General features: G+C 40.5%; 6 protein-coding genes across 11 annotated transcripts in view; 3 read left to right on the top strand and 3 right to left on the bottom strand.

Annotated features, from left to right (window-relative positions):
- Positions 1 to 27,168: 27,168 nt before the first annotated feature.
- glcci1a (glucocorticoid induced 1a) lies at positions 27,169 to 65,607 on the bottom strand. 4 transcript variants are annotated; one of them, XM_030063597.1, is made up of 8 exons: positions 64,859 to 65,607; positions 57,253 to 57,404; positions 38,613 to 38,702; positions 34,849 to 35,007; positions 31,912 to 32,064; positions 31,073 to 31,283; positions 28,993 to 29,113; positions 27,169 to 28,878 (listed from the first exon to the last, which is right to left on the bottom strand). In XM_030063597.1, exons 1-8 carry the CDS (start codon positions 65,211 to 65,213, stop codon positions 28,560 to 28,562), a joined length of 1,560 nt encoding a protein of 519 aa, XP_029919457.1. In that variant the 5' UTR covers positions 65,214 to 65,607; the 3' UTR covers positions 27,169 to 28,559. The 4 variants fall into 4 exon arrangements, with proteins under 4 accessions (XP_029919457.1, XP_029919459.1, XP_029919458.1 ...); XM_030063599.1 differs by having other exon boundaries at positions 31,912 to 32,061; XM_030063598.1 differs by having other exon boundaries at positions 34,849 to 35,004.
- A 3,076-nt stretch (positions 65,608 to 68,683) lies between these two features.
- umad1 (UBAP1-MVB12-associated (UMA) domain containing 1) lies at positions 68,684 to 84,216 on the bottom strand. 3 transcript variants are annotated; one of them, XM_030062909.1, is made up of 4 exons: positions 84,020 to 84,216; positions 82,863 to 82,953; positions 72,571 to 72,656; positions 68,684 to 69,244 (listed from the first exon to the last, which is right to left on the bottom strand). In XM_030062909.1, the coding sequence occupies exons 2-4, from the start codon at positions 82,942 to 82,944 to the stop codon at positions 68,966 to 68,968; spliced, it is 447 nt and encodes a 148-aa protein (XP_029918769.1). In that variant the 5' UTR covers positions 82,945 to 82,953; positions 84,020 to 84,216; the 3' UTR covers positions 68,684 to 68,965. The 3 variants fall into 3 exon arrangements, with proteins under 3 accessions (XP_029918769.1, XP_029918767.1, XP_029918770.1); XM_030062907.1 differs by having other exon boundaries at positions 84,036 to 84,216; XM_030062910.1 differs by having other exon boundaries at positions 84,126 to 84,216.
- Positions 84,217 to 85,797: 1,581 nt separating this feature from the next.
- Positions 85,798 to 89,581, top strand: rpa3 (replication protein A3). Its single transcript, XM_030062877.1, has 4 exons — positions 85,798 to 86,051; positions 86,156 to 86,230; positions 88,937 to 89,048; positions 89,351 to 89,581. The coding sequence occupies exons 1-4, from the start codon at positions 85,953 to 85,955 to the stop codon at positions 89,431 to 89,433; spliced, it is 369 nt and encodes a 122-aa protein (XP_029918737.1). The 5' UTR covers positions 85,798 to 85,952; the 3' UTR covers positions 89,434 to 89,581.
- Positions 89,582 to 100,351: 10,770 nt separating this feature from the next.
- On the top strand, positions 100,352 to 125,151 carry col28a1a (collagen, type XXVIII, alpha 1a). The gene is made up of 34 exons (XM_030062986.1): positions 100,352 to 100,478; positions 102,137 to 102,702; positions 103,762 to 103,782; positions 103,935 to 103,994; positions 106,566 to 106,619; positions 106,717 to 106,761; positions 106,899 to 106,925; positions 107,248 to 107,292; positions 107,390 to 107,434; positions 109,388 to 109,441; positions 109,547 to 109,615; positions 109,768 to 109,836; positions 111,392 to 111,460; positions 111,634 to 111,702; positions 111,798 to 111,866; positions 111,961 to 112,029; positions 112,818 to 112,886; positions 113,034 to 113,105; positions 113,515 to 113,583; positions 116,109 to 116,180; positions 117,109 to 117,177; positions 117,326 to 117,394; positions 118,443 to 118,511; positions 118,619 to 118,687; positions 119,412 to 119,480; positions 119,598 to 119,666; positions 120,086 to 120,154; positions 120,255 to 120,335; positions 120,610 to 120,645; positions 120,731 to 120,767; positions 120,928 to 121,482; positions 122,519 to 122,670; positions 123,281 to 123,572; positions 124,979 to 125,151. Exons 1-34 carry the CDS (start codon positions 100,352 to 100,354, stop codon positions 125,149 to 125,151), a joined length of 3,549 nt encoding a protein of 1,182 aa, XP_029918846.1.
- A 2,732-nt stretch (positions 125,152 to 127,883) lies between these two features.
- Positions 127,884 to 132,036, bottom strand: c1galt1a (core 1 synthase, glycoprotein-N-acetylgalactosamine 3-beta-galactosyltransferase 1a). Its single transcript, XM_030063785.1, has 4 exons — positions 131,955 to 132,036; positions 131,589 to 131,743; positions 130,391 to 131,064; positions 127,884 to 129,301 (listed from the first exon to the last, which is right to left on the bottom strand). Exons 2-4 carry the CDS (start codon positions 131,725 to 131,727, stop codon positions 129,146 to 129,148), a joined length of 969 nt encoding a protein of 322 aa, XP_029919645.1. The 5' UTR covers positions 131,728 to 131,743; positions 131,955 to 132,036; the 3' UTR covers positions 127,884 to 129,145.
- Positions 132,037 to 138,890: 6,854 nt separating this feature from the next.
- The window catches only part of sdhaf3 (succinate dehydrogenase complex assembly factor 3), an 11,830-nt gene continuing 6,541 nt past the window's right edge, over positions 138,891 to 144,179 (top strand). Inside the window, exon 1 of the mRNA XM_030064406.1 lies at positions 138,891 to 139,287. Within this exon, the coding sequence (XP_029920266.1) occupies positions 139,111 to 139,287 (177 nt within the window). The 5' untranslated portion in view covers positions 138,891 to 139,110. The remainder of the gene's footprint in view (positions 139,288 to 144,179) is intronic.

Raw genomic sequence — 144,179 nt, 5'->3', positions numbered from 1 at the left:
TATGTTTTGTTCTGTTTTTATTTTTGTCTGATTTTCTGGTCATTTTCTCACTAATAACCAATTTCTTGCCAATTTTCATGTCATTTCTCATCATTTTCTTCCCATTTGTGTGAACTAAATGAATTTTCTTTTTTCTCAGGTTTCAAAGGGTCAAATGCTTGTGAAAGGCTGCACTCACATTCCTCTCACAGGCATTTTGACATCAATCCAGCATCCCTGCTCATTTAAATATTTAATATGAACACATATAAATATAGTTTTCTTGTCATTTTCATTTTGCAATTTTTTCAGGTAACTGCTATTTTTTCTTATAATAACTTTTTTTTTTTTGCTAATTTGTTAATCACCTTTTTCCTTTTTTTTTTTTTTTTTTTTAAAGAAATTAAAAGAATCTGATCATATTTCAAAGGGTTAAGGCCTTATAAAGCATTCAAATGTCATAAATCCAGTTGAGGAGGTGGTTTTTCATCATGAACTTCCTTTCATGAACTTCAAAATGAATCTCCTGTTGTCCTTTTTACTACACAGTTATGATTTTACCAAATTAACCAGCTGTGCTCAGTCAGAAACAGGCTGCTTTTGCCAGCTTTGGTTTGAAATCCAATTCTAAACAGCATGAAAAAGTTCAAAAAAAAAAAAAAAAAAAAAAAAAAAAAAACCTGCAGAAAGCCCTGTTAGCACTATTTGCTGCTTCAAGGTGGACGTTTTGGAAACTGGGACTTTATGTTAATATACAAATAAATTAAACAGGAATTATGAGTCCATGCTGCTGTTTGAAAGCAATATTCAGAATCAGACAGGTGTTTTTACACACTATGATATAGAAAAGCTGTAAAAGAGGTAATCCACAACAAAATGACATCAGTAGATATTTACCTCTCCTCTCTAAATCACAACACAAAGCTCCTCAGCAAACTGCTCAGCTTGTGCGTTTGCTGTTCGAAAAACCCATCCAATCAGTCAAAATCATTCCATTTTCAGATTTTAATTTCTGGTTGAAACATTCTGCGTCTGTCAACAAAGTCATCTGCACTCAAAAACCACCGAGCTGATAATTGGCTGTGGAAAGCAAATGTTTCCTCAGGGACTATTTTCTGACATCAAGTCACCAAAACCCAACAGTGCTGCTGCTTTTAGGAAAACTAATGTGGACAACTTTATTACAGTGATGGAGTACTGGAGTGAAGAAAGTCTGAAGTCTCTGAAAGTTTATTTTCATGTTGTAGTGGAATGAATGGAAACCACCGGCTAGAGAAAAGAGAGAAAATGATATGAGAAATCTAAAATATGACGGCTTGCTTTGGAAAAAATTAGCAGAAACATGACGTTTATGCATTTTGTAGATATTACACTAAACATGCAGAATCACTGGTGTGGAGCTGTAAGAAGAGCCTGCTGACTAAACTGAGCAGCATGAGGCTGCAGGCTGATGGAGCCCATCAGTCTCTGTTGGGGCACAGCTGACCTCCACAGCTCAGACCCACCAACTGCTGCCTTTGCTGCCAACAAACACCTCACTTGTGACTCAGAACAGCAGCAAAGTAACATTTGCTTTCATGGCTTTCATTTACCAGTAGATTTGACTTTAGTGTTTTTTTAAATTCAGGTTTTCAGTTTCAGCTGCTGAGGATAATTCCTACCATAACACCTGGATTATGTGGTAAAGCTGCTCCGCTGACCTCTTTCAGGTTCTGAGTTTTTCTCTGGATCTTTACTAATCTATGTACACATGTACTGTGTGTGTGTGTGTGTGTGTGTGTGTGTGTGTGTGTGTGTGTGTGAGAGAGAGAGAGAGAGAGAGAGAGAGAGAGAGAGTATATAAGAGAGGATTGTGACTGTGATTATGATTTTGGATTGTGACTGTGATTATGGTTGATGATGTTAATAACGCAAATACTGTTTTTTTTTTTGTTTGTTTGTTTGTTTGTTTGTTTTTGACAATATGAATATTGCTACTGTAATCTGTTGCTTTTAGGTATAGCCATAATCCTTCTGGCAGGGGGACTACCAATGGAAATTAGCCTTTTGGCTATAATTGGGTGCATTTACATTTTACTGTCTTTTAAAATGTTTATTAATGTACATGGTCCCTCTCTAACAAATAAAGGTTAAAGAAAGAAAGAAAGAAAGAAAGAAAGAAAGAGAGAGAGAAGGTATTTCATCGGCCCTCCCTTTTACAGGAGGCTATAGATTAGGATTAGGACTCAGGTTAAAACTGCAATATGTAACATTTTTCACATTAAAATAATAACAAATTGGCTATATGTTATATTGCCAGTCTGTGTGAGTCTGTGATCATGTATGTCCATGCCTAAACCCCTCAGCTGACATGAGCTTGGCCTGTCAGTGATAACCTGGCTGGAGGCTCCCAGGCTCTGCTGCAGGCGTCAGAGGTCGCCTGTCAATCAAACAGCGTGTCCAGCCGTCTTTTATCTTGGACTCTGATCTTGAAGTGGAGCAACAAGTCCTGGTTCCCATTTTTTCAGCCAATGAAACGTCTCTTTTTCTTGTTAGTTTCCTGTTTGAATTGGAAAGTAGATCCGGCGGGTAGCGTCTGCAGGAAACTTCCACATAGTAGCCTTGCACCAGGAAGAAACAACCTGATCCTACTTTCACAGATAATTTGAATTGCATGGGAAACAAATGGGTACCTGGACTTGTTGTTCTTTAGATTGGCATAATTCACTTTGTTTGCATTCATTTAGGAGTTAAATTAATTATTTTAGAACCTATTTTACTATAAAATCAATGGAGAGATAAAACTACAGCAGTCCAGAGGTGAATAGAGTGACTCATATTAGTGCCAGCTAACTATGAAGCCCAACACTGTACACAAGTGCAATTGTGCTTTAAGGTGGACGCACAAAATATTGAGAAATTTGGACTTTCAGTAAAAATCAGCAAACCTTTGCAACTGATATTAATGAAAAATATGTTGTCTTGTTTGAGAAATCTTTGAATAGAAATCTGTAGTAGTATTAAATGTGGATTTGTGGATGCAGACTTTTGCACTGTGTGTGTGTGTGTGTGTGTGTGTGTGTGTGTGTGTGTGTGTAGATGGGTGTGCTGTGCTGGGTGGTGGCGCTCCCTCATAATGAACACAGTCATTAGGAGAAGTTTCCTCGCCTCCACTCACTCAGGCCTCATTAACAGAGAAGCTGCCACACAACATCACCTCCAAGTCGTCATTTACTAATCCTCCTCCTGATATGGAAGCGGCTGCCGCTCTGCTTCACGCTTACACCTGACTTATGAATATCAGCTGCTGTCCTGCTGCGCTGTTTCAGCCTCAACACCACGACGGCACGTTTACCCCTTTAAACCTGAGCAGAGTCACAAACAGGCTGTATTTATCATTAAATGACAAGAAAATGAAAATCAAATTACCTGGAAATTACCTAAAAATAAATTAAATGAATAAATAAATAAATACATACATACATACATACATAAAAAGAGGTTGAAAATAACCACAAAATGGATCAGAAAATTAAAAAAAAATATTAAGATAAAGCAAGAAAATTACCTTAAATGATCACAATATTAGTAAAAAAAAAAAAAAAAGTGAAAACTACAAGAAAATAAATGTATATGCAAAAATAAAGAAAATAAATATATATCCTATTATAAAGAAAATTAATTTGTACAATTTTTTTGCTCTCCATATATAGCAAAAAACTTATCCAGATGAATTTGAATTCAAATATGCACTTTCATATTGTTTACTAAACCAAGTTTACCAATTTATTCATTTACTTATTACTGATTTTTAATCATCTTAACACCTTATGAAATTTTGAACTTTTTTACACTTTGCAAATTTTATAGTTTATTTGATTTTTTATATAAAGCGCTTTTTTTCGATGTCATACTTTGTGTAATACTTTGTGTAAATGTCCGTTACATCCACATGAAGTTTGCTGGCAAAATTTTGTTGCTCTTTGATCATTTATAAAAATGAATAAATCTTGTGGATATGAATCTGAATACATCACCTTGCTTAATAATGCAAAAACAACACTGCTTTGTACCTGCAGGCTGGGAGTTTTTAACAGAGTCTGGACTCCAAGACACAGTTCAGGGCAGGAAATGCATTTTTTATTTATTTTTATTATTTTTTTGACCAAGTAATCACTGCCCCTAAGAGCTTTTACTGTCACTCTGTGCAACACGGCCATAAAAGTCTTACTTAAAGCTCCTTTAATGATGTTGATATCCCTCTTTAAAATGAGTTCAATCTTCATAGATAAATAATGATTGGATTTTATGTCTTCACAACAGGCTTATAGTAAAGGGCTTTTTTATCGGTAGCGTGCAGAGGCTTGTAAAGCGAGCTGTGGGGAATGCAAGATTCAGTATCAAGCCCCAGGTGTTTTACAGGAACAGCAGGATCCCCTCTGAAAACACTGCTGCCATACTCCAACAGCTGCCACTCAAACATGGCTGCAACAGCTTTATTTATAAGCCAGGGTGTTGACACAGCAACCCAGTGCCACGCACACGGACTGAGGCTCATTCCTCATTTGGATAGTCCATTGGATTGTCAGTGTGATACTCAGAGGCTCCTATCCAAACTAAATGCACTGAGAAAAACAATCTGGTCTGGTGCTGTAATCTCATTCGCTAAAGCCCATGGGGGCCAGATCAAACAACCAATCACCTCAAGCATTACGATCTCAGTCCAATCACGTCTTGTGCACATGCACCGCTGCCGTGCACCACTGGTGTGCACGCTCGCCTCCCTTCCCAGAAATGGTGCATGAGGGTGGGAGCGTCTTGGTCAGGGTCCTGACTCTCAGCCCCTTCAAAGTGTCACCACGCTGTAAGTGACCAGGGCTTGGCTGGTTTCAGTGGAGCTCCTCACTGGGATGGAGAGTTTAGTTGAGAGTGTCAGGACTAGTTTGTGTCATGTGATTAGTAATGTGACTTAACCTGTCTGCCTGAGCCAGCTGCAGGCCGCCACCTCCAACCAGCCGTGAGCACGACTTGAGAAACGACCTCGCACTGGGCAGCTCCACCGTGGGCCTTCGGTTTGCAGCAAATCAGAGTATTTCCAGGTGGTTCTTGTTGCCTCAGCAACAGCTGCACACGTTTGCTGATGTCACCATGTCAGCAGAAGAGTTTAAGTTGGTGAAGTTTGTAGGATTAGGATTATCTGACATTATAACTATTGGTAACTGTGCTGGGTTTCCCATTGAGCTAACATGGTAATGCTAGATCCCAGTGTGTCTGTGCAAGGGCCACACCAGTGAATTTGAATGTTTGGCCTGTTAACTGCAATTTCCCCACATTCAACATTGCAACAAACCATTTTGCAGATCATGCAGGGGTATCAACAATTTTATAACATAACCAAAATCCCTACGTTTTCGGCTGACAAATGCCCCTTTTCCACCAAAAAACACCTGGTGCTAGTTCGGAGCTGGTGCTAGAGCCGGTGCTTAACTGGTGCCAACAAAGAACCGGTTTGCTTTTCCACCGGCCAACAGCCAAGCAGAGCCACGTCAGAGCCACGTCATGACGTCATCGTAAAACGTGATCATGTGGCTGTGCGAGACGCTCGCTTGGAATCACAACAACAAACATGGACGACCCACCGTAGCGATGCAAATATTGCTTGTGTGTTTACAAGCCTACATTACGGTCCAGAGGCGAAAAACACAATTATTGCCGGCTACCCGTCGTATTCGTGGTCGGAACGAACGGTGAGTATGTTTAGCTTTACGTTTATAGTGATCGCTGCTCCCGTTTGAGTCTGTAAGTCCGCCCACCAATGATGCGGTGGGCCGCGTCATCGGTTCTTTCTCTGGCTCCTGTTTAGCCCCTGCTCGGAGTCGGTGCTTGCCTAGCACCAGTTTGGAACCAGTTTGGCACCAGTTTGGCCCCTGCTTGGGCGGTGGAAAACCAAAAAACTGGTGCTAAGTCAGGCACCGGCTCCGAACCAGCCCTGGTGGAAAAGGGGAAAAAGACATCCCCATTCATGGACCACAGAACTGATAATATGGGGACTATTTTCTGGTAGAGGAGCCATTTCACACATCAAACCAGTCATCAGAAACAGTCATCAAAACACAACAGTGCTGCAGCATCTAGGAAGACTAATAAGGACAACTTTATTCCGGTGATGGAGTCTCTGAAAGTTCATTGTCATACCGTATGGAATGAATGGAACCAATAGCTGGAGAAAAGGAAGATAAAATAATAGATGTGACTGCTTGCTTTGGAAAGAGATTAGCAGAAAATTGAGTTTATACATTTTGTAGCTATTACACTCAATATGTGAAATCACTGGCGCGGTCCTTTAAGGAACAGGATCTCATAAGTTGGGTTAACTCCAGCCTTCAGCTGTGGGCAGTCTGAGCCACAGTGACTGAGAGCTTTGCACCTTTGTTCAGATCACCTGTCAGTAAAATCATTGAGTACGTTTACATGCACACCATATTCCGGTTCAGGTCAATATTCCAGTTAAGGTAACTGCGCTGCTGCAACTGGAATATTCCGTTTACATGTTACTTGCAGGTCGAGCATATGCAGTCGTGACTGAATATTCCAGTTCGGGGCATTTTCCAACTAAGGTGTTTACATGCCCCAATATTCCAGTTGGAACAGGCATATGCCAGGGGTCTGATTTGGAATTCTCTCCAATTGGAATATGACCTTAATCGGGTTCGGTGCGTGTTTACATGACACGTGCACAACCGGAATATTGCGAATATTCCGGTTAATACAGGAATAAGGTGTGCATGTAAACGTGCTCATTCAATCAGTCACCCAAAGATGGCCGCCAGTTGACCCATTAAGAAGGCCCATGTGTAGAATCCCTGTAACCATGACGCTTCTCCTCATTCCATTTCTGCAGTGATAATTCTTGACACTGTTGTTGATTAGTAGTTCATAAAGCTTTGACATCATCTGTTCTAAACGCAGGATTTTCCAGGGAAACAGGAAGTTGTAGGTTTCGAAGCTGCAGCACAGGATCGCCACAGAAGTTAGCACTTACTGAGGAACTGGAAGATCAGTGCCATGAGGATGAACTCGTGTGTCCAGGGTCCGTGCTCAGCGAGGAGTGTCATGCGCTGTGCAGGGCTCAGTAATGGCCGCCCACCTCCCTGCTCCCTCCTCAGACAGATCACTCATCAGAGCAACAGCCCATAATTCAGTCTGTTCCCTTACCTGCCGCTGTTATGACAGCTCCAACAAGCAGCAATCAGAGCACTTATGCAGACTGCTTTATACTTATGATGCATTTATGCTGCTGATTTTTCCATTACATAAGGCTGCTCGTCCAGGTTGTATTTGGCTCAAAGAGAGGCACATTAGTCTAATTATGTAACTGCTGCACATGTAAAAAATATCATTTTATTTGCTGCATAACACCTATCCATCCATCGATCTGTCTGTCTGTCTATCTGTCTACCTGTCTCTGTGCAGTAAAATGTCTTTTTTTTTTTCTTTTTTTTTTTTTACATTGAAACATGGCTTTATACTTGTTAGCCAATGTTCACGACTGCTTAATTTTTAATTTTTACTTTTAAATTTTTCCTAATGATAAGTATTCAGTGTTTTTGACATACCTGTGTTCTTGAGTGTGTGGGAAAAGCCTCTGGAAAAACAAAAGACAGCGAGCACACCACACACGTGCAGGGGAGATTTTCAGGTGCCAGACAGATAAGGGAGAACAAAGACACAACGCTGAGTCTGCACCCTGAATTAAAATCCCTGATGAAGAGCCTTTGGGATCGAAACATTAATCAGATTTACATTCAATTTTTGTTCGCACATTTTCAATTCAGCGCGCACACTCCACATGTTTCACTGGGAAAGCCTCTGAAACAGCATTTAGGCCATGACAGGACACTACAACACGACACCTTATGGATGCATTCTGATATAATAATCAGATCAGGCTGAGGATCCATGCACAACCACATATATAAACATGAGACCAGCTCAACTTCATCATGTCGCAGTGTCGGATGTGGACCACAGTGCCTGGACCAGGTCTTTCCCTGGTGAGGGACGGCGCTCCTGTGTGCCTGTTGAGCCACTACTCCCTGATATAAAAGAAAAGATGTCTGCAAAGTGGCTTGTCCTTGGTACATGTCAAATTTACACCCACATAAAAAGGTAAATACCCTGCAAGGCTGCACAGATACCAGGTGCTGATTGTCTTCCCTATTACAGCTTTATGGAAGGTGTAATTCATACAGACATCACCCACCAGTGAGCCTTAACAGAGAATTGTCTCCCCTCTAAAAATTATCAGAGCATACCTCAAAAATACTCCGACCAGTAAAAGACCCCATAGCGAAGCAACTAGGATGATGGAGAATTATATATTATACTATATACATTATCTCTTGCTGCAGCTATGGGTTTTTTTTTTTTCTAGTTCCATTTCTATTTTGTGGGTAAAAAAGCTCTGTTAAAAGTCTGGCATCAGATGAGCTCATTCTCTTTTAAAGAGTCTTGGTGAAATGACTGTCTCCACTAGAAGATGAACTTAGACCAGTGCATTTTGTGTGTAGCACATCGGTGTCTACTGTATTATGCACACACACACACATGCACACACACGCATTACACACATCCTCAGTGGGCAAAAGAGGATGCTGTAGCTGATTGATCAGTGCGTGGATGTGTGATCAGTCATGGCGTGGCGTGATAAAGGCTCTGGGTTGGGGTCAGCAGCACATAAAACACCCACCTTGGAGGACACAGCCAAGCATGGCAGACCACCCACTGTCATTTTTCTCCCTCCACCAAGGACACATGCATCACTTACGTCGCCTTTCCTCCAACTCTGCTGTCCCGGCGCTGTGTCGTTCATCGGCAAACAGCTGGGTTGAAGAGGGCCCGACCAAAAAAATGAATACTAGCCAGTGAGTGTCGCATGCTGCCAATACGAACACGGTGAGCGCAGGAAGTTCCTCAGCAGCTGCAAAGGTGTCAGCAAATGTCAAATCACGAATCATCTCACTTTTGTGATTACAAGCTCTGTACTGTATTTCTGTTCGGTTTGTGGGTCCCTGAGTTCAGTTAACCTGAGCAAACTCTTAGCCAGCTGACTAGCTACAGCTGATATCAAAGTGTGAGTCAACGCTAAATCATATATGCCACACCCATGTGCTGACTGGGTGTGGCAAGAAGTGCGTCATGTCTGAGGGTCTCAACCCCTAGAGGGCAGAACGTGCTCTGCCGTATGTGCTGTGGTGTTGAAGGCTCGCTTCTGCTCCCTTTACAAACAGAAATCTGTCCGTTTCAAACCATGTAACTGTCACTGCCAACAGAGGGTTTTCATGACGCGTCATCAGCGCGTCAACAGTCCAGAAGCCGCCATATTGGAGGCACTCCGTACCACAACAAACCATACACACATAGTAGATCCCGAACGTTGTCAAGAAAAATGGTTAATTATTGCCGTGTTTTAGGACGTACCAATAGGTCAGACCGAGAAAAACATTTGGAATATTACCGACTTCCAAAAGTGTGTGTTTTTTGTGTGTCAGAGAAAACCAGGTAGTTGACTATATCGGGATACGCAACTGAAGGAAGAATCACCGGGTCGTCATGGATCCAAGAGGGAGAAGAGGGAGCCCACTCGTAGGGATCTGCGCCACCAATAAAGCCTAATTTCTTGAAATATTGCGCCTTTTCTTATGGTCCAAGTCCATCCCTATATGCCTTTGCATCTTGGACGCGTTTTGGTGAGCTTTTCTGTTGTTTTGACATGGCTAAACCCACTTAAACTATACCAAGCGCACAAGTCTCCATTGCAGTCCGTTCAGTTGTTTACATCGAGTACCTCCAATATGGCCGCACATCCGGGTTAGCGCCCAGAACGTGACGTCGGTGAGAACCCTCTATAAGCCTCCGTGCATCCTCTCTGTTGGCATGGATGTTCAGCAATAAATCCACTAGAGGGCAGCTCTGAGTCAAATGTTTCTGGCATCAGTAAACGTGGTGACAGTGGAGGAGGTCGTGATAATGGACCTGCTGCGAAGAGGCAGAGGCAGAGGGGCCCTGTAGACGGCGGTGGTCTGTGAGGTCATTAAACACATCACCACACGAGGACAGATTCTTTTCTGTAATCCTGTTTAAAAATGTCTTCTTCGTGTCTCGCTCATAGACCGCTCTTGCATGAACTTTTGGCTGCAGTGCTCCCACGATTCCCGGTGGTCCTGCTCCGTTTGGTCCGTATCTGTAAGCTTCCTGAAAATGTCCTCAAATATGGACGAAATGAATGCAGAGTATCCGTCTGTATCTGGATTTAACGTTGAGTATAAATGAGTGTTGAACATGATGTCGCCAGCTTCAAAGGAGCGTAGCATCAGTAGTAGAGTTCAGCTTGCTTCAGCTACTTCACCTGGGTATGCAATGTGTGTGTGTTCATTTGAAAGTGCGGGGGAGAACAGTGAAAAACCAGGACCATTTGGTAGTCAACGCAGAAATCTGAGGCATTTTACTGTTTTACAGATATCTGGACTCGGGACGGCCCGTTTGACATCGGGACACTCATGGAAAAACTGGGACGCCGTCTGAGCACAGACTGCTGTGTGTGTGAAGCAGGTTGGAACACGTGAAAATTTGCTTGAAACAAGTGAAAATTTGCTTGTTTCATTGGCAAAATTTGTTTCTTGTTTCTAGCTAATTTTCACTTATTTCAAGTGAATTTTCACTTTTTCCACTGGCAAATCTTGCCAATGAAACAAGCAAATTTTCACTTGTTTCAAGTGAAATTTCACTTGAAACAAGTAAAAACTGTCTTAAAAACAATTTACTTCTGAGGTGATCATGTCTTATTTTAAGTGTAATGAGATATTTTGACTAGTAATAAGACATTTTTGACTTGAAATAAGACAAATAATCTTGGTAAGATTTTGCATTTTTGCAGTGAACAGGATGGAGGTTATAGATGATCATCTCTGTTCCAGCTGGTGGTGTCAGACGTTTTAAGTTGACCAACACTTTTGTTCTCCAACAGTTACCCTAAACTATGAGAATTTAGCATCAGGGGTTATATTTTTGCTTGATGATGCTTACCGGCTGTGTAAGGCTGCCTGGAGGAGCCACTAGGAGTGGTGCAGTTTTAGATAATGTGATGCGAACCTTGTAGCTAATGTCAAATTTCATTTAATGCTCTGACAGTGACCAGCAAACACCAGGACGCACAGAGTCAGCTGTTCCTCTAACCACTCCTGCTTTCAGGCTACAGTCACAGCACAACATAGCCTTACAGTTCACAAACAAGAGTGACACATATAATGGCCCTACTGACTTGTTTTGTAACCATAGCAACCAACCATAATCACCATTTTATTGTGTACCAGCCAAATGACCTCGTGCAACGACCGTTACTCCATCCAAGTTCTACGATATGTCAGGTCCAACCAGGGGCGGATCTAGACAAATATTCATGGGGTGGCAAGAGGGTGGCATGGAGACTTTAAGGGGTGGCAGAAATATATATGCTGATTTAATACCAAACGATCACATATATCAGTATTTGCTTGGAAAACCCCCAAATGAGGATATTTTAACTCAAAAACATGAGTAAAGCATTGAATAGAAAACCAAAAGGTGGCATAGAAATATTTATTTATTTATTTATTTATCAACCCCTTAAATAGTGGGAGTGTCATCTTTTGCTGCATTTACTTGCACTTGGACATTTGAGTCTCGTAACAGCAAGTTTCCGAACAGCCACAATTAAAAAATAAATAAATAAATTGTCTGAAATTGGGGTGGCAACTAGGGTGGCAAGGCATTTTTCTAGGGTGGCAGCTGCCCCCTGCCACCCCCTAGAACTGCCTATGGGTCCAACTGAACTGAGTGGCTTCAGTCATCCACAAACACTCGATCAATCTGCTCCGAAATCTGTCAAAAAGAATATTTAGGTCACAAATATGTTCTTGTGGCATCAAACCCTATGGAAAGCTCGGGCTGCTATATGAAGGAATTTTAATAAATATCCTAGCATGCTCTAGTTAAAGGCTTTCTAACTTTCAATCCCACAAATGACTTGAATTGGATTTTTTTTTTAATTGCATAAGACATCTGTTCCTCTCTGTTTTGTGTGGGTTTTTTTCAGTACATTACCTGGCCTCCTAGAGTGAATGTCTCAGTAAACCTGAAGAGAATCTTCCCTCTTTGAAAAGATAAGAGGGTGTCTCGTGTTTGAATCCTCATTTTGCATCCAGAGATAAATGATCTGCCAAAGCAAACAAATCACTAGTTTCAGGGCTCGTTTTTGCCAAAGTCTGCATTTCACAGTGACTGTGAGGTTACTCTATCTCACTTAAGTCTTGTCCTGCCAGCTTTTGCTTGAGCACGCTTATTAAATCGCCATAGTGTTGTAGCTCTCTCCATGACCTGCCAAGGATAAAAAATCTGTTTACTGTAAATTGTACCCCACTCTCTCTCCAATACCATCTGCTGCCCGAACCGCGCTGTGTGCGCAACCTCTAAAAATAGACCCTCTGATTGGCTCCTGAGGAGATGGGGGGTCCACATCGGCCTGGTACCCCTGAACACTTCATAATATCTGTCTATGAGTTATCGTTGTTTTCACCTTTCCTACTGCAGACTTACGCTCATCTCACTACTTTGGTGAAAATCAAAGGAAACTGTGGGGGCATTATGACTGGACTTCGATGGGTTTTTAAGAGCAACACTGACACTAATTCACTGGCCATCTTCATGCCAAAATATGAGGGTGTGTCTCCCCAAAGTCTTATTTCTGGAATCTCTCTGGAACAGCAATCTAAGCCTCATACAACCCTAAAACTCTCCACTGAGACCAAGGATAATTACAGTAATGCATAAAAACACAATCAATCAAAATTTGTCATTAAAGTCAATTTAGGTTAGGTTCTTGCCATTGACAACGTAGTAATGATCAATTCACTTTATTGTTCACTTTAATGTGTAATTCCGTTGTTTAAATTGTACTATATTCCTTGTTTATAGTGTTTATATTGCTTGTTGCTGTTTATTTATTATGCTTCATATTTTGCTATCCACTTTGCTGCTGTAATGCTGGAAATTTCCCCACTGTGGGACTAATGAAGGAATATCTTATCTTATCTCATCTTAAATATAATGTATTACACTGATTTGTTGGTATCCAAATATTAATAAGATTGTACCCCACTATTGGGCCCAACACCACACACAACCATTCTCCTAGACCCGTTTTGGGACCGTTTGTTCCACCAAAGAAACAAATGGCAACAAAACCTGGATGAACAAACCCGGAGGAGAAAAATCGCCTGCCTCTGCACCACTGGGAGTGATAAGCCGGATCAATTTTGGGTGAAGTGCACCTTTTAAACAAATACCTCATTTCCACTCTCACTCCTGGCTCACTTGACCCAATATTAAATGGAGTATCAGCTTCCCTTAAGCTAAATCTTGAGAGCTATTCCAGCAACTTGGAAGGTCATAAGATTTAAGAATTATGAGTGAATTATGTGTGATTTTTTTTTTTTTTTTTTTGGAGTATTTGAAAGAAAGAAGTACTCCTGGATTCTACGGCGGCTGCGCTGCCTTTAACCAGCTCTCTTTTCAGGGGGTGCAGTCTTAAATATGACAGATACTTGAAAATGCCCTCTGAAGTGCAGAAGTTTTCCACCGGTACAGATAAAGCAGCTCCATGAAAAAAAAAAAAAAAAAAAAAAAAAAAAAATTAAAAAGAAAAAAACGCAGAGGAATCTATAATAATCTTCCAGAGGCAGAGCCCATATCTCCGGCTCTGCACATATTTAAAGGTCATCGGTGGTTTTACAAGTGGAGGTAATGGCGTTCCTACATTTCCATGAATTGGCTGATCTGTCACTGAAGGCTTGTTTATGAGCGGTTTGTTCCTCTCGCCGCTCCTTTCCAAGCACAGTGCTCATTTCAGCGGCCATAAAATACACAATTGCTCCGATTCATCACTGAATTAGTGGGACAGTGACAGGCCCCACCAAGCTTTAGCATGATCGCTGATCCAGGTGCAGCCACAAACTATTATTGTATTAACTGATTAGTAGAGACTGTCACCGCTGTGTAATTGCCGTGATCAGGGCTTGAGCTATATCACATTTAATACATATGTAGCCCCATAATAACCCGGCGACAGGCTCGGTGATGAAGAGCGACTCTGTCAGTCAGGCTGCACTCACAACGCAGGCCGTCATGCTCAATTTGGGCTGCTGCTCATGTGTCTTTTTTTTTTTTTTTTTTTTTTGGTCTGGCTGTTAATATAATTCAACATTGTAAGTCCTATCTGACACCAGCTCACAGTCACGTCTCACAGCCACGTCCAAAACCTGTGAGCAGAGTAACAATAACATAAGACACACAGTACAGAGATACTTCACCCACTTTGAAAACTGTGATATTCTTTCACTCCCCCCCAGCTGTTCTGTAGGACAGTAGTGGCTCTATCTTCCTCTCATTGTTACTGAGTGCTGGATACTGGCTGGATGCTCTAAATGCTAACTGTTAGCCTCCTGCCACTGAGATGCCCCCAGCTGACATTCTGAAAAATAAGCACCAAGGTTTAACATCACTTAACACATGCTAAATAAAGTTTGAGTTGAATGATGTGCTTACAGTGTGTTCAACTTGCGACTGATTTGAGGAATCTCCCTGAAACCCCCGTCTAGTCAGATATTTGTCATTCTCTCCATTATGATGTCTTTTTCGCCTCAACGATCACGCTGGCTCGTCCTATTTGACAAATTTCTGACGTTCTGTCGATGAACCTCGCAGCCCACCAAACTTTGACAAAGGTTGACAAAACTCTCAGAAGAAAAAAAAAAAAAAACACAGAAGAAGCACAGAATTTGATCATTTGATGATGAGTGTACATGGTGTACATCAGCGGGCCAATGATGAGCTGCTTTTTGACTCATTTCAAAGCTGCGTCTACTTGGGCATGACTCACTGAAAAATGACGGGCTTGTTCCAGTTTTTGTAGCAGTCCTCACTTGAATCACTTGCATAGTGCACCGTAAGAGTTCATCTCAGTTATTACCATGTCTTTATTATTGGCCAACATCTCACTAATGGCAAAATATCAGAATCAGATTCAGAAATACTTGACTGATCCCTGAGGGGAAAGTGGGTGCGCCTGCAGCAGAGCACTGCTACGACTGGAGTTTTTGCTCAGCAGTTCCACATTTTTCATGCCGTTATGATATTGTCTCAGGCACCGATGTATGATTTGCATATTGTCATGACAACACTGACAAATTCCAATTTGATCGTTCAAATACACATCACATGCAGGTCACATGGCTTGGGATCAGGTTCGGTGCCCAGCAATATGTATCTCCTGATCATGACTTTATTCCTCAGAGCAGATAGGTTGATGGAGATTTTTTGTTTCCACAGTGTCTTTACCACAAATCTCAACTGGGCTGACATTGAGGAAAAACAGCCATTTAAGCAAAGCGAGGTATGCGGGACAGGTACTGATACTCAGCCGTCTGCCTGTGTATAATATTCTGAGAGGTCGTTCTTCTTTGCCCAGCATTTTTAGTACAGTTCTATCTCTCACCTCCAGCTCTGTGCGGGGGTGATAGCGCTAAGGTGCGCTGTAATTTTCCTGCGTTTTCTCATCTTTATCTTCTCCGCTGGTTTCACTCTGTATGAGCAGAGCGTGTCCTACACACACCCAGGAGTGTAATCTCACATTGTGTGGCGCTTCATTTAAATGAGGCCTCTTTCAGGGTCGTCACCCCACTCTATCCCCCTCTCAAACACACCCCTGCAAAGATCGGCTAAGGCTACAACCTACATTGCCCCTACACGCAGCAGAAGCAGCCAGCGGAGGTAATGCACCATCTGTATTCATATGGTGCCGGCAGTGGGGCTGGAATGGAATTGGATTCAGTCTCTTACACACATCATCCCCTCTCAATCTTCATCCTGTATTTTTTTTTTTTTTTTTTTTTTTTTTATCCCCGTTGAACAGTTTTCACACTATTTGGCATTTGGCATTAGACTGATAAAGTTGATGGCGGGGTTAAAAACAGTTCTGACTTCTCATACATCAGAGCTTTGACCACTGTCAGTGCCGAGGATGACTGAGGCCCGGTGGCCTCAGATGCCCGGACAACAGGAATCACCTTCTCTGTCACGGGAAACTGGGTTGCAAACTATACGGATCTTTGTAAGATGATACTGATAGCCTATTTTGTAGCAAACCTTCTTATCAGTATTTTGTGTCAGTGTTCAAAATATTTTTAATTTTTTTTTTTGTTGTTGTCCATTTTCATGCCAAAAAAATAGCCTTCCAAAGTTCAGTTCATGGTAGAAAAGCCCCTGAAACATCTTCACAGACATTAAAGGGGTAGTTCACCCATTTTGTAATTATTACTAGTATTATTATTGTTGTTGCTGTTATTATTGCACCTGCAAAAGTTATGTTCTGCCTATATAACAATTTGAGTGGATTAAGGCAGTTATTTTTTCAGAATGTTAGCTGGGGGGAAGTCCACCTCAGTGGCAGGAGGCTAACAGTTAGCATTTGGAGCATCCAGCCAGTATCCAGCACTCAGTAACAATGAGAGGAAGATAGAGCCACTACTGTCCTACAGAACAGCTTAGGCAAAGTGAAATAAGCAGCTCTTAAAGACAAGGTGACCAACCAGATATAGTCAGTGGAAGAGAGACCTGCAAAAATTTGCAATTGAAAAAAAAACAAAAAACAAAAAACATAATTTGTTATGATGATAATTCATAAAATGTGCAAGGAAAATTAAGTGTCATGTCAGGTTTTTGGTTTTCAAGAGTGGTTTTGTAGCTGTGGTCAGGCAGGAGCCTCAGATGTGAATGACAAAAAAAGACAATCTTCACCCTGTGCATTAGCAAACTGACAGACTGACTGATCTAACCCTGCTTAAAATGAAATCCATAAATCTCCTCACCGCTTTTTGTTTGTTTCAATGCTCCTTGAACATCCACACAACCTGCAGCGTACTGGAGATTCAGAGCTGAGATTTTGGAGCGAACTACAGAGGGAACAGCAGCACTTGAGCATTAGAATGTGCTGGAGCGGAGTCAGCTGGCTGCAGGCCTCAGCTAGCGGCAGGGAGGCTTGGCTGGACGGCTTCAGCAGACTGAAAGGCAAATCACATCACACCCACCGTCTGAACCGCACACGATAAGGCTTCATTACCATAAGTTTATTTTCTTCTGTTGAAACGGCTGCTAAAACAAAGGGCAGTTGATTATTTTTCCTTGATCAGTGTAGCATTCAAGGCGTCTGATTTGAAAAGGGGGAGAGGACAATGAAATCCCTCCTAGGGAAAGGGGAAGCTGACATGCATACAAGGCAGGGAGGATGGCTGGATTCTCTAGGTGGGATCAGGCTGTCCAGCCTCCACAATGGACCCATGAGACGAGACAGACGCACAAAAGAGACGAATCTGACAGTCCGTCCACTCTGCTGGCCACTGTCTCCAGAGATGACGAGCTGGCTGCCTGGTCGTCTGCGCTCACAAAAGCCTCCTTCAGTATTCTAGTGAATATTTGACAGATTTGACACATTAGACTCAGTTCATAGAGCTGTGGCCACACACAGGGAATAAACTCATTTAAATTTGGGGTGAAACTACAGCATGTTGATGTTTCACCGCGCGGGCTTCCACGCGCCGCTGTCTTGAAACTGTGCTTGAGTGTCTGCTGCTTTTTTTCACGGCAGACTGGGATTTTATTTCTACAAACATTTCTCGGGGGCAGAGCTGATCCCACTGGTTGACTTGGCCACATTATTGCAGGAGAGGTGGTGTGTCATCGCTGATTAGTCTGCAGTTTTGGAAGGAAACACGTTGGGATACACTGGGCCTCGGACAGAAGCTACCACACCGCAAGACCAGTCATGTTTCAAGAGCAGCTTTTCTCCTTGATTAGCCTGTTTAATGTGAGGATTAATGTGGACTCATTAAAGGACCACACCAGTGATTTTTCATATATAGCCTAATATCTATAAAATATATACTTCATGTTTCTACTAATATTTTCCCACTGAAATATCAAAATGAACTTACAGAGACTTCAAACTTTCTTCACACCAGTATTCCATCAGAGTAATAAAGTCGTCCATATTAGTTTCCTAAAAGCAGCAGCACTTGTTGGGTTTTGATGACCTGAAGTTGGGAGGATTGAGATGGTCTCTCTGCCAGAAAAAAAAAGGAAAAGCATTTTTTACAAGGTGAATTAGCTCTTCTGTGGTTTACAAATGGTTTTGTTCACCACAGAAGCAGAACATGGTAATGTAGCTGTTTCAACCAAAAATTCATTTTTGAAAATGGAGGGATTTTGTTATGAAATCTGTAGTACTCCTGTACGATTTTTGTTGCAATGTAAACTGTGGACAAATTGAAATAAATTCAAAATCACTTTAGATGTTCCAGTGGCTTCAGAAATGCAAATTATGGGAAAATGTATAAACATAATCCTTTGAGCAGTGCCTGCATTGCTCAGAGGAAACACATACTGTGTGTGTTTGGAATGCAGGAGGTTTAGCATACTATAAGAGCAACAAAATAAAAAATCATTTGAGACAGGTCAGAGGAAAAAATATTTATTAAGACTGAGATAAGGAACATTTGCACTTTCCTACTCCATTAGTGACACTGTAAGATACAGTGGGGGGGGGGGGGGGGCTGCACATGCACCTGTGACACAGCACTGTAAATGAAACATTAGAGAGTGAAAAGGTGAGGAGGTAGCTCATATTATGCAGTCTAGTGATCTTGCTAATAGCTGAATGTGAAAGGCTTCCTTCCATACATTTTCACATGCTCAGATTTCCTACATTTCCTGTACCAAGGTGGAGCCATCAGTTAATTAGTCTGTTTCTAAATTAATCAGTAAGAAACCTGCTTTTCCGTAAGCATGTTTATTTGCTTGTCTGTGCAGTGTTTATCAGCATTTATGATGTTCTCTTATTATGATTTTTCATTTTCTTTTCTTTTTTTTTTTTTTTTTTTCTAGTCGCTGTCTTTGTGGTTATTTGCAGACTGGGCTGAAGTGTCCAGCAGTCTCCTCCTCTTTCTGTGTGACCACGCATGTCAGGTGAGTAAAAATGGGGAAGCATAAATTCATTTAAGGGGCAAAGTTGGTCATTTTTAAATATTTCCAGTATTTAAATGTTGCTGTGGTCCTGTTAGGACCGGGTTTCAGTGTGTGCTACCTACCCCAACGCAGGGGTTTAATCCAGTTTGGGTGGGACCAGCACGGGCACATAAAGCCACTCGGCGTCATTGATGCTTGCTGGTAGCAGCTTGTAGTATTTCAGTTATGTTGTTTAGTTTGTTTGCTCCTTATTCATTTTCCTGGGACTTTTCTTTACCTCATCGGTCTCATTGCAGTTTTGGTTAATAAAACCACCAGCTGCCTTTTTTCATGGACTTCTGCCTCCTGAGCTGTTCCTCAATTCAACATCTTTTTTCACTCATTCCCAGTGACAGCCCAACACATTAAAACCCCTCTTTTATGTAGAAATAAAACCAGTAATGCACCCAAAAAGTGCAATTTAGCCATTCTGAATCATCTAGCTCAACTAGCGAGCCTAACTGACCCTCCAGCCTGGACAGCACACATACTGGCCTGATGTAGGCTGCAGATCTAAAAGAGTAGATCATCAGAACGTCAGAAAAACCATGTGGTCTACGTTGGTCAGGTGCACAGAATCTATCGCAGGGCCGACTTCAGAACAATCTCCAGACTACATCGGGAGCGAGTAGGGAAGACATCAGGAACGATACATCAGTCTGACAGCGTGCCCTTGAGAAAACTATGCAGGAGTCACATCAATACGATCTAAGCATTCTTCAGTTTGATGTTGGGTGGACGAGGGCCAATGAGAGTGTACTATCAGGGAAATTTGCAATAGACATACTAGCCTGCAGCTATCTAAATTATTTAGATAGCTAGCAAGCATTTTGTTCTAGAGTCAAGAGTCAAGAGTGCTGTGGTATTGAATAAAAAGTCCTTACGTTTAATTTTTTTTTTTTTTTTTTTTTTTTTTTTTGTATTTCTTGGCCATTCAAATTTGCCAGAATTGTGTTGACAAATTAATCATCTAGTAATAATGGTAATACAGTTATATTTGGTAGACAGACTCTGCTTGCAGGAGCTTTGGGATTTCTCGTAGCATGGGGAATCTGCTGACCCACCAGCATATGGAGTCATAACAACGCAGCATAGCTATAGGCATAGATGCAGTAGCTAGCCAAACATGATTCAGAGTGTTTATAGTGCAGGGGGATGCTGGGGCAGCAGAGGGGGTTGAAACATATAGCATGGCATGAAAACGGCAGCCAAACGGCAAAACTGAGAGCTTAAAAAGAGCGCTCTGAACACTTGTGTGAATGTGATTGGATAACTGTCCAATCAGCTGACTGCCAGAGCCACTGAGGCTGTCAGGTGAAAGTGACAAACCGTGATGCTTGCAGACTTTGTGCTCTGCCTGAACTCAGATGATGCTTCACTTCCTTGGCTCCACCCATTTAGGATCCTCAGTTCTCCCTGCACACCCTGAGAGCCAACTCTCATCACCCTCTCATTGGCCCTCCGCCTCCCTGACATCTAACTGATTAGATCGTATTGATGTGGCCCCAGTGTAGTTTTCTCATTGGCCCAACATCAAACCGATGTGTCAGCTTCTGATGTCTTCCCTGCTTTGTCTGGATGTAGGCTGGAGAACGTTGTAACTTTGGGCCTCTGTGCTAGAACTCAGACGGAATGCCTGCATTGGTTCATGTCGGACCATCCATCGATCTATCCATCCATTTTCTGCCGCTTATTCGGGACTGGGTTGCAGTGATAGTAAGCTGGTCAACCCAGGTGGTCCTTTCCAAGGCCAGGCCGGGTTACAGAATCCCCCCAGCATGTCCGGGTTCTGCCCTGATGTCCCCTCCCCGTTGTCGTGCCGGAACACCTCCACAATGTAGGACCTATACGTGTTTTTTTGCAATGTTCAACCATTTTACGGTGTTAGACGTACAGCATTCTGCCATCTGGGCAGCAGCTTTGTCTCTGAGAAATGTTTGCACAACTAAAACACCAGTCTGCCTTTTCATGAGCGGCAGTACATCACCACATTACAAATGCGCCGTCAACCAGAAGACCGAGCGAACAAAATTCCTATTCAACTCCAGTATGAGGACAAGTGTGGAAGTGCATGTTTAACCTCAGAGTGCTGAATTGATGTCCTGATGACTGATTGGCTGGATGAGGGGGCTCTGATTGGGGCCAACTCACACTAACTACCCAGTAATTTGAGGCTTGATTGGGTTGGGGTGTGAATTAGAGTGAAGGGCAAACCAACCTGTATGACAGCCAACACCGAAGACAACGGCAACAGGAAGCGCACGTATTGAACTTGTGCTGTCTACAGGCAGATGCATGGTGCAGCCACATATGTGTGCTGGCAGCCAGACACTGATTTGATGTGTTGCATTATCTATGCGCTTTGATAAATAGGGATTAGCACTGTGCGTGGAACTGCTTCTGAATGGAGAAACAGTAGCATTGCTAAGAAGGCTAGAAAACAGAGGATTACAAGAGGCTTTTTGCTCCGTAATTTGATTTTAAAAGAGACTTACCTTTGTTCTATGTGCCCAGTTAGGATGTGGTGGGAGGCTGAGATTAGCAGAGAGAATCGAGTTTGTGACAAAGCCGATTAGTCGGAGTTGAAACAGGGCCAACAATGGTTTCCTCTTTTGAGGATCTGCATATTAAAGTAAAATTCACTCAGTCGAGCCAGGAAATGTTTCAATTTACATTATGTCATGTCAATATACTGAATTGTATGGCATTGTGTTTTCCTGATCACTGGCTCTGCACTGTTTACATAAAATACATGACTGACAGCAAGTGGCACTGCGGAGGGTATGCATCTTAAGACAGGCCTCAGTGAGAGATCCAGTGGATTATTTCATACATTTACACATTTCACTAGGTGCTGAGGACATTTTGGTCTGAACGGGAATTCAACTCAGCGTCAGCTATCTGCTGTGTGGTCCTATACTGCCATCTGCTGGACAAATACGCTCCTACAAGTGAGTTGGTACACTGTTTCAGGCCTGCTCCCTTTGATTTCTGCATCTGCAGGTTTTAGAAAATCGTGAAAACAAAGTCTAATTGTGTTTGGTAAAGCAGACACAGATTGTACTACTACTGCCTCGATTTACGACAGAAGTAACTAAACCTCAGATGCAAATTTGAGGTCTGATCTGTAATGATGAAAAGTGGTGTGCCTGGAGTTTGGTGGCAGGTGATGTCACCACAGATTTTTCAAATTTCATATTGTCTACAGACATCACCATACTATTGTGCTCGTAAATTCTTTTGGCCACGATACTTGTTTGGTGACTCGTTTGTGACAGTCCTAGTTTAATCATTCAGTTCCTTTAGTTCTTGTACAGAGAAACTGCAGTGCAGTCTTGCTAGGCTCCATCTTATTCCTAATCAGGTCTAATAAGATAATTGGGTTTATGGTTATGGGTTAGGGTGGGTGAGGGCTGGGAAGCCCTGGCTAACAGGCTACTTCAGGGAATACAAATAACCTGGGCAGTGAAAAGCCAGCGGGAAACTCAATTCCAGTGTGTTCTTCTTCTTCAGTGAAGGGGAAAATACTGAATGCACCTGCTGGGTTTGCATATTCATTGTGGAGACTTCCCAGATTTTGGACCAGGCATGCAGAGAGATTTTCAAAGGGGGAGGTGGGCCTTCCCAGGGGGGCGCTGAACAGCTTGAGGGAAGGTATTGGTTATCAAAAGGAACGATGCTGTACAACAGCCTGAATATCTTTTCATATCTTGTGTCATGTGGTCCTTTAATGTACGTACGCAGTCATGTAAAGCAGCAATATGAGGCTATTTTAGCTTTATTGTTGGATGTCTATGACAGAGAAACCTTTTCATGTTCTGGACCTCCAAGCTGACTTTCAGCAAGCTGCAGAGCCTCATTTGAAGTGAATTTGCCCTGTGGGACCCTTACATCAAGAGATACATTTTTCAAAGTTATTAACACAAGAAATCTGATGTTGATCTATCAAGTATAAAATATAGTAATTTTCAAAAATATTGCGGCAAATTTCCAACTTTTTTTCTGGTACTCATATTATCTTTTGTTGTTGTTGTTTGTTTTATTTATTTTTTCCCCCATTATATTTATTTTCACACTTAGTGGAACTGCATGGAGTGCAATTTATCAGTTCACCAATAGAGGGCCCACTTCTCACAACCACAAACAAGCCCTAAGTGTAACTCAAGACAATTATTCTGATGTCAACCCAACCCCACAGCCTGTCTCTCACAAGAATCAAATTTAATGCCTTTTAAGAGCTTTTTTAGAAAATTCTAATGAAACTGAAGTCTGTCTTTTGGACAAATCATCATCTTCTTATTCAAATAAGCATTTCAGGTAAGCACTATAAATTTGGTTTAAGAGGTAAATATTATGTGGGATTATGGTAGGTTATTAACTAGATGATTCTATGAACTGTTACAAGTACTTTAAGTGTACCTTAGGTAGTACTGCAATAAATCACCCCATTACTTTATTATTATTTTTATCATTAATATCATTATTATTAGTTTGTACATAATTAGGAACATATAAGTATTTTCCACAATTTCTCTCTGTTGGTAAATATGACACATAATTAAAAAGGCAGTATTAGGTTTAGTAGATAAGAAATGTTTACTGCTGCTGAAGAGCTTGACTAATTGTTGTGCTGCCTCAGAGCTCTTAAACTCAATTTTAAAATTATTAATGTCCATAACTTTTAAGGCCTACTCTTTCTAAAATTGAGTTGTAAGACATTTGAAGGACCTGCAGGCCCTGTTTCAGCTGAGGGAATCCCCTGGTTTGCCACTGTTGCAGAGGAAGCTACAGCAGGCCTCCCTGGACTTCAGCCTCCATCAACAGCAGGCTGCAGCATTTGGCATTGACACATTCCAGAAGATGTCGCTTTGGTTCTGCTAATAACTTTATTTAAATAAGACACAAGATCTCTATGTTGAAAAATACAAAATAATCAGCCACATGTGGCCATCCCGATACAGAAAACAAGAAATCATAATGTGGCATCTTGGCTTGGTTTCCCAAAAACACAGCATTTACAAAGATCCCAGACTACAGGTACACCTGGGGGGGCAATGGCCTTTAATCATGTGACCATGCCAGGACATTTTGTGTCGGCGCTGGAGGCTCGCACTTGTGAGATCTTCAAAACTAAATATTAGAAGTGGTCTGTCTGGCATTATGATTGTGATCTCACAATCCAGCCATAACGCACAAAGGGCGGGGAAAAGTATAATACAGGCACAAATTTAACACTAAAAAGGCTACCGGATTTTGGGAGTCACAAGATTGAAGACTGGAAACAATTAAGAGTTGTGACTAATTTTTCCTTGCTCAGTTGTACTGTACTGCTGTACTGAGTTTTAAAATTCAGATGTCAGTTTTCATAATATCCCTCCATGACCTTTCCCAGATCCACCTTCTGCACCAGTGCTGCAGGATTTTCACATTGGAAACTTGAAAAGTAAGAGTGCGCACCTGGAAAGGTGCAGGTTATCTGCTCAAAAAACAAAAACAAAAACATCCTTCTTCCAGATGTAGGTTCAAACCATCTGATGAGATTTTCAATATAATGAAATAATAGTCTGGTATAAATAGTTTGACACTGACAGAGAGAAGTGTGTGGTTTCTGATTGTTTGTTTTTGAGCCTTTTGTGGTGCACATTGTTATTTTTCAAGTTTACAGTTGGTCAGTCCAACAGCACTGAAACAGAAAGTGAATCAGGAAATGCCACGGAGAGACATTATGAAAACTGACATTTAAATTTTAAACTTCCATGCAACAGTGAATGTTGTGATCTCATAAAATCAAATCTTCAGTCCAGACCTCAAAAAAACTCTGCTGAACTGACAAGTGTAACTGTAGCCGTCGCTCCACTGAAAACCAACAGAACAAGGGTGATGATGATGCTGCCAAGCTGCTTCTGGGAAACCAGGCCTTGGTAATGGTGACCGGACATCACCAGTGGATCTATGTACTGTACTAAGCAAGCTCATCGGCTATAACTCGCCAATAAAACGCCATTGTGCACACACCAGGGGCATGATAAGCCGTAATGAGGAAAGCCAAATGCTGTAAGGCTTGTTTCAGTCCATTTTTCTTGACTTTTGATTCGTAAGCGAAACCTTGTGACACTGGCTTCAGCAAATACAGAGGTGAAAGAGGGATTCTGCTCTTTCCACGCATCATCAGTGTGTCTGTACACAGGAAGAAAAAAACAAAAAAACAAAACTTGAGTCTTTGTGTATGGTAGCTCTCAACAACATGGAGTTGGTGACTTTGTTGGTACTGCTGTTGTTCTGGGATACATTTGTGTACAATTGTTCCGCATACCCCGAAAGTCAAATGCTAAGACTCGCTCCCTTTTCAGCTGTACACACTCAGAGTACTAAAAAGTGGACTAAACAACCAATTTTTCTTTTTTTTTTATTGCCATTGTGCATGAACGTTGACACTGCAGGTTACACAAGGAGCATCATGTCGTAAGTTGATGAACACTCTGACCTGCCAGTGATGTGCTCTGGTCACTCTAGTGCTGGTTTTTGTATCGATTGATGGCTTTAGCAACAAACAACATGCTGATCCAGCCCCCATACTCAAAACCAAAGGAATGCAGAAGATGAGGTGGACGTGTCGAAGAGGAGCGGACAACATCCGGGAGGACAACACCTTTTTCCTATTATTGCACACATCTAGTTTACCAATGCCACATGTACGTAGGACACTGGATAAGCTATATCTCTTAATAAGGTGCTGAAATTTAATAAGAAACCACAAAATTGCATTGAGCCTCTCTTATAGCCACATATATACAAAATATGAATGGAGCATCAATGCAGGGATTCCACGAGCACATAAGATACCAAAATAAATGTTTCTGATTATGTTTACCTCTTGACTTGAATGTTTGGAAAAAGAAAACTGTGGATCATTTACACTTGGGCATGGTAATGTTCAATTAACAGTGTTGTGCAGCCTGTACAGGGGGTGGTGGTTTTCACAGACTAATATATGCGATGTTAAGAAGTTTTCTTCCTTTGTGGTGCCTACAACACTTATCAATAAAAACATCCAGTGAGAAAGAGACAGGCCAGTGTAATCCTTTTTTTCTGTGCATCAAAAAGATAAACCTGCCACTGTATTGGCAACTGGAGATCTCATGGTAGCTAGTTTGTTAAAGCAACTGCATCAAAAGGCTGTGGGATATTTTGGGAATGAAGTAATGAGTATTTATGTTTAAAATGCTAAAATCTCATTGAATGCACTCAACGGAATAGCGTTGTGTTTATCTGCATTTTTCTAACAGTCTTAGTTTGGACATTACCTGATTGCAGATTGATGTTTTAGCTGTGCACACTATTCTCAGGAGGCAGAGGTAATCTCACTGGTTGATTTAAACTGCCAAAAGACCCACAGTTCTTCAGAGTGCAAGTTGGCTAACTGGCAAACTCGAATAGTGTTGAAGGAACTAAATGACTTACTTTTTCCATGCATGACCATGGCATCCATGATCAAGGTTAGCACGCTAGCTAACTGTCCTGTTTGGGTAGCTGTAAGCTAGTATGGCTCATTTGTTTTCATCACAATAGTGAGTGCCTCTGTTACCCCATGTCTTCTCACTAGACTTCACTTTAACACGACTCCATCATTTCTGTTTTCACTGACACTTCTGCTGCAGCCAATGGAAACAGAAGGCTAGTATGGCTCACTTGAAGTGATGATGTCAATTTCAGATTTCCACTGGTATTGAGGCTATGTAATGTTCGTTTATTGTGTGACCATTTTAGAGAACCCCCCCCCCCCAAGAAACAAAGTTTGCCAATGGAACATGCAAATTTTTTCTTGTTCACTTGTGTCACAAGTAAAAATTTGCTTGTTCCATTGGCAAAATTGAAAATTGTTTAAAGACAAGTAATTTCTGAGCTGATCATGTCTTATTTTAAGTGTAATGAGATATTTTAACTAGAAATAAGACATTTTTACTTGAAATAAGACAAATAAGATTTTGGTAAGATTTTGACTTTTTGCAGTGCAGATTTCATTAATCTAAGCACGTGGTAATGTCCATCATCTTTTCACCAGTGTATAGTCCCACTGATCGCTGTTCATCTGACTCTGTTTAGCCCAGTTCTAACCCTAACCCAGGTTGTGGCCTCACATATTCTTGGAGGTAATATAATTTCTGCTTCTACCACCATGCCTTATTTGTTATATAAGGTTGCCAGTAAGCTAACATGCGCTCCAAAAAGCTGTCTCTGTGGCTTTTGCCTACTGATGACTAACTCAACCAGTCAGCTTATTTCTGCCTCTGAAAATTACTGACTCACTAGAACTCCAATCTGCACCTGAACCGAACCAAAGGCTTCTCCGTTTGGTTTGTCTTCCTGTGACCGCAGAAGTCCGCCGTCACAGCAAAGAAGACCCAACCACACACTGTCATGAGGCTCCAACTAGTAAGACATCCATGTCATCCAAGTCCCTCTGAAGCATGCTTCTATCAGTACACACACAGCCAGAAATGCTATCGGTCACAGTGTGTCTGGTCCATACAGTACCTCACCACCAGTCAAAAAGGCAACCAGGCAGCACAGTCTAGTTGAACCCTATACCCTCTGCATCTAGCGAGCACAAGTCGAATCTCAGACTAAACTCTGTAACAACAAGGAATGTTTCTGGAGATGAGAAAACAACGGGAGTAAATGAGTGACTGCTAAGTGGAACTGTTCTGCTTAATCAAGCTGCAGATATTTGTATGGACATACATTCCAAATTACCTGAGTATAGACTCCGAGTGAAATACCTGAAGCGAGGCCAGATGCAGACACTGTGCAACGAATTGTGGCCATTTTGTCTTTTCCTTTGCCCAAATTATTTTTGATTGCATTTTTTTCTTCAGAGAGGGTTCGACAATGTGACCTGGATAGTGTAAACATAATCCTGAATAGTACAGCTGTTTTTCCTGTTGGGTACATAACACAGCAATACACAGTTTTGGATTTTTTTTTTAACAAGCATTTTTCTTTCTTTTCATAGAGATATATGTGTATATATGTATAGAGAGCTTATTCATACTGTGAATGTTGAAACAGAACACAACACATAATTTAATCATAAACATATTACCAGTTTAAAATGCATGCCCCCCATACACAGTATTCCATTCCTTCCCTCAGATGCCGGCATATTCTAACCTCTGAAACATCAGGTCTATCCCTGCCAAGAACAGTGCTTAGACAATATGCAGGACAGAACATTAAGGTGGCTTGTCTTTGTGGTGTTGGTGGTGGTGATTGTTGTTCAGGACATTGTTGCTACGTCATGCAGAGAGAGAGAAAGGCGGGAGGGGGTTCAGCACAGAGAGAGGGAAGCTCCTTCAGCAGAGGAGAGGGAGGCGTCAGTAGGTCAGTCGGTCATGGTGGTTGGTGGTTGCTAGCATGAATCCCGAGGCAGAGACCAGCTCTGCTCACATCTAGCTGATGGCCGGGCTGTCTGTCTGGGAGGCTGCAGTCTCTGAGGTGTGGGAAGGTGAGCTGGGCTCCTCTGGAGGGTCGTCTGTGCTGGTGCTGGTGGAGACCTGAGTGGGGGCGCTGTACAGTGATGTGGCCCCCTGAGGCCCCGAGCTGGGGCCCGCCTCCGGGTCGTCCTCCTCGGGCTCCGAAGCCGGGGTGAGATGCAGGGTACCGGGGAGTTTAACGGGGCAGAACGCCGAGCCTGTCGGGATGAAGTTGACCTTGTTTTTGTCGGGGCAAGAGAAGAGAGGGACCGATGCTGACGTGGACTGCCTGGAGCTGCACAGCGGGAGAGGGAGTACACGCAATGTTGACGTGAATAAACGCTCGTCACACCTCTCACAGGCGGCTGAGTGGCATTTGGATTTGACACAAGTATCTAACAGTTCATACCTCATCTCCTCAAAGGCTTTAATCTTCTCACAGCCCTCTGGGGGCTCCCGCTTGAACATGTAGCTGTTGTTGGGTTTGGGTGAAGAAGCGAACTTGGGCAGTGGTGAGCTGCTTCCGCTGTCTGTGAATGCAGAAATACAGGGTTTATCATTGATGCCCCTGTTCTATATGTAGCTAAACTACCTCATGCTACTTGGATCTCAGCCAAATCAAATTATCTGACTAACTGTCATTCAGGCAACTTGGTTCCTAAAACACAGTTGGATTTATTTGTCAAACTTGCATGTACTTGTCTTGGATAAGTATGTATTATGTTTTGAAATAAAGGGAATATGAGCAGAGGGTTGAAACCATCATCAACACACAGCACAACTGTCTGGCACAGTGCCATGACTACAGCAAAACTGAATATTAGTAGAGTATGGGGTTGTGTAGTTTCTAGGGTGTTAGATGACGCCAAATTAAATTGGTGGAATTGGTGAAATTTCCTTAGTTGCTCCATGCTCCTCTAGGCTGCTTATCCACAATATTGTATTCATATATATATTTACCTCTATAGGACAGCAAAATAGCTCCCAAAATAACACTTTCACTAGACAAACCAATCATGATGGCTACATGTCAGGCAATGTGGACTTCTTCTGCAGACACTACCTGCTAGATCTACTTTGCAGTTCAAATAGGAAAATAAAAAAAAAGATCAGTTTACTTTCCTTAAAAATGGGTACCAGGGATTGTTGTTTTTTGGAACCTGTTCTGCTGTACTAAGGAAATGAATGTAGACTGAATAAGCAGACCAGGAGAGTGCGGAGCAACTAATGAGGATATTTCACCAACATGCGGACTCATATCCTGCCCATGTAACTAGACAACCCAACACTCTATCAAAGGTCAATACTGCTTTCAAAAAGACAGCTGTTTGTTTCACTGCAACTGAGCAACACGGCCAAAACCTCTAAAATGAGTTCACACCATCAAAATATCAATGCATGGCAAAGGATAAACTCTCGTTAAGACTCTGCACATTGCTAGCCCATTATTTGGTTTTTCCTCTGTAATTTAATGCAGCTGTGGTGCTTTTGGCTTTCATCTAGGTTAGTCCCATATTCGTCACTGTCAGGGTAAACATTATGTTTCAAGGTGAGTTTCTAGTGCTATTCTTTTAATCATTTACCATAATATAATCATCACTTCAAAATGTGTGGATACTTACTTGCATTTTAGAAAACAGTAAGAGTTAAATGAGATTGTTTATTTTAATTTCAAATTCTTCTCCCTGTATACATTTAACTCAGTGAAAATTATTTTAATGAATGTGTATCTTTCAAACAGCAAAGGATCTTGGTGTGCTGGATCTTAGTGTTCATACCAACACCTTTATCTATTAGCTCATATTTAAAGAAAGGAGTAGCCATACCTGGAAGTGAATTCAGGAATGGGGTGAGCTCAAAAAGTCATGGACATGCATCCAGCTACCTCTGACTAAATTTTAAGCTTGCTCCAAGGAAGTTCATGTCAAAATGTCAACAAATTGATATAACAAACTCATTATCCATGTATGAGAAACGAAGGCTACAAGAAAAGACATGTCGACATACTAGGACATACTGACATACCAGAAAAGAGTCGATGAGCTAATGCAGCACCTTCTGCCTATTATTTGTGTTTACCTTGACACTCAGTAGATTGTAGTATTTGATTTTGATTTTTTTCCCCTTTGTTCTTTTTGGAAGATTTCTCTGGTTGGCCATGTTATGCAAAAATTTAAGTGAAAACCTCCTACTTTTTTGTTTTTAAGTGAGCTAAGAATAAAATGTGAAGGATGAGTGCAGATGAGGCCTGACTTCCTGATAAATCATGTGCTTGTTTAATGTTCTTTGTTATTAGTTGAGTTTAACTGGTCCTTACTTCAATCAACCCTCAATTTTGCATTGTCACCATTAAACAAAAGAAAACAAAAAAAAAAAACAAAATGGACAACGCTGACTGGACAAAAAGTTATTTCTCATATAAGCTCAAAATAGCCTACTATTGTCATCCACTCTTCATGTCTGTGCTTCAACAAGCTGTGGCGGTTTACCTTTATCTCTGTCATACAGTAGGTCATCTGTGGAGTATGGACTGCCGTCGTGGGATCCCGGTGGGCAGGCAGGCGAGGGGCAGGGTGACAGGCTGGAGCAGCTGCTGGACCTGCCGGGTGCCGAGGGCGTTTGGGTGTCGACACTTCGGGTACTGCTGCTGCGCTGCTGGGGAGGGAAAGGAGCCCGCCGCCCATCAGGAACCTCCAGAGCCTGCAGTGTGCAGATGGACAGTAGGGAAGGAAGTGGAAAAACAAAATAAAGCAAAACAAAAACAACAGATAATCAAAGCTCAAAGTTAACCCTTTGAAACCTGAGCAAATTCCCTTGATTTCTTTTGAATACTGGAAAAATAATACCGGAACATTAGAAAAAACTTTATGTGCTAGAAAATTAGCAAAAAAATTTCCAGACACTTAGCTCAAGAAATAAAGATTAAATAAATAAATGAATACATGCATGTATGTATGTATGTATGTATGTATGTATTTATTTATTTATTTATTTACACACACATACACTCAAAACTGGCAAAAATGTTTTGGAAAAAAAAAATCTACAATTTCTTGTGATTGGTGCTTGTGAAAGCCATCTGAATGCAGCCTGAGGCTGTAAACACTTAGAGATCAGAACATCAGCATAAATACCAGTTATAAGCAGCTTCAATCCCAAACTACTGATATTGGTATTCAATAACTCATATCAGGGAACACTTGCCAACACACATTTAAAAAACAGCAGAAAACATATGACTGGTGTATGTGGGATATAAGGGCTAAGAATGTAAAAAGTCAGCCTGTGAATGAATGAAAGTGAGGATAAATCCAAACGGCAGACCCACCTTGAGCTCCTCCTTCTCACCGTTGTCTTTGATGAAGACCTTCTCCAGCTCATGGTTGATGCCTTCCATACTGCTGGGCACCCTAGAGATGGAGGGCTTTGGCACTGTGATGTTGGACAGCGGCATCTGGGCCGACTTCGACATGGAAAACTGCTGCAATTCGGAAGCAGTGGGTATTTCCAGTTAGGAAATCTGTTGCCCCCTTCCCACCTGCCATTAACATGATTTTTGTACCTGGACTGTGTCCAGAGTTCGTGCAGCTGGGTTATATTCACTACATGCAATAACATCTGTCTTTAGTGCACACAGTGAAGCCTGTGGTACTTTTAGCTTATATTACCTGTCCTGTTCTAAAGTACAAATGCTTCTTGACCTTTAAACAAAAATGCAACACAAAAAGTATGTCTGTGATAGAATAATGAAGCTCTGTATTTGTCATGGATGTCACACTGAGATTGCGATACCGTACGTTCAGGTCAGCATCAGGGGAGCAACTGAATCATGGCTACAATGGCCCTGGACATTGTTGCACTTACATTTGGCCATAATATCCAAATAACATATTTGGAACAATGTCACAAAAACAATCTATCTTTTTAAGTTCCCACATTACTTAAGTTGTTCTGGTATATTATTTGAGAAATACCACCAGACCTTGTGATTTATGTGAGTGACAACATCAACATTAACAGGACAGAATGAAGTTAATAAATAAGTAACATGACATATTATAATGTTTATCCTCTGACAGTGGTAACTACAGATGGTGTTAAAATATGATTATCTTTTTCCTTGGATCTAAAATTGTCATAATTTACATAATGGCCTTCTTCCTGGCATGAAGCCTTTGTGCCCTTGAAAATTTTCAGACAATCAAGGCCATATGGCTTTGCCCCTAAAATGGCTAAATTCCTCCTACTCAAGTCAGCACAGCATTAACTAAAAACTGCTCTTAAAGCTAATCACTAGCTGCCATTTGTGGAGCAATTAAGAGCGCTACTAACCTGCAAAACCTGCTGTGTTATATGGACAGTCAAGCCATTTTGACAAAGGGTTATATACAGTGGGTTAGTATTAAGGCCAAAAAGATATAAAAAAAAACAGATATAATGATTTGATTGGCATTCAGAGAGATTCCTCAAATCAGTCAGAACATACTGTAATCAAATATGATTTATGAGTAGGGCTGGGCGATATACCGAAAATTTACTGATACCGAAATTTATGACGATAACCGACGTCACTTTGCTCATGTCGGTATGTTCGGTATTTTAAAAAAACAAAATAAAAGTCGTTTTTGTCTTTTTTGGCTGTGTGTAGGTAGGCCTGTTCATGTCCCTTTAAGACGCTGTACTACATGTACAGCGTGTGGAGTCACCTGACTCCATCCCCTCCAGTCTGCAACAAGAAGGGAAAGAGACGCTGAGGAAACGGAGGACGGCTCAAATGTAGAAGCGGCTGCGACTGCAACTGAGGTAGTCGAAGTAGAATCAGTCGAGGAGGACCTGCTTGTCATATTTTATACTTTTAAACTTGGTTTGATTGTCAGTTGTTCAATAAATTTAACTAAAAGTATTTAATATGTATTTTCTTGAGTTATTCTCAGACAGCACAGAGTTAGAGTCGCACTTTTCAGGCATGCAAAAAAGTGCATGCTCAAATATATCGTGACATTGATTTGAGGCCATATCGCCCAGCCCTATTTATGAGTTAAAGTGAAAATTTTGATTTTATTTTACACTCTGGCTGTTTTGTAGGACAGTAGCGGTGCCAACTTGCTCTCATTGTTACTGAGTGCTGGATACTGGCTGCATGCTCCAAATGCTAACTGTTAGCCTCCTGCTACTGAGGTGGACTTCCCCCCAGCTAACATTATTAATCCACTTTCTGTATCACTCCATGCCAGAGGAGCAGTAGCCACCACAGAGACACAAGTAGATTGCTTAAGTTTGCTGCCATTTGGTTTCTTCAGTTATGAAGCTACTTTGGGCTAGCTACATTGTAGCTAGTTTACTGGCTAGCTTACCGTATTTCACCAATTAATCGCCCGGCCGCAAATAGCCGCCTGGTTCTTATAAACGCCTGGGGTCTGCACCCATTTTGCGTATTAAACGCCCACCCGAATAACCGCCAGGGCGATTATTTGCATTATAACGAGGTAAACCCAAAATAAAGCTATTCACCTTATTTTTGCAGAAGTAAACAGTTAGCTGCACAATAACTGTGCAGCACTTCCGTTTTCTGTCAAAATAAGAGCGCTAGCTAACGTTAGAAAAAAAGGGTCTACCGTAATCTTAAATCGACCGACTGTAAATATGTTGGACAGTACCTGTCATCACATTTTATGGCCTGGTGCAGGTCTGTGCAAAAATAAATAAAGGCCTGCAGCGAATAGCCGCCTGGTTCTTTTAAACGCCTGGGGTCCAAGTTGATTTGGCGTATTAAACGCCCGGGCTATTAATTGGGGAAATACGGTAGTTGTTTCCTCACTCCTCTCTACACACACATTTCACACTTTTCAGTGTTTTTTGAAAACCAGAAAAAACTGCCACTACCACTGTAACTGTGGACAAGCAGTCAGATTTTAAAATACTTTTTTAAATGTAATTTCAGGCTGTAAAAAGCTTCACATCATCCAGCTCAAACTATTTAGCAATTTGAGTGGATTAAAGCAGCTAGTTCTGGAGGGTGACACTTGGAAAGTGATGTTAAACCTTCTTTGAATGAATGAAGATGGTTATTTCTCAGAGGGTTAGCTGGGGGGAAGTCCACCTCAATGCCAGGACGCTAACAGTTAGCATTTGGTGCATCCAGCCAGTATCCAGCACTCAGTAACAATGAGAGGAAGATAGCACCACTACTGTCCTACATAGCAGCCATTTTCAAAAGTGGGTGAACTATCCCTTTAAGTTGTTAAGTCAGCTCTAGACGACCCACCTGAGCGTGGCTAGCCGCAGTCAAGGTGCTGTTGGTGGTACTGTTCAGGACACTGTAGTTGATGACGTTGCACTGGAGGGGGGAAAGGCGGTCTTTGTCTTTACTGTGGCGTCCTCCTTGTTTGCTGCGCTGGAGCTGCTGCCGGAGCTTGGCGATCTGCTGGAAAACAACAGGATAGAGAGAGTAGCCATGAGCAATGAAAACATCAGAAGTGAGATATAAAACATCAGGGAGGCTCGTGGGCCAGTACATTGCTATAATTAAATTACAATAAATCATTATCAAATGTTTGGTGGACATTTTACATTTATTTTGTCAATATAGATGAAAGTAAGGGGAGAGATATGGGAGGGAGAACCTAGGCAGAAGTGGATACCATGACAATGATTGATGATTTGAAAAAAAAAAAAAAAAAAAAAAAAAAAAAATTATATGAAGAAAATGAAAAATAAAAAACATATAATTTTAAAAACATTATTTCACTTCCCCTGTAGCTCATCATCACATAGTGCTGGTGCTGGATACTGGCTGGATGCTCCACATGCTAACTGTTAGCCTCCTATCACTGAGGTGGACTTCACCCCAGCTAACATTCTGAAAAACATCCAGCCAGTATCCAGCACTCAGTGAAAATGAGAGAAAAACAGTACCATTACTGTCCTGTATAACAGCTAGGAGGGATATAATATACATTTTTTTGAAACTGTTCCTTTTATCATGTATATGTAATTATTATGTGGTTCATATACCATGTAAGTCATTTAATGCGTGGAAAAAACAGTGCTGCAAAACAAATAGATTTACTTACTATGCGCCCCATATTAACAAGTGTTACCTTGTGTTATTGCAAAATACAGGCACAAGATGTCACTGTTTCCAAGGGTGCTAGCAGAGAGAGGCATTAGAAAGCCTGGCATGCACTGTGGAGTTCCTGTTATCCATGTATAAGGCAATACCAGAGCACAGACTACAAAGTCAGTGATTTAATAGGTAGTCAGCATAAAAAGTCCATTTGAATTTGCAAATTCACTTGATACTAATCTAAGATACAGCTAATAGTGTTTATTTAGTGTTAATGTAAGTCCCTGTGAAAGCCACTAAAGGGAGGCGCAGTGGAGAGACATGAGTCAGATTACACAATATAGAGTGATTAACTGACTGGTTAATGCTGTTTCAGTTATGTTTGTTAGGTTCTGTAGTTACAGCAGCCAAACAACATTATCTTTGAGAAAAAGAGAGAGAGAGACAGAGAGAGAGAGAGACAGAGAGAGAGAGAGAGAGAGAGATAGATAGATAGATAGACAGACAGACAGGGAGAGAGAGAGAGAAAGAGAGAGAGAGAGGGAAAGAGAGAGGGAGAGAGAGAGAGAGAGAGAGAGAGAGTGAGAGAGAGAGAGAGAGAGAGAGAGAGAGAGAGAGAGAGAGAGAGAGAGAGAGAGAGAGACTACCCCAGAACATGTCCATACTTGTTTTTTCACTGCATTATATGGGCTGAGGATGATTCTTAAGCTGTCCCTCTTCTCCCAAGGCCATTACTATAGCAACACAACAGGCCAAAGCAACACATACTCCAACATGGAGCACTTATCAAAGAGGGCTCTGTCTGAAACTGCTGATATGTGATCCCTTTTTCTTTGGCCATGGAACCGGTTACACACTGTAAACCTGAAAGCTTTTGTTTCCTTCTCGACCTTCCCTGAGCTTAACACAAGCCATTCACTTCTGAGGTTTTCTGCAGGAAACAGTGCACACTGCCAGGGTGTGACTTTAGACTATAGGGTGCAGACAATGCCAGATGCAGGTCAGATCAATGTGTTGCTTTTGTACAGCAGTGCCATACTTCAGTGACTTCAGTGACATCCACTTAGGTATCTAAAGACTTGTAAATCATTAAGTCACAGTGTGAATGAATCTACAAAGATGCACCATGCAACAGGTACAAAATGATATCAAAGTGTATTGACATTTTCACAAGTAATAAAACAGTGGCACTAACTTGTTTTAACATGATTAGTCTCCAGCTGTGGTATTGACTTTATCGATGAATCCTAAATGTGAAAAACCATAGTGCACCTGCTCTGACATGCAAATACCAGCCTATAACACATGAGACAGACCAAGTCAATCAATCAGACACAGAGGCAGGATCAGACAGATGAGGCTCGTTATCTTTAGTTTTATATAACCCCTCCAGACCAGCTGCACTCCTGGGGTCTCCCCCTTCTCCTCTTCCTCCTAGTCTCCAGTCTATTGACATCTATGGCATCTGTGTCAGCTCTCTCCTCTTCTGCAGCCCTGCCTCTGTAACTCAGTAACGTGCCTGTGCACACATTACAGAGGACTGAGCTGCCATCCAGCTAGCCGTTATTGTTCCCTCTGCTGCAGAAGGCGGAGAGAAGCCAGCTGGGGCCTGGACGCCCATAAATTGCAGTGGGTTATGGCCATTGCAAAGAGGGGAAGTAGGCAGTTAAGACAGAGATAGCGTTATCTACCACCTCCCTGCCGTTGCTGAATATCAGCAGGGTGGAGCTGAGAGGGGCTGATAGCGCCATACTGGCTGCAGGCTTCAGTGACGGACATACGCCAACATAAAGCCAGAAACATAAAGCCACACATGCTGCGCCTGAGGTCAAACAGGAGGTTGTGTAGCCAAAAGATGATGGCAATGCTACAGCAACTGTGTTTGATTAGCGCCTATGTCATCACTTAAATGTGGGGCCAATGGGCATTAAAGGGATAACCATAATGCATAATTTTTGCATCAAGCACTCACTGTGTCCTGCCTTCCATCTCTGACCGAGAAAATGTTACTTGCAACCCTTCATAGGAAACATATATTCCAAAAACACTGGCCATCACTGATGCAGTGGAAAAAAATGGGGCTGTAATTTTAGGATTTTACGGCAGCAAAACGCTATCAAAAGTTCAGTTGAAAAATGTCACTCATAATGCTCTATAATCCAAGTCTCCGGTACCCGGTCGTACACTTAGTACTTCCCAGACACATGTATATTTGCTCAAATCTTGTTCCAAAGACCACTTCTGCAAAATCCTCTTGTGCAGTCATGAAACGTGTGCACAAGCGCATCCGCCCAAATTGCTCATCCAGTGAAACACACACATTTGTGCATGCACAACTGTATTATACAGTTTGAAGGTTGTGTTCTTTTACATGGAACTTTTGATAGCATTTTGTAGTTGTAAAATCATAAAATCATGAATGGTTTTTCCATTAGGTCAGAGATAGCTAGTGTTTTTGGAAAATAGTTTACTGTGACGACACAAATAAAACTGTCTTCATCAGGGATTGAAGGCAGCACATGGTGAGCACTTCATACAAAAATGATCATGGGTGAAGTATCTCTTTTAAGAACCATGCCAGGCCTATTTTGACTTCATTTCAACGGTTCTGATCACATGTCCACTGCAAATAACAGTTGCATAAGTGTGTACGGAGTACGCTTTGGTAGTTTGGTAGGCAAGGCCAACTTGACAAGGGGAAGAGGGAAGTTGCACACTCACAACTTTGATGTAAATGTGTATCGTTTCAGCACATGCAAAATGACGGATTTGCCTATAAGATTATATACAATTGAGCTTTAGAGCTGCTACAAGTTCTTATTTCCTCACTTCTGCGATAATGTTCGTTGCCTACTATCACTTCACACAGAAAGTGCACCAGAGCCAACGATCTACCTGGAGCATGTGATTTTGATGAAAACGTTAGTGTGAAAATGTGTTTCTATTTTTTTTGAGTCCTGTACCTCTTTGAGCTGATCGGCGCTGCCCCAGGACGCCGAACGCTGGTGGGTGTTCCTCTTCTCACCTGTTTCGTCAACCCAACATCCAGGAGTCTGAAAAGAACATCACAGTTAAACATTACCAGCAGCATATCTGGTATTTCCAGCTGGTTTGACAGGGCTTCTCTTTCAAGGCTTCTGCTTCTCTATGACTTTTCAGAACTAAGACAGAGAACTTCCATGACCTCAAGCTGCCTGTTTTGTTAATGTTGATTTGATCAGTCTAGTTTCCCCGAGAGTTAGATTGAAAAATCATCCAATGCAATGAGTGTGGAAATCAAGTTGGACTGAAGCTGTCATATGCTGTTAAGTGCTCAACTGGTAAAACTAGTGCAAAATATGTGAAAATGTTATGGGCTCAATAAGTCACTGCGACACTGAATGTGTATAGGTAAGTTCCAGATTTGACATACCTCAGCTGTCCAACCTGAGGTGATGCTGTTCCCCACAGCAGCTAGTTACCATTACACTGTATAAGTGGCGCTACATTTGGTCATGGTGAAATATTTCTGTTCTCATTACCTTCACTGATTTAATTACTGCACAATTTTTAAGGTAAGACTGATTAATTACTTTTGTTTTATTAATTTTTGTCACCCATTTCATTTATAATCAGAGTGAACATTTTATTTAATCTTTAATATTCTTTTTTATTTTATTAGTTGTGATACACCTTGTAATGTCAGTTTAGATATAAGCTACAAACTAATCACTGATACATTTCTGAGAAATCACTTGATGGATCAGGTCCATGTGATATACTATATGGCTGAATATCCTCAATGAGCAAGTCTTAAAAACACAACAATGCATACGCACAGTTTTCTATTTTAATCTGATGAAACATTTATATGTTGAAAAGAATGCTTATGCATGTTTCTGGCTTTGTGCATACACTTTCAGAATCTACACAGAGTTTTATGGATCTGGCTCCTGGATGCGTTTGCACACTGGGAGCATTCAGGGCTGGGGCTTTTTCCCTGAACGCCCAAGCCTGGTGACGGCCATGCCACAGGGCTACGCAGCAACAACGTAATGTTAGGAAATCACCTTTGTCTCACTGTCACAGCAGCACCACTCATAAACATACAGTGTACGTGCTGGAGTTTCCGTCTCTGCTCCGATAGCAACTGCAGCATGTGCGTGCTGTAAACTGTCCTGGTGCTGCACTGCCCTTGCATTAGAGTTCCACCTTTTATGGTCCGTCAGCATAACCTTAACAATAAGATTATAAAACCAATTTTTGCAGCTTTTGAACCGAAATACTCATACTTGACACTGCAGTGTGGTGGGTCCTCAGCAACACACCTGCCCTAACCCTAACCCTATCCCCTGATATTCCCTGACAATTTAGCAAAGTACCTGACTGTCCTCCATCTGGAATATACCTCTCAAAATTCCATGGTATTCCAGAAATTCTATTCCATGACCACCGGCAATATGACAGATGCAGTCATCACCTCCTGATGAAAAAATTCAGAGGGAGCATGGGGACACACACGCCCACACATAGTGAAAACTGAGCTGAGCTGGGCTCTGTGATTCAGAGAAAGCTACAGTACATGAGTGCTCTCTCTCTCTATCTACCACACACATACAGTCAACAACACAATGTCTCCCTCTGCTCTCCGACACCCAGAGGAAACTGAATTGCTGCCTTGCTCATCTTAATGGCTCTGACTCAAAGGGCCATTTGTTTATTTTCAGCAACAGGTCCAATACTTGAGGGATGAAGCAACCCAGAGCTGGCAGGACAGACCAACAGAGAAGCTCTTCATATCGTTACTGACTGACTGCGCTGTATTTTTCACCAGCTCAAGTCCCTTGTTAGCGGCAAAATCCAGACAGTGTAAACACATCCTTACATCTGGGCTAACAGTGGTACCTAGGTATTAAGGCTGTTAAATGGTTGTCAGATAAAAACTAACATTTGAAGCTTTTTTTATGCTCAAAACATTGGAAGACATCTGTTTCACAAGTTGTCATCTCCATGGTAACCAGCTGGATGCTTCTCCATTTAGGAAAGACAGATTACATTACAGCCAACAAATCTTTTAACTAATACTATATTTATTCCCTTGGGCTTTGAGTTTAACTTTTTCTTGGCCCCCTCTATAGAGATTTCACTTTATTAAACACATTAGACACACACTCTGGAAGCGTGTAACCTGTTGGAATAATAGCATATCTGCAGGTTGAACCTGAACAAATTCAGATAGACAATTATGAACTCTGAAATGAACCCGTCCCTTAGCCAATGTGCTCATACTATCCCAAGGCAGTGAGTAGGATGTAAGAGGAAAAGCCACAGCTGCTGCCCAGAAAAAGGAGCTTTTCCCCAGCAGGAGAAGCTAGTTTTGATTTGAATGTTTGTTGTAACCCATCAAAACGTGTTGCCTTACCCAGCCAGTAACAATGGACACTGCTTTCAATTGGGGGCTAGCTTTAAATTGATGCTTTATTGCTATCCAAATTATAATTAGGCTATATCTTAAAAGAGTATCGTACTATTTACAAATACAGTGACGTCAGTAGTGCAAATGTTAAGCAACAGCTTAGTGGTGGTTTAAGTGTATTTCATACATAGCTACTCAAAATGATTATTGTAAGCAGGCTACTTTGTTACAATAAGCAAATTATTTTAACAGCATTTGTATGGGAATGATTCTGTCTCTTTTTGATTCCGATAAGCAGTTGATCACTGTAACTGATCATTGCAGTCTGTTTCCGCTGTATTAGGCTCAACATGTGAAATCACTGGTATGGTAATATTAATTAACTGAACCTTGTGTAGGCCTACATTACAGTATCTGATGTTTTTATTATTATTATTATTATTATTATTATTGTTATTATTAGCCCCGCGACCCTAGTGAGGATAAGCGGTTTAGAAGATGAATGAATGAATGAATATTATTATTAGCATGACCTGGTTGCTAAGTGGATGGTAAAAACATGCCATATGGGATGTTCTCTAAATACAAAAAACCAACACGGAAGACCATTCATGTTAACTTCCCAGCTGTAATTAGACACAGGTGGGATTTTTTTCAGGTTCTGGTATCTCCCACACAGCATCATGAATTGCAAAACTGTCAATATAAGCAGTAAATAAGGCCCAGAATCCATTGATGTAGGCTGTCTAAAATATGAAAAATTCAAATTCCAAAATCTAAAAGACTAACGCCTTGGCTACACTGAACATGTAACATATGCGGACTGTTTGCAGAGCAGATGTGTCGTGGAATAGCTGCAGTGCACATACAGCTTAGGGTTGTGTGTGAGGCACAGGCTACACGGTGAGAGACGGAAAGACGGTGAGCGCTCCTTTTGGGATTGTGTCTTCAGTTTTTGGACCCACCACATCGCTTTGAGACTTTTTCACTGGGTTTGTGTGATATGGGTCAGTTAACATCTGCAGACTACAGTAGGCTGTAGTGTAAGGGATAAAGTTACTAAGCAACCGCCCGCTGGTTCTGGCAAAACAAATGCTGACAGGTGATCAAAGCTGGAGCCATTTCCTGTGTACTGGTAATTTAAAATATAGATACTTTATGACCCATTTCTGTGTAAAAGGGCCGTGCACACCTTGCGTAAAAAGATCTAACGAGAAGACTGATCTATTTTTATGCTTGTAAAGTGGATCTCTGCAGCGCATACACACCACTTATGCACTGCTCTCACGCCTGATGCAGCCAGTTTCATTGATTATAGTGGAAGCGTAGTGTTACAGCATCCGCTCCGCAAATGGTCCACATACGTTACATGTTCAATGTAGCTAAGGCATAACACAATCAGCCATACTTAAAAAAGCAAGCAGTACATGCTGCGATTGCTTAGAGTTGATTTTAAGTTCAAAAACACAACTGATTGGGTGTCAAACTTGTAAAGAAAACACTCAAGCTGAAGTCATGAAATTTCTCGCTGTGTGATCAGGTAAACTTCCGTCATATCTGAGGTGGAAGACGCTGACTGGCTGATACCTGACTTGTTCTTAAAGGCTAATATCAGCCTGGTGCAACCCTTTGTACGTTGTGATGCTGCATGATGCCTGACATGGATGCCTGGCTTCTTCATGTTGAACAGCAGCAAGGCTCTCAAATAGCCAACAGTGCTTGGTGCAACAATGGAAGCAGAGTGAGGCCTCCACAGCACCATCGAGGTGATAAATAAGTAATTATGTGAACAGGGAAGATGTAAGCTGCTGCCCTGCATTATCACTTTGATAAACCCTTAGGTGTGTGAGATACCCCTTGAAGAGATGACTTGAAATGGGAGATTGTTATAACCTTCCCACTCCATAGAGGATAACAATAACTTATAACTCTTATCTCCACAAAGAAATATATCCAAAATCCGGCATAAATAGTTAATAATATGTGGTAAATTCAAGTGTCCCCTCACACTAGCTGTATACACAGATATATTTACAGGCAGAAAATTATTATTTGTTTTTTTTTAATGATTTGTTTGGGCATTTCTAGTTTAAAAATATTTAATCAATACAATAATTTAATGAATAAATTCATTAATGTCTTTTATTTAATAATTTGACCAGAATCTTGACCTTTGATCTGAATATTTACATCATCAACATGTATAACACTAAAATCTGACCATAATATATAACTGTGATACAATTAGGCATAAACCCTAGGGGATGGCATGTAGCGCCAAATCATCACAGGGGGAGAGAACATAACTTTAAAATCCATATTTAGAACATCTTAAAAGTATAATATGTAATTTTTTGCCTGTTCAGAGATGCAAAGCATCATTACACAGCACCAAGGTTTGTTGATCAATATCAATCCACTGTTACTGTGATGGCTGCTGAGATTTTGAGCTCTCAAAATGGCAAATGCAGTCCATCCCCTTTGTTCTGTTTCAGGGAACAAAAAAGGAGAAGTGAGGCAGGACAAACATTTGAATCTAACAGAGAGGAAAATGGCTGCCTATGTTCTGATAAAGTCCGGCTCTGTGGACCCACTTGTTTCCATAGTGCAAAGACAGATCGAAATGAGTGAAAATATGCATTGTAAGGACCGATAGCAAGTCACTGATGTTTGCTTGCCAGCAGCTGTCGAAAGTGGCTGGCTGCCCCGTTCATCTCTGGTGAGACGCCACATTTCAAAGGTTGTCCTTCTGTAAACAGGTCACGCTGTGCCAGGAAGCACCAAGATGACCGCTTTGAAGATGCAGCTTTCTCTAGAAATATAGCAAATGTGCATTTAACCCTTTGAATTCCGGGAGCCTGCAAGCAGGCTTCTATTTTGACAGGTTTTATTTACCTCAACATACATTCATCTTAACAGTGACAACCTTCACCGACGATATTCATCCCCTCGTCCATAACCATACAATTAACCCAAAGTTTCAAACTAACATCAGGCCTTTCAACATATATCTAAACACAGCGTATATCTAACGTGGAAATGTGGGCTGCCAAAATGCCATTTTGGACTTTTCACTCATCTGAATAGCATACACACAGGACTACATGACAGTGCCTTGATGCTCCATGTGTTGCATGTGTTCTGTCAATGAATAAACCATTTTGGGTATTTCCAAGTTTTCCAATTGAGAGTTTGGTATATAAGTAATCTCCTTATTGAGCAAGAATAAACTGCAGGGCCAAGCACAGGTCTCTTCCACACAGAGATGCTTCCATGTGTACAAACACCAGAACTGAATTAAGTGGGCTGAGGTTGACTGACACTGTCACATGCTCTGCTGGGGGGCAAAGAAACATAAACTTTAGTAACAATTTTGATTACAATAATTTTGTGGAGATTTAAACTACTGACAGACAGACAGACAGACGGACAGACAGATAGATAGACAGATAGATAGATAGATAGATAGATAGATAGATATGTAATAGGCTTGTGCCAGTTGGTAGTTGGATTCTAGGATTATATATCAGCAACCGTGTGTAAGCTGCTGAAGAAGGCTGGGCCTGTTCTTGGGACCAACTTGGACCCTGTGGGTGTGGTGGCTGAGAGGAGGACGCTGAGGAGATTTCTGGCGATTATGGACAACTCCTCCACTCCTCCATCCACACCAAAATCAGTGAGTGACAAGTGAATTTTAGATCCTTGCCATCTCTTTTTCATGGATCTGACAACCTGTATCTCTGTTGTCACCAGCTTTGCTCTGTGCTCCATAAGAACAGTTAATGTTTTAAATATGGTTTCGATTGTAATAATAAAGACAAGGTAATAATGTTAAATGCAATATGATGCTGTGATACTGTCACACGCTGTGAGTCTGTGTCACGGCACACCAAGCACAGACACACAGTCCACGGACACTGCAAGGTGCGTTTTGGGTAACAGCACCTGTACTGCTGGTGGTGTTAGCTTGGGACAGTTCTGCAGCAATGGAAGGATGGTGAACCTGTACAAGTACAAATAATTTAGTGGTCTACATGTGCTTCACTGGCTGTCATCTTTTCCATAGCTTGCAGACAGAGTATAATATCCTGAGGCTCACCTTTGGCATCTGGGCACAAGTCATGATATTCCCAATGCAAGATGTCAAATTGCTCTTCAACACTAAACCTAAGTCACATTTCACTGGCATGCTGTGACCACCCTATGGAGATCGGACTGCCTATCAGCGATCTCAAGTAGCCAGGATAAAATAGAAATGACTGCCCAACTGTAACATACAGTAATATAGATAGATAGACGTATACACACACGCATACAGGGCTGTCAAAGGTAAAGCATTAACACATGATTAATTTGAAGACGTTATTAAAAATATTAACACTATGTTGAACTTTAACCTGTTTTTGACCCTTAACCCCACGTGGCGTCACACAGTGCATTCTGGCAGGAGTGATAAATAGTGAAATAGTAAATGGACTGTATTTCTATAGTGCTTTTCTAGCCTACTGACCACTCAAAGCGCTTTACAATGTTTGCCTCACATTCACACACTGATGGCAGAGGCTGCCATGCAAGGTGCCTAGCTGTCCATCAGGAGCACTGAGAGGTTCAGTACCTTGCTCAAGGACACTTCGACACACACTGGAGGACCCGGGGATTGAACTGGGAACCCGCCAATTACCAGACGACCACACTACCTCCTGGGCCACGCCGCCCCCAAGTGAGCTACCTGAATACCAATAACAAACAAAATGAATGACAAGACAACCTGTGGCCTGTTGGATGGCAAGTTTTCTTTTAACCCTATAAAGCCATTTGTATCATATATGATACACGTTATCAAATAACACATTCCGTTTTCAGTTTAATCAATACTTGACCAAAATACTGTTGTATACCTTTGGACACTTCCCCTGTTCACCCTGGACCATTGGCACTTCAAGTACTGTCATATATGATACAACAGAAAAAACGTGTGTAATAACATATTTTTTGAAAAATCTTTTTTTTTTTTTTACATTTTGTTATTGGACTAAATAAAGGGTTCAGTTTCAAAAAATTGGAATTTTCTGCCAATTCTTTCATAGTTCAGGCTTTACAGGGTTAAGAAGCTTCCCTGTAGACAGCAATAAAAGACATAGTGCAACACTGAACTGTCATCCCATCGGAGCACAGCAAGGTCAAAATATAAATTAATAAAAATCTCAGTGTCCAATGTAACTTTTTATTTTATTTTTTTTTTTTAAACCAGTTTTACTGGCCCCTGGAATATTCTCATTGGCCCAGCAGCCAAAAAAGCAAATAACTAACACAAACACACATTTTAATTTAAAAATTGCTGCTTTATGATTTTTTTTTAATCACATTTTCGTGACAATTGAATATTCAGCATTTTCAAATGTGACTGTTAGAATTTCCCCCAGAATTCTTTAAAGGGTGGGAAAGCCTCTGAAACAGCATTTAGGTCACCTAAATTGTGACACTGCGAATGTATTATTATAACCACCTGCATCATATTTGAGATGGAGAATATGTACTGGCCTATATTCCATATTTAAAATGAAAAACGGCAAAATTTGTGCCATACACCAGTCTGACCCTAATACCAATATGGCCAAGGGAACTGATTTAGCAATGAGGCAGTTGAGTCTGAGCACAAGAATAAAAACAGGATGTATGAGGTCATGTGGATGTCAACATGACTGACAGACTCTGGTATCATAACTTTGCTCTACTGGAACCCTTGGGTGCTATTACAGCTCTATCACACAATGTCACAAAATGAAAGGCTTTTATCTTTATGTGGCCCTCTTAAATAATGATTAAACCTTTTGCTATGTTGCAGTCCTTATATAATAATTCTTAGGTACATCAGTAAGTAGAGCAGCAAACCACAAATGTTTTGGACTGCCTGACAGAGAATAAGGACTGGAGGAATGATGGGAGGTGGGGAGTGGAAGTACAGTATTCTGTTATGTAAACCTCCAAAGGTTCTCCAAAAAATGCTCTTAAACTTATCATACACACACACACACACACACACACACACACACACACACACACACACACACACACACATAATTCTATCTATATATCTATATCTATAGAAAGCATAATGAACATTTACACACGCAACATGGAGGTCTACAGCCGCAGGCGGAGCGCAGTGGTGGTTTCAGATGGTGAGCTTTGAGTGCACCTCGGCGAATCTGTCGAGGCCTCTCCCTACTGCACCGCCACTCCCATCTCAGCGCACCTCGGTCTGCCAAACTACCAAACTGTGTGCACCTCAGGTTGCGCTGGTCCAAACTAGCTCTGCGCGGGGTTCACCTCACTGTGCCACCCTGCGCTGCGCCGGGAAACTAGAGGCCCAAGAGTCACCTCTGCTGCTGAGGATAAGTTCATCCGAGTCACCAGCCTCAGAAATTGCAAGTTAACAGCAGCTCAGATTAGAGCCCAGATAAACGCCACACAGAGTTCTAGCAGCAGACCCATCTCTAGAACAACTGTTAAGAGGAGACTACGTGAATCAGGCCTTCATGGTCAAATAGCTGCTAGGAAACCACTGCTAAGGAGAGGCAACAAGCAGAAGAGATTTGTTTGGGCCAAGAAACACAAGGAATGGACATTAGACCAGTGGAAATCTGTGCTTTGGTCTGATGAGTCCAAATTTGAGATCTTTGGTTCCAACCGCCGTGTCTTTGTGAGACGCAGAAAAGGTGAACGGATGGATTCCACATGCCTGGTTCCCACTGTGAAGCATGGAGGAGGAGGTGTGATGGTGTGGGGGTGTTTTGCTGGTGACACTGTTGGGGATTTATTCAAAATTGAAGGCACACTGAACCAGCATGGCTACCACAGCATCCTGCAGTGACATACCATCCCATCCGGTTTGTGTTTAGTTGGACGATCATTTATTTTTCAACAGGACAATGACCCCAAACACACCTCCAGGCTGTGTAAGGGCTATTTCACCAAGAAGGAGAGTGATGGAGTGCTGCGGCAGATGACCTGACCTCCACAGTCACCAGACCTGAACCCAATCCAGATGGTTTGGGGTGAGCTGGACCGCAGAGTGAAGGCAAAGGGGCCAACAAGTGCTAAACACCTCTGGGAACTCCTTCAAGACTGTTGGAAAACCATTTCAGGTGACCACCTCTTGAAGCTCATGGAGAGAATGCCAAGAGTGTGCAAAGCAGTAATCAGGGTGGCTAATTTGAAGAATCTAAAATATAAAACATGTTTTGAGTTATTTCACACTTTTTTGTTTACTACATAATTCCATATGTGTTCATTCATAGTTTTGATTCCTTCAGTTAGAATCTACAATGTAAATAGTCATGAAAATAAAGAAAACGCATTGAATGAGAAGGTGTGTCCAAACTTTTGACTGGTAGTGTGTATACATATATGTGTGTATATATATATGTACACACGCAAGCACGCACGCACGCACGCACGCACACACACACACACACACACACATATTTTGGCTTGATTTCACATCAAATTATCCCTGGTTTAAATCTCTCAGAGCAAAAGCTCAATTGACCTTCTTCATAGCCACCAAGTTCAAGTTCATTTATTTATATAGGCCAACTATCAATCTTAGAACAGTGCAATGAAACACAAACTTTAAGACGAAGACAGAATGCAATGTACCCAAGCGCAGATTTTAGTATGACATAGCAAGCATACCTAATCTATATAACTTGGCCTTTCCAACACCACCAGCCTAAAACAGTCACCAAATGCAAGTAAAAACTGTTTAGAAAACCTCATTAGGGTGAAAAGAAAAAAAAAGATTAAGAGAGGGATCCCCCACCAGCATGGTGAATATAGTCAAAGAGTCAAATAAACATAGGCAATGGCATTGACATAAGAAACAGATGCAGTGGAAAGATGAGGGCATGGTTGGTGTGGCCGTCTACAGAAAAAAGGACAGTGCCTGCATCCACCGTCAGGCAGAAAAACCGTCAGAAGAGGGGCTCAGGCCAGCACTAATGACCACACCAGCTCCTGCCAGGTTGAAACACTGCGCTGGAGACGGAAACTACTCATTTCAAAGTCATGGTTTTTCATTAAAAATAATCATGATATAAAATGTATCAAATGTATCATGGCTGAGTAAGATCTGTATACGTATCAACATGTGTTATAATCTAAATCAGGCTATTTATGAAATTTATTTGTCCTTGAACGCAGTGTAGACAATCCATCTCTGAGTTCCTTGGCAAAGATAAATTGTTGTATTGATATGATTTCATTATTCTTCATATCATGACAGCGGTTTTTGTTTATGTGATCATTTCACCACCACCATGTGTTAGAGTGCATAAACAATGTACTGAAATATTTTTTCCAATTCTCAAAGCCAAACAGTCAAGGATGACACAGAAACCAGGGTTTTGTGATGTGTAGTTGAACACCTTAAGTCGGTGGAGGCATGCCACAAAGCACAACCAAGGTGTGCTGTGCAGTTGACTTGGTCTGAGCAGGCCGGTGCAAATCATCCCGGTGTAGTCATCCACAGCATTAAACCATAGTGCACCACTGGATTGTGCCTCTCCTCCTATCTCTGTGAGCACCATGTTACCGAAATACAAAACTTGCCCATGCAAGGAGAAACCCTCAGTGCGCCTCATCAAAATGTCACTTCACCAGTGACCAGCTGAGCTTTAAGCAGTGCACCTGTATGAAAATAGAGGCCAAAGTGTCTTAGTAAGGTGTGGGACCATGATGCTCCTTGGCTTCAATGCTCCTTGGCATAGATTCTCCAAGTCTCTAGAACACTACTGGAGGAATAAAACACAATTCTTCTAAAATATCTTTTACACAGCGAGGGATATTATCAGGGGCGCCGTATATGGGGGAAAAGTTAGGACAATTCCAAGGGCCCTTGCCTGACAGGGGCCCCAAAAAATAGGTAAAAACTAATATAAAATGATTAAACCATCAACTAGTAAATACATATATATGTTTTTTTTTTCATGGGGCCCAAAATTCCTGGTGGCACCCCTGGATATTATAGTAGGGCTGCAGTACATAAAGCCCTCATTACAAAGACAAATGCACATTTGAAAACTGAGTGGCACTGGTCTACAGAGATGTCCACCAAGAAAACACTACAGGCTTGAATGCTGGACTCCACTTGTCCTCTTAGAGGGAAGGCTCACTGCAATCAACTAAGTTAGTCTGAGTCATCATCTATATCCTGTGATGAAACATTGCTATCCTATTGGGAGTGGTCTACTCCAGAATGACAAAGCCTCCATCCACAGGGCTCAAGGGCTCACTGGATGGTTTCTTGAAGATTAAAATTCATGATGTAATTCATGATGTTATGGCCCTCACACTGACCAAACCTCAACCCAGCTGAAGACCTGTGGGAGATTTTGGAGCAATGTGTTAGGCAGCGCTCTCCACCACAAAACACCAAATGAGGGAATATCTTTTGGAAGAATGGTGTTCCATCCCTCCAATACTATATTCTGGACAAGTGGGTGAGTGCAAGAGTGGCATCCACCAAGAGAAAACTACAGGCCTGAATGCTGGACCCATACAGTGAGGGTCCCTGCAGGAACAGCAGCAGCATGGCTGTATGCAAACAGCTGGCCTCATCTGTCAGACAGAAGCACTAAGTCAAATGGCAGCCATGCAGATATTCACAATCACACCTTTGTGTCACTTCAAAAGCTTGGTTAATGATACACTGTAAACTAAGAGCAAAGAGGTCAAATGTCTTTTGAAGGCCCACAGATGCGTAGGTGGTAAATGCCACACCACCTGGAGGAAACAGGATATATAGAGCGGTCTGTGCGGGCAACTGGGGCTACGCACCATGAGGGGAACAGAGAGCAGGTGATTGAGGGCACAAACTGAGGAGTGACAAAGCATCACTACTGGACACAAACAACAAAATATACCCGTATTTTACAAAAGTGATACCTGGATTAGCTAGTCCCAAAGGAAAAATTGTTCCTATGAAAAAGTGGCCACATACACACCAATGCACAATGCAAGATCAAGAGATTTCCAGCAGGACTGCAACTGAAGGCAAGGGATTCTTTATTCCACACAACTTTGCACCAACATTCAACATTTATACAGGGAAAAAAAATTGTAGAGGAGGTGGACTGACGATATCTATCAGCTAAACAGTGTCAATGATAGCAGAATATTACTTCAACAGAAGTAGGGATGCAGCAAATAACTAATGTCACTATTAACCATACTTTGAAACCCCCGTGTAATTGTAAAAACTATCTATAGTTCACAAGAACACAACAGTTCAAAACAACATAATTCACAAGAGTGAATTATTTTCACCTCCATTCATTTTACATCATGAAAACCTTAATGGTTAAACAAATTTCAAGTCTTTTAATAAGCACTTTGAAATTATGATAGCGTGATCTCTATGTCATTTAATTCAATACTACTCTATGAAACAGTATTCTGGACTTCACAGCTGTTAGCTGTTGAAAATTTGTGAGGTTTGTAGGCATTCACAGGCTAAAAATCCGTTTTTTCATGCAGTGATTGTTCCATGAATTTTAGTTGAGGGTAGGGTGGGGGGCATAAAACACTGTTTCTCCTGCCGCAAGCAGCAACCACACCAAATCAGCTGAGCTTAGCAACGCAAACCAGTGCCCCATACATATAATTCATTTAAATCAGTGACGGGTCATGCTTTGACTTGCAGTTTGAAATGCATTACAGCTGCAGATATCTGCATGTAAGTTTATATCCACCAAAAAATAAATGGATAAACACAATGAGGGAGGGGGGGTGTACACAGTTGCACGTACGTAAGTTAGTGTTTCAGTATTGTTTTGTGTGTGACAAACATCTATATTACATTTATAAAACATTTTTTATAATTGGGAAGCAGCCAGAATCAAACAAAGATCTTATTTCTAGAATTGAGATGCATAGGCATATTTATATCATGAGTCTCCTCCTTTCTCCCCTCTCTGCTCCCCTCTTTTTCCATTGCCCTCAACAAAAAAAAAACAAAAAAAAACAACAACTTGATAAATGAGACAGTAACTAGTTTAGCCAATGTGCCACTTACTTCAGTGTGCTTGTGAAGGTTTGATGAAGAGGAGTTTTAGAAGCAGTAATGTTTTTCGTGGACACAGCATGTATTGCATTATGTAACTTTCTTAGATTAGTCTTTCTTAGATTTTGGTAAAATGCGTTTAAAACGCGTAAAGTGTTTGCATGGGCATATTTCATGGAAACGGTAACTTGTGGGTTTCCTTGCTCTACTTTCTCTCCCTTCTACATAGTTGGAATTATCACATTTGGGCTGTAGAGAATGAATGTAAATCAACTGAAAATTCCACCGCCATCCTAGGGGAAAAAAAAAAAACAAAAACTGGTGGCTCCTGGTTTCAAGAAGAAATTTTGCTTTGACTTGGAAATAGGCAATTTTAATGGTAGCTATCCTTCAAAGTTGTTACTGCTGTGTGAACTAAACTCAGTCAAAAACTGTGATTGCTACTGAGAGTCAAATGGAAAGTAACAGTTTGACATTTGGAAAGCTCAGTAGGTGGTGCATTCAGGGAGCGTATTTTTGACAAATGCACAGATTCTCCACATCAAGCAGCATCCCTTGTTAGAATTCTTTCTCGCGATGCTCTGTCCTGGCAGGGGGCCAAGCTAGGCTTGGTGGCCCGCTGGGCTTGTAATACACTAATACATTGGCAGAAACCCTGATAAATAAAATACGTGCGTCAGTTTCCCTTAGTGTTGTAAAAATAAATTACTGCTTAATCATAAAAGGAATTTTTTTTTTCCAAAAACTGCTGCATCCTGAACAACAGCTGAATTAACATGTTCATTTGTAGTAGTGTCGTTGTGAGGCCTACAATTGCAGCACAAATTCACTGCCAACGAAAAACACTGAATCAATATTAACTTGAAGAACCACTTTATACTTTCATTAAAAATATTCTGCAAATTGAAATTCCATTTCAGCATCACCTCACGCAGGAATAGATGTGAATTGGAATTATCTTTGTCCACCGGTGCTTGACCGGATCCAAGTCTACCTGAACTGTTTAACAAACTGGTGCCCAAGAGCCAAACAGAGAACGATTTCATTTACAAATCTGATAAACACAACGGACCGTCATCAAAAACCATGTGGAAAAGTAGCTACAAAGCTGTCCAAGTCTATGTAGAAAGACAAGTAATTCTGATGATTTTTCTTGTTTGCTGTGGTGTTGTGGTCATGCTCATTTTTAAAATATTAAATGAAGTAATCCTATTTAAGTTCAGGTACTGTGAATTGGGATGCACCAATCGCGCTGATACAAACAAACCCTATACCAACATGATTTGCCGACAGACCCTGGAGATGCAATATCACGAAGAGGTATGAAGACAAGCTCCTTCAACACAAGTAACTTGAGAAAGCATCTAAAAAAAAAAAAAAAAAAAAAAATCAACACACCACAGAGTACAGCAAATTTGCTAATGCTAGCAGCGGCAAACAGCAGCAACTAACTCTAGCACAAACATAGAAAAAAAGTTGCGAGTTATGAAAAAAAGTTTAGAGCCAACCAATAGTATCCAGCTGCAGACCCGCTGACCGCCTCTGTGGCTAGGTATGACTCCCTGGCTGGTCTGGTGGAAATGAACCACCCACCCACTGAAAATGAAAGCCCTAACAGAGACAGGTGCAGGGAGAGACAGGATGCAGGGCCGTTGGACATGGATATAGCTGGGTACATACCTTGGAGAGACAAATCAGTCCAGTACTGGACAGCTTGCTCTGGCACAAATGTCACAACTCTTGGTGACATTTCCATGTTTGTTTCAATTATTGTCAGTGCAGGATTTTGGTCTATTACTGGAACAGTGATGGTTACATGTTGTATTTGACTATAGCCTTATAATTTATCTGCTGAAACTCAAAAAGAGTGTCAGATTGCACTGCAACATTGTAACAATTCCACATTTGTTTGCTCTAAGATTTTGTTAAATCAGATGAGTCACTTCAAATGTTGAAAATAAATTCTGAATGTCTTCAGAATCAGCACTCCCACTACCTTTTAACTGAATAGTGGTAGTAGTAGTAGTTGCAGTATTATGAAAAGTACTCATTAGTACTTGGTATTGGTGAGTACCAGGGTTCCTACACATTTTCTAACCCAAAACTCCAGACTTTTCCAGACCTAAAGACATCAAGACATCTCAGAGGATTTTTTTTCATACCACGCTTAACATGTCAGACCACTCATAGCTACATGTTTACCATATATGTAAATACTCCATCTGTCATATGTACTGGAGGCTTCATTACAAATGTGTGTTCTAAAAAGTGCTATATAAATAAAGCTTTAATTTCTTACTTACTAAATGAAGAGACACAAAAATGAAAACACCGGGCGCTGATGATACTTTAACAAGATCCCTGTGGTTTTTCCCTTCCTCGCCATGCTAAAGACACTGAATGATTTCATACAGTTTCCACCATGCTCTTTTCTCTGTTTTAGGGTCCTTCACCAACCATTTTTTATATTGTGGATGGTATTTGGAAGCCATCTCTCAGAGAATTTGCATTACCCATCTTGTGGCTTTGGATGGGATGGTGCAGCAAGTACCACTGTTGATTTACAGGCTGTAAAATACACAGGCATTTGAATCGCTCTGCCCCAGCTAGCTGCTCCAAATGTGAACAAATCAAAATATGCTGCTTGTATGATTCATTTATTATTGTAATTTCTGAATTAAGCTTTTCAGAAAAAAAGGCTTTTTTAGAAAACGGTTGTTAGAAGCAATAGTCTGGAAGGTACTTGTCCATACTTATCCAGACCTGGAAATTATCAAAATCATATTCCATGGTTTTTCATACTTTTCCAGACAATTTAAGAATGCTGGAGTGCTTGTTACTCAGTCTGGAAAAAAAAAAAAAAAGTATCAGCACACTCCTAACTGTAAAACGCTAATTTGAGGGTTTACAGAGAAACTGCGGTCACTGCCTGAAATAGGTATAATGCAAGTTCTCCCATGCTTTGAAATGTTGCAGCAAACATGTAAAATCATACAAGATTGTGCATCTGAAATTCCCCACTTCCCCATGAGAGCAGCTTGGCAACTTCTGCTTCCCAGTTCCTTGTCCTCATCTGAACATGAAGCCTGACGGTCAACAGACAGGAGGAGACTATGTTTGGAGGCCCGACATGATATCAGCAGGGGTGAAAGTAAATTGTAGTTGTTGCCAGTACTACTATACTAACCTTCATATAGTGCTCCTTCTGCCCCCTTCATTAAAATGTTTAACACCTGTATGGTGCAAAAACACTTGACATTATGCAGCCAATGATTTATTTAAAGGCCCCATGGCATGAAAAATGCAATTTTCGTTATTTTTCGTGATACGGAAGGTCTTGGGGCCACATAAATACTGTCCCATGCATTAAACCAGTGATAAACAGAGAAGTGCACACAGCCCGTTCTTTGAAACTCTCCCTGTAAAACGAGTGGATTGCACTTCCGCCTCTTTGTAATGTCACAAAGAGGGCGACTCCGCCCACTTCAACTAGCCAGCCTGCCTCCGCTCCCTAGGCAACAAGCTAACAAGTTAGCGACATGCCAAAGAAACGTTGCTGCGCCATAGACGGATACAAGCAGACTCATGTTTCATTGCACACTATTCCAAAGGAAACACACGTTAGAGACCAGTGGCTGATGTCAATTTTTTCCCAGGTCCCGCAGGACTTTAGTTCAAATTTGCTTGTCTGTTCGGCTCGTTTCAGTGCCGACTGTTTGATCAACCCGACAAAATACAATGCCAGTTTCGCGAAGAAACTATTGGTAAAGCACACTGCTGTCCCCACATTATCTGGACCAACGTCAACTCTGCAACCGGTGTGTGATATTTTTTCCTCTGTCTCATCAAGATGGTAACATTTTTGGAAGTTGTAAAGTTTTTCTGCAATTAAAGACCAATATTGTTGTAAACTGAAGCAAATGATTTTCTAAACAGACAGGAGGTGTATGTATTTAGAAATCTAGATGATTGACTACTTCCTAGCGTCTGTATCAGTCGCATAGCAACCAGCGCCACATACTTGCACAACGTGCATGCGTGCGCCCTACTCAGCGCCCTACTCTGAGCCAGTCTGTGCGGTACCCAGCGCCGTACCCAGCGCAGCGCCCCGCCCAAACTGCACGCTATGTGAAAGCCCCTTAACTTACCATTCTGAAACATCCTGTAATAAACGGATTTGAGGTGGTTCGGTGTCTCCTGCCGTTTGTGGTTCCAGATCTGAGTCGGGTTCAAACGCGTACAGTCATATAACATCACGCTCAGCGGTAGACATGACAATCATACATAATATAGATCTATAAAAGATGATAATTCCTGTTTACCAGTGAGCACCGTTGAGCTCCGCTGAGCAGCATAGGTTTCAGTTTCTTGCTTGTGATTGGCCCAACCATATGTCACTCAGAAAATAGTCAGCCAATCAGTGGAGAGGGGTTGATTCTCCATTCTGATTGGCTAAACGAACCGTGCTGCCAGAGCTCCAGGAGAAGGGCAAGCTGTGAAACTGTATTTAGCGGTCCACAGGTACTCAAAACCACAAATACATCTTGCTAGGGATATCAACAGTTAAAATAAAACCCTGGAAAAGTGGACAGCATGGGGCCTTTAAATGGTCTGAGTGCCACAGAATAATTTGTAAATGTTGACAAAGCTTTCGAAATCAAAATTAGAACAATTCATTTTGTTGTAAATTAGAAGAAAATACAACTAAATTGCTGTTTGTATTCTGCTTCATGTATGTTTTATTCAAATCGCATTCTTCAAGAAAATGTTTGGAATTTTACTGGAATTATTTATCCTCTGTCTGTTGCCCAGTGTAAATGACATGAATAAAGTGTGTGGTTTGGTCATGTCAAAAATTGCAAGTACGCAAACAATAAATAAAACACACCTTTCTAAGCACTGTGTGTGTTTAAGGGGTAAAGACATGCACAATCAAATTTTCCAAAAGTAACTGGCTTATACAACCAACATACTGTGCACCATTTTTTCAAATCCCCAGTATAGATAAGATTAGTCTCTGCATGTTAACAGGAAGTGCATTAAAATACTCTTCCTACCAAAATGCCATTTGTATTTATCTCTGTGGGGGTCCAGGCACAAAAATGACACATGAAGGGGAGGGGAGTGCGGGGGTTGTACATACCTGTGTGGATTTATCTTTCATACAAGATGGGTAGTGCACATGGGGGTCACGAGGCCACTGCCCAGTGAGGTAGGGCCCTGTGATTGTGCCCAGGGAGGAAGTCCGACGAATCACCCCAGAGCTCCGAACCTGCTGCGACTTTGCTCTTTCAACTGAGGAGATGAAACGACAACAGAGAGATAACGCAAGTTAAACTTAGTGTGGTCACCATCATCTAGCCCAGGGCTTTTCAAATGTTTTCATGTCATAGACCACCAAACAGACACACAATAGGCCACACAAAATCATAGATAGATTTACTTTATTGATCCCAAACTGGGAAATTCGTAAAAATCATCTGATCAAATTTTGTCCTATGACAGGTACCAGTTGAATACTTGAATACTTTCAAAAGCATTTAAATTAAAATGAAATTAAACTACTCCTCATGTTGCTGAAGACCCCTGGGGGGGGGGGGGGTCGGGCCCGGACCCTGCTTTGACAACCACTGGCATAGCTTATGCATGATCACACACACCATGCATATTAAGCCTGTGTTACCTGCAAAAAGGGTGAGTTTATCTCCTTGGCATTATACTATTATAATCTGGAGCCTTGGCCTGTGCTCTCATGACAGAAAATCCCATTAAACAAGGTAGAGGGCTGGGTCACCTGATACAAATCCACAGGATTACAGGTACTGCACATTCAAGGAACTAATTTAGAATTGGCTGTGATCTTTGCAACTATGTAAGTAGCTCTGCTCGGTGGCAAAGCCACAAGGAGAGCATCTTCCTCTCTCTCTCCCCTTCTCTCTCTCACACACACACACACACACACACACACACACACACACACACACACACATACACACACACACAAAGTGTGTGTATGTGTGTGTATGCTCCTCCTGCAAGACGTGCTTTTGTCTTTCACTTTTTAAAATCCCCAACTCAGCGACTCTAATAAAGCCAGCTACCACAGGGCACCCATGAGGCTTCCTGGCTTAGCAGATCTCTCAAATATAGCAGATTACAGACCCAAGGCATTGACAGTTATGGTCATTATTAGATTTGTGATCCTTATACTTCCACTCAGAGAAAAGTTTAAATTATTTAATGTAAATTACTAGACTGAACAGGGTACACACAACCCAAATATGTACTCTGCCATGTCAAAGTGCACTCCGACTACTGGCTCAATGCATTTTAGTCTTTCCATAGACTAAAGACCATCACCTGGATGCTTTAGAATTGAAAACTGTCAATATACAAATACAGCACTACAAGAGTCTTGAATACAAACCAAAATAACTGTTTCACCTAGACTTGTGAGAACATTTTTTGCATTGCTTCAGCAAAAGTCATCAGCACATTATTTCCAAAAGCAGGTGTGGTGTACTTTGCAGAACTAGCTTTCTTTCCACCTTGCACCTCTGTAGTCAGGGGCTGTGCTGGTAATTGTCACATGCTGAGGATGATTTCTCATGCAGCAATCATAGGTTTCAATCCCCACATAGGTTTCACCCTATTAGATGTTTAGAAATCCAAGGGTCCCCATGGCATGGTAACTGGGTTTCTCCAACAGAAATCTAGTTGTGCTAACCAGGTTTCTATCAGTCAGTTAACCAGATTATGGAAACCAGGTTTCTTCTTAAAGGACTATACCAGTGATTTTGAATGTTTGGTCCATTTAACAAACCACTTTGCAAATCATGCAGGGTTACTAAAGATTTCACATATTGTCATAGTCACTTGATATTCAAAGTTACATTTTTGATTGAAAAGCCCAGCTTATAATGTTGTCACCATTCGGAAACCACGGAACTATTCATTTGGAAAAAAAAAAAAAAAAAAAAAAGAATGTTTTCTGGTGGAGAGACCTCTTCACTCCTCCAATAAAAAAAGCACTAAAAAATTGCACTAAACATCCAAAATCACTGATATGGTTCTTTAACAATGCATTTCTGAAATTGAGGAACTACATGCAGAATGACCCAAGAACTACAGTGCATGTGAAATGCACTGACAGAAATTGTGACTTTTTTTTTTATTGTTTAGCATGCTAATGGTCATAAGCTGCAATATATGGACTATCCAGACATCTGTGTCACTTTGGCTGTTCCAGCACCCGCCCAACTGAACTAGTCACACTTGTACTTTCAAAACTGATTCGCATTGGTAGCCGATGACAAATAATCAAAGAGCATAATGATTGGCAAAGCAGACTGTTAGTGTTTGGCTGACTAAATAAAGTCTGCACAATATAGCCTTCAATGACTGCCCCCACTTCCTGAGCCTTGCTGGTTCAGTTGAACAGCTATAATGGAAATGGGCCTTCTACTTCCTGTAATTTGATGTGTGCTTACATGGCCCTAAGAGCTACACTATGCAACTGCCATCACAACACTGAAAAAAGTAAGAAAAACAGACATTCCAGCTCTAGAGTTCTGTCCTATGTAAGATATCGTTTCCGGAGATTTCAATGGTCGTTGACAGCCCAAAAATAACTGTGTAAACACTGAACGAATAACTTCAAATAATGTTGGGTCCAATCCCAGATACCATCCTCCTTGCCTTTTATGTAAAGGCTATAGAAACGGAAACATAAGTGACTGGGATCACTTAAAAGTATGTGATAAATAAAGGTTTATACCTTTTTTAATATAACAGAGAACCTAATAGTCACTGCCACCAAATATTTGCACTAAAAGAGAGCTGAGAGATTCATCATGGAATATTATGGTTGAAATTAATCTCTGGCCGTTGTTACAAGGGCCTGTCAAATTTTTCCATATACTGTAACACTGGGGTAACATTCCTAAGTTTAAGGCAGCAAAAAGCAAAACTGGAAATTTTGTCATGATGAAGAACATTAGTCAGAAGGTGACAGGTTGCGTTTTAGTTGGAAAAGCTATTATTCTCACATGTTATTATCTCAAAGTGTAGTCAAAGTTCATCCTGGGGTCAGATTCAAACACCAGAGAGTCACATTCATGACTTGTAAGAATGACCACCAAGTAGCGATCCAAAACTAGCCCTGCCCTTACAGAATCCCTGGAGCATTTCAAAATAACCCAACCACAGCCAAACTGAATAGAAAGCTGCTCCATTGTTTTACTGAGGTTTCACTGGGCAATAAGAGGTCCCATGGTGGCTTTAGCTGTAATGTATGAACCATAGATATCCTTCAAAACCATAGCCTATGCTTTGCATCTTCTAACCTCACAGCTCTAGAAGCTGCTAGAGGCTAAATCAAAATTTCCCAGATTTAAGCAAATTTTCAAAATGGCTTGATGAATTTATAATATTATCAAGTCACTATGGAACTACCAAGTCATTTTCAAGACTGGTAGCAACAATTGAACATGACTCTAGTTACAATGAAGACGAAGATGACTCATCCCTACATAATACTGATACAAGTAATTGGTCAAAACTATTGTGATATTTGTTTTTGTCCATATCACCAAGCCCTACTGTTTTACCTCAAGGACAGCAGTTATAGTGCTTGGTCATTCCCTGATCACCTGAGCATCAAAGTGAGTCGTTTTATTTTCTGCTTTTAAATAATACATTTTAAGTCACTCCTAGCCTTCAATCCTCCTTAGTCCAATTTACAAGCAGCACGTTTCAAGAGCTGTAGCCAGAGTGGCAGATTTTTACTGCTTTGATACTCTGCTCCTATGAAACCCCTCTAAAACCACAACACATTGAGCTGACCTATTCATGGGGACACAAAATCCTATAGCTCAGTGAAAAAATAAACAAGAAAATGCCAAACTAGCAAAGCATTAATGTAAAAGAAATGCGTAACAAAAGGTTGGTGGGAAAGATACAGCTAGTAAACAGCGTTTATCGGTCATGTCAATCAGATTATAGTCTTGTGAGTTTTATATTCAGTAAAATAGTACCTTTTGAATCTTGTATGTAACCCTGGTGGATGTCCTTCTCTTAGAATATGACATGGTCATCTGATGGAATGTCACTCTGGATGAACTTGTTATGCCATGAAGGTTTTCAGTATCAACTAATTGTGAGCATGAATGCACAAATTCCTGACAAGCTTGATGCCACTTTAACCCACAAACAACATTTGCATACTTGGATTACAAAATTCACTCAGGGCCTGAGGCACTCCCACAATTCACTGGAAAAAGTAACATTCACAAGAACTGATCAAGACTGATAACTCCTCAAAACAAAAAGAAAAACTTTGCACAACTCTGTGACAGGATTGTAGCTCTGGAATCACATACTAATCTGTCTGTCCAAATTTATTAGGTATTCTTAGAAATCCAAAACGGGTTGATACTTCATTTCAGGATGTTTTTTGTGTTCTGTAATGTTGGATCCCTCAAAATAATCAGAAATAATGGGATGGTCATTCAGATCAAACAATCAGAGAGTTCAGAGTTGCGATTTCAACAGTGTTAGCCATGTAGAGAGTCACAGGGAGGACTGCACTAGGAATGCTACACTCATTCTGAATTTTGATTTTGAATATTTGCCCCATTTACTATATTTTTACCCAGGTTTGACATTGCAACAAACCTTTTCGCAAATCATGCGGGGGTAGAAAAAGAAAAGATTTTAAAACATACAATCAAAATCCCTTAATTTTCAAATGTGTTTTTTTTTTTGCTTTTTTTGTTGTTGTTGTTGTTGTTGTTGAAACAGCCACCATATAATGTTCTGTTTATGTGGCTAACAAAGTTGTAACTATTCATAAACCACAGAACTGATAACTGGCTGTGGAAAGCAAACATTTCCCTGGTACTATTTCAAGTGGAGACACCATTTCACTCTCAGTGCTGCTGCTTTTAGGAAAACTAATGTGGAACATGGCGACAAATGAACGTTCAACCAGTAGAAAACCATTTGAAGCTATGTGCCTTGAGTTCCAGTAGGTGGCAGTCTTGCAGTGTTACGTGAAGTTCGTCCTGCACTGAATTTAAAAACGCTGTTCTCTAAAAATGGAAGGAAAGAGCAAAGCAAGTGGTGCTTAAGGGCTAATTACAACCCCAAAGCACATGACAAGCATGTGTGGAAACATTCTGGATACTGCCATAAACTACCATAACCATGTATCTGAATCGTCACCTGCAAGCTGCCTGATGCACCAGAAGCTAGGAGCTGATGTAGTTAGTCTGACTGTCTATTCTTTCCCTACAGTCCAGACTGAAAACAGCTCCATACTATATGCATTAATCTCAATCTAAAATCACTAAATTAAGAAAATATCAATCTAATACTCAGTTGTACAACCATGATAAAAAACTAAAGATAAAAATAATACCTTTCAAATACAGTGACACTGAAAGCAGCTCTGTCGCTGCCACTCCTTCAAACAGTTGCATTGTGAGTAGGCTATTACATGAACCTGCTGGGCTGCTTTTTAAAAAAATAAATTAATTAATATTTTTATTTTTTTATGGATTAGCAGATTACAACTAGGGCCGCAGCATTCACAGATACACAGAATACAAGTTGGATAAATAACAGTCATCAAGTTCTCCCTTTGGCTCCTTCCTTACAGTTGTAAGTCTTTATAATATGAACTTATGGCACACACAATATATTGGCCAACTGGTTTAAATGGAATGGAGAGGGACATAATTTTAACATTTACCCACTAGCCTCATAGAAGCTTCAATGAGAATCAAGTAACCATGTGCACCTGGCACAATGGGATAAGTGACGACATCAACCAGACCTGTAATGCAATGAAAAGTTGTAGAAGTTAAATATTATTGATGAGTTCAGCTTGAGAACCTATCGCATTCAGGCAAAAATCTGGTTCTGGTATTCTCTTATTATTCTCTATCTTGTCCAATGAAACACTGCATGGAGTGAAAGTAGAGGAGACTGCTAGTCTTTCTTCTGTGTATTGTTAACAGCTAACTTTAGCTCTGCTAAGCTAAACAGGAAAACTACTCCATCACATCCAAATAACCGGATAGCTTAAAAGATTTAGGAAGAATTGCAAGATTACCTTTTCAGGCATATGATTATGAATTACTATATTTGGCCATAGCTAAACAATGAAAATTACATTTTAAAGCATACAACATGAGTCAAGATAAATAAATTATAAATAAATAAACAATCAAAGAATGCTTGATCCAGGAACACACCCAGCAAAAACACACAAGCGATGCATTTTGATTGAGTAAGGAGATGTAATGCAAAGAGGATGTGTTTGGCCTGCATGCATCATAATGGATTTCCTAAAACAAGACAAAACAAAACAAATGCATCCTGACAGCTTATCTTAAAAATGTGTAGTAGCCATGTAGTTGAATTATAAACCCACTGTGTCAACATGACAAAGGCTGGATTGCAAACACTCCACATGAGATTTTAATGTAGCTGCTAGCAGAACTAGAAAAAGAGTAAGAGACGTTGTTTTATTCCCGTTTATACACTCTTGCAGGTTGGCTTTTTTCAATATGTATGCATGTAATTACAGAGGCTGGCCTGCTTACCCAGAGGGCTCTGTTTATGTCTGGGAGGCTGCTAGGCCCCAGTGTTGCCATAGGCGCCATAGACTTTCCAGCTGACGACGTAATTCTATCCATTTCAATGATGGTAAACAACTAGAATGTAATAAATAAATCAGCTTTCTTTGCCCGTCGTAGACCTTGAAAATCTGGCTAATCATCCGTGTATCTCGCGTAGATCAGAGTCCTGTTTATGTTCGACACAGAAGCTGCATCATCACTACATAGCCATCCATATCCATACATAATCATTGCAACATGAGTCTTAATGTAACTGCCGTAATGTTAAATTAATCCATTGTAATCGCCATTATAACACTGAGGGATAACTCACTCACCCAAGCAGCCTAAGCATCACCACAGAATGCTAAAATATATATTTATATATATATATAGTTGCGACTGCAATTGAATCGGCGTTGCAGCATCCATTATGGGCATGTGGTAATTATATGGCGTCTTATAAATGTTTTTCAGTGTTAAGCATCACATCCCCAATGAATATGACCCAATTAGCGAGCTAAACCGTTAGCCTAGCATCTCGCCCCTATGTGCGCCTTTCTATCGTACGTCACGCCTAACTGTATTCACAAACCTGGTCATTTTAATGCGCCCTGGCTTATTGGTAAACGTACATGCTATATTTAATGCGACTCAAAGCGTTTTGTGAAGTAGTCGGCTCCCCTTAACAATTCGGCGTATATCTAACAAACACCAAAGGACTCAATTCAATAAAATATTCACCTTTAGAACTGGTTCGCATGTCACTCCCACAAGCTTCTTCCACCAAAATACACAGTGGAGGGCGGTAGCGAGCAGGGGGGGGCCAATAATAAAAGTTGTCATTTTATTAAAATTAAGACTCGGTAATAGATTATATATATGCCGAACGAATAAGTAGTCTTTAATGATAAGAAACTGTCTTGAGTCGTGTTTTGTGGAGGACGAATCTTGGCAAGAGTCAAGGACACATTTAAGTGTCATATTTTTTAATAGAGTTTGGCGTGACATTCTCCCTATACGAGGCAGAGCGACACGTATCGGGGTTAGCATAGCATCAAGCTATCTGAACGAGGTTGGATGCAGAGAAGATGAAAGCCATTTTCTTTGAATGGGGGACATTACCTTTGGAAACAGCCGAATAGGGAGAGCCGTCGGGTGAGCTCTTGCTGTCCGGCGAAGAGAGTCTCTGCCTGGGGACCAGCCTGCCCTCCGAGCCGCTTCCACCCGGGTTGGCGGGACTGGAGCAACGGGACGACGTCGGTCCTGTGTTGCTCCCAGCTACTGAGAAGGAGGAGGAAGAGGGACGGGTTGGGCTGTGCTGATTTCCACGCAAAAGCTGGTACGGCACCGTGGCGCGGATAGGCTGCAACCGGACCGTGGTGCTGTTGTTGCTACAGGCAGTGGAAGAGGCTGTGGGGGAGCCGCTGAGTTTAACCCGCTGCTGGGATGAGTTGGCTGCTGATGTTGATGCTGACATGATTAACGTTACTACAGTTGATGAAGTTGGACACTGTTGTTGTACGAGGGTAGAAAAGTCCAAAGTCCTGGGAAAAAGCTCACACTTTAGCTTTTGAGTTTTGTTTTTCAGTACACAGTAGACATTTTGAACAAAGTCTGCCAGTTAAGTAACGCTTTTTCTTACGTTCATTCACGGTAGTCAATCCCAGATAGTGGCTTGCTACATTTTTGCTAAGTTAGCGAGTCGTATGAAGTTAGTTAAACTCAAACGGAGCTGTTTTCTACTTAGCAGGTAAGCACTTTAAGTAATCACACGCGTCTATAGTTATGAACAAAATTTTAGCTGAAACAATTATGTTACTACCGTATTACTAACTCAGTTTACTCCTTCCTTGTCGCTCTTGTAACTCATGACTTGCTACTACGGCTCCAATTTAGAAGCCCTCCGTTGAAACAACTCAAATACGGGGGTGGGACCAAATCACTACTGCTACTTTCTGATTGGTGGTGCGGTACTTCCTGGAAATACTCATCAGGCTTTCATTGGCTGTGTGGAAATAGCTACCAATAGTAATTGGAAGCAGGTTAAACATATGAGCCTAGAGGAAACGCTATTGGTTGTTGACCTCTATACAGGGGTTACTGAGGTCATGTTGTATACATACACTTAAATACTATTTATACTATACTAATTTATGTGCATGTAATTAATTTATGCACAATGTGTGTGCATAAAGTTTGACATGGGCACAGTGTTGGATTTATCCCTATTATCTTGATTTTGTTTATGGTTATAATGTTCTGCTTTGACCATCAGAGAACTCAAAAACACTAGTTTCAGACAAAATGTCATTTACGGCCCTTTTACGCCACATCTTTTACATACTGACAACAAGTGGATTTGGATATATGCGCATATGAACGACAAAATGTACACGAGGCTGTGGATGGTTTTTCTTTGTCAGTACATGTAACATTCATATATTATTGATCCAAAGCTACATCAAATATGGAAGTAAATTCACTGTTAATACTGGTAACAGCTGAAACTGCCAAGTGTTTATTATGTTATTATTATGTTATCTATTATTATATTTCTGTACAATTGAACAATACATGTTTTCAAACCAAAAGTGCAGACAAATCAAATAACACTCTTCAGATGTATTTGTCAAGTCTTTTGTTGTCCACAGTCGCAACCGGTTCATCACACAAATGGAAGACACACATTTTCAACAGACACTGTTGCTCTGACGGAGCAAGGGCGAGTTTTTCATAGGGGTAAACTTGTCACATAGTATCTGCTATCATGGTACTATGTGTACTATATGTTGAAGGCACAGCAGAAAATCTACTTGAATCATTGAAAAACAGAGGTGTAAATACTTGGTATTACTCTAGGGTAAACTCATAACCATATGCAAACATGTTGTCTGGTATTAACAAAGGCAAAAAAAACCAAACAAAAAACAAAACTGTCATATGTCCACTGCTCATTCAAAACCCTTGAGAAACAACTCAGCATCAGGCATCAGCTTCAACCAGATATGTAATACATGCCATAAATCACATCTATGGAAAACATAATTAAATAAGCATTAATTATCATGCACTGGTCAATCTAAAAAAAAAAAAAAAAAAAAAAAAAAAAAAAAAAGCACTCAAAAGATAAGAAGTACAGATGAATGAATGGTGTGATGTCCTCAGCATTGTTTACAATATATATCAGCCATTAAGCATGTGAAATTGGCATTAATTCATACAGTGAGTGAATCCAGAACTTAGAAACCGTAATGATAACAGTAATCTGATATGCTCTTCACAGCATTCATCTGACAGTAAGAAGTGGTTATACAGCTTTAGGCTACATTTTATATGTTCACAAAATAGTCCAAACAAATATTTTACATCCAAAATCAAGGTAAAGTTTATGCTGTCTTGCCTTGTAGCACTATTTGTAAAAGCAAACCATGCATAATGTAGCCATTACACTGCAAAAATTTTAACTGAATCTGGGGGAAAAAAGTGCCAACGAACATGAGAAAGCATGAAAGCAAAGTCTAAGGGACAATGTGAACACAATAAATAATACAATCAACTAATGTTGGTAGGAAAATATGATTAATAAAGATAAAAAGTAAGGCCACATTCAGGGAGCAAAATTTAAACATGAAAATCAAAGAAGTCCTGGTAACGATATAAACAACCTCCATGTTACTATTGCTGCTTAAAGGGATAGTGCACCCATTTTGAAAAATGTGATCGACAATTGTGATCAACATTCTGAAAAATCCAGTAACTTCTGCACGTCCTGTATCACTCCACACCAGATGAGCAGTAGCCACCACAGAGACAGAAGTAGATTAAACACATGATGAGGGACAAAAATAACAACTTTCTCTGGAGTACTAAAAGATAGCTAGCTATTATGATGTGGCTAGTTTCTTCTTTTCCTCTGCTTTGCTCTATCACACATTTTCACAAACCTTTCAGGCAGAGTTTAGACTGCACGAGAAAATAGTTCTACCATTGCTACTTGTTTTTATTTATTTTATATACATTTTGTCTATTTAACAGTTTGAGTGGATTAAGGAGGTTATTTTTCAGAATGTTAGCTGGGGGGAAGTCCAGCTCAATGGCAGGAGGCTAACAGTTAGCATTTGGAGCATCCAGCCAGTATCCAGCACTCAGTAACAATGAGAGGAAGATAGCACCACCACTGTCCTACAGAACAGCTGGGGGGGAGGGAAATAATATAAACTTTTTCAAAATGGGTGAGCTATCCCTTCAAAAAAAAAAAATGAATCGAATGCTTTGTTGAAGACTTGATTTTAAGTGACTGGGAGGTAGGCACTGCATCTGTATAATCCCTTGTTTCAGCACTGAGCTTTGATCAGTGATCTGAATGAATGTTTTCATTAGTATATTGACAGGTAGATAGTGCTTGTTTATGTTGGTGCCACACCCTCAAATATAACACCCTGTATCAAACAAGAGTCACCACGTTGTACCAGGATTACTTCAGCCTGTGCGACAAATTGGCAACATTCCCTCATCCGTTCATATTTCAAAATCCTAATTATGTTCTGCTACACCTACAGTACAAACATTTGACAGCCATGTTGTCTTAGTTGATCATAACCACACTCGCTTTTAGCTACATCAATAGTGAAAATGAACAGCAACACTTGCCCATCTATATCGTGCCGGGCAACCACAGAAATGTGGACAGTGAGCAGAGAAAAGCAGACCAAGGCTGATCTTTTTACAATCACCAGACATCAACAGCCAATCAGACTTCCACTATTCCTTGTTTTGCTACTGATCATCATAGAAGCTACAGTCCTGAATGGATGAGAGGTTGATTGTGACTGCTACTACCAGTTCTCTACAATGTTTATTTGAAAGATTATCTCAAAATTCTCAAAATTGATGCTTGGAGAAAGGTTGCATCCCTCACTGCGGTTGAGCTCTTAAGTAGTTTTTTTTAATTATTATTATTATTTGCAATTAATGCTTCCTTTACCTGATTAGCGCTTGCCAGCTAACTATGTTACCACATCAAAATGATGCAATGTCATGAAAGGCAATACAAAAAGAAACAATACAAGATTAGCCTGATTTAAAACTTTGTAGCTACAGACCATAACATAGTAGATGCAAATAAAGCCTCTGACCCTGTTATAATAATTCAAAGAGGAGCCACCCATCAGCAAGTTGCTCACAGTATGATTGTGCAGTGACAGTCCCGATTACGGAAATTCAGGGAGACTACAAGTCACAGAGCACGGAGTTCTCCAGGGTAAAGTCATACTGGAAACTGGCCAAATTATAGTTGATGTCCCGGGACAGCAGCACATCAGGGATTAGGGGGAACCCTGCCTGCATGGCGAGTACATGAGGTGCCAAAGTGAAGGGCACGTCCCCAAGGAGATCTGGGAGGGATGGGGCAGCATCCACTGCCAAGGGCCCAGCCACTGGCATCATGGCAGGCAAAGCTGTGGGAGGCTTCCCCGCCTCAGTGGGTGGAGCTGGGCTCGTATAGGATGACTGTGAAGAAGAGGAGATGCAGATTTAATTTCAGCATGCGGTGCTGAATTTGAGTCTTTTCACATATCACATTCAGACACACATTAAGTTAACTAACTAGCCTCCTTTTACAGTCGCCATTGTCAATGTGTGATTCAGATATGGCAATACAGGGGTTCCAATATACTTATTATATTGGGGATGGCCTAAGTCATAGCCAAGTCATGTTTCCGATTTTTTTCTGAGAACTGTGATGCAACATGATGACAGTCATATTTGATACTGAGGTCACCAATATGTAATTTCTCGTATGCTGTATTTGCTTCCCTACGGTAGTAATAATCCAATCAGAAAGAAAGATAAGACTGCTAGAAAATCAATAAAATGAAGAAAAAAATATAGCCTGCCTCTTGATATATACACCGCCACAACTAAAACAACATGTGTATGTGTTATGGGGAGGTTAAGGGTGTTACTGCAAATTTGAATTCACTTCAGTACAATACCATGCGGTGCACATATCATTGTAAGATACTGGCACATTTTTGTGTCAGTATCTTACAATGGTATGTGCAACTAGCACTAAACATCAAATGCAAACGTATGTGCAACAACCAATGAGATAAGTGAAAACGACAAACAGAATTTCCATTACATGGCCCAGTCTTCTTACTTTCTCATGTATTGTAAATTTGTGATTTATTATTTGAAATTTTGAAATTTTACAAATGTGAAATTTGTAATCAGCCTACAGCTTATAGCTGAAAACAGAGTGAATCAAAACTTAAAATGACATCAAGTAAAAGAAAAGAGCTATGGGCTCTTGTTTTGGCTGACCTATTATTATTATTGCAAGCTGATGCTATTTTAGGCTTTGCTACCACTGGCTGTTACTGTTAATAAGTGAAATTAGTATTCTATAATTAGCGTTGCTTAATGCTACGTAATAATAAACACAGCTGGCAAAACTACCAAAATTAGAGGACTAAGTACATGTAACAACCTAACCGTGAAAATATTCCATTACACAAATTTCCTTGTTTAAGTTCCATGTTGGATAATCCAATGTCTCTCTATGTTCAGATAGGGTTTCAAAGCCCAACACAACAGAATGGGTCAGAACTACGGAGTGATGTGACTTCAAACTATACCCTGATTAGCTGATAGTTAAGTTTCACACAGCCCTTCAGTAAATTGCAGAGGCTGACATACAGTACAACTCAAAACTCAGTTGCACACAACCAAGTCGCATGAAGAAGTCACTGTGTGGAACAAAAAAATCTCAGTTTGAAAATCTGTTTGAAAATGCACATTTTGCTCCTCTTTCAAAGCCACGTAGAAAAAATATGCAATGGGTGTGTGTTGAGCCACTGAATCTGAGAATTTAAAAAATTGTATTCTACGCTTTATGGTTGAGGAATTAATGGCCAAAGTGTAAAGTTTCATGTTTGCTGTGACATTAGTCACATCACATATTTAAATATTAAACTTGTAATTAGTATCAAGTCAAAATTGTGTTATTGTGCCAAAACGACATTAGAGACATGGCACACTGTTGCAACAAGAGGAAGGGGTTTATGGGGTTAGCCAAAGAGTGACACTGAAGCGATGTACACAAGAACAAGTTTGAACACACACACTTGTACTGCATTTCTGAAACATCCTAAGGAAGGAAGTTGCAAGCGTGCAGTTCCCACCAGATCACTGACAGCTGCATGTGCAACTGTCAACTGTACTTAACATAGACATATACACACACCTTCAAACACACTACAGCAGTGACTGTACAGTTATACTAAGGCTGTATAAGAGAAAAAGTAATTCCCTTTGCCTTTATGAGTTTTAGAAATCTAGTACTAAGCTAAATCTTCTCTTACAGCTTGTACTGCTTACAAAGTGCATGTCTAGTTGTTGACATTATCAGAGCTGTAAATTTAAGATTTTGTTGTGCTTTAACATGTAATTAAAGGCAAGTAGTGAGACACTAAATACAGAGAAGATGTTGCAAGAAATGTTATTCCTCTACAATTAAGAGGCAGAGATTGCCTCTGGGACTGGAGCACAGGAGATTGTACCCACTGGGTTGGTTCTTGGTTTCTGTTATGCTCTCAAACACATAGGTACAGTTTCTAAGCAGCGCAGCTCAAAACAAAGCCGCTGCACCTGGGAAAGACAGTGATGGGATAGTTAGGACACTGTCTCTATGTAAACAGTTGGAATTTGTTCATTCTTTTCCCGCATGTATTTATCACAACTAGCTTTCATTTTGAAGACATGACAAAAAAAAAAAAAAAAACATCTGCCCAATAGCAACACACTGCAACACATTAAAGAAAGTTCATACGCCTGAAGGTCTTTAACTAACATTGCAATTCTTTTGGGAATAAAATCGTGAAGTCTTGCAAGTTCAATGGTGTGCGAGATAACCTCCTTTGTACATGTCATTACAAAATAGAATAACTGCGGGGCATTTTTTGGCTGCTGGTCAGACTAATAAAGCAATCTGAAGACATCAGTTTGGGCTCTGTGAATTTGTGAAAGGCATTTGTCATTAGTTTTGACAATTTATAGATGGGATGATGAGTCAAAAAAAAAAAAAAAAACGACATATTAATAGAGTATAATATAGTTGCAGCCTTAACTCTGGCCCAACAGCTACTTATGAATACCAAACTCCATATTGTTGCGTGCATGGCTGCTGGTGTGTGATCTGCATGTTAAGTTCTGGCATGAGCTTTCCATGTTGCTTCATCTTAGTGTTTCCTGTTGCACCATATGAACTAAATGGGAGGGATGGGCACACTCTTTCATTAATTGTGTGACATGTGGTAGCTACATGATGCCATGTGGGCAAAACACACACACACACACACACACACACACACACACACACACACACACACACACACACACACACACACGCACACACACACATGGAGAAAGTTGCCATTTTCAACAATGACTTTAGAAAATAAAAAAAAAATGAACACAGGAGCCAAGGCTGATAAAACATAGCAAATTAAAATTATGACAATAATCAGAAGTCCAGTTGTGCTCTTTTGAGGCTCCATATGTCCCTGCACAGTTTTGAAGCCAGCATGGTGAATGGTAGTGGCATATTTTGGCCCACTGGCTTGGCCTGGCCATCCAGCACCTGTCAGCATCACAGCAGTATACACTGTACTGTTTATGCTACCAGTCAACAGTTGTGCTCATTCTACACCCACAATATATAAAGGGAGGGGGATATCAAGGCTGCTTCTAGTTCTGAAAACAATAAGTTATCTTTGCCTTATTGGTTTAAGATTGAGTTCCATGGTAATTGTAGGATCAAAGAAGGAAATCACCTTTGTTGGCTGTACAACAACGTTGGTTGATGGCAGCACAGTGTTCATGGCATGGAGCTTCCGCTTCTGCTCCTCTGCAGTCTCTCCTGCAGAGGAAATAAGACATCATTACAGACACGGCAAAATGGATACACAGTTTACTAAAAATTTCCTAAATTATAGCCATAAATCCTAGACTGAATCCAGCCCTTGTGAGTCACCATGCTTACATTTTTGAATAACATCATGATTCTTGAGGTCTGGAACTGGTCTCATTCCTGGGGGTGGATTTGACTGGAATCTGTGCAAGATGCCTGATTGGCTGGTGGGAAAATTTCCCATGATGCCTTTGCAACATGCAGTGAGAATTAAACAAACATGGCAGCGGCTATGAAGAGTTGTGATGTTACCGACCACAAGTTAAAGTTGGCAACTTCTGTTCTAGTGAAATGGTATTGGTAAACGAATAGACAAACAACTAACCAGTCTGAAAGCTGCTGTTGTTGTAGTGATGCCTGATGATGCAGTCAGTGAACCTACTATGACTGGTTTAACACTGTTGAATGGTCTCGGCCCATATGTGGGACAAGCTGATTTTGTTAAATTATCTCTGATAGAGCCATGGCCACACCCTACAGCGTGTTACAGTGTGATTCATGGGGTCTGGGAACCATGCTATAGAAATAATTTCTGGCAGGAAGGTACTACTGCACTGACCTCTGTGTAGCACCTCTGGTCATTCGTGACATCACTTTGGGTGTGGTCAGAAGTGTGTTTTGCTACATTACTTTCCACACCCAACAGTGATGAAGCACTGCAGGTGCGCAGTTACATCACTTCAGCACAATGAACATTTCCATCATTGGATGCGGGCTAAATCTAGATTTTCGGCCAGGGCTTCATGACCCTTTAAAGATAGATAATATCATACACTGGCAGCCACAAAAGGCAGCAAGAAGTAACTATCTGGCCCCATTCAGACATGTGCCACATCCATCATGGGTGATGCAGTCACATATAAACAGCAGTCACTGATCATCGTTCACACCTGGCATTATCATGCTTCTAGAACACGTCTCTGGTGACCACTTGTGATCGGACTTGTGATCACAGCCTTATACCCATCAAAAACACTTTTTTCCTCTCCTTTGTTACTTTGATTCCTCTGTAATTTACACCAACTCCCTCCTGTCCCTTCTTCCTCCTCACTTCTATAATCCACGGTTTCACTATCTTACTAATATTTCCTACCCATTCTATTCCTTATCTCTGACCCATTCATGAAGCACTTGTGCCCAACCTTTTTTTAATTTCCCCATGAAGATGCACCATCTCACTGCAAAACAAACTTTTTTTCAAATTGAAATTTCATGCCAACAGTCCGTATCTATCGAACCCTCCTTCCACAAACTGAATAGGCATCGTTCCATGATGTCAGGGACACATCAGGATGCATTAGTGTTAATACTGCAAATGCAGCGTGGCCCTAAGCGTCCTGTGGCCCAAAGTGTTGAGGCCCGAAGTGGTTTGAGTCATTGAATCACAGGGTGTCTCTGCGACACAATGCACCCTGTCCAAACTTTTACTTGGTGCTGTCCACCACCTGAGATGCACGTTAAAACCAAGTGTTAATGGGGTCTTTTAAAACTGAACTTCAGTATTCAGAAATCCTGTAACATTACACCAGTATATTATGAACAACATGCTGATATTTACCAACCCAGTCAGTCAGTGATGTGTTATACCAAAGGATACCAAGGAGACAAGAAAGGCAAAATATATTATAATGCAGGACATAAAAAAAGACTACAGAAGTTTTAAAATCCTATTGGATTTTGAAATCGGAATGAATTATGCACTTTAAGAGAAACTTCACAGATATTCTTCTCCAAAGATTCTGTTAGTTTTCATATCTGTCAACAGTAGTATCCTAGCTAATGTTAGACTGAAGGGCTACAATGTTTACCATTGCTTGGCAACACTGCCAGCCGTGCCAACATCTCTCTCTCATTGGCTACTGTGGTTCCACTTGGAAAATAGTGACGAAATCATCTCGATTTTAACTCCTGAATATTTCATGTTTGAAATTGTCAGGGCTGCCCTGCTGAGTCTGAGACCAGTTCAGGAGGTTTGAGATTGAGTGTGTAAACCCCTCACATTAACAGATAATCTGGGCCGAACATTGCTACCGAACAAGGTCCTGGACCAAATTTCTCCCTCAATTGTTGGGAGGGGTCAATCTGGGATATATCGGTCCAAAACTCTTTTAGTTGCCCATGTTTAGTGTTTTTGTTCCATGGTGTCCATGACCAAAACAAATACAGGGGCCTCAGCGAGGCCTGTCCCTTGCATTCTCGTGTAGCAAAATGTGTTGCCAAAAATTTGTAGCACGATGCGAATGTCTATTGCAATGTCGTGCATTTCAGGGTGAATTATTGGCTTTTCAATTTGTGCAGATGGCATACTTTGTGATTTCCTCCAGTAAATCAGCTGAATCTTTTGTTGTTTATATATTTTATATATTACTTTAGCACAAATCAGGTCAATGGTCTGGGATTATATGTGATAAACAAGTGGTTTCCTGATAATATTAATGGATTACCGAGCATTAGAACTCTCAGGGATTAGCAGTACAATGTCACTGTATTGAGTATTTTTCTCAGGAGGGTGTGCCTCCAAAATCAGTCTAAGCTATTGTATGTTGTCCCCATTTCACCTGCATCTGTGCACTGAAGTGACAACTGGGGTAAAATGCACATTGTTTGAGGCTGAGACGGTATCTCCAGTTTATTTACAACATTTTAACAAACGTTCAGTAACTACTGACTAAATACCACACACAGAGGACACTGACCATACCATCATGTCATAAAAAATATATCAAAGATGTGCCAAAGCAAGTAAGTAAGTAAACTTCATTTATATAGCAGTGTTCAAAACAGCAGTTCTCAAGTGCTTCACAGTGGATCATAAAAATGCATAAAGGTACACTGCATGAAAACAGCAGGTAAAAAAAATTATAAAATGGAAAGGGATACTCATCAAAGCAATAGAAACAACAAAAGTAAACGACAAATAAAACCAATTAAAACCAACAGGAACTGCAAAACACTCACTAGAAAACCACCAGCCTATACAAGTGGGTTTATAGTTTTTTAAACATATGGTACAGACTCTTCTGACCTGACAGAGAGGTGATTCCATAGTGTTGGAGCTAAAACAGTAGAAGCACAGTCTCCCTTTTTTTTAAGCCTGAACTGTGGGATATTTAAGAGCAACAGGTCAGATGATCTGTGAATATTGAGTTAACAGTTCAGGGATATAAGAGGGTGTCATGCCATGAAGGACTTTGAACATGACCAGGAGGATTTTGAACTGACTTCTGAGACATACAGGCAGCCAGTGTAAGTAGGCCAAAATAGGGTAATATGCTCTCTTTGTACAGTGTTACAATAACCCATGATTGATAGAGGGAGTGATGCGAGACAAAAGTGAAAAGGTAATGCTGTTATTCAGGCATAGTAAGAAGGTGTTAATCAGCATATTTGTTGGTAACAACAAATTTACATTTACACTAGTAAATGTAACTCACCTATTCTCTTCTGTGTATTCTTGCGCTATTGTCTCAAAAGTATGTCTGATTTTGTTTAACTTGGAAAACAGAAAAAACATGACAAACTAGAAATATTGTACATAGTTTTGCCAGCACTATGTAATTCTTAAAATATGCCATTTCCACATGACACTGTTGACCAGTTTGGGCTTATCCTCATAAAAAGCTATGCTCTGTTCTGTTCTCCATTCCATGGCTCATGACCAGCCTTCCCACAAAATCCATTCTGAAGTTATGTGAATGCATTTGGAAGTTGTGCATGTTGTTGTGATAGGCCACACCCACATTTTTTCCCCCAAATCATTTTGTAACTTTTTGAGATATCTTGCTAACAAACAGACTAACAAACAGATGGAAACAAGCGAAAACATAACCCCTATCCAATTCTGTTGGCAGAGGTAAAAATCAGGTATTTTTGACTCAAGAAGACAGCACCAAAATGTATTACTTAAAACACTTCAAAATAATAATAATAATAATAGTAATAAAAAACACAACCAAAACTATAAAGGACTCAGTAGAGCAAACATCTTTGCCAACACTACACAACTGTGAGGATATGCCAGTCCCACTTGTTGGTTATTCACCAGAAGTTAATCACAGCAACCACCATGCCCCCATTTGGCCAATAAGTGTACAAAGTCAATCAGTGTTTATGTGCCACTTGACAAACCCTTCCAGCAAGGCTCATGCTAATCCATTCAGAACGTTTTGAGATGATATCTCCTGTCTAACTCTGCGGAGGAAGAACTACAGGATATATGGTACACCTCCAAGGACTATCCAAAATTCAATCTAGTATGAGTACTGTGAAAAAACTGAAAATAAAGCCTCATGAACAGGTACAGATGGCAAGTCAATAAGTTCAGTTGAGACTGTGTATAATGCAGACATCTGGACAATGCAAAGCAGTGTGGCAATGCAGAGATGGATGGGAAACTAGACAGTTCACCAGAGAAAAAGATGTACAATGTAGCTGGCCTGGTCTTCCCTTAAGATGGAGAAAATGTGGAAGATTTTCAGTGGCTTATCAAAGTTATTCTTATGTATGTTTCTAATAATTATGTTTTACAAAATGACATTCTAATCGGTAGCCCAAATAAAACAACCTGCTAAAACATTCATTCTTCATTCATTCATTTCAAAGAAACATATGAAAGAGGAATTATGGTGCTGTTTCCACTTTGAAAAAAATCACACTTAAGGAACATAAAGCCATGGAAGATATAGGCCTAGTCCCCACAATGCTAAAGTTGTTTTAAAGGACCATAGCAGTGATTTTGCATGTTTAGCATAATACCTACAAAATGTATGAACTTCAAGCTTCCACTGATCTTTTCCCATAGCAGTCCTATTTTAATGAACTTGCAGAGACTTAGCACTTTCTTCATACCAGTAACTCCACCGTAATAAAGTCAGCCACATTAGCTTTACTAAAAGCAGCAGCACTGGTGTGTTTTGATGACTTGAAAATGAAAGCATGAAAATAGTCCCTGGGAAAACATTTGCTTTGCACAGTCAAGTATCAGTTCTGTGGTGTATGAGAGGTGATGCCTATGTTAGCTGCAGAATCACAAACTTATACAGGTGGGTGTTTCAACCAAAAACTCAAATTTGAAGATTGCATGATTTTGATTACATGCTGTGAAATCTTTAGTACAACTGCATGATTTGTGACGTGCTATGGAAGAGTAAGTACGAAATAAGCTCATATGCAGCTCCATCATCTGTTGGTCTGTAACCTATAAAAGGAGCAGCTGCTCATGACATGAGCAAACCCATTGCTCAAGAGAGTGGCAGCTACAGTCAGGCCTATTCTCTATTACATGACCTTCACTCTTGTTTGAAGAGAACGTCATACAAGACTCTATCCATAACCATACCCTCATCAAAGTGGTCCATTTTTAATCCACAAATGTTCCATTAAGCACCTTTTACTGAATCTTTAGAAGCCATGGACACATTGAGCATACAAAAGTGATTCACTGAGTGTCTCCTGTTGAAAAAAAAAAATGTGTTTTTGGTTTTGTTTTGCCTTGTTAAACAGGATAGCATCCTTGGTACCACCCCCACACAATCACAGGTAAACTCTGTACCTTAAGATCCACATGCATAGCATTAGTCAGACGACGCTGCACACATTAATTCATTATTCCAATTGACATCGGACATCACCCAATTAAAAAAAAACAAAAAAAAAACATGCGATGTGTGGATAGCAATAAGACACTTTTCATTGGTTAGCAAACTTTTGGAATCCTCTACCACAAACCATCTCAGAGCTCAAATATCTCACAAACCTCTATAATGCCTTACAAAAGAGCCTCATTTCTCCACCAAGTGTCAAGAGTTGATACTACATATTGTTTTTTTGTCAAAGACTTCCTCCCAAGGCATTTTTTTTCTTCCTGGATTACCAAATGTAGATGGTGGAGAAGGGGCACTGCCATGGAAGAATCGAGTGCCAGCCTCCCCACCCTGCTGGGATTTTCCACTGGCAGGCTCCCACAAGCCCAGGTGGTCTGGTCGGCATGACACAGTGAAGAGCCATCCACCTGTTATTTAGTCCTGCATGAAACTATTGGACATACATCTGCTCTGTTCAGTTGGAAACAACAGGGGGCAACATGAGTGAAAAACAAAACCTACAGGTTGGGTAGCCTTGCGAGTCCAGATGAAACAGCGTTTTCAGAGTATCTAACATCCGTATGGCGACATATTTATGAATGAAACTGGACAGACAGGGGAGACATAATGTTTGATTTGATGGACAGGTGGATGTCATGATAGTTTTGGCTAAATTGGTTGGTTCATGCCTATGTTAGCATGCATCATATTTTGTTTTACGGGAAGAAAAAAGTTATTGTATTTTGACATACAAAAACAAAAAAAGTAGATTTTTTTATGTATATATCGTTAACTAGGTGCACAGTATGACCAGGGATATGATCTAAAAGGGCGGAAAAGGCATTTTTCATTTCATGTCGACTTTAAATGACATAAAAACCACCCTTACATACATCCCACACTGTTAAAGGGGTAGTTCATGCACTTCCATCGAGCTAACAAATAACTGCCTTAATCCACTCAAAGAAGGTTGAACATGCTTTTACTTTCCAAAACTAAAATGTTATTTTGGTATTTTTTACAGTGTTAGTCAGGGGAAGTCCACCACAATGGCAGGAGGCTCATGGTTAGCATCCATCCAGTATACCTATATTTAGCAAGCATGTTTTACTGAAAGCAACAATTTTTTACTCTCAGAACATTGTCAATGTGCATTCTGAGAAACACAGGAAGTGATTAAATGAAGTAGAAGTATATGAGACAGGCAAAAAATGTGCACAAACTTCACATTGTTGAATTTGCAGTCTCTATCAACTCCAGTAAAACCTGATTTCAGGTTGCCATTAGTTCGGTCCTATATTTTATATGGCTTGTCATCAGATACATGTTTGGGTTTGCATTAACCATCCGCTCTTCCACCAGTGTGCTGCTGATTATGAGGCCATCTTTGATCAGAGATTATGATTAAACAGAGAGCGGGGCGTTTACACTGAACGTCTGTGAGCTCAGTTGGTTGCCTTGATCTGGAAGAGAAAGCCTGGCTCTGACACTTGGCCTCCTCTGCCAAGAATAACATGCAGCTCCTGACCATCTGTGTCAGCTCCACCGGCTCTCTATATTAAAGCCACAGGATAATGAGGAAATTATACTGCAATTACACTACACTATACTGAGAGAAAGAAGGGGATTCCCAAAATAAAATACCATTGTCACTTTTCTGAACCTTGGCTGGCAGGGAGGGTTCACGTCTGAGGTCAACTCTGATACACTGGGCACACAGTGTGGAGGACATTAGGGGTGAGAATCACTGGGTAACTCATGATACAATACTATCATGATATTTTACCCATCATAGCGATGGTATCACGTTACAGGCAATTCTGCGATATGCAATATACTGTAAGATAATCAGCTATGATACATCATGATATCTGTGACTGAAGAAGAAAAAAAAAACACGGAAAAGGCAAAATCATTTTCCAGTGAGCAGGAATCAGGCAGGTTTTTTAGTGTTTTAAAATGGACACTGGAACTGACAGAACAGTTTTAGTTCATGTACAGAAATGCAGTGAACAAATACACCTCACAAGGTCTCAAATGTGCATCTGTGCAAATTAAGCTGAAAACTGAAATATCAATGCTTGGCACACGTGTACCAACAATGTATTACAAGAGGAAGCATTGCAATATATTGACAGTTTGATATTTTCTCCCTTAAGGACATATGATCATAAGTTTTCCCTTAAGTTGTGTGTACCCTGCAATTTTGTGCAAACACTATAATGAAAGCCATAATACATGCATATTCCTTTTCAGTCATGTGGTGTGATCAAGATGCTAATCATATTTAACAGCACATAGCCCAGCTGCCATCAACAATGATTATTCTAGGGGCAGGGATGTCACATCCTTGTAAAGAAATTTTCTGCTACATCACTTGCATAACTAATAACAATATAATGTACTTAACACAAGATGATAACTAGAAGAGGAAATGTCTTTTATGACAAACAGGACACAAAAAGTCAAATGTGTAAATAGCCTCACCTCCACAGCCTGCACCACTAATATTGGAACACCACAGGGGTAATGTGTATCCCCTGTCCTCCTCACTGTGTATACCAGTGACCGTTCCAGTGACACCTCTCACAATGTCACTGTACAATCTGTGGACAACACAGCCCTCCTGGGACTTACTAATGACTCCGAGTCCCACTGTACAAAGATGGTGGACTAATTTATAAGGTGGTGTGATGAAAATCACTTTTATGGAAAAGTTTCTAAAGAGAAGTTTCTAAATGGCCGATCTGTTCTAGGACAAAAACCTCACCATCACTCATGATGCATTCCCAGGCCAGGAATATAAATATCTGGGCACCATCATACACAATAAATGCACATGGAACTCAAATACAGACAAGATCTTCAGAAAAGACAAGAAAGGCTACACTTCATGCTCAAACTGTCAGCTTAATGTGGACAGGACAATAATGAAACTTTTTTATAATTTTTTCATCGAAAGTGTTATCAGCTTCTGATATACTGCGTGGGATTCATCACCACAGCTAGTAGAAATAGTAAAGTTCAATCTAGCACCATATCTTCTACCCACGCTCCCAGACCTTAAAGAAGGCATATTCCATCCTCACTGACCACACCCACCCCATGCAACCTGTGTAACCTGTGAAGGACAATGATGTGACAGTAATAATCCATATGACTGTCATTATCAGCTGTCCATCAGTATGAACACAGAATAATACAAAAAAAAAAAAAAAGGGGGGGGGGGGGTAAAGAAGAACTGCATGGGTCCTATATCAGGTAAATGAGAATCAGGTGCTCTTTGGAGAGGGTTAGATTAATAGAAAATGCATTTATTTACTCATAATTGTGGAGACAGAATAATTTGGGGAAATGTAAATTTTTAAGGAAAACTCTCACCGTTATTATTCTGCTATTGGGTGTCCACTTTCACAGAATGAAAAAGCTGACAAAGTTGAGTAACAATATCAAAGCTGAAATACGGAACTTTTTGGTCTTAAAGTTATCCATATGGACCCTGGAGACGCATACTCCAGCTTCAGTTTGCACAAGTATCCAGCTTGCTGAAAGACACTCCAATGGCTCTACTTGGAAAATTCCTTCAAGTTGTGCAAATGCAGGAAAACCATGTGCTGCACTTGGAGTACTGCATTCTGTGGCACTGGATCTAACGAAAGAGACACCACAAGTCAGCCTAAAGTTAACAATCTCCTTTGCTATGGTAGATTCAAGTAGAAGGGCAGCTATAACACGACCTACAACTGCAAAAAAAAAAAGAGGAGGAAAGATACATGTAGATGTGAAGACACCAAAAAAGCCTAGAGATCATATACTCTGTGCAAAAACATCCAGATTAGGTTGCTGTTTCAGACACTGGTGGAGCTGGGTTGCACCTCTGCATATAGGCTTTGCTTTTTTTTTCTGCCAATTCTTTTGGCACTGGTGTTTGATCCCTGCACACTGCAAATGATCACTTCAACGGCTGTCACATGTGGCTTCTCAGTTACCATTTGTGTTTGATATAAAGGGGCTACCTGACCCCATTCAAGAATGTGGTAGTTAAAAAGTGGACTTGCTAACTAGCAACTCACACAACGCATCAAGACCTTTTCTTAAGGAGAGATTCTTTACCTCAGCATCAACTAATACGCCGAGCAGCATGTTACTTTAAATATTTTAACTTTTACAAGTGTTAAGTGGTTTGGTGGCAGGATACTGTGCAAATAAAAGTAGAACCAATTCTAGAAGTTCATATTTTATTAAAAACAAGTGGATTACATGTTTGCCAAAGTGAAGAGCAGCTCCTTATGATTCAGAAAAAGCCGTGAGTCATAAGTTACAGGTTATGCATATTTGGCAGTAACAAATACTGCTTTAAGTTGCCAGATTTTTGTGTTAGGTTTTGCATGACATTCTCTCCGCACGAGAAAGAACAGCATGTAACAGGGCTACTAGTAAGAGTGCCTTGTAGACAGATGGTTTCTCGGATGGATGACTGCCGTCCAAACGTGGCGGGCCTTAGATTTACAGGATTTCTACTCCATAAGCCAAAACCAACTATTTGTGTTTAACATGAGATCACGTTTCTCACCAATGATAACGAATCCTCCATCTGCTTCCCTCTCAGATGTTGACTTCTTCGAGTCTTTACGGAATCCAAGAAAACTGAACATGATTCTGGCCTGTTAGCACAGGGGGAAAAAGTACACATTAGACTGACAGTCATTACATGGCAAGTAACTGTCATCGGCTCATATCTACCTCTTCGGGCTATAGCGCAAAACAGACTGAAGTTAGAGGGGCACAAATGTATTCTCAAGCTGAATTAATAAGATGCAACTGAGCTTATTATAATTAACTAAAACTAAACTAAAAACTAAAACTAGGTGTTAAGAAACATTTTAGTTCATTGAAGTAAAACTGAAAACTAGACTTTATTAAAAAAAATTGAAAACAAAACTGTTTGTCAGTTTGGGCAAATGTATGAGCACAGCCATTATGAGGGGAAGTTGGTGTAGATATTTATTGAGACTGGGACGTCCACATGACTGGGTGTCACCTGCCTTCACAAACTGAATATCTATTCTGACAAACACCCCCATATTAGAATAAAAACGAATAAAACTAATAATGAAATTAAGAAAAACTAAACTAAACCTAAACATTTTATGCAGTAAAAACAAAACTGAAAGCAGCACACCCAGCTGTGCCACAAATTCTATCTTTTAACAAAAATTAACTATATATTTATTACTGAGGTTGTAGTTTGTAGAGGTCTTCTACTAGATTACATCATATTGTGAGGTGTTTCTTATTTTTTGTCCTCCCTATCTATATAATGTGGAGGGACAGAATAGCAGGGACAGAATAGTGGAAACAGCTGTCAATAAATTGCAGTCCAGTCCAACAGCAGCACTAACTATGAGCTCAATGCCAAAAACAGAAGTGAATGAACACCTCTATTACTGTGACAACAAGAAAAGCTGAACATTTTAGGCAGCAGAAAAGGAAACTTTATGGCACAACAGCTGTACAGGTCTACCGAATGAGTGGCCACTGATATAGATAGATAGATAGATAGATAGATAGATAGATAGATAGATAGATAGATAGATAGATAGATATTCACTTCTATGCAGTCTATGGCTTTAACATGAACCTGATACCACATGTCAACCGCTTTTATAAGACGTGAATGCAGCATAAAAGTTAGCTAACACGAAAAACAAAAATTATGAAAATAATTACTGTGACACGGTCTTACTGTCGCTGGGACTTGTCATGAAGTTCAGGACGGTTTCATACAGTTTCACTTTCACTTCAGTACAACTTAGCTAGTTTCGTTTGCTCTTACTTCGTTACTTGCTGTATAATTAGTGACCTGCTATACAAAAGTAGCAGGTCCAACCGAACTCTGATGAACTGTTTACGGTTGTGTTCGCTGACGCCACTGGTGCGACGGCGTGTGTCCGTGTGGGAACTAGTTCCGCCGCCTACTGTTCCGCAACGAATAGTGGATAGGCAACGAGTTTTATTTGGGTTAATATTTATTTCAAGTCATGAACAAAGAGGATAAGAGCATTGCTTACAAATTTATGAAGCATCACGACATTAAATATGAAGAAGCGCTAAAGAGAGAAATACAGGAAAAATTAATCAAACCTTACAAATAAGAGAAGTATTTTTAAAAAATGTGAGCGAACTTACTCTCACTTAGACTTTGAAAATATTGCATCCATAATAAATATTGCATCCATTCATTGTTTTCATCACTTTTCTGTTTTGTGAGGAAGACACCGTCCTGTACTGCTCCAGTTCCTTCTTGAATACAAATAACTGAGTTTTTTGTTTGTTTTTTTGTTTTTGTAGATTTGCATTTGTGAATGTGAAACTCAGCAAGAAGTAAAAAACGCATTATCATCTGTGTTACTATAAACATTGCAACCATTTTTTTTCATAGAAAAAAGTAAAATCGGGGCAAACGTTGTTAACTAAAAAAAGAAATTAATATCTTATATCTAATTCATAACACCAAAAGTACGACTTAGAGCGCAAATTCGCAGAAAGAGCTCTTCTCATCTATGTCACTCTAAACTTTTGTAAGAAATGTCTCACTGGATAAAATCTATGGATCAACTTAAATGAGACTCTTTTACCTTATTGGTCAGAATGAATTTTTATGGTAAGGACCAATCTTTTTTCCAGTCAATATTTCTAACAAAATGACTCCAGTACAATGTTGCTGTAGCAGTAGAACCTGTGTTGTCCTGAAACAAAGCTCTTATTTTGGAATTCATGCCTTTTTTCTTTTCCTCTTCTTTATTTGTTTAAAGTTACGTCAAGTACATGAAGTACACATGTTACATACATTTTTCATCAGAAAAGATTCTGTAAATATACTTAAGTGAAAAAAATAACCTAAAAATAAATTACAATGAACAACAAATAATAAAATGTAGGGAAAAGAAAGAAAGAAAGAAAGAAAGAAAGAAAGAAAGAAAGTCAGCATCTGCTAACTAATTGGGGTAAATTTGAATAATTTAATAGTAATTTAATAGTTTTCGGCAAGTTGTGTTTTCTGAGTTTTACATTTTCATAAGCTGTCAAGTATGTTTTAAAATCTGAATCTTTAAAAATGTAAAAGGAGGGTAAAGGAGGGTTTTTAAGCCAAACCATTTTACAGATGTAATATTTAACCAAAATAATCATCAAATCAATTATATAAGATTCATTTGCCGAAAACTTTAGATTTTTAAACATGAGTAATATAGCAGTCTCTGTAAGCATGAAATCTGTGTCTGATTTATTTATTTATTTTGAGAAATTATTCGTATACGTTTTATATATATGTATGTTCATACCTCTCTGAAACAACGAGCTGGGAATCTAAGATGGGAACCATATTTGTCGTCAAGTTTCCGGGGAACAAGATACACTCAGCGCACGACGGATATGTCGTAGTGACGGTTGGGAGTGTTCGATATATATTTCTGCTTTCGCCGTTGACGAGACAGTTTGAGCCCCCCATGACAAAATCCCCATGTTAGAACACTCCGCCCAACAGGTCTACCCCGTATTATAAATGTAACAGCAGTATACATATGCGCTATACAGTGGGATATTTCCCGCGCGATATTCCATTGTCACCGTTTCACCAAGGCAGCGCGAGCAGACCGTGAAGATGACAGCCGTGCTTGACGTCCCCAAACCCAGAATCAACTCGTCCATGCTGTCGCAGTACCCGGGCCGGCCGGTCTGCTTCGTTGGACATGTTGACAAGGTGTCGAGTGGAAAAGTTCAAGTGGACAAAGTTTGACGGAGTCGTCACGGAGCACGAGTGGTCGCTGTCACGAGCTAACACCGTCTCCCGTTTGTTTTTTTCAGGTTCACCCAACAGGGAAGATGTTCAAGATGCTGGACGGAGAGGGCAAAGCTGCTCAGGTGGAGCTCAACGACCCTGTGAGTGGCTCTTGTTGGTACCTTCTCCTGAATGTTGTGCTCAAAACATGACAGTTCAGTGTGATTTGGAACCTATTCAGTGCAATTCAACCTTTCGAAATATTCCCAGTGCTCACAACGTTTGCCAATAAAGAAAAAAAGAGCTGAAATGAGCTGCTGATACTGGGTGGCTTTTATGCTGAATATGCCTGGAAAACCCCAATAATTCGTGGTAGCCTCTAGGTCAGGGGTGTCAAACTGGTGCCATGGAGGGCCGAGAGGCAGCAGGTTTTCATTCCAACTGAAACCTCCATCAGGTGATTTCACTGATTACCTCACCTTCAAGCAGAAAGGAGGAACTAATCAGTGAAATCACCTGGTGGAGTTTTTGGTTGGAATGAAAACCTGCTGCCTCTCGGCCCTCCATGGCACCATGCTCTACCTGATATGGAAGTTACCAGTGTCAATAAACTGGGAAACATGCCAGATGTTTGACGTGACATACTTTACACACAAGATAGAATGCAGTGAGACTGGGATCATGAGTTATGTGTTTTGAATAATCCTCTAGTTTGTGCTGGTACTGTTTCATGAAGCATTGATTATTATGTCATTTCAGTACAGTGACATCAAGTTTCAATGAATGGCCTCACTACGGTGAAATGGCTATTATGTGGGCTAACATCATCACACATAAATCAGATGTGGCTCATTGAATCCACAAGAGTCTCAGCTTTCCAGTCAAACCCAGCTGATGGAACTCCAAGACTGTTTAGGCCCCAGTCTGCATTTTACAACAGGCCACAAGAACACATGTGGACTGCAGGGTTTGTGGCCCAAACTGCATGGGATTAGCAGAAGGTGGGCACGTCTGCTAAGGCGAGAGCTGTGGCTGCCCAGAGAACCCATTTTCATTCACACATCTGGAGGTCAGAGGTCAAGGGACCCCGCTGGAAATGGCCATGCCAGATTTTCCCTTTTTCCCCAAAATGTAGCCCAACTTTGGGGAGACAATTAGTCCTCTTGCCGACAACCTGGCATGACATACTAGGTATCGGTGGATTCCTTAGTTCATCTAGTTTTTTTTTGTTTGTTTGTTTTTTGTTTTACTTTATATACCGTAGTATATACAGTAAAATACAATAATAATGGTCTGTATGGGTTAAATGAAATTCCTGCCCACTCCTATTGAGAACATGCTTTATATTTTATATAAAAAAGAAGAAACAGTTACATTTTTAACTTGATTCTTGCATAGGCCAACATTGCATGCTGCAGTAAGTCAAGTTACATCAACAACAGTTTCAGTGATGACACAGTGTCTGCAGTCTCACAAGCTCCTCAACCATAATTGTTTCCTCAGTGTTTTACTTTCAAAAATGTTTCAGTTGACACTCCAGGTGAATAATCATCTACAGAAGAGGAGAGGCGGCATGGAGCAGCTCAGTTAGTTATGTTGCACCCACAAAATAAAAGATGTGGCCACGACATCATCATCCTGTGGCCTGGAGAGTCTGTGTGGTGGGCACACCTTGCACTCCTTGTGGCCACAAGACTGGGTTTTATGGCAATGATTTTACATTTTGTGGCCTTAAAATAGTAGTGGGATGTGATGTTTCACTTATACCCATGGTTTAATTTTTATATGAGGTATTCAATCCTGTCTGTCTTGTGGCAAGATTAAGCATGGAGCTAAATTGCATGACTTTCAGTACACTGCACTAATCTGAAAGGATTTGAGTTCAGTTTGAGTGTGCCGCCACTTATTTATTTTTATTTGTTTTCATTTTTAATGAACAGATTTCTGTACAAAATGCACATTACACATACACAAATAGGCCTGGGAGTCAGTCCACTTAGGTAAATGGAAACAAAGAACAGCAATTGCTCAGCTAGCTATCATACATGAATACAGATACATGTAGGTGCTCACTCTGGAAAATAATATAAACAGCAATGTTTAGGGGTCTCAACACAAAGTGCTTGGAACCCTGTTATTGTTATTACCTTCACTGGTGGAGTTATAACAACTTTACATCTCACTGTTCAAATGTCATAAATATCTGTGTGATTAATTCCACCTGTTCAACCATATGAGTGTGTGTTTGTGAGGATAGCAAAAATTAGCATACTTGCCCAACCCCCAGCGATGCCATAAAAAGTTGGACTCGAGCCAGAAGTTTCATTCATACAAATGACATCCAGGAGAAGCAGGTGTGGTCATTCGACACACACACATTAAGTGCATCATTCAGATGATCATTTGGGGCACTGTAAATGAATTAGGATTAAATATGGTATACATCATTGTCCTATTAGGGAATTTTTCTTTGGACTTATGTCTCTGCATTACAACCAGCCATCATGCACATAAATACAAGTGTTCTATCAAAAAATGCAATCAACAAAACACACTGCACATACATATACACACAAATGTCAGAATGTATTGAGCTAATACCTCTGATGATATTGTATGGATGGCAACAGGTGTTTTCATAAGATATTTATACAATGAGATTTTTCATAATGATTAATAATATGGATATCTTATATCTTGTATCAAATATTGATATTGTCCAGCCCTAAGTTGATTGATGTTTACAAATTAGGCATTTAACAGGGGTAGTACTGCTTTTTGTCAAAGTTTGCCCATTCAACATATTTGTCAGCTAAGAGATGGCAACAGAAGAGTTTTATGAAAGTCTTATCTAACTTTTCTTACAGCTTGAAGAGGAGCTGTCCGGCATAGTGGAGGTCATTGGAGTGGTGTCCAACAAAGGAACAATAATGGCTTCCACATATAATATCCTACGAGAAGACAAGGGCATTGCTTTTGGTAGGTCGACCTTTCTCTAAGCTAAGGATACACCAGGTGACTTTCACTAGGATCAACAGAATCACCTTTCCTTTAAACACAGTGCAGCCAGGAGTGTACTGACTGACCTAGTGTAAGGCAGCACATGTAAATGCATCTGCCAGTTTCCTGCCTTGTTCTGGTTACTCATGATCATTTGGTGTCTTGTATGCATATAAATGTAGTACCACTGTTGTCTTGTTGGCACTTTAGCTTTACAGAAAGAATGGCAACACTGAACTGTTGTGACTTATATTCTTTCCGTTTTTTTTTTTTTTCCACAGATTTAGAGCTGTATAATGAAGCCCTGAAAGTCATCCACGATTACCCACAGCATTATCCTTTCCAAGTGGCTGCAAGTGAATGAGCATTTGCCAGGGGGATTTTTCTTACTAAAGCTGGTTGATTTTTTTTTTTTTTTTTTTTTTTCCAGTTTTCATGTTGTTTTGTGTTCAGTTTGTGTTCATCCATCTGTACAAAATATGCCAAGTAATAAAAATATAACCATTAAAGAAGTAAAAGAAAAAAAGTTTTTTAACAAAACTGATTTATGTACAGTGTTAACAATAATAGCTCTTAAAGATTACACAGGCTTAAAAAAATAACTAAGAAATGTACACAATTGTGGTTTAATAAATTATATTGATCCATATGTCAAGCCTGACTGCTGCGGGATTTGCTTTTGAGGACACAAGAACACAAACTTCTTTTTTATGGAGGCTTTAACAAAATCTTGAGGGTATTTGAGAAAAAAATAATCATGAAAATTTTACACTACCAGTGAACATATATGCAAAGGAAATGTGGACTTGATTTTCAGAATTATGTGGGACCACTAAAACTTCAACTGTTAAAATTTTTGTCAGTGTGAAGTTGAGGTACAGTAGCATCTTTGTCCACTTGGGGGCAGTATAACACAAATTTAATGAACATGCCAGTATCCCTAGAGATAGTAATGCAGTTGTTTATGTTATTTTATTTTGTTACAATTTCCTTCACACCAAGAGACATCTCCCACCAACATATGCTACCTTTGTATCAATAGACATGCAGGCATCAGTATTGCACATTACTTCATTTGTCAAACACAGTTAACGCACAGAAAGGTCTGTCATTCGCACCACTCATGAGGTGCAAAGCTATCTTCTCTCTTCATATGAACTATCAAATAAAGCAGTTATGCCGAAAAATGTTTTTCAAAGTGAATTCAAGTCTTACATCAAATAAATAAGCTTAAGGTGTTATAAAATGAAGGTACAATAGGTCAAGTATCAGGTGATTCAATATTTTTAAAATTTCACTGTACATACAAAATGTTCACAATTTACATTGGAATTTTTTTTTTTTTACACAGCTTTTATTAAACAGAAAGCTACGCGAGGGTGGGTGTTGCAGTTAAATTGGATTAATGATGAATCCGTGCAGCCAGTATGTATTTGCTTATTTGCCAGCTGCTATAAATGCACAAGACTGTTTTGGTGAGGTTGGTGCTGTTGACATAATAACACTGACACACATGGCACTGGGACCACAGGACCTCACATACAGCATCAGCAGATAGTGCTCCACACAGATACAGATATTATTACTAACTGTATGACCTTTGACCCTGAAGGTCACCTGCTGACTGCTGGGATGGCAGTGTAATAGAGTGAAGCTGGTTCCAGAATCAAAGACTTTTGTTGATTTGCACTGAGGAGAGACCAAGGAAATGGCTGCGACTTTTGCTACCTGGTTGATTTTTGCGAGGAAAATCACAGGAAGTGATGCCTTTCCAGCTGAGAGATTAGTTTGGAGTAGAAGAGCGTGGTTGTCTGCATGAGCAGGAGTAGCCATCATGGCTGAACTGACAGAGGGAGTTTTTTTCTTGCCCTCTATGAAATTTGAGTCAGGGGATGTCATGTTTTGTCTGTTGTGTACTTGGTGGTCTGTAAAGCCCTTTGAGATCGTAAACAGTGATAAGAGACTCTAAATAAATTTGAACAAAGAAAAGAGCGCCAATAACAGAAACTCAGACTTCATGAACAGAAAATTCAAGAAGGGTCAAAGCTTGGGACACACTGTCTCATTGCAAAGTGCTAAAGCAAGCATCACAGTAATGACCCCTTATCACCACAGATATCACCATGATAATTAACAAGAGTTTAGGTTAGAATTTAGCTTCTGCTCCCTTTAAGTGCAGCAGAGTCTCTCCAGTGAGCCAGCATGAACAGCAGCAGGACCCTGGCTCTGCTAGACCCAAATGGAACAGAGACTTCATTTATGTCATTAATGAGACCTGTGTTTACCTGCTGTTCATGTCAAAATGGCTGCGGGGAAAAAGGTCTATAGTGTCTCACCCAAGAGCTTACTGAAACACCTCGTCCCTCTTCAGGTCAAGAGGGCTCAGTTTGTAGTCTCTCGTCTTGCTCGTCCTCCGTGCATCAGGCCTCTGTGGTCCTCAGCTCACTGCAGGAAGGTACCGTACTGCTGAGGGCAGCCACTGATCTCATGGTGAGACATGGTGCACACAACATGATAGGAAGCTTGAATTTTCCTTCTACAGGCCATATGCTATGTGGCTGGATAAATGGGGAACATATCTGTATATGTTCCCCATTTAAGCAGCGACATAGGTTTATAGAAAAGATAAGAACCTACAAAGGTTTGGCTATCTGCCAGAGAGTAGATAAACTTGCCAGGCACAGTGAAAACCTGGGTAGCATTTTGGATTTTGTGCAGAGTAAACTGTTTTCTCTGCCTCCTCTCTAAAACAGATCCATCTCTGGTCAGCGGGACTTGGTTGTTCACTGATTGTGCTTGGAGAGCACCATGAAAGCTGCAGATTTATCTTTTTCTGAAATGTATAATACTATCAGTCCACATTCATGCTGATTTTGATCAGCATTGTGTATACACATGTATTTGATCAGATATAGTCTCAGGGATCTCCATCTGAAAATATTTAGTTATTCCATAACTGTCTACACTGCTGACTGGCAGATTAACAGTGCAGAGTATAATACCCATGACCCGAATAGTCATTCTTATACATTCTCTCACGGACCTAACTTATAGTCAGTGAGATAATAGTCAATTAAAATATTTTCCCCATTTTTCTGGGGACCCCCTAGATCCCACTCAAGGACCCCAGTTTGAGAACCCCTGCCTTACACTCAGCAAGACCAGATACCTACCAGGTATTTGGGAGGAAAAAGTGAAGCATACTTTTACAAAATAATTAATTGTACAAATGATGATGCCCTGTTGGAAAGTGTCATTTAGGTCCATCGATGAGTCTGCATTTACAGTAGGTCCAAAGGGCCAAGTCTCCTGCCATTCATTTCTGTGACAACATTCATGTTGCCTGGAGCATGAACTCTACCTGTTGTGGTGGCCCTCTGACGTTCCCTCTGGCATCACCAACAGGTAAAACTGTTAATGTTACACATGATTATCTTAAAAAGTTTTTGCATTGCAATGAAATTTGGGTCCAACAGTCATGTTGGCTATGTAATAAACTTTGGTGACTCCATGACCATGCTTGTAAAAATGTAGTTGATAGAAGTGAATAATTAGTCTAGAATTTAAGTCCTTTGCTGTTTTTTTCTAATATTTTATATAAGTATATAGCATATTGGGAAATTTGCTAATCAAATCTCACTTTTCATGTAGTCTTTAGTATGATCAGGAACCTCCTCAGCAGAATGTGAAGTCCCCAACCTCGGAGGCTGCCTGCATGGCTGGGAATGGAGCAGATTACTCTGGGATAATATGGTGAAGGCATCAATCAGGTGTGTGTGTGAGTGCTGGGAAAGAAAGGATTCAAACTCAAGTTCTGATCACTGGAAATCCTCAAATACAGAAATAAAACAAACAAATGAATTACGAGTAAAGGAAGGAAAAAGGGGAAATGTTTTCAAAATCCTCGCCAAAACCACAATCCCAACATCTCTTACATCTCCTAAAGCAGTGGTGAATACCAGCCACTGGAAAATGGAGGCAGAAAAATGTGAACACGGTGGAGGTTATCACTTTAAAATATAGCTGTATGGCAAATTGATGTATGGATGTGTATATCATTACCACAGAGGCAGAGTGATAATTGCTGCTGGTGGTAATATAACAAACTGTATCCATGCTGTGCTCACCCGCTTGATGGGTGGGAGAAGAGTGGCCTGGAGCAAGGCAGCTGCCATGTCCCGGCAAGTTCAGACACTGCAGCGATTGTTGCAGCATCTGCTCCCTCCACCTCCGCTCACTGTCAAGATCACTTCAATCTCACACACTTTGAAAGATGTCTCGATACACTCTGACTGGTTGTCCTGGTCGAAGCATGCATACGCAGATCATGTGTCAGTCTTTGGTTTTTGTCTCTGGTCTCAGGCAGCAGCCAAAACCATGTGGTTCGGTGCTGTCCTGCAGAGCCAAAGAGAAAATATATCCAAGATAAAAACACATAATTGAATTTGAAATTGTGTAATTTGTGTTGCTATAAAGTCGAAACCAAAGCTTTAGCTTATTGAAGCCCAGGAGCCCGTGGGTGGGCTTTTATTTGAAAGAGGCAAAATTTACTTTATTTCTTTTTATTTTGGGGGGGAAATTGTCTTTATTTTTTAGACACTTTATAGTGATTTTTGTGGTCATTTTAAGGTAATTTTCTTATAATTTTTTTTTTTTTTACTTTTTTCTTAATTTCTTGATATCGAGTTTTGCAGTCCAGCGCCTATACCTCTGGATTGAAGCTGTCTGATAATGGGGCCTGTATTCAATATTTTTTAAGTTTGATCATTTTAATTCCAAAAAAGCATTTTTCCCAAAGGTTTTTCATGTGAAAAGTCTCTAAAGTAGTGGTGAAATTTGCCTCGGTAGTTAAGAAGCCTGTTAAGGCAGGGTGAGGGAGGTTTAACTGCACACTGACTTTTACAGAGTGGCAGCCCTGAAGGTGTTAAGTGAAGCCGTATCCTCACCTTCATCATATCATATGTGAACTACATTGAAGTGGCTGATATTCAGTCTCTATTAGGTGACCATTACCAGAAAGCCAATACATATAACAGTTTAACACTGCAACATATTAATGAAATGTAACTACCAATGCTACTCCTTCAGATAATGACTAGCTCTTTGAGGATTTTTTTACTTCTCTTTGCAAGGCTGGATTTTTATGATGCAGCTCTGTCCAGCTTGTTAACCCTGAAATGACCACTATAATTGCAGGACTGAGCTGTGGATCTTGTAAAGCTTATTGCGTTTTAACCCATTAGCATACCTCCACAGGAGAATCCTTCATATTCTGCATACCACGGTGGACGTAGTGACTGAAACATCAAGTTTGCCCGTCAATGCATCAGCTCCTCATGATACAATGTGAGCCAACATGTCTAAAACAACCTCTGCATATCCATCACATGCCTACCAGTGGCCCTGAGCGAAGCTTTGGACGAACCATGTGAAGCTGTCAGGCCTGCTAAAGCTGTAAGTGCCACAGGGAGGTTTTCCTGTGTCCCACCTGTGACGTGTCTAACAAATGATCCAGGCATGGCAAGTTCAAGAAAACTTCATACCTGCAAGCGCCTGATGGAGAAATTGAAAGGCTCTAAAACTGTCTCGGCAGCTTGGTGCTTCAACAGATATATGTGGCACTTTGAAGTCACATTTCAGCTTTTTTATGATAATGCTTAACACCTAGAGTTAAGCCCGACTGTGTTCAGCATTTTGGGTTTTGAGCAATCTGCCAAGGTATAAGTGCACCTGGCTTTAAAGGGAATGAGAGATGGCACTCTGATTGGTTTACTGCCTGATACACCCAAACACACCCTTGATTAATTAAGAGACTAAGTACAACCCTTGGAACCATGTGCCTGATGTAACAACCCTTTTTTTTTTTTTTTTTTTTTTTTTTTTTTTTTTTTTTTTAGCAAAAGTGGACTTGGACACACCCTAAATGTCCTTGCCCCATACTCTTCAGATGGTGTGCTTAGGTTGTTAAAATAGAGCCCCTCAAGTTCAGTCCAGCCATGTTCAGTATTTTGGGGTTTGATCTTTTGTTACAAGTACTGGATGTTGCTTGTACACATGGTTTGAGGCGATTAAATGGCCCCATCAAAGAGTCTTATCTTATCTCATCAAACACTAAAACACATATTACCAAGTGCACATGGACAATATAGGCATTTTTCCAGTTATCAACATCTGGAACGATCCAGCAACTAATGTATTTCCTGTATCACTCCCTGCCAGAGGATAACATACACAATAGTACCATCTTCTTCCAGATTACTAAAAGATTGCTGGCAAGTAATGTTGTGGCTAGCCTCTTTTCCTCCACTCCCCTCTGTCACACACATTTCACATAAATGTAATACTACTGTCCAACATAACACCCAGCAGATAAGTGAAATAATATTTTTAAAATTGGGTGAACTACCCCTTTACTGATGGACTGATATGCTCATGCTCAAGACTCACAATGTCCTTCAAAGCACAGGAGTCAATCATCTATTTCCTAATGACAGCACAAAGCACCACGTTAACATGAGTCCCACTGCTGGATTCCCTCTCTGTGCCATCTGCATATGATGATAGTGGAGTCTGCCTCCATGTGGCTGTTTGTCTTTCTTGATCTCAGTCGCATGCTATTGCTACATCCAGACAGATAAGATCAAACTCTAAATCTCTAATGATCCCTGTGGGGAAATTGGCTCGTTGCCGCAAATAATCGGCTATAGCAAAGAATAACAGAATCAAAAATAAGTGCAAATGGAAATATTAACGCTAACACAATAAATAATCCCAAAATGCCAAGTCCATAGCAAGTAGAGGCATGGATGAAATTATGAAAAACTTGGAATGACAGCATAAAACCATGTGGTGGAGCTGAATTCTCTTTATTCCCCTGGTTCTTTTTGACTCTTGCCCCTTTGAAGAGCTTTCAAATTTGTGTCCGATTTTTTTGGCGGCTCCACTGAAGGCCGCACATTTGTCCCAAAGTGTCTGGACGTGCAGACGTACGCTGTCAAAAAGCTATTCGCCTTATCAAAATAGGTTCAACTGCAGCAGGAAGCGCCCTCTAAACTCCCAGTCTAGGCTGGTATTGGTGCTGGTGCCGCCCGGCTGTGTTGTGTTAGCAGAGCTGTCTGCAGACACAGTGCCACAGCCAGCATTACCACCAGTCTCTTCCCATGCAGCCAACAGCAACAGGCATCCACGGCACATTTCTCTAGTTTCACATTTCACACAGTTTTGAACGTGGCTTCGCATCTCCACACTGACTGTCTGGACCTTAAACCTACAACAAGTATCAATGTATTGTGAGGAGAAACATTCAGCTCATGCAATAAAAGAAAGAGAAACAATTTCTGGCTTGATTTCAGTGGCTTGATCCAAATCATGTCTCAGAAATCCAAATCCTCAATGCAATCCCATGTCTACCTGCACCTTAATCAAAGATCCACAGCTACACAGATGGCTGCTCTCAGCTTGTCTATGAAATCATGGGCATGTTTTCTTTAGACAAGGGAACAAAATGTAGGCGCAATTTTATGAATTTGAGAGCTCTACAAGTCAAATTGAAACTGAAAAGAAAAAAAAAAAAGCAAATCATACACACAATCAGGATTTTGTGACCTCAATTTAGAATTTCATGGGCAGGATTTAGGGTAATGTGCACACACACAAATAAATAAAAAGGTTTTTATGGCCTCTCCATAGGTGTAGCAGGATTATTACAGGCTGAAATGATATAAAATAGGTGACCAATTAAAAGAAAAAAAAAACCAACACATGGACTATTTTCTTGTGCGGTCTAAGCTCTCTGTGCTGGTCCTCAGTCATAACACTGACTGGCAGGAGCCTGAAAGGTTCATAAAACGAGTGATAGAGCAGAGGAAAAGAAGAAGCTAGCCATGAAGCCAGTCACAACATAGCTGGCCTAACGTTGCTACTTCAGTGAGGAAGACAAATGGCAGCAAACTCAAGCAATCTACTTGTGTCTCTGTGGTGGCTGCTGCTGCTCTGCTGTGGAGGGATACAGGAAGTTAGTTGAGCAAAACTGCGGGTGTGCACTTGGTAATCATATGTGCATTTTAGTATTTGGAAAGCAACACTTGTAAAGTGAAGCTAAACCTTCTTTGAGTGGATTAAGGCAGTTATTTTTCAGACTGTTAGCTGGGGGGAAGTCCACCTCAATGGCAGGAGGCTAACAGTTAGCATTTGGAGCATCCAGACAGTATCCAGCACTGGATACTGGCTAACAATGAGAGGAGGACAGAGCCACCACGGAAATAATATCACATTTATCAAAATGGATGAACTGTCATTTAAAATGTATTTCCTGCAACACTGACGTAGAAGAGCGCCTGAAAGTAGAACATTTAAACATCGCAGTGAAAAAAGAACTGTGGTTACCCATTTTTAATATTAATAATAAATTAATAATAATAATAAAAAAGATAGGGTCTAGCCTGCAGGAAAAAATGTGTCTTTGTGTGAGACCCCTCCAACTTGTCACGTATGTTTGAGAATATTGTGGCATAGTTTTTGCATCTGGCCTAGGCTTACATGGCCATTTAGATAGATAGATAGATAGATAGATAGATAGATAGATAGATAGATAGATAGATAGATAGATAGGTATACTTTATTGATCCCAGACTGGGAAATTCACACGTTACAGCAGCATCATCAATAAAAACAAAAAATTAAAATTAAAAGTATATACAATAGAGCCTGTGAAATACTGTGAAACTCAACAGTGTAAAATAGCAGAAACTGTTGCAACATGCTGGTCAGAAAGGGTTTTATTGATTAGATTTTGACCAGCAGTCCATGATGCCTCAGATGTCGTGGAGCCTAAACCCACTTTAACCCAGGTGATCCACATTTTTATTGGTAAAATAGAGGTTACCCCATTAATGAGCGTAGTATCTTTTAAGGGCAACATCAATGATTTTCTTAGTATAAATGATTTTATTTTTTATCTATGGTCGTTTGCCTTATGAAGCTCACCAGATGAAAGTTTAACCTCTTTTATGCTTGTTTATATTAACTGTATTAACCATGATACTGTGTCTTTCCCCACAAGCTAGTAATATTATTTATTAGACTACATTCGCCGACATTTTTTTCCCAGGAGCAGAAGCAGGTTTCTTCGACATCTCTGTGATTTATGCCAGGAATTGGACGAGGCCTTATCTAAGCCTGTCTGCAAGAATTATGGGGACAGATAATGGGCTTTTCTCATACTGACATCCTCCAGTCATTCAAATTTCACAGGTAAGAGTCAAAAGAAAATTAGGCTGAAAGCATGCTAGAGATCCATCTGCTCTCCACCCCGCCGAATTGACCATATTTCAATCTAATACCCGAGGTTGGCCAACATTTACTTCTACTCTAATTTCCCGACCCTGTAATTCATTTTAAGTGCCTCGACGTCTGGTATTTCACACAGTGGATCATGGATAGAGTTCAGTTGCTCACACTTTCTTGCCAATGGAAGATAACGTATGAATTGTTACATAGGAATCATAATCAGTGCTCTCTGTGATATGTAACTAGGTTTTTCACTATTCTCACCTTGGCACAAGTTGAGAATGGCACAACCCAGTGAAATCAGCTAAACTAAACTCTTAAAAATCGTTCAAGTTGTCAGGTATAGTAGTTTTTCAAGATTTCTTTGCCTGCTTTTGGCTGCTGTTTGTAAGTCAAGACTGGGAATATTAATACATGCTGTGAAATGAGACATTCCTTTAAAAACAAAAAGAAATACTGTATTTTAATTAGTACATATGCATCTCTATTTTGATTTCTGCACTTTGTATTACTCAGTGTTCTTCAATAAAGGTTCATAATAAATGTTCTTTAATGCATGTACTTCATGCCTTTAAGTACAGGCATGTACTTAAAGGCTTTATTGTGAAGGTGGTGACAGGAAGTCTTCCTGTCTTCCTTCCGAGTTACATTGTGGTTGACTTGCTGTGTGTCTAGTTTCATTATGAGAGCTGCAGCAGGTTTGGCTCCAGTGCCGGTGGCTCTCCCTGCCGCTCCCTGACAGCAGCCTGGAGTACAGCAGCCTCTGGATATACTCAGCAGCTCTGACTGATCTGACTGATGGATTAATCTTGGACTGTTTATTAGTTTATGACCAAAGAGGTGAGGCTTCTTTTTATTCGAAAAAAAAAAAAAAAACATTTTTATGTCAGCTGATACTTAAAGTTCCTTCAAACTGCATAAGATATGCAAATGTGAAAACAGATTAATCATATTGCATATGCATGTTTACATCTTTTTCTGTTTTTGTATCAGCCTTATTCCCCACTCATAATGCATTCTAAAAGCTTGCTGCAGACAAATTCCTTATTATTATTATTTTTATTATTATTATTAGTAGTAGTAGTAGTAGTAGTAATAATGATGATAATAATAATAATAATAATAATAATAATGGTGGTGGTAGTAGTAATAGTACTGGTATTTGTGGTATTTCTCACTGTAGTAGTAATTACTACTAGCAGTAGTAGTAATAGCAGCCATTTTAGTAGTGGTAGTTGTAGTGTTAGTAATAGTAATGGTAATATTACAGCAGTAGTAGTTATAATAGTTGTAGTAACAGTAGCAGGTAGCCATAATAGATTTAGTAGCAGTAGTTTTAGAAGTAGTATTAGTATAAGTGGTAAAGGGAGGTAGTACGGCTTGCAGTAATAGTGGTATTAGTTGTAGTTTTAGTGGTTGTAGTGATAGCAGCAGTATTGTTAGTGGTATTGTTATTACTGTTGTCCTATGAGTAATGGATACCATAGTGGGTTAATTCTACACATAATCCAGGGTTAAACAACAAGCTACTGATGACAACTATGTACTTGTTCTGAGTGGGATTATGGCATTTTAAATATTAATTTACTTTTCTTACGTTTTTACTGAAGAGTGCAATAATTTTCATTCCCTCAAGTCCAGGTGTAATTTGTGTATTTTAAGGTGTGTCTTCAGAGGTGACATAGGACAGATGGATGTGATGGGTGACCTGTGGGTTAGAAAAATGAGAAATGTACAGGATGCTGTCAGAGTTGCTCTCAGAGTCGCTCTCTTGTTGTGGTCTTGTCTCCCCCTTGTGTTGCTGGGCATTCACTGCAGTCATTGGAGGCCAGGCTCATGTCTGAGCAGAGACATGTGACGATACATAATGGCAAATATCCATGGACTGATACTGTGAAATAAATAGCTTGGAGGGACACATCATGAACAAAATACTAATTCTCACTATTTCTCTTTGATATTTTTCCAGGCAGAGCAGCTGGGTTACGAAGAAGATGACAATGTGGTGGTTTGTAGAGATTGTGATCCTCATTTTGGCCCTGTCAGACCCAACCACAGGCCAGAGCAGAAGAAAGAAGGGACAAAGAGATGATAACCAGATCATCCTTAATGAAGGAAAAAGTAAGAGGTTTACTTGTTACACATGAGCCCAGAAACTTCAACAGTGTTCTTTATCATTATTAAGAGACACTTTCATGTTGTGTCTCTCAAAATTTATCCACAGATTCTTGACAAGGCTGAAAAAAATCTTAATACGAGGCCTTAAAAACTATCAAAAGTTGTAAATGCGTTTTTTCACCATACAATCATGAGCATATATTTAACTGAGAACAATCAAATTGCGATATTGACAGATTGTTTACATTTGTTGATAGTATGGGGCAAACACAGTTTACAAAGCAGTATCAGTTTAATACAATGTAGAACATGTGTTTTTTTTCATCATACCTGCTTTACTTTTATTATTTTACACTTAGTGCACAGTTTTCAGTTTTGAACAGTCTTACATAACAATAGTTTTGTCCATTCTGCAATACTTTAAATCAACATAAAGGACAGAGAGAAAATATTTTTCAAAAAGACTTAACAAGTAAACACATAAGGGACATGCACATAGAACAAGAACATAAAGACACCAAAGGGCTTATATATCATATATATATATATCAAATACCACATCTTCACATATTACTAAGTTCCAATGTCAATAAGATGACAAACACAATGATCCTAAAACTTTAGCAAATTAAAGAGCCTACAAAGTTGATTATTATCATTATTCTCATTGTTATAATTATTATAACATCCATAATGCTATAACTTTATTTGGAAAGCACTTATCAAGCATGAAGTATCAAGAAAGAGCAATGTATTGAATGATAAAAAAAAAAAAAAAAAAAAAAAAAAGTTTTACGTAATAAAAGGAATTATAAAAGAATAAAAAATAGAGTGAAAGATTACAAAGAAGTAATATAAACCAAGAATGAAAAAAGACAAGAGTTCCAGTCAGGGTCTGTCTAGAGTGTCTAGAAAAACATTTCACTTTCCCAAGTTCTGTGAACTAGCCCTGATGGGAGGGAACCCTAATATTTTTCCAAATCCTCATTAAAAATAAACCCTCAAAGTCCGTCACCACCAGTGGATCACCCAAAAGGTATAGCACAGAGGAGAATTAAGAGTCATTACTGGTAAATTCTTTCATATCTTTGTGAACTTGTGTCAGAAAAACTTGAACCAATGGGCATTCCCAAAAGGTATTCACTAGTGTGCCCTCGGGGCTCTGGCTTTGAGTTCCAGCCAGCAGCCCAGTAGAGCTGAGCGAATATTTTACTCTGAAAGAGACTAAAGTTTCCATACATTGACAATTTCCTGAAGTTTCCCATAAATGACAATTTCAAGTCTTTCTCCCAAGCCATCGTTAGTGTTGTGGATATTTTAGGCATGGTATAATATCTTGGTGTTATAAAGAGTGGCTGCATGGAAAGCTTCACATATCTCAAATTATGAATGTTTTATTGGAATTAGGAAACACAGTTGGAGTCTTATTCTGCTCATTTGTGGTTTCAGAACTTTTATTAGTTATGTTCAGCCAAACATTACCTAGTTTTTGCTTTTATTTTATTTCTGAAGACTTTATTTCTTAAGAGTTAAACTGATCTGTTGAAAGCTGGCACAAACCCTGATCAGCCCACTGTGCCAGTGTACCAACTGCCTGAAAACTGTCAACTCTCTTCTCAGTTCTGGTTTATAAGTGAGCTGTTTTTTTGCTCCCTGCCTAGTCCTGATCTGCCCTGTGGAGATCATGTTCATCGTGGACAGCTCAGAGAAGGCTAAGGTCCTGCTGTTTGAAAGGCAGAAGGAGTTCATCCTGCGTTTTAGCACAAAGATCATGCAGCTCCACTCAGTCGGCTGGCGTCTGCGGGTTCGTCTGGCTGCTCTGCAGTACAGCAGCACCGTCTCAGTGGAGCACAACTTCAGAGACTGGCAGGACCTCGACGTCTTCCAGAGCCGGGTGGCCTCCATGACCTACATAGGCCACGGCACCTACTCTGCATATGCCATCAGCAATGCTACACAGGTTTTCAGCCGCGAGACATCCCCCAACAGCCTGAGGGTGGCGGTGCTGATGACCGATGGGGTGGACCACCCTCGCAGCCCCAGTGCTGTGACAGCTGCCGCCGAAGCCAAAAACCACAACATCAGAGTGTTTGCCATCAGGCTGTCTGGTTTGCCCAGAGAGGGTCCAATGGGTGCCAGGCTGCGTTCCATTGCGAGCGCCCCCCCACACCAGCATGTCTTCAGTCTCACTGATCAGCAGCTGGATGACAGACTCTACAATGAACTGGTTAGTTATGTGTGTTTGCATCGTTAGACCAGTAGGACATCATCATGTTGTCTATCACTGATATGATGGATGTTCCTCCCTGACCACAGCTACATACAACCAGTTTTGAGATAGGCCATTTGCAGAGGTGCTCTAAATATCATTGCTACCAGATGCAATGTAAGACCAGGCAGATGCACTAGAATTATGTGGTGGTCTACTGACATGGCTTCCAGGGGTTCGAGTACCTCTGAAATGCCTATATTCAAACAGGTTAGAGTGTTTACTAAAGCCAGAAACCTATGGTAACTAGAGCCATGTTCAAGAACCAACTAAACAACCACTGTTTTTCTACAGTATTACTACCAATTAATTATTTTTTATCACAAAATACCTTATAAAAACATGGTAGTACCATGGCTAGTGCCATGATAAAGAGCACAGTAATCATTGTTACTATAAAGTGCATAAAACCCATTAGAAACCAGAGGGAGGTGGCACAATGGTGAAGTGGTTAGCGCTGTCGCCTGGTCCTGGGTTCTCTCTGTGTGGTGTTTGCATGTTCTCCCAATGTCTGTATGGGTTTCTGAACTTAGGAACTTTGGAACTCCAGTTGCCTCCCACAGTCCGAAGCCATGCAGGACAAGTGAATTAGAGATTCTAAAGATTCTAGATTGCCCTTGAAATTGTCTGTATGTGTGTTTGCCCTGCAATGGACTGGTGTCCAGAGTGTTTCCCTGCACTCTGCCCAATGAACATTGGGATAGGCTCCAATGCTCCATGACCCTAATCAGGATAAGTAGATTGGCGACTGACTGACTGAATGAATGAATGAACCAGGGGGAATTTTTATAAGGGAAATGGAGTACAAGCTAAACAGTGAGTTTTGAGGGCCAGGAGTCTCTTATTGATACCAGTAGTCACTGGTATCAATCAACAACCCTGTGGACACCCCCACTGATATATTATGGTTATTGTGTGCAGTGGGACAACAAAGCCTGTTTTAGAATATCAGATTTCTTAATTTCTTATATCTTGTTTATTTGCTGAATAATTCTTTCTTTTTTTTCTTTCTTACAGAATACTATTGTCACCACTGGGGTAAGCACTGGGAAGTTAAATCATCTCTGTTAATAATAATTCACAAACTTATAGAGTCTCTCTGTTAGTTTGTTGAGGTCCATCTATATCTAAAAGACATGGCTGATTTTTTGTCCCGATATTTTTGCTCTTTCTCCATGTCTGTGTTTCAGTGCCCACAGCCCAAGTCCTGTCTGTGTGATAAAGGGGAAAGGGGTCACCCTGGAGGCACTGTGAGTATATGTTATCATCCTGTATTGTTTCTAAACTTGTACAACTCTCTGTTCTGATGTCTATCACACATGAATAGTGTTATCATCAGCTTTGGACCTTAACAGCTTTTGATGATGTCAGCAGAGAACTGCCAGTCCCCTTCATCGCTCTGTCTGCATATTATTAATTACTTCTTACTTATTTCACAATACAATACACTACGATTTGAAACAGCATTATACACCATGATACGACGTCATACAGTGCAATATGAAACGACATCACACAACACCATATAACACGGCATGACACAACATGACACAACACATCATCACGCAATACTATCCAATACAGTATGATATAATACAATACTGTGGAGGAAAATAATGCTGTTGATGTAGGTACTGGTTAGTGGTTAGGCCAGGCCATCCCAAATTATCCTAAGTGTGGAGTAGAGATGTCTCCCTTCTGCTTACTCCACAGCACCTGACTCCCTTATGTGGTGTTCTAGTACATAGGCTACAGCAGATTCAACATAACTCATCCTGGGCTCCGTGTCTCTCTCCCTCGGGTCTTTTCTTCAATAAACCTCACTCCTTTTCCATAACAGATACCATACCACATGACACTATACGGTGCGATGCGATGTGATGCAATATGATACAATAGATTATGACACCACTTAACATGATATGATATGACACCACACAACACCACATGACATAACACAATGTGATATGATATGATGCAATACGATACGACACAACACAACACAACACCATACAACACAATATGACATGACACAATGCTATGCGAGACACGATGCTATACTATATAATATGATACAATGCAACACAATACCACACTCAATACGATATGATACAATGTGATGCAACACGATACAATTTGAGCGGCAGCGCGCAACATGATATGATACAACAGCACACCACACAATACATTGCAATAAGATGCCATGTGATGCAACATGGTATGACCCCACACAAATCAATGAAATACAATACAACGATATGACACCACACAACAAAATACAATGTGATATGATGCCAGACAAGACAATTTGATGCAATATGATACTACACACCACATACTATGTGATGTGATATGATTTGACATACAACACCACATGATACCACACAACATGATACCACACTAAATGATACAAGACACAATACTATACAATATGATGCATTAAGATAAGATATGACACCACACAATAAGCTGCAAGACCACACAACACCATACAATACAATGCAGTATAATATGATACAAAGCATGCAACATAAGACTACACTATACAATATGATACCAGACAACACAAGATGATGTGATGTGATGAGATGCAATACTGAGCGGTGTGGCTCCGGAGGAGGAGTGGTCGTCTGGTAATCGGAGGGTTCCCGGTTCAATCCCCGGCTCCTTCAGAGTGTGTCAAAGTGTCCTTGAGCAAGGTAATGAACCGCTGACCACTCCTGATCAACAGCAAGGCGCCTTGCATGATAGCCTCTGCTATCAGTGTGTGAATGTGTGTGTGAATGGGTGAATGTGAGGCAAACATTGTAAAGCGCTTTGAGTGGTCAGTAGACCAGAAAAGTGCTATAGAAATGCAGTCCAATATAATGTGTTATGATACAACACCACACAGCGTTACACAATATGATGTGATACAATATGATACCAATATGACAATGCAATGTGATATGATACGACACAACATGATATAATGTGATATGATATGACAGAATAGAATGTAAGATAAACAGATAGGAAGTGCAAAAGATAGATCGAATAAAAGAACTGTGCTTATTGTTCTTGTTGTACATTTACTGGACACAGTCAAAATGGAAGCACTGCCACCTAAAAAAGTAAAATCTTCTACTCTTTCTCATCAAATTAGTGCGAATGCCTCCACGCATAGAAAGTCAATGTTTTAACCCTCAGTGAACGAGTGGGAATGAGTTGCTGTGATGTCTGGTTGGACTTAAAATCTCCAGACTTTTAGGTAACAATGCCAGATAGTTATTAATGGAAGACAGAATTTCTGTAACACCTTACTGCCCAACTGTGTATGATGGGTCCAGGTTGACAGTGGTTTACTCTGTCACATAGAGGCTCATTAAGCCTCAGACCATGGTGTGTTATTCCTGGATAACCAGGGATTCTCCCAGCCTCAGCACGCACTGGCCTCAGTGCAGCAGGTGCATCTGGCCTGCACCCAAAAGACTACAGGGAATGACATGAAAGAGCAGGAAGTGTTTCCCACAATGCAAGTGTAGCAGGCAGTGAGAGGGCCTACTGAAAGGGGCTGTGTTTTCACTGGCCGCACTATTGAAGAGAGGCTCTTGCAGGGAAGCAAAGGTCAAGGACGGAAGATTAAACATGAGCAAACACCCAGGCCTCAGTGAGCCCTGAACCTACTGCGCAGAGGTAGAGGTTTATGTTGTACAGGGGTTACAGACAGGGCGCACTCAGAATGCCCCACCTTACCTTTGCCTATATACACATGGAAACCAAACTAAAAAGGGGCCCAAATATTCTCATTCTGCACAATCTCTTGCTGTTCTTTCATCCAGGGGAAACCAGGCGAGCCAGGATCTGATGGGCCTCCAGGTCCAAAAGGATTTCGTGTAAGTTTCTATTGTCTCCATAATCCACTGCTGGTAGTTAAAAGAATCCAAGAAACATCTTTTGCTAATGTTGTTTGTCTGGTCTTGGTCAATGCAGGGGGAACCGGGTATTAATGGCCGTCCAGGAATGGATGGCATAGAGGTAAAATTCAAATATCAATCTTTTATGACATAGCAAATTTATACCTGTTAGCATTATGGTGGGTCTCTGGACTGTAACTGTATGATGTAGATGATGTAGTATTTTATAATTATAGTGTGACATTTTACTTTCCTTAGGGGCGACCTGGCAGCAGAGGGGAAAAGGTAGGTGTCATTTGTATGTAATTTTATATTTGATGCATCATTTTTGTAAAAATGCTAATGATTTAAAATTTATTTGATGGATGAAAGAAATACTTTGGAATGTTCTGATATATTTTGTGCATTTTAAAGGGCTCTGTGATTTGGGAAATAGTGTTAATGAAGATCCTTTGAATCCAAGGAGCTGCCACTTATTATGCAGCAATGACTGCAGAGAAAGTGCCAGAGCCAGATTAGCTGTGGAAGACAGTATGACTGAATTCAATGCCCACAATCTGTATCTTGTACTTCAGTAGTCTCTGTCTTTACCGGTTGTATATCCTAGGGGGAACGTGGTGAGTGTGGCGCACCTGGTACAAAAGGAGAACAGGTAGGTTTTATTAACCCTTTTTTGTTTTGTTTTGTATAGATTGTTTACTTGGCTATTATATGAACATGGTAAAATTATATTAATGTTTTACTCCCAGGGAGAGGATGGACCTCCTGGCCCCAGAGGCTCCAGAGGAGAGAAGGTGAGCTTTTTAAATGTTAGAACCTATTTACACCTGGTCAGTTCATTTATCTTGAGCATCTAGATTAGCAGATAGGTTTAGTCCACATAAAACCACCTGTGTAAATGCAATCATGATGCATATAATGTCTTAATCAATCTGACTGCTGGAACCACCCCTGGAGACTTGAGACATCCATCTCTCCAAGATGCTATCAACAACACAAAATTCCACCCAAATATGAAATCATTGCAGAACACATTTAAAATGACTATCTTGGCTGAATTCTTGTGTCCACATTGACCTATGGACAGCATTGCCACAGTCACTACAAGGTCCAGTGGTTAGCTTCATCAGCCATTCTGTGTTGTACATTCACTATTTGCTATTGTTTTTGCATACACATTTTGTCCTTATTCCATCAGTTTATTTTGGAATCAGATATACATTATGATACTTCCTGAAATCCTTATGACCCCTGATCCAAAATGATGAGCAGCAATTTAGAATTGAACATCAGAATCAGAAATGCTTGGGTCATGAAACTGAGTGAGTTGCAGTTGCTCAAATTCTCAAGAGAAAAATATACAGCAGCATAAGTGAAATTATAAGAAACAGAAAGGGAAGGAAGGAAGAAATATAAAAATATGTGAAAAAATCAAAATATAAAAAATATGTGAAAGAAATATGAAGTGCCTGAGGTGTGGATGTAGCCTCGGAAGCCCATGTTCAATAAAAGTGGTGGGCTAAATTTTGCGGGTTATCTATCGTTAAGTGTGTGGCATATGTCTCTTGTCAATCAGGCCCTACCATGCAATGCTCTGGCATAACTCCATGTATATGATCATTCATACCTGAATGGGTGTGTGGTCAAATTGAAAGATTCCTGTGTCCATCCACATCCGTGCTGAAACAATCGGTACTATGGTGAAACCCACCGAGTATGAGCCCTTCTCCTGCTCTGCACTTATGGAATGTGATTTGTGGATTAGATCTTATCCCCCTCTTAATGTAGCCTTTCTAAAGCTGGGAATCCAAGCTTGCACTGTTTTGTTGTAGTCATTGAGCAGACTTTGTCCTACAGGATTAGAGTTTCAGCACATGTTATCCACTCCCTCTCTCCTTAAATGCTTGTTGCCCCCTTCAGCACTGGCATATTAACAGCGGCCATCGTCTGAGTGTGATTAGGTTTCACATCCTTCTGGTCTGTCTCTTGTTCCCATGAAAAGTACCTTCGCCAATCTGTGGCCTGTTCCTAATTATACCTGTTCATAACTCTTTAATATCATTGTATCTATGTTTTCTTGAATTCTCTCAGTTTTGTTTTCCAGTTTTTTCCCACCTTGTAAAAGTTTCTTTGCACTACCTGTAAAAGAGTTGGGCTTCTTGTCCTGTATTATTTAAGTTCCTGATGTCCTTTCTCTTATTCTTCCCATGTAGTTTTTGAACTTTCTTTAGCTGTGCTTCTTTATTTTATTTTTTAATTTGGTCTTGAATTAAATTGCTGGCTGCATTGAAAAATTCTTTAAAGGACTGTACGAGTGATTTTGCATGTTTAGTGTAATATCCTAAAAATGCATGTAATTCTGTTTATGTTTCTGCTTGTCTTTTCCCAAAGCAAGTAGTCATGTTTTAGAGCTCCAATATCATTTTGCCTACCTTTTATCCAGTTTTTGGTTTACATTCATTTTACGATATGAAAATGAACTTTCAGAGACTGTTGTGTTTTGATGACTTGAAATTCTGTTGATTATACGTGAGATCTTTAGATGAAGATTTGCAAAATAGTTTGTTGCAATGTAAAATGTGGGCAAATTATAGTACCTGGTCCAAACATTAAAAAATCACTGGTATGGTCCTTTAAAAGTTGCAATTTTGGTTTTCAGAAACTTGCAGATTGCCTGAGGTATCAACTAAGCTTAGTGTTTAGGAATTCAGGAATTTATCTATCCTTCTTGCTTTGTATCTTCTTAGGGATCACGTGGAGGACCTGGAGACCATGGTCCAGAGGGGACAGCTGGGCCTAAAGTAAGACAGCTCTGGCAGTCACATCTCAAATGCCTCAGGTAAAACTGCATCTAAAAGCTTAATCTATGGGGAACATTTGTAAAGTAACTTTTCATCATGTAAAAGGGTGACCGTGGACCAGTTGGTGCGCCTGGACCTCCAGGAGATACTGGCATCGGGTTTCCTGGACCTAAGGTGAATTTTGTTGTACACTTCATTTAACAGTTCATTAAATGAGACACTGTTTTTATACATGTGGAAGTATCTACTGTGGGAAAATCCATGTTCTTTATGTACCAGTCACTCTGTAATCATAGATGCACACTAAGTATTACTTTATGTCTTAGGGTGACAAGGGTAACCAAGGACGACCAGGCCCCATTGGTCCGATGGGTATGGGTGAACCAGGGATGCCGGTGAGTTAATAAAACTAAGTGAAACTAACTGCTGTCAATACTCAAGAAGAGAGGCACAGAAACAAAATTATACACTGATATACAGTACCTAAAGAAAAATATAACACTGTGAAGAAACTGACTTCAGGGTTGGTTTCAGCCAATATCTTTTAACTGGAACAGCCGCATTCATCGCAGTATTACATGGACCAAGTCAGCCAATCAACAAATCCCATTTGGTAACTTACAACAACACATTAAAATTTGTTAAAGGAATACTACAAGTTTTTGGGAGATTGTCCTAATAAATGGTAGATCATTAGCTCTGGTGCTCCATAACAACACTTTAGCATGTACTATACTGAGTAATTAGAACCTCATAAGCATTATCCAAAGTAAGAAGACTGAGCTTTAATGAATAATATGGTCTGTAGATCTGTAAAATGTAAAAATAAAATACAGTTGCAAGCAGCAGTCAAGGGGTCAAAGCTAAGGAAGTGACCATGAAGCAGCTCCCCCACTTGGCTGATTTGTGCCAAATGTTGCACATCTTCCAAGCGTAAGGGTAAGTTAGTGTACCAAGTTTGGTGTCAGTGGAACAGGTTTATATGTACTTAGAGCATCATGTGCAATTACAATGCACAATGGGAATGTTTGTTGGTACATGGTGTCCTGGTTGTTTTCAGTATCAGCAAACTTTTCATCTGTATGGCCCGATGATGCTTCATGAGAAACCAGACCACCAGTGTATAACCTTATGTTTCAGATCCATTGTCAACAATCACAAATAGCAAAAAATCAAGATGGCTAATGTGCGAGTCCCAGAGGCAAAACTGTCCATCGCAGTCTGATGCATCACTGGAAGAGGCTTGGTGTCTAAGCATTAAATATGTTCAATTTCATATCTCAACTTTGAAGATCTGCTACAGTCTGATGGGATTTTGGTGTGAATTTTTTGGTGCATGTGATATTCAGCAAGGGCTCTATAGTAGTGGAATTTCATGTTGATATGCACATTGTAATGTGTGATTGCTGCTTCATTTTCATTAGCTTGTGATGCCATGCAGTTTGTAGCTGCAGTATTACTTCTTGTAGAGCATGAGCTAGCACTGTGCTAGTAAGGATTTTTTTTTTTTACTGTACTGGGTTAGGGATATAATTTTCTTTTCACAATAGCTATATCTGCCCATTTTCTTGCTTTTGAGATTGCACTATCACTCAACATGATGTATGCTAAAGTGTTAGCCTAGAGCCAATGGACATATAGAGAGGGTCAAGTCAGTCTCAAAAGCTTGATGTATTTTTTTTTTTTTTTTTTTTTTTTATGTATGTATTTTTTCCACAGATATTAGTCTTAAAAGTCATCTCTTTGAAGCAAGATGCAGCACTTATTGTCACATTTAACAAATTCAGTGCAAGAGATTGCATTAGGCAGCCTGCCCACTAGGTGGAAACCTATCTCAAGCAATTACTTTGCATTTTTATTGAGGCAATATTAGCATGCTGTTGGTGCTAAAGAGTGTAATCTCTGTTTATTCAATTTTAAATATTTGATATATTTGTGTTGGTTGTCTAGGGTCCAGCAGGGCCACCAGGGATTCAAGGATCTCAGGGGCTCCCAGGTGAGGGTCTTCCAGGGCCTAAGGTAAGTTTCACAAGAATCAAAATGTATTCATTTATTTATCTTTTTTTTTTTTTTTTTATTTAATTATGGTCTTATTTGAGATGTCCACAAGAACAGATATGTTGTCTCTCCAGCACGTATGTTACAGAAGTAGTCCACACTGTTCTCTTGACATTCCATTGTGTTCCTTGCAGGGTGACAGGGGTTACGAGGGTCCTAAGGGCAGCCGTGGCCCACCAGGACTTGGGTACAAAGGTGATAAGGTATGCTTAACCTCTAAGTTGTTCGTATGTCAGAGACACAGGTAGTGCCATGCTGTAAAAGATGACCTGTCTGACCTCTCACTGCTGACCCTCAGGGAAACACGGGAGCCCCTGGGCTACCAGGATTAGTGGGGTTTCCAGGAGCAGGCATCCAAGGAGAAAAGGCAAGTTCAATCAAAAATGTAGAGAAACTATCGTTATTTATGTCATGTTTTTTCATATCATCATTTGAATTCTGATTTTTCTCTCTGGCTACAGGGGGACCAAGGGCCAGTTGGGCCCTCCGGTCCCAGAGGACCTCCTGGACTGGGTATAATTGGAACAAAGGTTGGCAGAGTATCTGTAGAAGGCTGACGGACTATTTTTCTATTTTATTTATAGTTATTATGGCTAAATTCAAGTAAGAGAAATTTAAGAAATTTAAGCTCATTTGCAACCTCTAATGGCGATTAGCAGAATTGCAACAACGAGACAGCCTATTCCTTCCTGCACATTTCTGGCTTGATCCCTCCACTTCTCCTGTATAATGTGTAAGAGTAAGCTAGCTAATCTATTAACTCTTTGACAAATTAGTAAAATTTTGCAAGAAAAAGGCAAAGAAAAGGAAATTACCAAAAAATTCTAAATAAATAAATAAATTAAATTAAATTAAATTAAAAAAAAAAAAAAAAAAACACTTTCGGAAAATTAGTAAAACATTACCATACCAACTACAAATGTATATGTATTATGTCCACTATATTGTGATATTTGTGTACAATCTAAAACTCTGCTCTTGTTTTACACACTATACCAAACACGGTTTCCATAAGCCTGGCTGTGTGGTTAATAAAGAATCTGAATTTGAATGAATATATGTGCATAATTTAATTACAAGAATATTACCATAACATTAACACAGAACTATCCCAGATGTTTCAAAAAACACATTCCCCCAAAAAATTAAAAATAAAAAGACACGAAGTGCTTGGTAACTGAATTTTCTTAAGCCGCTGAATTAAAACCTCTCGAAGTAAAAGCCTCCCCACGGGCGTACATGTATGACGATGTGCTGTGGAGCAGTAAAAACCTTTTGATGCTGCTTTTAGCTAATGATGACATTCGTTGTTTCACAGGGTGACCAGGGTTTCCCAGGAGAACCAGGACCTCAGGGAGAGCGGGGGATTGGGGAGCCAGGGCCGAAGGTGAGAGTATTGAGAGTTACATTGGCCCTTTACGCATTAGGAGAAGTATTCGCTTGAATAAAGTGCTTCTAATAGAATTATGAGTAGAAGTTCATTTGGTTATAAAAAAGATAGATGTTATGAGTGTGGGCATCTGTGCTTTTCCAGGGGGAGCCAGGGCCGGATGGCACTGCTGGAATACCTGGCATTCCTGGTGAGGATGGAGCAGTTGGACCTAAGGTGAGTCAGTTAGCAGAGGTCAGTGGTCACATGATCATCATTTCATGAGCTTGGCATTACAAGGCACCAAAGACATATGGCATACCATTTGAAAAAACAATGATTTATATCTTATTTGTATATTTATTACACCAAAAGGTACTTTCCTTTTTGAATGACACCCCACAAACCTAAACATCCAAAGATCATGAATATAGAGATATATCAATTTTCATAAAAGAAAATACATAGAACCTCATGAGTCCAATCTTATAATTTACCTTTTTGTTTATTGTTTTTTTTTTTTTTTATACCTGACACGATCTTCCACAGTCAGACCTCAGAAACAAGTTGATTGTCATCTGTAAAATGTTGATTTGTTTCATGCTTTCACGTGTTGTTTTTCCTTCCCTGTCCTTGTTAAATCCAGGGAGAGATGGGGTTGCCAGGTCTCAGAGGTCCAGAGGGAGCGCCAGGGAAAGGAATCCCTGGTGAAAAGGTTAGTTGACCTTTGATCAACCACAGCACATATGTCACCAAAGCACTACGCACCATCTGTAATGTCTCAGATAGCATTCTGATTGTTTGACATTTTATATCGTATGTGAACAAACATTGCATTGTTTGAATAGGCCATTCCTTTTCGTGAATGCCAGGCCTTCTTGTCTGTAAGTGTAATGACAAAGAACGTCAGTACCTGTTTGTATATCTGTGTGTCACAATGCCTTTGGTGCCAATAAACCCAAAGCACATATTCAGCATAGCCATGACGTTCACTTTTATTTGCCTTTTAGAGACTGTTTCAGCAAGATCCTGAATTCAACATCCATTACTAGTGTTGCAGTAACCAAATCAAAGAAAACACAGTGATGTTTTCACCTGTGCCGGTCACAAGTAGTCCACTGTGAGGCCAAAGGTGCTAGGAGATTTTTATTTATTTAACCTTTATTTAATCAGGAAGTCCCTTTAGATTGAACTTTCCTTTTTTTAGCCACCATAAGCATTTTCATAGGGTAAAACATGATTGACAGGGATTACCAAGAACAAGCACATACTAATATTATATAAATTAATTTCATTCTTCATTACATGGACTTTCAACATGGTTTTGATCTCCTCCAGTGATATCAGCTGAAGATTATTCCAAGTCCAAGTATAGGAGATGGCTTTTTTTTTTTTTTTTTTTACCTACCACAGTGCAAACCCTTGTAACCTGGTAAAGAGTCCATCTGGTGGAATGTAGTTGAATATTGCTGGAGGACATCATCAGGAGATGACATGAATATGAGGGTATTATGTTGAAAATAAAAATATACAAGTTTAGCTGTCTATGTACACTTTATGATGGCCAGTCAAACAGTTCATGAAATGCTCAGTGATGTGTGCAAAAGAAAACATTTGTGCACTATGGCACACAGAATCTAAAAAGTGAAGAGGCGGCTTGATTGTAGACAATATCATAATTTTCCAGAATGCTTAAAAAGTAGCCTGCACATGTTTTTTTCCCCCCAGCTAACCTGTTAAAATAAGCATTATTTCAAAAATAAAGACCTATCCTTAGTGTCAGCTTCTTCACAAGATTTCCAGTCTGCAACTAAAACCAGCCAAATACCAAAGTACTTGTATGATGGCACTTTTTCAATTGAGTCTCCTTTAGGATGTAAATACAATATTTGCATTATCTGGAGACTGGGAATGAGCTCTAGAGAAAGTCATGAATTCAGTTTTCTGAGCATTAAGACCTAATTTAAGCTTATGTAGAGAGACTTGAAGCCACACAAGTGCTATCTGAAACTCATTAATAGCCTGACTCAGAAAAAGGGCAACAGAGTACACCACCGTGTTGTGTACCATAAAGCCATAAAGGTGCAGTTTAGCTGTTTGCAAATTCCTTCCAAATATTATTTATAAATATAGATAATAATATACAGGTAACAATGAGCATTTGAATCTTTAAATGAACCTTGCTATCTGTAAGAAGGGACAGCAAAGACTTTTTCCAGACTGAAATGGATTCTTTTCAGGTGAGTAGACGGATTATGACCGTTTCTTTTTGTTTTGTTTTGTTTTTGTTTTTTTTTAATGGAGTCTTCATCGAGTCTGTTTTAACCTTCTGCTGGGTCACCTGGATTGTTAACCTGAATGTAACCAATAGAAACAGACTGGACAGTATTGTCAAGGTGGCTAGCAAAGTCACTGGAGTGAGTCAGGCCGAGCTGAAGCAGATGTATCGCAGGCATGTGAGGAAGGCTGGATCTATCCTTGATTCTCCTGGTCACATGCCACCGACAGCCTTCAATTCCTGCCTTCATCGTCTTAGAATACCTCATATATGAGAGCATACAGTAGAGAACATTTGTTCCAGTGGGCAGAAACGTATCTTTTTTATTAAAAACATATTTTAAACCCTAATGTTTCGTGATTAATCATTGTATATTTTAACTCCTGACTGCAGATGTTATTTCTCTTAGGGGACAAACAAACTTTGATTTGACTAGAACTGAATTGAATTGCCTTGTCTTCCCCTCCCTTACCTTGACTTGACTTGTTTTGTCTTGTTTTTTCTTCACTTGTCTTGAATTGAATTGAATGGAATTTCTTATCTCGTCCTTTGTTGTCTTGTCTTGACTTGAATTGTTTTGTCTTTAATTGACTTGAATTGAGCTGTCTTGTCTTGACTTTAGTTGAGTTGAGTTGAATTGACTTGTCTTGTCTTGTCTTGTCTTAAATGGATTTGAGTTGACTTAAATTTACTTAAAATGACTTGACTTGAACTGAACTGAACTGAATTGAATTGAATTGAATCGAATCAACTTTGTCTTGACTTGATGTGACGTGACTTGTTTCATCTTGTCTCGTCTTGACTTGGGGGACACCTTGGAAGTCTCAAAAAAGTCTGACTGAAGACCCTCTGTATAAACACATATTCTTGAACCATTCTATAGCTGAGTCCTCTATTGAGTTAATCTGTACAACCACACAGCAGCACGACCATGATGATGTGTTATGTGTGTTTCTCTGCAGGGGGACAGAGGTGACCGTGGTCCAAGAGGACTCTCTGGGTCTTCAGGCCCAGCTGGACCTCCAGGAGCTAAGGTATGTTAAGTACACGTTTCACTCAAATAGCTCAACTACTGGCGTTTAATGATAGTGGGAGTGTGAGGGTTAAGTACCACCAAGGTCAGACTTGTGCTTGCTAGGTGGGAAGTACAGCACAGGAGGTGTTCAGTTAGGCTCAGGTTCATATGGCTCTCTTTATGATACAGAAGGTTGTGGCTGTTTAAGGATGTTAGTTTGAGGTTAGTTTTAGAAACTTCAGGGTGAGGATTTTTTTTCCTATGGCACCAGAGAGCACTTTCTAAAGTCCCTATCAAAGCTGAATAACTTGCAAGACATAGCCTTAGCCCATTCACAGAAATGTGAAGTAATTTTATCCTGCTAAATGGAGGCAGTCCTCAGAGAAAAAAAGGCTGTAGACCAATTCAAATCCTATTTTCACCTGCATATGAAACAACAAACCAAATTATTAAAAAGAAAATAACTGAATTCTGTATCCATTTGAAACCTGTGCAGATGTACTTGATTTCTTTTAAGAACGTGAAAAAACACATGAAAAAATTAGCAAAAATAGCCAAAATATCAGTTTAAACAAATGCAAAAAACAAACACAAAAAAAATAATAATTACAAGAAAATCACCAGTGAATAACCCCAAAAATTGGATCAACATCACACTTCTTGTGTTTAAATGAAATTAAATGAGCTTATATGCATTTAAATAGAGAGGAGAGGGGGTGCAAAATGGTCAGTTGTGTGTGTGTGTGTGTGTGTGTGTGTGTGTGTGTGTGTCTGTGTGTGTGTGTGTGTGTGTATGTATAAATTGCCCATATGGCTGTAATCAATGTCTAAATGCCTCTAGCGTACATTGCAGCTGTGACTCACTGAAATGCTGAAATAGTTGGAGACTGTGTTTGTCTGCAGCTTCATGACTGGCATTTAGAGATAACTGAGTGTGTTTCCTGCAGGGAGAGCCTGGCAGCATGGGAATGATGGGGCTACCCGGACCTGCAGGGCGTGGCTTACCAGGACCAAAAGTAAGGCTAACCGCTCACACACACACACACATACACACACACACTTTGCTTTTCACCTCTCTTTCAGTATTATTAATATTATGTCTATTATTTGTCAGCATCTAGTTGCAATACTAGTCACCTTGGTGTTCATGTTTCCACGTAACAGGGAGATGCTGGCCCAGTGGGACCAGCTGGACCTGTGGGAGAACCTGGAGTAGGAATCGCTGGGCCAAAGGTAACAACAAAACACAAAACAGACATTAATATATCACCCTTGAGTATGGAATTGCTGCTTATCTATCTATCTATCTATCTCAACAATATCGCAACAATAGGCAATTCGAGTTCCTCAACCACCATCAGTTCACCAGTGAATCTTGTGCTCCCCCTAGTGGTCTGTGGATTGAACATTATGAAACATTATGGTGATGGTCAGTCGTCCGTAGCCTTTTTTTTTTTTTTTTTTGATAATAAAACAATAAATCAATAAAACAAAGTCACGTTTTGTCAGTTTTTATTGCGTTTTTATTGCGTGGCTCACAGCTTCATGAGACAAGCTTCAAATTTAGTCGGATGACAGGTGAGTTGAGTAAGCCCTGACTGCAGTCCGCAGATCGAGGAGTGGCTCAACGTGGGTGGAGCTAAACGTTTGACTCCGCCCACTTGCACAATAGCAAGCAACCGGAAGAGGTTGCTAACCCTAACCCTAACCTTAACCCTAACCAGATGGCGCCTGGGCGGAGTCAAACGTTTAGCTCCGCCCACATTTAGCCCAACCCCGATCTGCGGACTGTAGTCAGGTGCAATTGGGTGAGTTTGATAGAATAAGATGAAGCATTTTCTCCAATGAAAACAAACACTGATCATAGGGCCTGTATTCCTATTCAAATATAGGCTATACTGTGTTAAATGGACTTTTTATTCCCTTTCCTTTGTGTGGTTAAACGTGGTCGTGTGGTTGCTCTTTCATTCTGTTTTATAACCTTTAAGAACAAATTTGTATGTACACCAACACCAACATATTGTTCATTGTTCCTTGATTAAAATAAATAAATACAAAGTTTTAAAAAATAAAACAAAGTTTTCCAATACGCTGAACTGGCTAATTTAATCATCTCATTGCATCCACCTGCAGGTCAGTATAAAATAGACTAATTCATAGTCGCAATAGTCTAGTTGTTGTTTTTTCTTTGTTTGTTTGTTTGTTTGTTTGTTTTTTATCCATATAAATTTTTAGACCATTATGTAAGCCCAGAACTAATTATGAGTATATTTTTATTCAGGGTGCCAGAGGAAATCCTGGACCTGTAGGGCCAATAGGGATGAAGGGAGATGGCTATCCAGGACCGCAGGTGAGACATGTGAACTACATACTGCACATCAAATGTCAGTGTATTCAGTGCATATGGAATACAAATATGTAAATGCACTGATCAAAAATCTTTGGTTTAATGAATAGGGGCTCCCAGGGTTACCAGGGCCACCAGGGGAGATGGGGCCTGAAGGGAAAGGACTACCTGGACCTAAGGTGAGCCCTCTGTCTCTCTCTGGATGTATCACCCACAGTGCTGTCTCTCTCTCTCCAGCATGTACATATGTCAGACCTATCTGGGGTCCATATCACTTGACTGATTATATTTATTGACTGCTACACTCATGTTCTATTAGATAACCTTAAAGGAACTTCTGCTGCTGAAGTTACCAGATCCTTCTGCATGTTGATAACCAGAACAATACATTTGAATAGTAATTTGAGCCTTCTGCGATTGAGATGGACACTTGTGAAGTAATGTTAAACCGTCTTTGAGTGGATTCATTGTAAGACTGGATCATTTATCACTTTAGCCTGAACTGATCAGATTTCACAAGTATGAATGTATGAATCTGTAGCGTATTATTATGTTTGTTATTTTATTTTATTTATTATTATTTATCCTTCATACTGTTTTTGACCTTTTAAGAATTTTAAGAATCTTTGTGACCCTTATAAAAATAACATTTTTGGAGAGAACACTGAGTACTTTACTGTTTTGGCATGAGATTGGTCTTATTTAAAGATATTGAGTATTTCTGAAATATTGATCAGCCTCCAAAAACCTGTATCAGCCAAACCCAAATTCTTGGTATGTGTGCATTCACATGCATAGTGTCCATTAATATGGTTGTATAAATTCATACAGGCAAACCTTTGTCGTAATAAATAAAAATATGTAGTAATATATAATATATTCAAATTTTGTTTTGTCTGTTAGGGAGACAGAGGCTTACTGGGGCTGCCAGGCCCATTGGGCCCTCCTGGAATTGGCCTCTTTGGACCCAAGGTCAGTGTGTGTGTACTTGAAGAGAGTTGAATAAATTATATGCTTTTATAATATTACATAGCCTTCACATTGTCATAGTTAGAATTTGAGATCCACTGTAATGTATTGTGTTCCCAGGGCTCTGTTGGCCAGCCTGGTCCTCCTGGTCTGCCAGGGCCTCCAGGAGAAGGCATCCAGGGACCAAAGGTACTGCAGCAGGCCAAAAATGACACTGCACCAAATTCTATGCCCATAAATAAGTGCTGGATAATACTGAGATAATATGATACTGAAACAGATTGAAGTATTAGGAGCTTAATGTGACACTTGTGCAGGTACACATTTAAAAAAAATAAATAAGTAAAAAACACAAGTTAAATTAAATTTACACATGTACAAATTTAAAGAGGTTTAGTGTGACAAATATTAATAAATTGATGCTAAATCTTGTATTTATAAATTGCGTCTGTGGTAGCAGTTTCTAAGGGTGAAATCTTTCGTGTCTGTGTGTATGTGTGTGTGTATGTTAAAGAAAGGGTCATTTTGCTATCTGTGGTAACAAGCAAGCTAGCTGGGTAGTGACTGGTAGCATCAGAGTCCTTCATGTGCATATGTGTGTTTCATAGGGAGAGCCTGGCTTTCAGGGGCCTATGGGCCCTCGGGGGCCAGCAGGGGATGGCCTTCCAGGAGAAAAGGTACAATACTGTGTGTGCCCTTGATAGCATGATGTTTCACATATCACTGTGGCTCGTTAATGTTCTTGCCAGTAGAATAAAAGAGTGATTTTGCACACAGGGAGATAGAGGCATGCCTGGAGACCGGGGAAGAAAAGGAGAGAAGGGAGACTATGGAGAACCTGGATCTACTGGAGCAATGGTACCATAAACATGGTTTATTTAGCAAATGAGCCAAAAATCACACACTTCAACAATATAGTAACAGTAAAAAGGACAATTTAATGACGGAACTAAGTTAGATAGGTAATACACTTCCACTGCAAATTGTGCTGTGATTATTTTGTCTGAATGGGTTTCACATTAATTCGTGCATTCATTCAAGGCTATTACATGACGGTAATTTCCTGAGGGCCCCACATAATATTAATGATAACACTATCACTCTATGCCCTAATCTGAGTTTAATTTTGCAGGGAAGACCTGGTGAAAAGGGGGAACCAGGATTGACAGTAAGTAGAATGACTGAAGCACATATGAGCCATTATGTAACTCAGTATTTAAACATTGCCTAAATGTGTTTTCTGCTATCCATAGAGAGATGAGGTCATCAAGATAATAAGAGAAATATGTGGTAAGCTACAAGAGAAAACTTATTTTTACTTTGCTCCCCCCACTCCCAATTCTTTATCAAAATGGGTGAACTAACGGGTGACTCAGTGGGACTCATAAATTACCTACTTCAATTTCTATGTTTGGCTGCTCAACATTTGTCTGTTGTGTTTGCTGTGGAGGTTGTGGCTTCAAGTGCAGAGAGAGCCCTCTGGAGCTGGTGTTTGTGATCGACAGCTCTGAGAGCGTGGGACCGGAAAACTTTGAGCTGATCAAGGACTTTGTGAATGCCCTCATTGACCGGGTATCAGTGAGCCGTGAGGCCAGCCGCGTCGGCGTGGTGCTCTACAGCCACGTGGATGTGGTGGTGGTCAGTCTGATGCAGCAGTCCAGCCAGGATGACATCAAGGCGGCCGTCAGGAAGATGCCTTACTTGGGCGAGGGCACGTTCACTGGCAGCGCTATCCACCGAGCCAACCAGATCTTCCAGGCTTCACGGCCCGGTGTGAGGAAAGTGGCCGTGGTGTTAACGGATGGGCTGGCTGACCGGCGTGATGCTGTGCAGCTGGAGGATGCTGCTGAAGAGGCCCACGCAGCTGGAATCGAGATGTTTGTCATAGGAGTGGTGAACAAGACCGACCCTCTCTATGAAGAGTTCCGTGCTGAGATGAAGGCCATTGCCTCTGATCCCAGTGAGGAGCACGTCTACCTCATAGATGACTTCATGACACTCCACAGTAAGCAAACACTGTCATTTCAGTTCAGTTCATCACTGATCATACTGATATCATACTGATATATCATACCCATGTTGAGGTTTTCTTAAAATATGATAAAATATGATACTATGAAAGAAGCAAAAACACTGAGGACAGCTTTGTTAACAGAGAGTTACTCCTTTGGACTCATGTCTATTCATATACTCATAACCATCTTTGGCAATAGTATTGGTCTTGGTATTGGTAATGGTAATGATCTTAGCACTAAGAAGGCCATGGTTTCCAAATGCACCCATTCAAGCACTTTCCCTCAGGGAGCAATAAAGTATTTCTGATCCTGATTCTGATTCTGTAGCATCACAAAACCTGACAGGCAGGTTGGTCAAGGTGGCACTGACCACCTCTCTAAGATGTTTGGCTGCACGCCGGCGCTTGTCCTATTACAGTAACATTGCCTAAAGGTGGTGGGGCTTGGCACAAACACAGCAAAGCCCATAGCGAGAGGGCTGCACCACGGTCATTGCCTGCTGGGAGACAGATAAAACATGCAGTAGTCTCGTGACCACTGGGGTCAGTGCTGAGCATTTGCTAAATACAGTAGAATATATGGTGTTCAATGAGGCTAAATGCAATAAAATGATCACGGCAATTGATTTGAAATATTTAAGAGAAATCGGACTATTGCTGTTATTGTTACATGGCCCAATATTGATAATAAAGACATAATATAAGTTGATATTGAATTAATGGCTGTCAGTTCAGTTTGGGAAAAGTCCCCCATTGACTGGACTCTCTTCAGCCCTGTGGTAGTGCTCTATGTCGCCCCCTGGAGGTGACCCCACATTCTTGTATATCTCCCTATATAGACTATTCCTGGCCATAGTCTGCAAACGCATCCACATTACATCATGAAACCCGGTGAGGAGGTTGGTCATGAGTCAAGTCAGCACTGACAATGTCGCCGCTGACTGACCAGAGGGTTGGCGCTCTACTGCATGCTGTCTTCTTTATTTGTTTGTTTATTTGTCTGTTTGTTCATTCATTTTTGACACAGCTCTGGAAAGCAAGCTATTGAGTCAGATTTGTGAGCATTATGACGGGACGCTGTCCTTCTTCCCACCTGTGGCTGTACCCTCCATCGAAATCGACATAGGGGCTCCAGACAGGGGCTCCCCACCAGACTTACCAGAGGAGGACAATATACGAGTAATGTTGCCTTCACTTGTTATTGGCAAGATGATAGAAACAGCTTACCATAGAAAGTGTTATTCACTTCAGCTGGTAATACTCTTGGGGAATTCTGGATTTGGCAATTTCTCTGGCTTTCTGAATTCCGATGTCCCTAACATACACACTGCTTAGTGTAGGAAATGGTGTATTTATTTCAAATAAAGCCAACAAAATGAACCATATTCATCACATAATCCACTGCATGATGACTGGGATGCTGTTCTGTTGCTTTCAATTGTAAAGCCCTGACTAAGTCCAATAGTTTGTATCTTTTATTAATGCTTTCATTGCATTGCACTCCCCAGGCACTGTCTTTCATTCTGATTTTACTCACTCTCGGTAAATGGGGATATGAAAATGCAACTTGAACTTGAACTTAAATAGTTACTCCCATTAGGCCTGAATGCAGCATAGTGAACCATCCACAGAATGCAAACACTGCGCACTGTAATCTAAGATTTAACACATCAGCTATACTAGCAGTCAGGAAGTTGATATTTTATTTCCCTCAGTCAATGACAGAAGTTAACCCTAACCCTTTTCCTAACCCTAACCCTTAACCCTCACTTCATCCTGTATTTTTCAGCTTGAACTCCCAGTGGAGGCAGTGACCACGCCGCCCCCACAGTTCCCAGAGTACGAGGACTTTGACAATAACCTAATTGACACAAGTAAGACTATATCATATTTGGAGGAACCCTTGAACGAACTACCAGACATCCTTCCTCCCTCCCCTGGTGGCAGAGGGAAGCAACGCCCGCCTGTAATTTCCATGGTGGGCCCTCAGACTCCAACTAACTGGCTGTACATTCCAGAGACCACACAGGCTCCATACACGCAACCGGCTCCTCCACCCTTGACAGAAATCCTTGTCCCAGGTAAACAGAGGCAGACACTGACTGACATTAATCAGAATCCCACACCTTGGGTACATAGTAGTTACAACATAGTTAGGGTGATTATCTTGATGTAGTGCCTTTCTTTTCTAGCTTACAGCTGTATGCGTAAAGGTGCTGCTGTTTGCTGGAGTTGTGCAATACCTCATAAGACTCGTTTTCATACTATCATATCTTTTGTTTGTACTGATAAGGAAATCCTGCTGTCTACCTTTCTCAAAAAATGTTTTCTTTGTTACCAGTCAAGATGTTGAGTAAACAGTACTGGAGAGGCAGAGTGCTCGTGTGATCTGGCAGTAGGAACAGAGCAACCAGTCTTAACAACAATAGAATGAGTATTGAAATATTCTACGTGAAATATAAGTGCTGTTTCTCTGCTGTTTTTTTTTTTTATTTAAAGCAAAATTGAACTTTGGTAGTGTTGTAGGTTGTATAGTTCCCTGGATATGATAGGAGTCCATGTGGAGCTTCCATGATAACACTTTCAGCAGAAAAACAAAGGCGAACAAAGCAGATTATGCAAATATATTTTAACAGGTCCCAGTACCCTTTTTCTTTCTTTTGTGTCATTACAAAAATATGTGAAAGTACTATCTTCCTTCCACAAGGTGACTATGTGGAAGTTTCCTGTAGATGCTACCTGCTGGATCTACTTTCCAGTTAAAATAAGAAATGGGAAAATAACAAAACAAGAGCCATTTGGCTTCCTCAAAAAATGGGTAGTGGGACTTTGTTTTTGTTTTTGTTTTTTTAAATTGGCATAATCGAGGTTGTTTACATTTGTTTATGTACTTAAAGTTTTATTTGGGAGCTGTTGTACCTCACTATAGAAGTGAATGGAGAGATGCAAATAAATACAGTATTCTTGATTAGCAGCCCAGGGGAGCACAGAGCAACTAATGAGGATATTTCACCACCATGTGGATTTATGTCACTCCCACTTAACGAAACAACCCAACACTCGACTAATGTTGGAGTTGGCAGTAAAGGATTATACACAGTTTATAGCAGATTATCTCTCTTATTATTTGTCAACTTCCCCAGCAGCTTCTAAGAATAGAGTCACTGAAGTCATCCATGTATCCCTGGCAGATTGTTGCCTCTGGTGCTCCATTGCTAAAATTTAAGCTTAGACTAAGCTTTAACTTTTAGCAATGGAGTAGCTAACATGTAGGCATGCACTGTGTTGACTGATACTAACAATATCTTGTATGTAAGAAAATGGGATCTTGTAGCAGCACCAAAGCTAAATGATGAGCAATCGTATACATGCAGATAAATGTGGCAGTTTTGTGTCAGAGTGTCTGTTTGGAAATTTACATAAGCATACTGTTGTGAACTACCAGTAGCAAAACCATTCACTTCATGCAACCTCTTTGTCATTGCAGATGCAGGGTGCAGCCAGCCACTGGACCCTGGTCCCTGTCGGAAGTATGTGGTGAGGTGGTATTATGACCCAGAGGCCAATGCCTGTGCCCAGTTCTGGTATGGGGGCTGTCAGGGTAATGCAAACAACTTTGACACCGAAGCCAACTGCAGGAATTCCTGTGTTTACACGTAACAGACACTGCTCAGAGAAAAGGGACATGCACAAAGCTAGCATGGTCCCTTCAGCGTCAGTGTGGATCAGAATGGATGCACTGAGGACGTGGGCCTGTTGGTTTACTATCTGACCAAAGCTCAGGCAAACAGCAACACTGCAACTGTCTGCACTGACACTGGGGAGGAAGGGACGGTAAGCAGCACAGAACCCTGCACTGTCTCTCCGGTTACGTTCTCATTGCAGGCCTTCACGCTCAATTCTGAATTGCTGCTCATGTCTGTTTTTTTTTGTTGTTGTTGTTGTTTTTTTTTACTATGACTGTTCATATCTATCAGTAACCAATATGAACTGAAAGCCATGATGGCAAGACATATGGCAGAGTAACAATAACAAATGATGTCATATCGGTTTTTGTTTTGAACACATTTTCAATATGTACCTTTATGTTGTGACTGGTGGAGATGTTTCCCCAAGTATTTGTCTTTCTTTCTGCAGTTGTCTCTAAGCCAAGCTGCCATGGTGCCAAAATTGTGACAACCATCACTGGTGAATAACATGACATTTACATTTTGTCATATTTTCATGGCAACACTTCAGTTTCAGTTTGGGCTTTGAGTTACATTACTTTGAATAGCAAAAGGTTAGCTTTTGATCAGAACTGATCAGAAACCATCACAGCTGCAGTGTGTGAATATAAGCTAATGTACTTCTCTAACTATTGTTGATACAGATGTAGTTCTTGCACCTAAATCCATACCATGTATTATATTGCCCATTGCTATTGCAGGTTTTTTTTTTTTTTTTTTTTTTACTTTGGGTTTTTACTTTTTGCTTTTGTTTTGTTACATATTGTCTTCATGGTTCACTGTCAATAAGCTTTTCTTTCTTTGCTTCAAGAATTGTCCATTTTGCCGTGGTGCCTTAAAGGACACCTTAACAACTTAAAAACACTGAGCTAAACAGAATTATGTGTATTCTTAACCTGTTTGTTCTTCTATATTACTTTTATATTATGTTCTAGTTACCTTAGTTGCTTTTACTGAATGTAACTGAGAGTCATTTCTCAAGCCCTAGTTATTTCACTTCATTATAACATAAACTATTAACCTTCATTGTTATGTTGTGTAAAAAGAAGCAAACACTTGATTGTAAAATATATTGTTTAATTTTTTAACACTGTAAAAGCACTAGAAGGAATTTGTAAACTCCAAACCAAATAAACTTATCATCAAAATAAACTTAAAAATAAAATATGTAGAGATTGCCCATTTCATTAAAGCACATTCATGAGGACAATGAAAATCAGAAGCTAAATACTACATTACAAAAGTTAAATGATTGTGTTTTGGCATAGAGGATTGGCAGGATATTAGTACAGTAAGTGCAGAAAGGAACAGGGGTTCAGCATCTTAAAACATATTTTAAAACATATGGTCAGTTCAATCACTGCTCAACTACATGTTAGAATAATTTGTGCATGATTTACCGGTTCCAGTGTCTCAGAAAAACAGCCAGTCTCTTGGGGTTTTGGCACTACTGAGACACATAAATAAAAGCACTAATGGATGTGAAACTGCCTTGGAGATGTTGTCAGGATGGCATTGTAACTTGCTGATGTCTCAGCTCCAACCTCACAGGCTCAAATACCTGGGACTCCCTACCAGTCACTTGACCTGATGAAGCCTCTTGGGTGAGAGGTGAAATCTTGTCAAGATAAACAAGAAGTTCAGTTGTCTTTGACTTTCTACTTCTTGAAACACTGTGTCTAGAGTATACTAAAAGAAATGCATCTAGTTGACCAAAACATGTTGATGCAAGAGGTCACTGGCAAAAGGCGAGACTGGTTCAAGCTAATGGGTGGGCCACAAGTTAGCAATTAAACACTTAGGGCTCTAGTTTCCCGGCGCAGCGCGGGGTGGCGCAGTGAGGCGAACCCCGCGCAGAGCTAGTTTCGACCGGCGAAGCGGCAGAGGCGGACAGTGTCCAAGTTTCGCAGGCGGAGGTTCGCCGAGATGGGAGTGGTGGCGCAGCGGGGGGAGGTGCCGACAGATTCGGCTTGGCGCAGTGACAGTTTCGTGCCAAAAGGCTTCGCCGAGGTGCGCCAAAAGCTCGCCGTCTGAAACCACGTCTACTTTCAGCGCAAGGCGGAGCGGGGCTGGCGCAGTGGAAGTTTGGCTGGCTGGCGTACATTACCAAAACCTCACAATCAGCACAAACGGTGCCAATCTCCTTTGATCTGACATCAGCTGTGACGGGACAGTTGATATGGAGATATATGTATGTGCTGATTGTGATCGTAGCATTGAATAGTGTTTTTTTCGGTATTTATTGCATCGTTCATGTGTCTGACATTCCGGAAGCCTGCCTGTGAGGTTTTGGTGACGTGTCCGCACTGCTCGCCGGTCTCCGCTCCGCGCCTGTCTCCTGAGCTCCGCTCCGCCTGCGGCAATAGACCTCCATGTCAGCTGTGTAAACTTTCATTATGCCTTCGCGCAGCGCATTTTAAAGGCAAGGACAGGGGCTCATTTGATTGGTTACATGTGAATCGGCTGTGTCAAACCCACTCCATGCCTTCTCTCCTCCCTTGCGCCGGTAGGAGGGACGGCGGAGTACTTGCGCCACCGAGAACGGCGTGCCAAACTTGGAAAATCCGCCTGGCCACTCCCAGTTGGCGAAGCGCATCTGCGCTACGCCCCCGCCTCGCCTGGTCTGCGAAACTAGAGCCCTTAGTATAACTGGCTAGGTTTGTGGGCAAGAAGAAATTCCTTTCTTAAATTAATTATTCAGGTTACCTGGACTGGGTTGTCATATGTTAAAATTATGAGTACACCAAAGAACTGTGCATGACATACTTATGTCATCATCACTTACGTGGGTTGCATCCTCCTACACTTGACATTGATTGGTTTGTAGCCAGGCGTGCGTCTGACGTTGGCTTGTTGTCAGTTTAGCAGGTAGTCTTCTATCACCATTTGAATGAACACAGAAAAAATCAGATTCACTCAAAAAACAAACAAACAAAAAAAAAACTGATTCATTTGGTTTTGACTGTATGGCATTACTACCAGCAGCACCAACTTCAAGTACAACACAAAAAAGTTCAAATTTGCTACAATGTTGCTACTTTAACTCAGACGTTTCTGTCTGCTTGAGAGTGTTAACTTTGTTCCCATTAAGGAGACGGGGTTGATTTTACCCATTGCGCACAGCTGTACGAGCGCCATCCAGAAAAGGTTTCACACGAAAAGCAAACTGAACCATGGTTTAGCTTGATCTGGACTGAGACCACCTCTTGTCGTTAGACTAAGGTTTGGCTGTTTGGTCCTGACCATGGTCTGAGGGAGGTTTCAAACCTGTAATTTTGGTTCGAATCACAGTAAAAAAAAAAAAATCTATGTGTGGACCAAATGAGGTAGATGTGAGAGGGCCCTTATTCACCACAAATGAATGAAAAACAAATTTAGCAACAAGTCCTCCAACCCATATGACCACATAAGTCATTTGATCCTATCGTCTAATATGTTTATTGATCCCTGATGGTAAAATCTTTGGTGGAGGACAGTCTCAACTTAGTGCGAACAACACAAATCTATGGATCCATCCTGCCAGGTGTCGACAGTGCAGGTGGTTGGTGGGGGTGTAACAGCGGGGGGAATGTTCTTGGTTCACGTTCTATCCCCCTGCAAGTCATTTTCTTCTGACCTTTTTTTTGCTTGTCCATTTTATAGTTTTGCAGTTTTCATCATCCATGGTCAGTTGGAAATAGGCTGGTCCAAAAAATTTGTTTCTATTTTTCAGTTTTTAAGTTGCTCTTGTATTTATTTGCCAGGCAGCATTAAAATGGGCTTTAAATGTCTTAAAATTCTTAAAAACCTGAAACCAGCAGAAACTTTGAATAATTCCACCCATATCCTTGTACACTGGAGGAAGTATAGTACTGCCCTCCATCTATCTCCCTTCAGCTTTGCAGAAGCTGTATGAGTGCACAGGTTGTCATGCAGATGCTGACATGTTAACTGGGAGCATTATTTTTAGTTTGGCTATCGGGATTATATCTGTATTTGTATCCATATGGCCGCAGATGATATGTGAAGTACTCCAAAGTGTACTGCTGAACAGCGTAAATATAGTGAAATGACACTATAAAGTCAGAGCAGCATTCTGGACCCTGTAAAAGAAATCAAATGAACAAATTCATAAAAGAATAAAAATAGCTATATGTATCTAGAGTGCAATGTATAATTGACATTGTCTGTGCAGATCTTCAGTCATCCAGGTCATGGTTGTCCGCATAAAGTTGAATGGAGGTCAACTGGACTTGTTTGTAGACTTTTGAAGATGTTTCACTTCTCATCCAAAAAGCTTCTTCAGTTCCAACAGAGTTGTTTGGTGTATGATACTGAATGCATGAGATATTCCATCCTTCGGTTGTGCATCTCGCTGATGCCATTCTATCTGAAATTGTTTCAGTTTTTATCAGGCTCTTTGTTGCCTCTTTGACTAACAGCATCTGCATTCTGTGTGTGTGTGCGTATGGGTTACCAAATGCAGAAGGTCTTTCCAGTAGTACTTTATTTATACATCCCCAAAAATGTTCCATCTGCTTTTTAAGTATTCTCAAGTCGTATCTTTGCATTTCTCAATATACTGTGCTAGCTTGCCAGTGCTAACTTGCATTTCAGCTTTCAGTGCTTGCTTTAGACGTGAGCTGCTAATGAGCTGGATAAAGTTTAGGTAATGATTCAAGAAGAAAACATTTAGCTGAACATGAAATCTTCACCCACAATAGAAAACATCCCACCTTTATTTTTCCACAGCACTGTTTCAATGTCAAATTACTGCCTGGTTGTAGTTGGGATGCCTTCATGTAACCCTTTCTTGGTTAGGGAATTGATTTCTTTCACTTTTTGCACATGGAGGAAGGACATTATTGGGATTTTAGGACATTGCGCTAATTTCAGGAAATTATCCAAGGAGAATTGAACTGATGGCAACTGGACTTTAATAGATGCTTGGAGATGTTTCCATTTTCATCCAAGAAGCCTCTTCAGTTCTGCTGAATTAAACAAGTTCTGCTCAGAATTGAAGCGTCTTGGATGAGAAGCGAAACATCTTCAAGGCCAGTCATCCTTGACTCAACTCTTCTTGGACAGTCATGACCTGGATGACAGAGAACCTTCACAGACTTCATGAAATTCTGTTAGCCGTAAGAGCTCACAGAGTTAATGTGGGATAGAGTGTATATTGTGTTGCTCACCTCTGTTGGAGTGTAGTATTCATAAATCAGAAACCAGGGCCGTGGTCTTGGGGGCTGCCTGACCACATAATAGTCGGGTGGGAAGGGATGAAATGTTTGTCGCCCTTTCAGGTCTCTGGAATCTGCAGGATCCACCTTCATGGTCTCCATACATTTCCCCAAAGCCATGTCCTCAATGTCTGAGAAATGGGTGCATTCCCCACTTTTGAAGCCCCTGACAAATCTTTTCACTGCTTCCTTACTGAGGACATAACCTGCACCTCCGCTCATGTAGCCTTGCTGGACAAAGGGGCGAAATCTTCTCCCCAGGTACAAGGGTTTCTCCGGATCATATTTCGATAGGACGTGACGTAGATTCTCAACGACAACAAATGTGTCATCATCCGCTTTCAGGAACCACTCGGCTTCATCCAAGTGGTTCTGGTGGATATACTGAAAGGCTCTGATTGTCTTCCAGTAAAGGTTTTCCCTCCCCTCATCCACATCGAGCCCCACGGTGGGGAAATCAGTCTTCACAGAGCTCATATACAGTACTTTGTCGCAGCGCCTGGCCCATGTTTCTTTGATGTGTTTGGTCCGGGACTGCAGGTACTTGGGTCCTGTCAGGATCCAGCACAGGATTCGCGTTGACTGGGAGAGATTGGCTGCTGCTTCCCTGTGCTCACCTGGAATTACTTATTTATAAAGACAAAATATAAGAAATGTGTGGTACATACTGTACCTCAAGACTCTGTACTTTAGACAATTATTAACAATGTAAGACCTTTTTTGACTTTTGACGAAAGGCGAAATGGCTTTTACCTCTGCCGCAACCTGCCTGAAAAGCTTATAATACAAGAATAATTTTATCTTCTGGATCACTTAGTTTATTAAACTTCTCTTCCAGTAGACTTGATTTTGTATCTCTTATATCTCACTTGTTTTGTATTTTATCCTAGAATTTTTACTATTCAAATTTCTTATTTTGCATTTTTTTTTTCAGACAGTTACAATGATGTTTAATTTTATTTGATTGGTAAAGCGTCTATAAATTCTGATCTCAAATGTTTATTCATATCAGTAGCAGCAGCAGTAGTGATACATGGCAAAAGCTATATATTTCTACTGACTACAAGTTTAACATCTAATTGGGATTCCTTCTTATGTACAGTCACAAACATAACAGCCACAAAAATCCAAGAAAGAAATCGGACTCTACCTGTATGGATATGTTGTGGAACTTGTCTGTTAACTTCCCGATCAGTGACATTTCTCCAAGAGAACATAAGTGAATGTAGGGAAAGAAATCCCAGCAACACTCCAGTGATGAAGAGCAACTGAGAGGTAATGTGCTTCATTTCCCTGAATTCCAACCTGGACAAGTAAGACAGAGAGACAATAAAACAGGCTGAAAAAATCTAACAACACTATCTTGAATAAGCTTCACATACTGCCCTGTGTAGACTGAAAAGCTCTTACATAGCATATTAAAACCAGTTTTTGATCAATGGGAAAAAAAGAAAAAGAATAAAGCTTCAAGCTGTGCATTTACAAATTTCATGTATGCCATTAGGAGTGTCCTTACCTTCTCAAAATATAAATATAAAATAATAATAATAATAATAAGGAGGGAAAACCCTGTTCCCTTCAGAGGATCGTGAAGGATGGTGAAATGGTGAAAGGCAGAGCAGTAAATCAAGTTTGGTCAGATTGCATGTGGCATATAAAGCTCCAACAAGTGTGCCAAGCCTCTTTTGCAAAAGGTAACTTCCTTCTGCTGAAGAAAAATAAGGAAGTTAACCCTCAAGGTTATTTGACCTATACCAAATAAAAGCTCTCACGTCACTGTACTTCAGCCTCACTCGGGATATTATTATCCAGTGTATTTCTCAGTGGTAAAATATGTCAAATACAAAATAATATTCCTTTGGAGCTTGATAGAAATCTCCCTGATAAGTAGTGCACATGCAAGGCTGTAACAGCACACTGTAAGCAGGGTACCAAAATAAACATGAACAAGTGTTAACTACCTGCATTGGTCCGTGAATGGTTCATTATACAACTTGAACAACAACATGAATTATACTTAATCCGTGGAGCAGTGTTAGTAATATCAATATTGCAAGTTTGCCAAGTGGGAGCATAGGGGTGAATTATGCACCACTGTTCTCCACTACCTGTGTTTTTAGTTTATTCTTTACTTCTTTCTTCTTTTCTAATTTGTGCGGTGTTATAGAAGCAAAACAGGTATATGACAGCTTTATTCCAAGCAAATTGAAATCTTACTGTGATGGAGTCTTTTAAAGGCATAGCTCAGTCATGTTGAATCATAGTTAGTGCAGTGATTACCTACTGCAGTAATCATACTAAGTGCAGCAGGCACTTGATTAACATTAATTCAGAACATTCACCTTTGTTTATCTAGGAAATAACACTTTCTCATGTCCAGCTGTGATTTCAGGAGGTTTCTTGCTTTATACTGACCCCTGGTGGCGACTAAATGGCCAGTTGCCAGCTCTATTGAATTCAGTTGGTTTCGATTTGTGTATATCACTATGCTGTGTTTTCATTTGGTGCAGTTTTTTTTTTCACCAGAAGGGGAAATATTCATGAGAGTTGAGCACAAAAACAAATATTTTTAATGCTGTTATTTCTCATACGTAAGTCTGACAGTAGCAAAACCAGCTTAGATGAAGATATGACGCTACCTGCTGGTGAAAATATTTTTAACACAAAATAAAATTAAAAAAAAAAAAAAAAAAAAAAAAAAAAAAGAAATAAAATTAAATTAAATTGCCCAGAGCAACATCATTATTGCTCATCCCATGTGTTTTATACCTGGTTGTGATATTAGAATGCAAAGCAGTCAAAAGTAGTTTGATGGATATAATATATAATTTGATTGTGAATTATAATGTAATTTAAGTATTATTCATAAGAAAGTAAAAAATCTCAATTACAAGTCAATACTATATTTTAAGTAAACTTCTCTGTCTGTTTCATATTTCATATCAACACAGAACATGAACACTTTGCATATGTTGGTATTGATAATGCAAGCATAATGACAGAAGTGACAGAAAAAGGTGTGTTTCTTCTTGTCATTAGGAATCAGTGGCACAGAGATGTTCTGTCAGGACGTCCTAGTTGTCCTCCTCTTTGCTGGAGAAACAGCAGCAGAGACATTTCAGAATCCTTCTGCAGAAGCTCCTGATGCGGCCTTTCTTCTTCTTCTTCTTGGCCACGACCGCTGAAAACGACAGACGTTTCTTTTCACACTTCAGTTCAAAACTACAAACACAATGAAGCTGTAAGCCTTTAGACGAGTGACTGACCAGGCTGGATGTCTGCTGCTGCGTTGTCCTCCAGCTTTGAAGAAGACATGTACTTCTGCCGGACAGCAGCCATTTCCACAGCAGTGGTGCACTCTGCTGTACAGTCTGGGCTCTGGTCGTCTGAGCTCCTGCTGACATCAAAAGTTATTTAAATCTGCTGCCTCCCAACAGTCAGTAGAGTGAAATGATCCAACACATCACAAAACACCAGCTACCTGTTGCTTGTCTTGGCCTGCAGGATGAGTGGAGGCTCCATGAAGAGGAATGGATGCTGCAGCATCTCAGATGGTGTCACACGCTGGTCAGCGTCCAGCTGCAGCATGGTCTGGCAGCTGACCCTGAGTCTGCCTTATGTATTTTATCTGGAGACAGATAACAGCATTACAAATTAGTAGGGCTGTAGTCTGTTAGTCGACTGGTCGATTTATTGGTCGATACGTTCTTGGTCGACCAAAATCTGATTGGTCGATTATTTGCCGTGTTAATTTTATCAGGAGTGAAGCACTAAGTGCTAATGGGGGTGTTTTCAGAACACCCTGTTTCACAGGTAACAGTCTGTCTTCAGAACACCCCCTTTGTTTTTTCACAATTTTGGATTAGCTCAACCCACTGGCGGAGACAGATAGGTAGGCCTGTATGTTCTGAATTGAAGAAAAAATTAGGCCTGGTTTTCCAAATATTTGCTTAAATAAGAACATTTAATGAACATTTAGTCCTCTGCCATGTCAAAGACGTTATCAGTGTGGCAGCATTTTACCAAAATAGATGAAAAAAAAAATCAAATGCAAACTTTGCAAACGACAGTTTGCGTATCACAGCTTAACGACCAACATGGCATATCACCTGAAAATGGTAAGCTAACATGTCTGCGTTAGGTTGCTCCGTCAGTTATGAGTATAAACATATCAGAATTGGCATATTTCAAAGTTTTAGTCTAATAATCGTTTTATAACTGCAGGGGCACACACCCACAATGACGGCAGCTTGACATAGGAGAGAGTCCCACTGCTATGGAAAACATCAAGCCTTGTGCCAGTGCCCAAGAGAGGGCGCCCCAAAACCCACAATGACTACAGGCCCATAGCTTTAACGTCACGTGTGATGAAGGTCATGGAGAGATTGGTATTGGAACATTTCAGACCACTAGTGAGCTCTTCATTAGACCCCCTGCAGTTCAGATATCAGCCACATGTTGGTGTTGAGGATGCCATAATTTTCCCACTGCAGAGAGCCTATGCCCATCTTGACAGGCCAAACTGTTCAGTGAGGATGACATTCTTCGACTTTTCCAGTGCCTTTAACACTATCAAGCCTGAACTATTGTGTGAGAAGCTGGAGGTCATGCAGGTGGATGCCCCTATGATCCGTTGGATTGAGGATTACCTGACGGGCAGACCGCAGTCTGTGAGGTTACAGAACTGTGTGTCTGACCGTCTGGTGTGTAACACTGGGGCTCCTCAGGGGACTGTGCTGTCCACCTTTCTGTTCACTTCAGCTACATCTCGGAAGCCTGTCACCTGCAGAAATTCTCAGATGACACTGTTGTGATGGGTTGTGTGGAGGGGGAGCCTGGTGGACCGTTTTGTTGACTGGTGTGCGAGAAACCACCTCCAGTTAAATGTGGACAAGACAAAAGAAATGGTAGTAGACTTCCAAAAGAAAAGGAGCCCACCTGATCCAGTCTGCATCAGGGGCTGTGATGTGTTGCTGTGATGAGTCGGTCAGCTCCTACAAATACCTGGGAGTCTACCTCAACGACAGACTGGATTGGTCCACCAATATGACTGCCATTCACAAGAAAGGGATGAGCCGGCTCTATTTTTTAAGACAGCTCAGGTCTTTTAATGTCTGCCACAAAATGCTCCACATTTTTTACCAGTCCGTTGTTGCCAGTGTCATTTTCTTTGCTGTTGTGTGTTGGGGCAGTGGCACCACTGCAAAAGACTCCAACAGACTGAATAAACTCATCAAAAAAGCTAGAAACATAATTGGCTCAACGCTGGTTTCACTGGAGGATGTGGTGGCAGAGAGACAACTGTCCAAAATATTGACCATCATGGACAACCCCTGCCACCCCCTCCATGACATAATAAACATGCAAAAGAGCAACCTGAGCCATAGACTGATCCAGCCCCAACAGAGCGGCACAGAAAATCTTTCCTACCTAGTGCAATCAAGCTCTTCAACTCTGCTCTAAAAAGATAGTTTTATTTAGTTTTATTTAGTCACTGCCTTACTGACTGCCTATAGTGCCTCAGCCTCTGTGGTCTTCATTGTATTTTACTTCATTGTATTTTATTTATTTTACTTATTTATTTATTTATTTTACTGCACTTTTTAGTCTGTTTTTAATGTGGTTTTACTGTCTTTATTGTGTTTTGTGTGTGGCTGTTTTATGTGCTGCTATGGCATTGCAATTAGGGATTAATAAAGTTTATATCTATCTCTATCTATCTAGTACTATTTTCGGAAATCATAGGCTATGATATAGCGTAGGTGCACATGATGCAACGCTGTCAGAGCTGACCGACTCCAGTGTGTCATTCAGTGCAAATAATTAGGTCAAAAACGATTTAATATACTGCAAATACTAGTTGTTTATGTGTATTTATAATTCATTTAGGTGGACAAGGCTACCAGGTAGGCTACTGCCCAGTTAATTAATTGGGCAGTAGCCTACCTGGTAGCCTGCAGAATGGACATGTTTTAGTAAAGACATCTTGGTTAAGAAGATTATTCTAGCTGGACTGTTGACTGTGTTCTGCTCTGTGGGACAAGATGTCTCTTCATGTTATGTCCATCTCCATCCTCTCCTGCTCTCCATTCACATCCAACTCCCCAGCAGCTGGGGAGCGAGGGCTTCCACATCACCAAAAGGAGTGTCCTCTGCTCCACCTACTGGGTGCAGGACTTTTTGGGGAGGGTTCTTTTGGTAAGGTCGCCCTGTGTGTGAAATGGTTCACCAACACAGCGTGTGGCCGTGAAAATGACCAAGAATCATCCCCCTCAGATTAGTCAGGCAGAGATAGAGGTAGGAGAAGAATTGTGTTTGCTTGTCAAAGTTGAAGTTGTAGCACACTTGTGAATATAGTTTTTAATGACATCAACTGGACACATGACAAAAGAAAAAATACAATCAGCAATGATGTCCATGCTTCCCTTGGCTGACTGTCATATTCCACAGACAATATCTTCTGATGGAGCGGCTCTTTGCTCCACAGTGGACACATTTGTCTGGAGTTCGAGCTTCTGGCTATGAGTCTCCATGACTTTCTGCAGCACAGAGGTTACCTGTCTCTGCCTACAATTCGTCGAAGTCCTAATTTCTACTGCATGCTTGTTGAACTGAAGGTGAGTTGAATTTGAATGTTTTGTGAATGCAGTTGAACTTGTCATAACAAGAATGTGTGTTCATGTCTCTTCAGTTGGCCACAGCACTGAGCCACCTGAAGGGGATTGGAATCATCCACGCAGACCTCAAACCCGAGAACATTATGATCGTGGACAACCAGGAGCCTCTGAGAGTCAAAATCATCGACTTCAGCATAGCCTGCCAGGTGTCAGAGGTTATCAGAGGTTCTGTTGTTCAGAGCCTTTGGTACAGGTGAGTAACTGGAGACAAGAGAGCTTGTGACCAGAAGGCTGTCAGATCAGATCACTGGATGGAGAAAAAGTAGAAGGCTGTGCTTGGAACTGTGCTTGGAGATATGTTCAGTGGACTTTTCCTGGATAAATAAGGGTTAAAGACTGCCATAAAGCCATAAAGACTACAGTCTTTATGGCTGATCTAATGTGTTCCTTTTGGTCTTCCAGGTCTCCAGAGGTCCTGTTGGGGCTGCCTTTTACTGAGGCCATAGACCTGTGGTCTGTGGGCTGCGTGGCTGTTGAGCTTTTCACTGGCTGTCCACTCTACCCGGCTAACAGTGAATATGGCATGGTCAGTGTTTCCTGCAAGACTGCAACAACTCCTGCAGGCAGCCTTTCAGTGACAATGCTTTTACTAGAAGTTTCTTGAAACAAGTGACAATCTTATTAAATAAGACATGTCTCTTCATATGCCTCAGAAATTTCAATGGAATGGACCGTCGCTGTTCGCTAATTTGTAATGCTGTTATCTGTCTCCAGATGAAATACATAAGGCAGACTCAGGGTCAGCTGCCAGACCATCTGATTAACTCTGGACTCTACAGCTCCCAGTTCTTCAGCAGAGATACTGAAGGCAATGAGCATCTCTGGAGTCTCAAGGTACCATCACTACACCATATCTATCTATCTATCTATCTATCTATCTATCTATCTATCTATCTATCTATCTATCTATCTGTCCTTGGCATAAATGAGCTAACCTGAGCTCTCTTTTTAGACACCAGTGCAATATTAGGATGAAACTGGGATCCAGCCTACAGAGACCAGATGAAAGTGTTCATGTTCTGTGTTGATATAAAATATGAAACATGACAGACAGAGATGTTTACTTAAAATATAGTATTGACTTGTAATTGAGTTGTTTTATTTTCCTGATAATCACAGAACACACACATAAAACTACTTTTGACTATGGTAATATGACAGATATAAAACTGTCATATTACTTTTACTTTTTTGTGAGGCAGATAGATCACTAACATTTATCTGCATCTCAGATGAGCAATAATGATGCTGCTAGGAGCCAAAACACTGTGCCACTTCAAAAGGCTAGAAGGTATCTGTGAATGACGGGCATATCCAGGTTCCCGTCTTTGTATTTATTTATCAGTTTATTTAGTTTACATTTATTGATCGCCCTGAAAGGGAAATTCAAACTCATAAATTCAAAGGGAAAAAACATTTTTCGGATGGGAAATTGAACATATTTAAGACACAGTATACACATGTTAGTGAGAAAATATTTATGATTTTCATTGTATTGTATTTTATTAAGTTTAATTTGTGTTACAAATATTGTCACCAGGGACATTGTCCCGTCCTCATCTAAGCTGGCTTTGTTGCTGTCTCATGGGAAACACCTGTATTAAACAATGTTACAAATATTTGTTTTTGTGCTTCTTATTTCATCAGTTCAACTCTCACAAATAATTTCCCTAATGGTGGAAAAATCGTTTGAATTCAATCTAGCGCACAATCGGGGATGGAGTCGCCACCAGGGGTCAGTATAAAGAAACAATCCGACTTAAACCACAGCCGGGCAGGAGAGAATGTCATTTCCTGGATAAACAGAGGTGAATGTTAAGTAACTATCATTGAATGGTGGTTCCCAGCGTTTATGCTCAGTGCTCTTGGACTCCTACTTCTCCACATGTTAGCTGAAACTCTGCAGCTGTATTTCAACATGTTTGCTTCATAGGAAAGGCGCTAGTGAGTTTTCATTAAGCAACAGAGACTGAAAATACGCTATTCTCTGTCTTCATGGCGACCTCTGCCCATGTCTCCAAAGTCCGCTCTTTGTACAAGAGGATTCTCATCTTGCATCGATTCCTGCCGATAGATTTGAGAGCGATGGGCGACCAGTATGTGAAAGACGAGTTCAGAAGACATAAAAGTGCCTCTTCATCGGAGGTCAAGTGCTTCATGAGAGAGTGGGAGGTAAACTCTTTGACAGTTACACACTACACAGTATCTGACAGTCATGAAACACAGCTGCACTGCACTTTTGCTCCGATAACGTGCAGTTGCCTCACGGAGTGAAGCTCAGCCAGACTTCTATTCAGATATCTCGCATTTGAATATTCCTTTGCTTATCGTCAGACGTACACATCAGCTACACTGTGCCTTAAAGCAGTTTACTACTTTTTTGGATCCGCTTTTTAATTCGGCATATTTTATATTTACCGAACAACATTTATGTTAGTAACATGCCTGCTATCCCAACTGTGTTGCCTGTTATTCTCAGTCACTTTGCACCAATATACACAGTGGTCGGTGGTACATGGTCTGAAACTGAGAGTGAAATGAAGGTCAGTGCTGCCGAATTTACCGGAAGACCCTAACGTTTGTGTTAAAACCTTACTACATGTTCGAGCAGGTTTGCACGTTTGCTTTTGAGGAAGGCAGCGTAAAACTGACGGATATTTGAATGGAGTTTGCTCTGACGTTCTCTCCACGCAAGGGAACCAGGCAGCTACTCTTACACGTGCAGTCACAAATGTTTTGCGGGCTAGTGTTATGGCACTTTCTTGCCAGACGGTGGCAGAGTGGCCCCACTAACAAGCAAAGACAAGACTGGAGGTGAGCGTCACTGCAGATTCAGTCTTGGGCTCCATATCTATATTTCCATCTTACACAGAGCAGACGGGGGCAATGGCATTGGGACACACCAGTCTTGGCTAAAATCTTGTAAATGTTGAGCATATAACCTTATGATTGTTAGGGAAGCAGTAACGTAGAGACTGGAGAAGCACAATTGTGACATGAAGGTTGCGAGCCCAAGTCCCTCACCCAGCTGGGAAAATGCAGAGCTCCTGAGCAAGGCATGCATGGAATATTAAGTGTATCATGTGAAGCAGCATCAAGATTAATATAAAGAGCATGATGCTATTTTCCCAGTACCACCAGCGTTTCTCTGTATAAAAAATGACAATATTGGATCTTTTTTTTAGAATAATAATTCTTAAAAAGCATATTTTTCTGTTGTAGCATTTATTTTCTTCTTGCTACACAGATTTACAAAAAAACCTCACAGTCACAGTCATTGAAAAGTTTGTTGTTTTGTTATGTGTACTCCATTAGTAGCCTCACAGCGCCTATTTTGTATTTTTGCATCCTGCCAACAAAGATGCAGACGTGCCCACAGTCTGTCACGGCTCTAGTGAACACTCGGCAGTGGATGTCCTAATCTAATTCAATTAACAACAAACAAACAAAATGTGCAGCTTTCAAAAGCATTCAGTCGTTTTTTGTTTTATTGAGTCATTGGCCGTGGGTTTCATCTGTCACATTATTAATTACCATATTCATTCTGCATAATCTGGACCTTCACTCATCGGAAAACTTGTGTTTCTCTACTTGCAACGGGCAGATAAGACATATGTTTATGTTGGAAGAAAACGAATGCAGGATTGATTGTGTAGGCTAGTCCTACAGTGTCTGTGCTTAAAAAGATGTAGAGGCACGAGGCTTGTGATGACTCACCTGCGCAAGCATCAGGAAGTTTGCGTGGTACTCCAGCCTTTGCCACCCACATTAACCATTTAAAAGGGAACTGAGGGGAATGCCACCCAGATTTCTCAACTTCCAGGTAACATGCAGATTTCCTGGGGAATGTGTAAGAGCATCGTTAAGTTGGTCAATTTACAGATTTATCGGTGAATCAGTCAGCTATAAACACCGTTTTCCCACGTGCAGAGACCAAAAACTGTCAAAAAAATGGTTGGCCTTCTACTTTGACGGAGAAATTTGCCATAATCATTTATCTAACACATGTTTTTGGACAAGGTAAAAATCTTTCTAGCGGACATTAGTAGAACTGCAAATAAAACCTGCATCCTGGTGGGCATCAAAATGGTGTTAGTCCTCCTGGCCCAAAATCAGCACCATGTAGTGTTCCTTTGGGGTGAGATTTTTAATATTGCAAGTATTGGATACCTTTTACTCCCATAATTGTTTTGGTTTTAACACCAGGAAGTGTTGACTCCAAGGCCTACGGGTTATTGTTACACACTGAGGGTAACTTGGCTGCTGTCCTCTGACTTGGTTATCTGAAAGTTATCTGGAAAATGGCAACCCTAGAACATAAATTCAATCCAAATCCAAATTTGATGCTGCTTTTATCATGTCTGCTTTTTGTAACCACAAAACAAATCTGCCCATCATAAAACTGAGCATGTTTTTGTTAAATTAAACAGTGTTAACCTTTGCTATAGATTTGAAGAGTATTACCTTTAGCTTATATACATTCCACATCAACCTTCAACTTTCCAAGTTTTTTTCATAGCAGCAATTTTGGCATGAAATCGGAAATTAAATGCAGGTGTTACTAAGGACATTAATTTACAAGTGCGTCTTTCCGGTGAGTCACCATAGAGCTAAATGCAGTGTAATGTTTATTAATGTCATTAGTAACACCTGTGCTTACCTGCTATTTCATGTCAGAATAGCTGCTCTGAAAAGGGTGTGTTGCAAGTCGTAGAGATGAGAATCTTTCCAAGCTTTATCTTCCATCTCATTTGACATGAAAGCACCATTAACGCTTGTGGGCAGCTGAAGAAACTCCACTTGCATTTATGTAGCGGTCCTGTGCAGCCACAAAGTTTTAAATAGGCAAATCATCTGCCTTCTGCCTTTCATTGCTTTGGTATTGTCCTTTTTGGTACATCGTTTTGATGTGTTAACATGTCAAATGACTTTAGGGATGAGTTTACCATCAATCTTAGTGATGGAGGGAACAGTTGTCCAACCATTGTTATAGAGGACTAGGAGGCTTTATGATGACTTGACCAGCATCTGTGTCACAGAGGTGTCCATCATATCAGAGATGCATGGCATGTGATACTACTGACTACTTTGCCTTTAGTTCCCAAAATAAACAGAACCAGAACAGCTTGCCAAGTCTTTTCAATGTGGCTATAGACAAGTTTATGAGCCGTTTCCGCTCTACTTCCTAAACTCCTCCCATCGATGCAATCCATTTCCGTTTTGGCGTGCTGGTTTGTTTTTAGCCACAGACATACATAGGTTTTTAGCTAGCTAGCTCTGTCCTGCCGACGAAAGGAAATTACAGATGGATACTTAAAAAAAAAAAGTGGTTCGGGAACGACGTGTGCGGTAGTGTGCCGGCCTTGTTAACCTGAAGAGTCCACTGATCAGAGTGCCTCGTGAGGTTTAGAATCTTGCCTTGTGTCCCTGTCTATCAGCACCCAGCCATGTTGTTCATTAAATACAGATAAACACAACAAATACTGTGTGCATTGTAGTTTTTAATATTATATATGAATATTTTTATAGTGATGTAATTATGTGGACTGCTTCTGTATTTTACGGTTTAATACCTGTTAGGATTAAACACGTTCGCTTTCTTGTTGAAGCCATTTGTTTAGTTTCCTCAAAGCAATTCATTCATCCAGTGTTATTAATGTACAGCATGAGCTTACTATGAATGATGAACTGTGTTAAAAGAAACTGTTACACTAAGGAACATAAGGCCTAGCATTCATGATCGTAGTTCAGTGCAATAATGAAATGAAATTACATTTTTACATTTACATAAACTTTTATTTTCACACAAACAGTCAAGGTGGTTGAATCGTGTTCCCATTGTAAGGACATAATTATTAAAATTGAAACCTCACGAGCAGCGAGCTACATGTCTAGACGAAGTTGCGTTAGCATGGAAGTTTGTTTACACCGGCATACGCTGCGCAAACCACTTCCGGCGGAAATGAAGTGCATTTTTGTAGAGTAATGGCGCCCCCCAGGATTTGGCGCGTAAACTTGTCTATAGGGAAGAGCCAGTGCAATTATGAATTACAGGGGCTGGTGGGCTAAATCACCCATCTGCAGGTAATTTCTCTAATGAAGTGGATAGTGATTGCAGCTGGAATCCTGAGAGGTCTCTTTGTCATTTCGGTAGGTGTGAAGCCACAGGGGAGGAAGCATTCAGTCTCCTCACTCCATGATGGAGTCCATCTCTGTTTTCACAGCCACTACAGATTATCAGTATAGACAACATGCCTGATTTCTTAAGCATTTTCAAGTCTATTTTTGTTAGTCTCAATCGGAAGACAAGCTGTTATTTTGTTTCATTTGCAGATTGGGTTGGGTATGTTTCAAGTGAACCATAATTTATCGACCAAACCAGGTGGGAGCTGGCATTTCCTTTGGTCGTCACAAATTTGCCGTGAGACTCCCTTCCTGGGCCAATCTCATCTTCATCTCCTTAATTTACAGTGTGTTTGATTCATAATGCACATTCACTTTATGTAGCTGGGTGGGATGACAGTCTCAGTCTCAGTCCAAACGAAGCCCCAAGGGCAGACGCATAAAAATCTGTTTAGATTCCCGATAAAAAATGACACTGTTCTGTGTTATACATCTCAATCATGCCTCGTGCCCACTCCCACAATTAACCATAAATGGAGGCCGGCACACCCTTTATAAACTGTCTTTGCATCCAAACAGCTGTTGCAACTTATTCAGTCTTTAGAAAATGACAATGAAAAAGACAGCAAAGAAACACAATTTCACTGCATTTGGATCAATAGTTAGTGAGGCTGAGATACGGTATGTTGCCTGGAGGCCTTAGCACTTCAACAAGCTCAAACAAGATATAATATATAAAATAACTTACTAAAGCCTTTCATTCAATCAGTCGTGAGCTCCAGACCCTGAAAGAGAAATACATAAATAAATAAATAAATAAATAAATAAATAAATGTTGCATTGTGCACTGATCTGATTCTTTGCCTCGCACTTGTAGTGGCATTTGTAAGAGCTGAGGATGGTGAGCTCATACGTACTCTTTGTGTGCCTGTTCTTGCATT

This window comes from Myripristis murdjan, chromosome 11, assembly GCF_902150065.1.
Source record: "Myripristis murdjan chromosome 11, fMyrMur1.1, whole genome shotgun sequence".
NCBI lineage: Eukaryota > Metazoa > Chordata > Actinopteri > Holocentriformes > Holocentridae > Myripristis > Myripristis murdjan.
Note: the sequence above shows the minus strand (reverse complement) of the source record. Positions and strands in the feature narration are given on the sequence as shown.

What these genes read in the sequence shown, in the direction of transcription:
- glcci1a (XM_030063597.1), bottom strand. Translation starts at nt 65,213, where the DNA reads ATGTCAGCATCAACATCAGCAGCCAACTCATCCCAGCAGCGGGTTAAA. An exon ending in TGAAAGATAAATCCACACAG is followed by an intron (nt 38,703 to 57,252) that starts GTATGTACAACC and finishes TGTTCTTTTCAG; the next exon opens with ACTCCTGGATGTTGGGTTGA. An exon ending in AAAGCCTTTGAGGAGATGAG is followed by an intron (nt 28,879 to 28,992) that starts GTATGAACTGTT and finishes CCCGCTGTGCAG; the next exon opens with CTCCAGGCAGTCCACGTCAG.
- umad1 (XM_030062909.1), bottom strand. Translation starts at nt 82,944, where the DNA reads ATGTTCAGTTTTCTTGGATTCCGTAAAGACTCGAAGAAGTCAACATCT. An exon ending in TGGAGGATTCGTTATCATTG is followed by an intron (nt 72,657 to 82,862) that starts GTGAGAAACGTG and finishes TTTCCTCTGCAG; the next exon opens with GAGAGACTGCAGAGGAGCAG. An exon ending in TTGTTGTACAGCCAACAAAG is followed by an intron (nt 69,245 to 72,570) that starts GTGATTTCCTTC and finishes TCTTCTTCACAG; the next exon opens with TCATCCTATACGAGCCCAGC.
- rpa3 (XM_030062877.1), top strand. Translation starts at nt 85,953, where the DNA reads ATGACAGCCGTGCTTGACGTCCCCAAACCCAGAATCAACTCGTCCATG. An exon ending in AGGTGGAGCTCAACGACCCT is followed by an intron (nt 86,231 to 88,936) that starts GTGAGTGGCTCT and finishes CTTTTCTTACAG; the next exon opens with CTTGAAGAGGAGCTGTCCGG. An exon ending in AGACAAGGGCATTGCTTTTG is followed by an intron (nt 89,049 to 89,350) that starts GTAGGTCGACCT and finishes TTTTTTCCACAG; the next exon opens with ATTTAGAGCTGTATAATGAA.
- col28a1a (XM_030062986.1), top strand. Translation starts at nt 100,352, where the DNA reads ATGACAATGTGGTGGTTTGTAGAGATTGTGATCCTCATTTTGGCCCTG. An exon ending in CAGGAATGGATGGCATAGAG is followed by an intron (nt 106,762 to 106,898) that starts GTAAAATTCAAA and finishes TACTTTCCTTAG; the next exon opens with GGGCGACCTGGCAGCAGAGG. An exon ending in TTGGGGAGCCAGGGCCGAAG is followed by an intron (nt 112,887 to 113,033) that starts GTGAGAGTATTG and finishes GTGCTTTTCCAG; the next exon opens with GGGGAGCCAGGGCCGGATGG.
- c1galt1a (XM_030063785.1), bottom strand. Translation starts at nt 131,727, where the DNA reads ATGAAGCACATTACCTCTCAGTTGCTCTTCATCACTGGAGTGTTGCTG. An exon ending in TCCACAACATATCCATACAG is followed by an intron (nt 131,065 to 131,588) that starts GTAGAGTCCGAT and finishes TTTATAAATAAG; the next exon opens with TAATTCCAGGTGAGCACAGG. An exon ending in AATACTACACTCCAACAGAG is followed by an intron (nt 129,302 to 130,390) that starts GTGAGCAACACA and finishes TTTCTTTTACAG; the next exon opens with GGTCCAGAATGCTGCTCTGA.